This window comes from Hetaerina americana, unplaced genomic scaffold (genome assembly GCF_022747635.1).
Source record: "Hetaerina americana unplaced genomic scaffold, ioHetAmer1.1.p SCAF_6, whole genome shotgun sequence".
Taxonomy (NCBI): domain Eukaryota; kingdom Metazoa; phylum Arthropoda; class Insecta; order Odonata; family Calopterygidae; genus Hetaerina; species Hetaerina americana.
In genome coordinates, this window is record NW_027287205.1 from 22,416,723 (window position 1) to 22,560,901 (window position 144,179).

At 38.0% G+C, this 144,179-nt stretch overlaps 1 protein-coding gene across 1 annotated transcript; it reads left to right on the forward strand.

Annotated features, from left to right (window-relative positions):
* Positions 1-17,529: 17,529 nt before the first annotated feature.
* On the forward strand, positions 17,530-67,834 carry Elp1 (elongator complex protein 1). Its single transcript, XM_071593847.1, has 25 exons — positions 17,530-17,815; positions 18,127-18,276; positions 18,347-18,509; positions 20,442-20,627; positions 23,808-24,022; positions 26,225-26,421; positions 28,242-28,357; positions 28,466-28,675; positions 31,963-32,269; positions 34,310-34,532; positions 34,898-35,081; positions 36,642-36,828; positions 40,790-40,948; positions 42,635-42,746; positions 46,821-46,935; positions 48,584-48,732; positions 48,842-49,063; positions 49,802-49,965; positions 50,289-50,482; positions 53,630-53,773; positions 56,480-56,585; positions 58,255-58,397; positions 60,817-60,965; positions 61,919-61,997; positions 65,698-67,834. The coding sequence occupies exons 1-25, from the start codon at positions 17,669-17,671 to the stop codon at positions 65,763-65,765; spliced, it is 4,089 nt and encodes a 1,362-aa protein (XP_071449948.1). The 5' UTR covers positions 17,530-17,668; the 3' UTR covers positions 65,766-67,834.
* The last annotated feature ends 76,345 nt before the right edge of the window (positions 67,835-144,179 follow it).

Sequence of the window (144,179 nt, forward strand, 5' to 3'; positions counted from 1 at the left end):
GAAAGCGCTTTGATCATCTGTACAGGGCTCTAGATATCATAAGGGAATTAAGAATGGATAAAAACTTGTTAGATCAATTAGAAAAAGAAATTCATCCAAATGCCATGTGGGGTTATTATATTTTGGAATATTGGGGAGATACTGTTTTCAAATGCTTGAAATACTTACAGTCTGTGGGCTTTCAAATAAAGAATACTAATTAATCCGGCCAATTTACATCAGCCCCTCACATTTATCTAAAGCCTTTCTGAAAAATAAACTCAATGGTGAAATGTTGTGTAGATGTAGTCTTCTTGCCTCATTGTTATATGAAACTAATGACAGATAAGGACATACTTATTATAAAGCATAGGATACATTACTATTGATATCTACACTAGCATGTGCTTAAGGTACTAATATGCATATACCCCAAATATATTATATACAAAGAAATTATGCAGGATTTGGCAAAATGAAACCTACTCATAAAAGTGGTACCTCTAGTTCAGTGAAAAATATACATGTGAATGCTAATAGATATCACTAAAGCAAAAGCTCATTCAGCAATTGCTTGTATTGCAATCAAATAGTGTAATTCAGAAATTACTGGCTTCAAGATTATTTAAGGTGATATTGATGCTTTTAATTAAGATAGTCTACTTCGGAATATTCTTGATGTGGGAAAGAACTGAATCAACATCATAGAGGCATACGAAAAGTACTATTGAACCAAATGAGCTCCTCTTTCATGAATCAACTATCTAGACACATTTAGATATTGCTTTGATAAATTAAAAATGCCATGAGGCATTAATTTCTTACCTATTCCAATAAAACTACTGTTGTGACAATTTTTTTACCAACAATTACAGAATGTATGCACAGCAAAAACTATTCACCAGCATAGAGAGATAATTTCTTCTTGGAATGTGGAAATTAAGGCTTTTTCCAGATAATGACTTTGAATTCTCTCTAAAGATTCCTAGTTCTAACTGAACACATTCTGTAATGAAACGGATGCTTTCTTCAGAGCATTATCACCGTAAACAGCTGTCAACATTCCAGTAATTTATTGATAACTTTTACCGCACTTCACCAACAAACTTGCTGTTGATTCTTTGCTCTGTGATTTTGTCAATTCCCATTTTTGGCCAACAGGAAAAACAAGGGCAACAGAAACTAACATAACTGGCTCCATATGCACAGCTTGATGATCCAACAACCACAGACAGCTCATTGGGTCTCAGGCAACTAGCGCCGCTAGTGGGCAGGGCTATAGTCTGCGTCATAGCCAGATTGCACCAGTTCGCATATTTATTGGACAGACCTCTTATGTCTACGTATGTATATTAAAAACGAGTAGGACACTGTGAGTGGGGACTCTACAGCACAATTTATGATCATTAAATTTTAGGGCAGATGAATTTTAATGTGGCCATACCACCCAGGCTGATGATGGGCATTCAGGGTATCCAAAAACTGCGACAAACACCGATAACATCATATTAAGATCTGGGAGATAGTAGAGGCTATGGGCACATCAATAGAATGCATTTGTCATTTTTGCCTGAAGAATTGGACATGCATTGCGTTTGCTCACCTTGGACCAAAGTCGCATTTGAAAAACATTTCCAAGGTTCTGTTGGAGTGGTTTAAGTGAAGCGAGTCAGCTTTTTTGGGCCAATCCATAGTTGTAGATGAAACTTGGATCCACCACTACCTAAGATAAAAGAGCTGTCAAAACAGTGGACTGTAATGGGTGAACCTGCTTCAAAAAGGCAAAGATGGTTCTGTTGGCCAGGAAGCTGACTGTATTTTGGGATAGTCACGGAAATGTGTTCATCAGTTATCTTCAAAAATGTAAAACAATAATGGAAGAGTATTAGGCATCAGTACATCACAAGTTGAAAGCAAAAATTGTATAGAAAGAACGACCAAATTTGAAGAAAAAGAAAGTGTTTTTCCATTTGGACAATAGACCTGCTCACACTTTGGTGATCACCATAACTAAAATTCACAGAATGCATTTTGAATTTGTTGATCACTCACTGTATTCACTAGATCTGGCTCTAAGTGACCTTTTTCTGTTTCCTCATCTTAAAGTTTTGCTTAGAGGACAGAGATTTATACTGGTTGTTCAATCCTAAGATTGGTTGACAGCAGCCCTCCATCCTCCCTATCTGATGCTCATTGGCTTACTTCCTGGTATATTTTTTTTCAATGTACCTTCTTCTTTATTTGTCCCATGTATTTATCCTTTGGCCTTCCTCTTGGGACTTTTCCCTCTATTTTTCCTTCGATTACATTCTTCACAAATCCATTGTGCCTCAGGGTGTGGCCAATCCATCTGGTTCTTCTTTTCTCTATGGTGTCCCATAAGATCCATTCTTTGTCTACTGTTCTGTATACTTTTTCATTCCTTATTTTATCTCTCCATTTGATTTTAACCATCCTCCTTCAGCACCAGGTTTTGAAGGCTTCTAGTCTTTTCTGGTCTACTTTTCCAATGGTCCATGCTTCTCATTTATAGAGTGCCATGCTCCATACAAATGTTTTCACCTATTGTTTCCTCGTCTGTAATTCTATCTTCTTTGAACACACAAGTTGTCTTTTCATTTTGAATGCTCTCTCAGCTTGAGCTATTCTTCGCTTGATGTCTGTAGTATTTCTTCCATCCCATGTGATGATACTTCTGAGATAGATGAAGGAATCCACTTGCTCTAATTTTTGTCCTTTCAGTGTGACTACTGTATTCCACTTCTCTTCTCCACATACAATGATTATAGTCTTCATCTTGTTTATGTTCATGTTGTATCTTTGTAGAACTTGTTCCAATATGTTTAGTGACCTTTGAAGGTCCTCCTGGTTTTCTGTTATTATTGCGATATTGTCAGCAAAGCATAACATGTTTATCTCTTCTCCATAAATCCTAATTTCGTTTAATCTGATGCCTTGCACTTCTTTTACTGTCTCCTCCAGGTACATGTTGAACAATGCAGGTGAGAGGTTGCATCCTTTTTAATTTCAGCCTCCATATGGCTTCCATCTCTCATTTGCATTGTGGCTGCTTACTTCTGTATATCTGATTGATTATTATAATCTATTCTGAGTTTTTCCAGCAGTCCTTTCAGCAGAGCTTTTTTTTTCTTAAGATCTTTTACATCTCTATCGAATTCGCTCCTCAGTATGCACGGGCCCTGGTTTTTGTCATCCGTTTCACTCTTGTCCTTCATCAGGTTTTCTTCCAGCTGCCTCCAACCTTGGTGGAGTTCTTCGATGTATTGCTTCCATCTATTTCCAATAACTTCACTTTCTATCAGTACCTGCCCATTCACATCCCTGATTTAGTTGCTTTTCATTTTCCTTTCTTTGAAATGCTTCCTCAACATTTATCGCATATGTAAGCACCTATTTTGCAGAGAAAGATGTCAACTATTACTTGGAAGGGTTAAAAAATTTAGGGCATCAGTGAAAAAAGTGTATTGACTTAAAAGGAGACCATGCTGAAAAATAAATTTGAAAAAAGAATGTCTTATTTGTAAGGTTGGAAACTTTTCCGTTTACCCTCATACCTAATAAACAATCATTCTTATTGACTGGTGAATTTTAAGCTCACTTCAGTAATGCCACTGGATTCAAGAGTTGCTAAGATTCATGCTTCTGATAAAACTTCTTTCACAAGAACATTTGACAAAATATGTGGCAGAGCATTATTACGAGCCATTGAAAGACTCATTGAAACCTAGTTTATTTGCACATTTTGAGAATTTCTTCTTGTATAATGTGTTAACTAAAACGATGATGCAGTCTGGCAGATAGTGCTTACTTAAAGGACAATTTTTTGTTATCTTTCATCCTGGGAATTGTAATGGAGCAGTGGCTAGCATACCGGCTTCCCACCCAGAAGGCCTGGATCTCCTTGGTGCCCTTTCAATAAGAGTGTGCTAATTCTTTTTCTCTCCACCCTTCCTCCTTTCCCATCCATCCCTAATGGCAGAAATGACCTCCATTGTTGGTTGCATCCCCTAAATCTGCTACTGCTCTAATCCTTTTCATCATGGGTGTAAATTTTTGCATTTTGAAATTTTTTCTATTCCAAAACACTGATCACATAAGCATAATTAATTACAAACCCTGAAACTTATGTTTCATGAACCCTCAACAAACAAAATCATAACTAAAAATCAGCAACCACAGCTGTGCTAAATACTTTGTAGGATTGTTAAAAAGTAATGCAATAGATTTTTTTGATTAAAGGAGTATGAACAGTGTGGCCCTTAAGGTCAATCAGACAATTTGTTTAATTGGAATTTCATTATATAAAAAAAATTCATAACACTTTTCTTTGTGGTCAACTGATACTAAGAATGTTAAAGCAACCACAGCAGTACCATCATTAGTAATTTGAAATGACAGCATGGCATTTGGACAAAATTTTAATGGGTGTACATGAATCAATCTTACCTCAAAAAACATTTTGGTTATTGTCCAAATAGAACCATTAATGCTGTTAGGGTGCAAAAAAATGCAGGGCTTGAAAGGACTTTAAGTCTACTGGCACAGTTCTCAAGATCGCTTATGAGAGCCGTAGGTAAAGGATCATCCAAGCATACAAAGTCACAACACCTTTTCCCAGTAAAACGAAAATTGCGGCAAAACTGTAAATAGAATTAGGATAATGGAGAATATTAAATTTTGCACTATAAAGGAGTGTCTAATTGATTTTTTCCAGTAACTCCTAAAAGGAAGCCTCTCTTGATGAATAGTTTATTTAGGATATTAAGCCTAAGTAGACATAATAAAATACAAATAAGTCTATAGTTAACTTCCACATAAAATAACATACAAAAAATTACAGGAGAGTTAATGACTTCATTATTGATATTAATCAGTGCATGCAGGAAACTTTTGAGTTTTTTAAACAGTCCAGACCCAAGCAGAAGTAAGTTTATGCAGGCAATGACTATGATTATGACCTTAAAAGATTTAGCTATGATATTTACAGTATAAGCTAATTGCCACATTAAAAATATTTACATGTGCTCATAGAAATTGTGAATAGTTTATCACTTCTACTTTTACTACTATTCTAACATATACTGAGGATTGATCAATAATCTGGATTAATATGTAAATAGGAAATTGGAATTTTGTGTAGACAATTAACTTAACATGGCTGATTAAATATTGACATTGTTTTGATGCAATTAGATACTTCTGCTTCTATATTTTTCTTCGTAACAAGGTGTAGGACTCTAAGTAGAAGTTCAAAGTTTATTTCTTACATGACTGATGGTATTTATAAGCTTTCATCTTACTTTTATCATAGCAAGAGGTGGTATTATGATATATAACATCAAATTATTAAAAAATTAATTTTGTTAGTTGTCACATTTTTTAAAAAGAAAAACATCTTTTCCTGAAGCCTATAAATTCCCACAACTTGCACCTTTGCAAAGGTGGTCTCCCAAACAATTAATTTGGCTTTATGCGCCAGGGTGGGCATGTTTGCCTTTTTATCGAAACATTACGTGACATTGAGGCTTGGCTCTGTATGCCTTCAATACTATGAAAAAACTAAAATACTATGAAAAGGAACATTCTCAGAATTAGTAGATTAAATATTATTCATCAAGTAAAGTAACATGTTGACCTTGGCAGAACTCAATGAAAAACCTTTGTACCAAGTGGTGCAATGCAATGTTCAGTCATGGAGTCATTACAATCTCTTTTTATGGTCAATTTCCTACCATATGATATTCCCCGTAAATCTATGTTATTTGCTAATGGTAATTCTCTTATTTATAGGTACAAAAGAGGAACTTGACTAACCATTAGCCATGACATATCACAAATCACATATGGTTCTCTGCCAATGCTCTCTGCCTAAACAAGGACAAAATGCAGCATCCAATGTGCAGATGGTCTAAAAAAATTGATATCTACATTTTACACTATAAACTAAGTTCGGATTATATTATTCCCCATGTAAGTATTAGAATCATATATTTATTAAGGAAATAATACCATAAAGTGAAAGAAGGAAATCAAAGCAAATATTACCATTGAGTGCATACCTATCATGCGTGTCTTCATTGCAATTTGTTATATGGATAAAAACTTTGAGTTCACATCACTGGTGTCAAAGCACCAAATATGTAGCCTTTGTGGTGAGGATAATCAAAAATGCAGCTTCAAGATATCACTGCAAACCAATCTGCATAGCTAATTGTATTTAGACAGAGAATATTGACTAGACTTCGAGATCCAAGACTTTGTGAAATGCATGAGCATCAAATTATTTATTGCTGGTCTTTTTGAAGACCATTTCACATAATATACCAAATAGCTCACCTGGCATTATCTTCACTATCAGAAAAAATGATATACGTGACTTGGTTTTCCAAATGTCAAGTAAATATACATACATATGTATTTAGTTGATATTTGTAACTATAGAAATTGCGAGATGTAATCATGCAATGATTATGCAATAAATTATCTGTGAATCAAGCTCTTAGATTGAGAATTAATTATTCTGTCCTTACACAGCCAGTAGCTTCCTTTGTGATGAATTTTTGTCTTGAATAAAATCTACTTTACCTTCACCATTCTATTATTAAAAAGACTCAATGTTCACAGGCTTAACTTTATCTAATCACATCTTAGAGACTGAAAAAAATGTTGTGGATTTCACAAAAATAATTTATGATAAAAATGGTTTGATTAAATATGTTCAGGAACAAAGTTTTACAGGACTTGATATGTGTGTGGGAAACCATAGGCGGCACATGGAAAGAAACTGGGCCCCTACCTTTGTGTGAATTTCACACGACAAAGGTGAATATTAAATTTTGAATATTTCAACTGAATTTAACATAAGGAACCATTCATGAGCTTACAGTAACTGCTTCATCAGTGGAAACCCTATTTTTTAAATCATTTACATGAAAATTTACATATATTTTTGAATCATGCTATATGATAGTATTATTACTGATGTGCAATGTTAAGCATATTGGTGTTACACTGACTTAATGACTAGATTTCAGAACTTCACTCAACACAACTTCATAGAATAAATGGTGATCTACTGTGAAAATTGGTACAGTAAAAAATTGTTTAATTGTTAACTCTAGGGTAATGTGCTTTTAGTTCCTATTTTTATAGGGGATATATATTTTAGCATTGGGTGCCTAAAGCTTAATATCATTAATGACACCAAGTCAAAAAACATCCAGCTTAATTTGTGTGAACCCATATATATGATAAAAATTTTAAAAATGTATAAATGATTAACCAATGTCCATTCATCATTTTGGTGCAAAAACCTACAAGTTGGGTTCATGTTTTACAGTTATTATAAGAGAACATTGCTTTATTCCAGAATCCTCCTATTGGTTAAGCATATGGAATTATCTTTCATTGCCTTGGAATTTCATTATTTTACAAGGAGATTAAGAACCATTCTATTATACAACAAAAGGAATTGCAAGAATATGTGCCGGGCAAAAATGTTTATTTTTGATTAATCTCCTTACTGAAGGCTGCTTTAATTGATGAAAGGAGTGTCATGAAGCTTTGACTATAAAATTCTACTAGAATTTCTTAAAACAAACAAATGAAACACAGGCAGAGGGATGGAAGAAGGTTTTATTATCAAGACACCTAAATAATGAGCAGTGCAACATGCAACAAAACAGGTGCACACATGCAATACATTTAATGCAAATAATTTGGAAAATTTTGTATAATCTACTGTCAGTTAGAATGTACATCAAGAGGAAACACCAGGCTCACTACTCTACAAGGAATTGATATAAAAAAAATAATATATCACTATTTCTGCCCTGTTTAGTCTATCCCATTCTGTGTTTGTATTACATACTCTCGTATCACTAAAGGGACAACTAAATGCTAAAAAGCAATACTGATTCATTCTGAATATGCACCTTTATGTGTGTCCTTTACATGAGTCATCACTTGAAGTTGATTCTGTTTAAGATGGCACATTCTGCTTGAAGAATAGCAGCCAATTTTCACTCCACAGAGTACCCATAGGGGAACTATATTCTGGGCAGCAAAATGAGTCACTTGGTAACAACATTGGTATCACAGACCACCTTAAGTCTGATTTTAAGCTCGAAAAGATCTCCTAGAAAATGGTATAATCTTCATACCTCAAGAAATGGAACCAAGAAACTCAACATGTTGTTATAAAAATATGAATGATGTGAGATATTGCATCTTCTTCCAGTTGATATTGATGATTAAGAGTTCAGGTGATGCCAGAGAAAGAGGAGAAACTGAAAAATTGAGGCATCCACTTTGTAAAAATTCTACCCCTTAAAGGCAATACGAGCAATACACATGCATCATCCTTACATAGTCAGAACCCTTTTACAGTTGTAATTAAAATCCATATAGGTACCCTCGGTATAATGTGGTCAAAACTGGTCCCTTTAAATGTGCTTAAATTGAGGGTTTGCTACATCAAGAACTTTGAGTTTATCAAAAAGAAAATCAATGCCTTTAATTGTATGGCAGATTTACCTTAGATTTTACAGCAATGACTAACATTGTTTGCAAAGAGATGCCACTAAGAGGACAGCTATGCGCTACCTATTTCGATTATACATGAATGATGACATATTAAGTAATTAGTCTAATCACTAAAAATGTCAGGAGGTAGACTTTGGACACATTTTCAGACTCATTAATCACACTATAACTGAATGAAATGCATACGTGATCAAGTGGCTGTCATGCAAAATTGTTACATCTTGTTTTTTTTTAATTTTTGTCTACCTATTCATGATCCCTTAATAGCTATTACATAATATAGTCGTAAACTGAGGCATATGCAGATTTGTTTGAAATAAATTGACGAAAAAGTGATTAAAAAATTAATTAAATATTTTTAAATTAGTAATGTCTTTAGGAGACAAATAAAAAATAGAAAAAGGGCTATTCTAGTTTACTTTTTTGTAAATTATATATGGTCTGGAAATGGCCTAGTGCAACTTAAGATTTATGTGCATGATGCATGCCCTGGGTACCAAGATTCATATATCATGTGTGCTAATATGATGCACTTCTTCTAAAAATTATCTACCAGGTATTTTAATACAGATAGAGATTTTTAACTCTTGATCAATGCTACATTCATGCGTTTCCAAATGTGGATTTTTTCTCCAAATTGGTGCTATGGTGAAATATTGGCAATATTAGTTTCATTAAATATGCAGGATATTCTTTATTTGTGGGTCGCTGTAGTCCAGGGGTTAGAGCGTTAGACTGCAGACCGGAGGGGCCTGGGTTCGATTCCCAGGCAAGGCACTCTGGGCACCTACAGCTCCACCCAAGCTATGTGATTTTTCAGGGACCAGATCTTCCTGGGAAACCATAACTGGCACTGGGAAAGGAACTGGCCCCCTTATCCTGATGTGTGAATTTCACACGCTGTCGGGCTTAGTACTGGGTGAACCCTACCAACCAACCTTCGCGCTGATTACTGTGTTTATGGTTTTTTATTCTTTATTTGCCCAAAAACTCTGTTTGTGGTAACAATAAAATATTACTCATTGAATTTTGAGTATTCACTCAGCCATTATTGGGACAGACAGAGTCTCACAAAATTCACACCATGGTTGCGAATGGATGGGGGGGATTAGTATACTTTTTGCTATTTGATACATGTGTGTCACATTGGGCATAAATATTGTGCCAATGACCGACCCAAATTAGTGGGCCAACTGACAAAAAGGTCGAAATTTGCACAGCCCTGATGGCACTCACCTATCTACATTACAGGAGACACCTGCCACAGGAAACAGGTATTAACTGAGATCTCCAGATCTAAAAAACTAAACTATTTTGTTTTCCAGGTCATAAAGGTATTCCTGGAGATGAACTGGTAAAAGTAGGGACCATTTATGACTTCAGTTGTACCCATTACCTCTGCAACAGGAATACTACAGATGGAAGCATGGATTTCCAGCACATCATAATCAGGAACACTTGGCTTGATGTGAGCAGTTTAAACTTCATATTGAAAGACAAAGGCCTTGTGCAGCAAGTAAGCCCATAGTTCTTTAACAGAAGTCAGGTAAGAATGATTTTGGGACAAGAGATTAGTCACTGTTGATTAAATGGGAACCTTAATATAAGACATTAGCCTCAGGCGTTATTTGGTGGAATTCTTTCATACTAGGCAAATCAGGAATGTACCATCCATATACTAGGCATATTAGACACAATCACCTGATGATGCTACCTTTCGACAAAATCATTATCATAAAAAATTAGATTTCTAGTGGAATTAGCAAAGTTCCTTCCTTCAAATATGGGAACAGTAATATCCTGGGGGTTCTGGATGCACCCAAATGCCTTGCATCCATAATTAATGTCCTGCTATAGACAACACTGATGATAAGAATAAACTATAAAACCTAATAGCTTCTCGTATGATTCTTGCTTTCATGAATGAGACCTACCCTTAAGTTTTTAATTTTCACTAATAGCTATGACTGAGGATAAAAGTTAAAAACGAAATATAAAACTAGAGGAATTGCTTTATTATCTTTTCATCAAATTTTATATAACACCATGAACCCTCTTCTACATATAGAGAGGATGCCTGCGCCCAAATCTCCTTTTAATTATCAAATTTACATTCATGATAAAATTGGTCTCTTTTTTTCCTTGTAAAATTCTAAATAAAGCAAAAACAAAGGATGGATGGTTCAAATTAAAAACCATTAAAAATATACATTAAGAACTTCATGCCAGGCCCCAAACAACATCTTTCATTTAAATATATTGATGACTTAATAATCTCAAAAATGATTGCGAAAGTAATGGGAATCCCATAATGATGGAAGAAGAACATGAAAGCCCTATTTGGTTATACATACTATACAGTCAGAAAAATAAATGAAATATGAAAAGAAAAGAATATGAAAGATTTAGAAGAGAACATGAAAGATCAAGATTGGGAAGAAGAAACTTGGGCAATTAGTTCATGAAAAAAAAATACACATCAGCTCAGTGTGTGATATAAATTTTAAAAGACGATGATATGCACATAAGAAAAATGACAACTTTAAAAAAAAAATTGAACAAATATTTTCTGGTGATAACAATGGTCAGCTCTACTAACTCTATAAGTATAAAACTTTTTTTCTCATACCCAGTCACCTAATATATGTCACAACACAAATGAGGTACTCCAATAAAATAGTTGCATACAATTTTTGAATGCCTAGAATGAAAAGATACAAAGTCATAACAAAGAATTCAGCAGGATATAGCCACTTAAATACAAAGCTTCTATATCTATTAAGTGCCCTCTCCGGTAAATTCATTTGATCAACTTATGTGATTTATATTTCTAATGCTATTATTAACTGTGGCCTACAGGTCTGCATAGGTTAATGAAGGTCACAGAGACTAACTACTGTTAAACTCCTATCAACACACCAGTGCCATAACACCCTTCATCACACAAAACCATTCCGTAACTCCATACATGTACTTTTTGTTTGCTTTCATTCCATCCAACATACCTAATTATTTCCTTACTTATCTTATATTCATCCCTCTGTAATAGTCTTCCACTGCCACTTAATATGCCTTGCATTCACTTTTCTGTAATTTTCAAACTTTCCCAAAAAGTCTATTGCCTTACCTTTTTATTTTCAATAATTTTATTTTTCCATTCTTTGCCAACATTGCATCTCAAAACTTTTCAATATATGCTTATCATCTTGCCACAAGGCAAAGTTTGAGGGGTATAAAAAACTAGATCATCATATCAAAGTGTTCATACTTTTCTTTTTCAGTTTTCTTATCTTTATTAGAAGTCCTAGTCAACAGCTCCTTCCCTTAGTATAAGCTCCATTTACTAACATTGTATCCATATTAATTTGCCCATTTTTATCTTAAACAACTATTGGGAAGGTTAACCATTCCACCCAACCTTCGACATTCATACTTAACTGAGCCATCCATTTTCATGATAACCTCATTTCCTTTACTTTTTTATAATTGATTCTCATCGTACGTACATCAACGGGTTCTGTAATGATTGCAATCCCTTGGTTTACTGACCAACTAAAGCTGGATCATATGTAAATTTAATTATTTTGAGAAGTTCCCTGCCTACTTTAATTCTTACTTACAGTCTTCCCTGAATCCTTGGACCAATTCCTCCAAATATATGTACATTGAAACACACAGGTGATGATGTACAAACAACCCTGTCTTATCCTCCTTCCTATAACTGCACATAAAGCTTCCATATTTCACTTATTTGTATTCTTTTGAATTAGGCATTATAATTCACGTAAATTATGATGCAAATCAGCATCAACTCCCAAGAAAAGTGTTCCTAAAATGGTACCAAAACATAATACAGTCTAATATCTCCCTGTCTATTTTAATGTTTTTCATGAAAAGTAGCTGTCTAATTCTAAGAAACTGTGAGAGATGCTGTGACAGTAACTTTTAACAGAGTCATCTGCTAAATGTCACATTCCGGTCAAGGGAAATGATTTTTACACTCTGATATTGTTGCATTGTAGCTCTGTTTACTTTGGAATTTGAACAAAATTAGAATTCTTATTTAGAATCTTTTTTTCCAGAAACTCATTTCTGATTTCTATATTGAGCTCCCCTACCTCACTCCCTTCAACAACTTCCAAAATTTTTTTTTGCAATCCAATAATACGAGTTTCAGTTATGATAATGTGAACCAGTGCAAGGAGATAAAAGTTTCAAATTTTCTCATGGAATTCTTGCTTTCAATGCATTAGAATACAAAAATAAGAATGAAAAATGTGCTGTCAGCATACTATATTTTAATTATTAATTAATGGCAAGGTTTATATTGCATTCTCTATTTATAATTACAAATTTTTTATGAAACCTATCTTGAATTTCAATTCAACAGTATGCACTGGGTGCTGTGATCCATCAAAAAATAGTAATATTTAAAATACTGTGAAAGTGGAGCCTGTATCACTAAAGAGCTTACTTTTACAGAAAAATAAAGCGTGTTCAATTACAAAATAGTATTGAGTGTAGTGAAAAGACGACCAAAAAGAAAGTCTTTTAACAAACTTTTATATTTCCTAGCAGATGGCACTTTGATCCAGTTGCTGACCTTTATCCAGGATGACTTTTCTATTCATATGTACTTGATGAGAAGTGGTAGCTAAGTAGGTGTTCCACTGCTGACTGCATATTCAAATACTAGGTCATACCATGGCAATAAACCATCTAAAAATCCAAGCAGTGTGATTTATTTACTCATCATTAGAGCTCTGCAGGAAACAAAATGATGGCACACTAAAAGGAACTGGCTCACCTATGCTAAAAATTTGAAACCCACATTCCTTAAGGCTCAATTTTAGGTGAGACCTCTATCAAACCCAGTCTTCTAAAATCTCCAACTAGAGGCACTAAATGCTTGATGAAAAAGTTCTTCCAAGCAGTAATTCCAATTTTTTTGAATCTCTAAAGAATAACTTTCCTGACCTATTATTCATCAACACCATCATTTATTTTTATACCTAACAATTATTTCACCTCTTATAATGTGCCTACTTTCTTCTTCCCAAATATTTCTTCATGCCATATCACTGCTTTCTGTACCATATTTCCTTCTCTGCATTGCCTAATTAACAAATTTAATTAGGTAAAATTATTTTTTATTCTATTTCAGAATTATGAGTTAATTTTCATTGTTTTCATAACCATTTATTTTATGATCTAAATAATTTATATAATTTAATATAAGTTTTAATCAATGTGGGTTATAGTAGGTATAATTTAGCCTCAAAATTTCACTCCGTTGACAATGAAACCTGACATTGCAGTTCAGTTTTTGGGGGACCTGGTATAATAGACTTCACGTGACCAAATCAGATGGAAAGTGGTTTGCCATGTCCGTAGTTACCAACCTTCGAATCACAATTCTAAAACAAAGGATGGAATTTCAAGAGGGGAAATGCCAGCAAAGTTTTGCCTTTGGTTTATGAACCCCTATCCTCAAACTGGTTTCATCCTTGCGTATTACGGCTTGCATTCCACCATCATGAGATATGACCACTCCTTCCATTTGCCAATTTCTGCAATCACCCATTGATTGAAATTAATTGCTCTCACTGATGATATAAACTGAATGGAATTTGAGAAAATAGGATATCCTTCAGCCTGAAAAAAATATAAATCGCTACTTGCCTTGAAGAAAAAGTCCATTATTCTACTGAAGAGGAAGAAAAGAATACATATTTCTTCATACTGGACATTCATCTTAAAGCTGTCATAAATACCGATTATTTTCTCCCTATTCCATGTCACTCTCTTCTCCATCCTAACTTTTCTTCAGCACATGAATAACTATATGAACTTAGTCAGTAAGTATTTCAAGCAAAAAAATTATGAGGAAGGGCAACACAAGTGGGGGTTAGAGCATTTTCCGTAGAGTAGGAAATATACCACTTCCTGTCTTCAGATACTCTACCATTCACTTTTTCTGCTTTCAACAGTTCTTCCTTATCGTCATCAAACCTTTTATTTATTTCCTTCTCTACATTTTTTTCTTGTTTTCACATCGGAAGACTCCAATCTACAGTGATACACATTCCTCAATGCTACATTTCATTGCCAACACTAACTTAATTTATTAAATATTATGCTTTCCTTCACATCTTAAAGTTCTTCCTGTCTTTCATTGAGCTTCTTTTAACAAAACGATTCTTCTTTTAAAGCCCTTTAGTTAACCCCATCCTTATCCAAAATGCTTGATCTTGGTGCATAGTTTACAACAAATGCTCTGGAATAATGGTGTAAAAAAGAAATCTATTTGCAAAATGAGAAATCATATGATGAAATCGCACAAAATATTAGTGCTTTCAATACTGGGCAAGTGAAACTAAAATTAATTTCAAACCAAGATGTTTCCTCAAACTTTGGTTGATGAAAGCTCTACTGATGTTTTAATGACGGCATTGGAATACACATTTGATGAGAAATCAATTTAGATATATGGTTATGGCAAAATGCAATTTCCTGCTACATGAGGCCGTCAAGTTTCTGCCTCAACTCAAATCCATGTCAAGGACAGGATTAACAGAAGATGCAGGTTAGACTACATTTATAATAACAGTTAAATTTCTTGTCTTAAACCCTAATTTTTGAAATTGAGATCAAAGCTGCTTACTCAGTAATCAAAAAATGATAACCGCAACAGAGTACATCAATTGATTTTGTAAATGAAAGCACCTGGTAAGGGTTACATTTTCACATACTTTATCACAATGATTTCAGTAGATGAGAGAGAAGATTGGAATCCTCTTTGGTATATTGTGAAGTTATAATTAAAATTACCATTAATATAATTCTGGCTGCATCCTAGGTTGATTTCTCGTTTATGGGTGGCGCAGAATGGCAAAATTAAAAACTTTCTCATCACCAACAGGGAAGTTGTGCCAATTGAGACTGACTGCATCTGAGTGCCAAAATGACCAGTACCCACTCACATGCATATCCATACCTACCTTGACAACACACCACGAATCTATAACTGAGTTGAAGTTGTTATAGTAGGTGAATTAACTTATTATGTTGTACTAATTTCTTTAACACTTTATTACGAAATGCATATGAATTTAAAAAATTAAGCCTCATGAAAATGAATCAATCTAAAAGCATTAATGACTAAAATGCTCATTTTATTAAGGACTGCCCAAGAAAATAGCCAGTTGAATTGGAGATTGAACTGTAAATTTTATGCAAATCCTTAGAACCACTACCCACCAAGGCTCCTCAATTCAGTGGCAATTAAACAAGAATGTTGGCATGAGCGTTTTCTGGTCCCTTTCATATATCCCATTAAAAATTGTATTTTAGCCGATGTATTTCCCTGAGCTCCTCATATGTTACCCACATGTAGTTGGGTCCCTATTTTTCCTATTCAATAAAAAGATTTTGGGCAGTCAATGAAATAGTTCTGACCCTTTCAAACAAGTCAATACGCTAATTTTCCATAGATAAAAAATAAATTTATATTCGTTGGTCACTGTTCACATCTTTGGAAAACAAATGATCAGTGTAGCATTACAAAGAATGGATGTACTTCGTTCAATTTCTTTTCTAACAACTCAAGGCCTCAGGCGAAATGAAAAAATGAAATCAACTGTATTAATAAAGGGTCGGCACTTAATCATAACAATTCCCAAGTTCTTACAAAGGGGAATGCATCTGACTAAATGTAACAGCATATTGATTAAAAAACAGCTGTGAACACACCCTGGGTGCCCTATCTCCAACCCACATTTTCTGAAGTAAAGTCCACTCGGAGAGCTATTCCTGTGTACCACAGAATGGCCAAACAATTTTGAAAATAAGTCATAGGTGAATGCATGATAAAAACTCACCAAATTATAATAAAATTCCATATGAACGCATCAAAGTAAGTGTTGACTAGCTACATATCTCGCCCAGGTATTTCAACAAATCCGACGTTTCAAAATAAACTTACGACAATGAATGAACAAGCTACCAATTGGTCGTTCGTAATTTCATTACGGAATTAATTCCAGTAAGAACAAAAAGTATGGACATGAAGTTTTCTGATATCCCATGCTCAAGTAAATATAAGCAAGATAAATGGGTGAATTTTGTGGAATGAAAAATATAATTAAAAATTATGTCGCCTGAAGATGATCTTTTAAATAATAGCGGGATCACATGCAAGCAAAAAAATCGCGGGATAATGAACGTAACACATGCAGTGCTGTGAACAGAGGCGTCAGAAGTAATGTCTATGGAAGTAATTACGTGGTGTCACGATTATTTCCTTCCAAATTAGGCGTCTGTATTAATCTCGGTTTATGACGGTGTTGTATATAAGGAAGTGCTTTTCCCAACTTACACTATTGGAACTGTAAACTATTATCACATATTATTACTTAAGACGCCGCTGCTTGTGAAGAAAAGAACTGCTGCTGATTTGAAAATAGCTTGCTGTAATATTATTACGGTTATTATTATTGGGAACCTTGGTGCCCGTGTGGATAAATAAAATCAAATCTCACGTATGGAGGGTCACAGTAGATGGTGATGCACCACAAAGATTCACTATGGTAACATATACACTTATCACAAACGCTGGGACCTGGTATATAAGGAAGACCATGTGGTATTGTATTCCCTTGGAAGTCTATACAATCTTCTTCGATGGCACCTAAAACGTAATTTTAATCCATGTAACAACGATGGGTGTGGTTGACAAATATGTATGAAGTTTAGAGACCACGGTCTATAAACAATAACCTGTGAAAACAATTCCGACAAAGAAAGTTATAATGATGTGTCGAAGGTGATGCATTGTTCACGTCTGTTATGCATAAATCGAATTCAATACAAGTCTATCAAAATAATCCCGCCCACTTCGGACAAGCCACGGAGAATGCAACCAAACAAAACAAGACGACGTGCGTCGCATGACGAATTGCGCAAGTTCCGGTCCGATAGGCTGAAGTTCCCATGTGCGTTCTGTTGACCAGCGCTGACAGCCGCTGGTGTTAGTTAAATTTTTCGAAAATCATTGTTTCAGGTGTCCCTATTTATTGTTATTTATGGGTTCATATTTTCATGAGTTACATTCAGCGTCATCACCATGAAAAATTTACTCCTGGCTAATGTCAACGACTACCAAATCGGCTCGGATAGGAAAGTTGATAAGTTTACTGTTGATACTAAGAATGGCATACTATATTTCTATGCCGATGGTCTGCTCACCCAGCTCGTTCTGCAATCTAGAAAGGTGAAAATCTTTTGATTTAGAACATTTTACTATAGCAGAAAGTTGACAGGATATACAACAAAGTTCGAATGTATTTACAATTTGAGTTGTACTTCAGAGACTACATTTCTCTGTGAATGATGACGATAGTAACAGATTGGAATTACCCATGAACAAAATGACAGTAAACCATCCGAGGTGGCGGAATGTGGGATGCCAGGAAAATATTTTCAAATGGAATATTGCGCGTGATTGTGGATGTTCTATTTTGCGGGGCACAAAGACGTTATGCACCCCATGAAATAAAGCACGTAATGATATTTTTATTGCAGGAAACAATTACAGTGAACCTTGTGGAGTACTATGAGAGTCAAGAAAAAATTCCTAAATTAACTTCAATGGATTATTTAGAGTCCTCGATGGCAGTATGCTTCATATTTATCAATGGCGACATTCTGTTTTACTCAACTGTTGACAATGATGTAAGGATGTTGATTCCTTTTATTGCATTATTAACTTTAACCTGTCATTCATACGAAACAATCTTTACAGTTACAATGCACGGGCATTGTTTCTACCGGCGTAAGAGCGGCAGCGTGGAGTCCTGATGAGGAAGTCATTGCAATTGTAACCGGGGAGGATAATTTGATCATAATGACATGCGCATTTGATCCCATCACTGAAGTTCCACTTCATCAGCAAATCAAAGGAGAGAGTGAGTTAAAAATTAATTTATCATTTTATCTCACGAGAGACTTGACACCAGAGCTAATGGTTATATTTATTTTGAGTCGAGGAGCAAATTGTCCGGCAAAATTCGTCGATGGGTGTGGATTGATGAATTTAATACTTCTTAATGTGAGCTATTAAAATGAGTGAATTTAGTGTCATTTTTATAACACCTCGCCATTTGTCAATGTGTTGCTCAAGGGGCACAGTGTACTTATAGTGTTTAGAATGCATGAACGTTGTATAGGACACGTCAGTTGGAAAACAGTTTGCTAATAGAAATACGTTACAGTTGTTAGAGTTAGGACTCTCCATCCCCCACTTCCACCTGAGCAGTCTTGAGACATGGATGCGGACAAATCTCCTATTCCTCCATTCTACTCCTCTATTTTCCGAAAAACATTAATTAATGTTGCCAATTCACGATATAAAATGTCTTTTTGAAATCTAAGGAAAAGGCAAGTACATCCTAATTTGTATCGTATGTTCCTCTCTATTACGAGAAAAACAAATTTGCATTTTTCCACAGATTTATTTGTAGCGTACAATGCTCGCTCATTTATCGAACCATCTTCAGGAGCAAGATAAGATTCAAATTGTGATACATCATACTTCTACCTGTTTGAGGAAGGGGGGAAGAAAGAGTGAGGAGTAAGGTAAGAGGGAGAATATGGAAAACCCAAAGAAATAGAGGAACTAAAGAAATGGAGAGTTGGGGAAGATAAGCACTTGTGGTCATTATTTGTGAGGATGGTGGCAGGTAGCTGGTGGTAGGCAGGAGGGAAGGATAAAGAAGGGATAAGCAGGAAGAGGACATGGAAGTGATAGAGGCAGGTTGAGTGATGAGGTATAAGTGATTTTAAGGAGGAAATTATGAGGGAAGGGTTGTTCGACAGTTACTGAGAGTAGAGGGTTGAGGTTGGTTAAAGGGAAAATATGCAAATGGTGGAGTCAGTTGGAGAGAGGGAGTTTCACTGTTTGCTCTGGAAATGGGATTCTGGGGAGAGAAGGGTGGTTTATAAAAATATTGTCATTTAAAAGAATATTCAAATTTAATTATATAATTTCAAGTTGCTCTAAAATATCATCTTTTGCCCTTATTTTGTGTAGAATCTCAGGATTAAATTTACATGAGTGAGACGATTGTAGTAGATGCTTAGCTAGGAGTGATGTTTCATCTAAAGTCCTCCAGCCTCTTTCATGTTCTCTTATTCTAGTCTTGAAACTTCTTCCAGTCTGGCCTATGTAGCACTTATCACAGGAATCACACTTCACCTTGTAAATGCCGGATTGTAAGAGGGTTTCCAGTTTGCCTTTGTTGCGGCGAAGTATTTTTCCCGGAGTATGCGGATTATGAAATGATGTATTAAACTTTCTTTTATTACATTTTTGGGCAATCTTGTTGGAAAGATCACCTACAAACAATAGACGACACCACGGAAATGCGGACCCCTTGGTGCCTTTTGGCAAGAGTAGGCTAATGCCGTCGCCAGATTTCTCTCCACCCTTCCTTTCCCATCCATCCCAAATGGTGCAAAATGACCTTAGCTGTCAGTTGCCTCCCCTAAAACTACTGCTAATAATTAAATTGAGAAAGCAAATATGTGCCTAACTTAAGATTTATAAAATGAAGAAAAGAGCAATGTGTTAATGACTAAAATCACCCTCTTCATCACTTGTCACTATGGTCCAGTGGTAGAGCTATTGAATTGTTTTTATGCGCTGTTTTGGTGTTTAATGGCTTGCTCTTAAATTTAATTGGTGGCTCAGTTGAAAGGTCACTTTTATCATTTTTGATTTGTAGACCCTTAATGAAAAACAAGATTCATATTTGGCTGATATGTGTTAATTTGCTGGGTATTTTAATTGCGCAAGACTGTTTTGCTATATAGAATGGCTAAATTTATTGTCATTTCAGTTCAGTTCATCAATGTTGGCTGGGGGAAAAAAGAAACTCAATTCCATGGCTCTGAGGGAAAGGCTGCTGCAAAAATTGAGCACAAGACCTCTCAGCCAGTGTTTGATTGGGATGACTGTAGTCCCAGAATTTCCTGGAGAGGTGATGGTGAGCTTCTGGTCATCTCTATGGTGAACTCGCACTCAAGTAAGTCAACTTAAATATTGCTTAGGAATGTTTATTATCTGAACTGGGTTGTACGTAATTTTGTTATGACTGACATTTTTTACAGCCTAATTGAAGGTATTTATTTTACCCTTGCCTTCCCATTATTTTTATTTAAAATTCTTTTGGTTTCTGTTATGGCAGATAATCTTATTGGAAGTGAACAATTCTTACTACTTCTTGTTTTGTCCTCAAATTCAAATTTGTAGAAATAAGAGGCTTGACATTTGCTTGATGTTGTGATGCTGATGTATGTGAGAGCATTTCTCTGTCGAGAATCATTTGTTTTTGCCGATGCTTCACATTTTTATAAAAATGCAACTCAGAAGCATCATTAAATTAATTTCTGGCATGCATCGCCACTTCCTTAGTTGTGCGATGCCTCGTATTCATGGTATGACACAACAGTTCCCCATGATCTCCACTGAGCCTGCTATTTTGGACTTAACACTTCTTGAAGACTGGTTGACTTTCTGAATTATAAACAAGCAAGGGTTTAATTTTCAATTCATTGCTTGAATATGCACAGCGTAAGATGGCCTTTCATTGGGTTGTACGAGGGTCATCCGGAAAGTAGTACCCGTTCGTGCCGCATGAAGTGCTGACGACGCGAGTAGCCGCTGGACGAGGTCAGATAGCTTCAGTGGCTTGTCTGCCTTCTCTGAGCCAAGTTGCGTGACGCTAGCATTGCCTGTGTTGTTTCTGTGATTGTTTACAATGTTTAAAAAAATTGAGAACGCCGCCAGTTGTGAAGTGAGGGCAGTGATTAAATTCCTCAATGCAAGAAACGTTCGCCCATGTGATATTCATCGCCAATTAAAGGAGGTGTATGGAGACAATGTAATGGACGAGTCGTCTGTTCGGCGGTGGTGTCGCAACTTCAACATGGGGAGGGGGAACACACACGACGATGAGCGTTCGGGGAGACCGTCTGTCATTACAGACCAACTGGTGAGCTCAGTTGACGAATTCGTGAGGAACGATCGGCGCGTCACAATTGATGACATCTGTGAGCATTTTCCCAATGTTTCTCGAACAATTGTTCATGAAATTGTTAAACACCATCTGCATTATGCAAAAATTTGTGCAAGATGGGTCCCTCGCAAGCTTACAGATGAGCACAAAACCAAGCGTATGGCTGCAGCACTGACGTTTTTGGGACGTTATTCTGATGAAGGAGACTCTTTCTTGACTCGCATAATTACTGGTGACGAAACATGGGTTTGTTATGCATCACCTGAGAGTAAACGACAGTCAATGGAGTGGCATCATGCTCATTCACCAAACAAACCAAAAAAATTCAAGACAGTTCTGTCCACCAGGAAACTCATGGCAACCATTTTCTGGGATCGACGAGGTGTATTGCTTATTGATTTTATGGCCCGTGGAGACACTATTAATGCCAATGCGTATTGTGAAACATTAAAGAAATTACGGCGGGCAATACAAAATCGGCGGCGAGGTCTATTGTCTACTGGTGTCATTCTCGTTCATGACAATGCCAGGCCTCATGCAGCTGGGATAACACAAAAACTTTTGCAGCAATTCAAATGGGAAACTTTCGACCATCCACCGTATAGCCCGGACTTGGCCCCTTCAGATTTTCATCTTTTTACAAAGCTTAAAGACTTTTTGGCAGGAAAAAGATTTGACAGCGATGAAGAACTTAAAGAAGGAGTGACCCTGTATCTCAATGAGCTGGCGGCGAAGGACTATGCAGCAGGAATACAGAAACTTGTCACACGTTATGACAAATGCCTTAATTTGCTTGGAGATTATGTTGAGAAGTAGTTTAAAGTATCCTCTTTCAAATAAAATTTTTTATGTTTGTTAATATTTACTTTTGTGTCTTTATTTCACGAACGGGTACTACTTTCCGGATGACCCTCGTAGCTGGGCAATGCTTTCTCTTGTACTCATATGTGTACAAATATAGGTTTGTTTGGGAATATTCTACCAGAAGAGATCCATCTTGTCACAATTACAAACCATTACGGGCCGATTTAACTCAGAATCTACAAGCTTCTTTGAAGTCACTGATGAAGTTCTCAGCTGCCTATGAGTCAGAGCTTGCTGCTTCACCATGCCTCACAATGCCGTGGATGATGGTTCTTCTTGTAAACTTCTTGAACCACGTATAGCTCCTCTTAAATTCTTCCTCAGCCATTGATGATCCTGACATCTTCTAACAAGATTGGCGAAAATCTTTTTCCCCTTCTTACAAATCATATTCTTGTTATTAGTGTTGCATTGCAATTGCTTTTACTGTATCCATATGAGAAGCAATCTTTCAACATAATATTTAAGTTAAGAATATGTGCCCGTGGAATAGATATTCTTGTCACTCTCTTTGGAGCATCTATCTCCTTAGCCTTGTCCGTGTTCTTGGAGGAAATGCAAATTGTTGATGTCGACTGATTGATGTGTGTACTAGATCAGCTACCATCATACCTTGTTCCTAATTTCCTAGCGACTTAACTTTTCATTTCTGCTGTTATTTGTATTATTTTGTGGTTTTCTCCTTATGGATGGTTCTTTGGGGTTTTTTTAAAACCTTGCACAAAATATTAAACTTCGCACAAAATATTGAGCTTTGCACCGAAGAATCACTAATAATTAGCCTGGGCACAAGTTTGGAAAAATGTGTTATTAAGGCCAGCAGAACGAACGCTAAACACAAACTTAAGTAGCAGGCAAGCAATCAATGTAGGAATTCTTCTCTCCTTATCACTCATTATGTGAAAAGTTGCTTGTTAAGTGAGTCATTTTCAGGACCCTACATTTTTGCTGGTAATGGGAAATACTTGGTATGCGAGGTGCTCGCTAAGCAAAGTTCCACTGTGTTAGGTCCTGAAAAGTGCCCTTTTGTTATTATATTCCATTTTAATTTTCATTTTGCATGTAATATATAACTCCAGTTGGAAACTTTGCTCGATTGTTGAATTAATTATTGTTTAGAATATAGCCATTCTTTTAGGTTATTTAGTGTGATGCAGGCTTGTTTTGGCTTGTTTCAACTTAGCAGTTGTTCTCTTCTTTGTGAATAGGGAAATGGCTTGAGATGTACATACACTCTGTAATTAATGTGTGCCAACATTAAATTATTTGAAGCTATCTGCTCTATCTTGCAAACCTATTTATCTGCCTATTTTTCTTTTATAGGATGTCGTCAGCTACGGATATTTAATCGCGAGGGTAGCCTGCAGTGCACTAGTGAAGATGTTGATGGCTTGGAACCTCCAGTTAGCTGGAAGCCATCTGGAGCATTAATTGCATCTGTCCAGAGACTTCCAAATAAGTATATGGTTGTTTTTTTTGAGAAGAATGGCTTACGTCATGGTGAATTCAATCTTCCTTTTGGACCAAATGAAGTTCTGGTGAGAAGCATTGTTTTCTGTGTACATTCTTCCAGTTTAATGTAGTGCTAAGTCTCTTCCCAATGACTGAAGGTTTGCCTTTTAGAATAATATGTTAATTTTATAATTATATAATTACCAATTAGGTAGTCTACCATTTTAGGTAGGCTAAGGATGGACACAGACTGAAAAAGGTACATATACTTGCCTCCCTTGCAAAACACTGCCTTAGACCCAACATTAAAATAAACCCTTCTTCAATTTTGTGTAAATTTATCCCTCCCTTAATTTTGTTGAACTTTCCATCCCTTTCCTATCCATTCCTCACATACCCAACATTGCCCCATCCATCACAGTTTTCAGAATCCTATGGCCAATCAAAATGTTCTGTTTCCATGTATTGCTTCTGCTTGGAATCTCTGGCAAAAATTCTCTCTTCTCCCTCAGGATGCCTAGCATCTCTTCATTTATTTCCCCCTCCATCCATTCCACCCCTTCTCTCCCTCTCAACATCTCCAAAGCCTTCAATCTATGCCTATCCTCTTGCTTTATTGACAATGTTTCAAAACTGACCAAAACCATGCTCCTCATAAAAGTTTTCTCTAAGAATTTATTGATGTACTAATATGCACATAATGTTTCCGTTAGAAATTTCCTTCTCCACAGGAAAGCATCTTTGTGAAATTCATCTTTTCTTCTTTTGTTCCTACTACTTTGACCATTTTCGTATTGAACACTTCCAAGATAGGTTAAATGTTCCACCTACTCTAGTTTATGACATCCTATTTTGTGTAAGTTAGCCTCCCACTTCTAAAAACATCATAACCTTATGTTTATGACCTCATCTTATACCTATCACACTGATTTTCTATTGCACTCAGCAATGATTGTAACCCCTTACTGACTGGGCAACCATAGCTTGACCAATTGAATTAAGGTTATCTCCTCTAAGAATTGGGATCAGTTTTCAACAATAATCATGGAGAACAGGCCCAATTTTAAAAAGTTACTTTTGGGCTTGTAAATTAGGAGTTAATTCTGAAACATTTAAATGTGAACAGGAAACCAAAATAACTGTTACAGTATCCTTTTGCAAGTTCATAATTAATGATTGACTACCATGTAAAGCTGTGTTTGTTTCTTGAGTATTTCTTTCTAGTTTTGGTTTTTGCAAATGACTGGTAATGTTAACTGCCCACAAAATCTCTGATTAGAGTGAATTAAATTTGTCTTTTCTGCTAAGTAAGAAACTTAGCTAACATAATTATCATATCAGGAAGAACCGCATAAAAGTTTCATCAAAACGTTGCACTTGGTGCCACCTAAGGTATGCAGTATTGGAATGACAAACATAATTCTGGTGATCACTAAATGCATCTTCCAGAGGTATTCGAGTGTCTATCAGTATTTGTTGGTATGCCTTTCCTTCAATAGCTTCACCTCCTGCCATTTATACTGGAAAATACTGAGCTATCCATACAGGTATATCTCTACATCATTGAGATGACTAATGATGTTGCCATCATTAATTTTTGTCTTCCTTGTCTCCTTTAAATCTTCCCCTTATCATGTGGATGGTTGGACAACTCTATCCCTACATCTTCACTGTATTTCTGTGCAGTGTTCAGTGCAATGGGGAGTTCTTTTGTCCTGTATGGATAGAGGTTAAGGGCATCCATTCTATAAGTGACCTCTACTTTTAGTTGGGTGCAGTGCTAAGAATGGGTCAACTTGGGCTATAGTGAGAGGAGGTTGTTACAGAAAGGGAGAGGAGGGGCTTCAGTTATTGTCTTGGTGGGCGTCATGGTGATGCATGACTAGCACTGATGTAACAGTCCACCGCTTAATTGAAAGACTAAGTTCATTCTTTGAGTTGGTAATAGGCATTTCATGTAGGATAGAACATCTCAGTGGGCTTTCATCATCTTCTACATAATAATTAGTTGTTCTTCTGAAGAAGTTTTGAGTGCCGTTGTGTAGTCCACTCACGATTGGTGGCATATAAATATTAATATTATTGTACAGTTGCACTTTCTTACTTTTAAGCAAAACTTGTCATGTCAAGCCAATGATTTTGTCGAAAAATGGAAAAATAAAGATGTTTTTAAATAGAAAATAAAGTGAGGCATATTCTTGTTCAACTGAAAATTTGTTAAACATTTCGTGCTGTGATTTGTTTTAGATTGAGATGCTATTTACTATACATGCTAAATTGCCTTTCAGGTGAAGGATTTGTCATGGAATGCGGATTCAACATTGCTGGCTGTCCATTGTGAGAGTATGAAGGGATCTGAAAACCTATCAGGATATATTCAGTTATGGAGTGTGAACAATTATCATTGGTATTTGAAGAAAGTTGTAAGATATGCTACTTATGGCCAGATCTCACTTTTCTCCTGGGATACACTCAGTAGTTACAGGTTTGTAAGAGTTGGCATTATCAGTCTTTCTAAAAGTTTCTGGCATAGTTTATAAAAGTTACCCAATACATATTTGAAATCTCCAAGTTCTGATTTTACAAATCTATACTGTTTTCAGTAATAATGTTTTTGAATTTGAAATTTCTACCATTCGGTGCTAATACTGAGTGCTTGAATTAATAAGATTTGCAAGTCATACTTAAATTGTGATAAAGCAATAAGCTACATATGTAGTTCTATAGTTGCAATGCCTATTAGAGAACATGTACATTGATTTGATAATGTGTTTAATGAGAAATGTAATCAGACGAAACCATTACTGCAATTATTGTAATCTTAATAATTTATTTATTTTGCTGAAAAACATTATTGAGGTGATTTTTTAATATATAGTCTTAGATTAAGGAATCACTCAACTCATGATTGACGATAATAAGCATTTTTAAAATGCTGGAACATATTCTCCAGTTATTTAGAAATAATGTAAAGTATTTCAAATTTTTAAATAAGATTGTTTTGTCTCACACATCAGCTATCTTCAGCAATAATTTTACATTTTAAAATCACTTCCAGATTTTTGGTTGTTTGAAGGATGAACATGTTAAGATAATTTCACTGCCACAAAAAAATATGAAACCATGCTTTAATGAAAGGTATGATGAACATTGTTGGTAGAGCCTTCTGCTGTCCTCTGTGACTGCCAGGTGTTATCATACTTCCTCCACTCTCTCTGTGTATTCCAGCTTATCAAATTTGTTTCATAAAGTTTGTACTGGTAATGTCGCATAGGGTTATAAGCTATTGCAATAAATTAAGTCAGGCCTATAAATGCCTCTTCAATTTTACTTCTGTAATTAAAAGTACTGCAAGCCACCACTGGGGTGTGTGGCAGGGGGTGAATACATATCAGGATAATTTTACCTGAACAAGACCCTACCATGGTCGAACAATGTTATTATGATCCCCTGTTGTTCATGGAAAAAATGACGTCTTGAATCTATCTATTCTACACTTATTCTCTCTAATGTTACTAACATGATCTCTCCTACCGTAGTACAATGGGGGTAATATTGCATTTTCAACATCATTGCTGAAGAGACCTTCTAATTTATGTAAGAGCTTCAAGTGATTCTCTGTCTAGCTGCTCTAATATTTTGGATACACTGCTAAGTTTATCATAACAACGTTTTACAAATCTGGCTCTATGCTTCATGCGATCCAACTCTGCAATTAATCCAACTTCGTGAGGATCCAATATAGTTGCAGCATATTCTAAATGAGGCGTAACCAATGACGGATAACATTTCTCTTTGACTGTTTCATCACATTTACCTAGTACTCTTCTTATAAATCCTAATTTTTTGTTAGTTTGTCCAAATATTCCCTGTGTGTTTCACCCAGGAGAGATTGTGAGTTAAGGTAATGCCTAGGTATTTAATTGAGTCTTCACATTCCATTTCGGTGTTCACGATGCAGTCGGTGTTTGGGAGGAAAATGCTCTTTTCACTAAAATTCATCTGTTTGTGCTTTTGCTTTTTCAAGTTTAATTCTTAATGCTAGGCTTCTCACCCATGTTGTATAGCATTAAGGTCATCCGACAAGGCTGCTGTGTCCTCAGGATCACGGATATCACAGTAAACCACTGCATCATTGGCAAATAAATGTATCTCACTAGTGACCACTGAGCCATTGTTGTTGTGACAGGCACAAAGTGTGTGCCTGAGAATATCCTGGAATCTTTAATGAGGTCTTCTCTACAGCCTCGTAAAGGATTCCGTCTCCACCTGAAATTCTTTGACGGGGTCTTGCATATGTTTCAGGTTACATTTTGTCTGTGGAGGATCCATTTATGCCAATCATGATTATTGCTGGACTGTAAACCACAGCAAGGGGAAGACTGCATATGACTCCTCATGTGTTGCTGTCATTGATGGAGGTTGCATTAGTTCCTAGTGACTGTAGTTCTCAATGTTAAATCACATTATTTACATTTAATTAAATGTTTAATAGTAATTAATTACAATATCTTCCTTTAAATTTACAGATAAACTGTTGATAACTCCATTCCAGAAAGTTATAGTTCCACCACCAATGAGTTCATACACAATCAGCATGCCTCTGCCCATTAATGAGGTGGTATTTCCATCTTTTGCCAGCAATAGGAATTATGATCCATCTCATGAAGGGTTGAAGTTGCAAACAAATGACTTCCTGCTCATACTTGCTGATAACTCCATTGTCCTTTTTTGTGAGGGTGAGTGAATAAATGAATATGTACACGAGTGTCTTAAATTTGAATTTTTATTAAAAAATGTTGATTTTAAAAATTTACAAAAATTAGTTCAGGATAATAGAATGTTTTCTCTCATGATGCCACTTGGCTTTTAGCTTAATGATAAGTTCATGATACATTATAGTTGTCTTGCATTGTATAATAATAATAATATTAATAATGTTTGAAGAAGTGAATGGGTTGCATTACGATTGAAAACTCCCTTCACAATTGGGCCAGTTGTCATTTTTCTACTTTCAATGCTGTTAAATAATTGTGTTTTGCATTGATTGCTGTATTTTTTATCACTGGTAATTTATGAATTCCATTGGTATATTATTAAATAATCTACCAGTTGAGGTAGGTTTTGGATGGACACTAACAATTACATGTCTTCTTTCTCCTAACAAAATAACTCAACATCCTACTCTACAACCCGCCTCTTTTCATATCCATTTACTTCCTTCCTCCCTTCATTCTGTCCAACATCCATATTCTATTCCTGCCCTTTTCTCATTTCCCTAACATTCTCCCCTCTATCACAGTTATCAAAATGCCACTGCCGATCAATATTCATTTTATTAATTTCTCCAGTCTCCTTATGATTCCTCCCAACAATCCCCTATCCTCCATCTCCATACCCAGCACTTCCTCATTTGCTTTCCTCTCTATTCACTCAACCTTCTCCATCCTTGATCCACTGGTGATTGACAGCACTGGTGATAATAGACAACCCTGCCTTACTCCTCTTCCTAACACTGTCCATCCGGGCTCTCCACCCCCACTCACACCTGAGCAGTCTGAGACATGTACAGGTTGCGGAGTAGCCTCCTGTCCCTCCAATCTATTCCTATTTTCTGCAATATACGAGGATAATCCCAGAAGTACCCGACTTAACAAAGAAAACACAAAAATTTTGGAAAAAAATGTATTTATTTTTCAACATAATCTCCTTTCAGCTCTATACACTTTTCCCAGCGATGATCAATAAGTTCAACACCCTTTTTATATTAAGAACTGTTTTGCTCCTCAAAATAGCAAGTAACTGCCGACATCACTTATTCACAGTTGGAAAATCTTTGACCACCCAGCCATTTTTTCAAGTGGTGCATTGTCTTGATGAAACAACACTTTGTTCTTAGCCAAATGCAGCTGCTTTAGCTTGATTTCTTCTCTCAGACGTTGCAATAAGTTTGCATAATACTTGCCGTTGATAGTTTTTCCTTTCTCAAGATAGTCAATGAAAATGGTCCCATGCACATTCCAAAGAATTGACGCCATGTCCTTGCCTGCAGATGAAACGGTCTTCGCCTTCTTTGGAGGCAGTTATCCCTTTTGAATCCATTGTTTTGATTGTTCTTTCATCTCGGATGTGAAGTAATGGATCAATGTTTCATCCATGGTTATGAAACAGCGTGAAAATTCTGCTTTGTTGCTGTGAAACTTTGCTAAACACTCAATGGAAACATCTTCACAACACTGGTTTTGCTTGTGTGTGAACAAACGTGGCACCCATCTTGCACACAGCTTTCTCATGCCCAAATTTTTTGGGTAATATGCGATGTACCGCACTTTTTGAAATGCCTACTGTCTGCTAGCTCTTGCACTTTCAGTTGATGATCATCCAGTATCTCTTCGTAGATTTTATTCACCATTTCTGGAGTCGTCATGCCTCATTTGGTCGACCAATGCAATGCTCGTCTTGACAGCTTGTACGGCTTAATTTAAACACTGCTACCCAATATTTTACTGTTGTAAACAAAGGAGCAGACTCACCCAGAGTAGAATCCAGATCAGCTTTTATTTTGGTTGGGCTGAGGCCTTTCAAATAAAAGTATTGTATCACATAATGATGACCAATTTTCTCCATTTTCACAAAAATTGAAACTGAAAAAGTTCTCTATTGATGGCTGCCAAACGAATACTAAACAACGTGGCATCTTCCAGCTTGAACCATATGCTTAATAGATTGCATAATTTCTAATACAGTGATATTTTTCAAACAACTACCACCATCTATAGGTCAGGCCGGGTATTTCTGGGCCTTCCCATGTACCCATTAGCTTTTCCCAATTCAATCCATCAAACGCCTTTTCGAAATATATGAAACAGGCAAATAAGTCCTGATTATATTCTATATTCCTCTTGATTAGTGATGCCAATGGTACCACGCATGCCTCCACCCTTTCTTAACCCAATTCTCTCTCTGCTCTTCATCCTTTTGTTGATGATTCTTTAAGTAGTTCCGTAGGAATTTGGCTAACCCTAAGGCCTTATTTGATTTCATATACCTTAATGCAGCCCTTAATTTCTAGCCCATTGTCGAGTATTATTACAAAAATTTAAAATTATTTGAAGTAGTCACCTTTGGCATCAACACATTTTTGCCAGCGGCTCAACTATGCACTGTATGCATCCTGGAAGGAGTTGATGGGAACCTCTTTTAGAGACTTTGTCACCCCAGTTTGGGTCACTTCAATGGTCACAAAAATAAATCCTTTCTTTCATACTGGTCCTCATTATCGGAAAGGGAGAGAGTCTGCCAGAGCCAGGTGAAAACTGTAGGGGTTGGATGGCATCGATAAGTTTTGCTTGGCCAGGAACTCCTGGAAGAGTGTAGGTGGTAGCTTAGCCATTGTGCAATTGCCAGGTATTAGCGATTGCCTTTCGTATTCAGGCAACCCTTTTCCTTAAACTCTCCAATCCTCATGTCTCGTTCTGGTAATGACTTTATCCAAAAAATGATGTCCAATTTGCATGCATTCCAAAAGTTCATTTGCAATCACCATTCAGTTGTTTTTGTGGCCATCACTCAGTTGTTTGGAAACCAGCTTGGTGCACACTTTCTGAATGATCACCTTGTTGCTAGCAATTTTGTTTTATGCAGAACTTGATCGTGTATTACTGTTTGAGTGTTGTCTCCATCATGCATTGTGATCCATGCTTTATTGAGAGGTACACAGAAACAGCAATCTGGATGCCCTCACAGCTTGGAGTGGACTTAGCTGGGCACTGCTGAAAGGCTAAGAGTCCTCCCACTTAATCCAACAGGTCGTAATGTACTGGAACCAATAGGAATACTGGAAAAAAATTGCATTACTTTTGGGATATCTTGTAATTTAATTAATGTTCTAACTAGTAATAGAGGGACAAATGAGCAGTAGTTTATCCACCAATGGTGGTGTTCTTTTTTAATTTTATATTTGTATTTAATCCTAAAAAAGACTTTTTCTTTCAAACTTTGAATGATGGCTTTATTTTTATTGCAGATGAAGAATTGGTCGGTGAGCAACAGTTGGATGATAATTTCATGGTGAAAGTGTCTGGAATGGGATCAGGTGATTTTAAAAGAACTACGAAGTCCCATAAACCTGTTTGCCGTTTTACCCTTGATTGGACAGAGATAACTAAAAACTTGACAATGGATGCCAAACGTCCGGAAATATACCGGCATTGGCAATGGGTTTCTGAAGAATTGCTTGTTTGTTATGTCTCGGATGGGTCTGAGACATGTATCTTGACGCTAAGTTTGCCTGCATTGTCAGTGGGTGTGAAGAATGATGGCTCCATTCTCAGGTATCTATACCTCAATATCATCCTAGTCAATGCAAAATTTAGTGGATAATGCATTAGTGGGAAGGATTAAGATTTTATGGGGAATTATTAAAATGAGAAAACACCCAACTTTGGTTTCAAAAGTTGAAATGGCTCTTTTCACTTTAAAGCTGGAAAAAAATACAGTAAGATTAATGAGTAAATAAAACCAAACTTCTATAAGACCTATCAAAAGTGGACCCAGGTCCTTTTGGAAATAGTGGATCTTTAGGATCTGTGCATTTCATAGTTATACTTCCAGGTGGTGAAAGTGGAAGTGGTGGACAGTGCCTTGGGCGGGTGAAGCTACCAACTTTCTGTTCCCAAGCCCCATAACTTTTTGATCTCTCCATTCTGGAATTTAGACCCTTAAACATCTGATAAGTCATTTAAGAAATTACTTGGAGCACTTGGGAATGACCAGTCACTGACCAGGGTTCATTGAGTGGACTTAGGTATTAAAAATATAAAATAGCAATGGGTTTCAAACAATTTCTTTACTAAGATATGTTTCTCCAAGAATTTAGAGTGCAGTTGAGACCAGATATAATTCAATGTTTATCGATTGATCCCGTGGTTGATGTGTTATCTAAATAGAAGCCTGTATAACTGCCTTTTTTAATTACCTAGTTACTTAAGTGACTTACCTAGGGTGCATTCTGATTCTCAATTTAACTCAGCTGGAAGATTTAAAAGAAAATTATTCTCTTATAATCTTCAAATTATCTGGGAAGAATTCTGAAAAGGCTCATTTTTTAAAGTTTGGAATATATTTTACAAATTAGGAAGTTTCAAAGGGAATTATTTTTTTAAGCTGTCAGACCATTTCTCGTTTGTTATAAGACATCATAGATGCAGACTCAGACAAAAAACTTAAGTATAGTAGAGCTATAAACCAAAAGGCTAAAATGATATTACTGGTATGCACAAAAATGAGGATGATTCTCTATGAATGTCTATTTAATCAGATTCCAAACATTTGGTGAAAAATAAGGAAAAGAAAGGCCTTTTTTAAGAAAATCCAAGGTAAAGTCAGGAAAAGTAGTCTAGGAATTAAGTGGCCATGATAAATTATTGCAGGGAGACATGAAGATTGCTTAGAAGTGTGCTGATAAGAGAATTGTAGCCTGCTTCAGCCTGCTTCAAACAGATTCTGGAAAATACATTTTCTTCTAGAGCTACAAGTACATTTACATTTTGCCAAAGAAGTTGGAATGTTCTAAAAAAAATTTGAGAATGTTGAATTTTTGAAAAATATATTTACAAAATTCAATTGTGCTTACAAGAAAATCTACTGATTTCTCAAACAACTAAGAAACTCTCATGGTCCTAGTGATAGGTTTATTTTTTTGCCAAATTAAGGGAAGTATAACTTTGAAAAGCATACTGCAATGAAAATATGAAAGTTTACTCTGCTATTTAAGGTGACTTTCATCTATGTATTATTATTTGTTATTACATTAGACTGAAACCTTCACTTTAACTTTTCTTGGTGACCAATGGTAAAATACTAAAAATTGAGGAATGGAGGAGGGGGTATTTTTTAATATCATAGCACACATTGCTGCTGTTTCAAGTAGGAGTATTCACTGTAAATGTGAAGTTTTTGATTTGGCATAGATTAAATTAATGTATTAATCTAATTTAAAGAAACTGCAGGAAATGCTGCTATTGTAAATAGAGGAGATCATTGGCATTTTACTAAATATCTAGCAGGTTCTCTGGGATGCCTTCGAATGAAGTACATAGATGAATTACTTTTACTCGCAGACAGTTGCGTTGATATTTCTACAATCAGTTTCATCTTGCATATTAGTATTTTTATTTGATTGAAATTTGTTGTCCTTTTAAAATGAGTTCCAGGTTTCAGCCTATTTCATTTGCCCAAATTAAATCCTGCTTCTGTTTATTTACTCATTTTTTTACCATTTTCAACTTTCGAAATCTGTACTTTTTATTGACCATAAATCTGTGACCATAGTAATTACTGTTCATATAGCTAAGGTTGTTACATTTTTCCAGGCTTGTTACTGCATCTCCCTTGCGTACCAAAGGATTGGTAGTCAGCACAGCAGTGAGCTTCAGAGAAGAAGTATGTAATGGAGATTCTTCAAAACAGATCCTTCCAGTTGCCGCTCTCCAGCTGGAAAATGGGCAGATTCTGAGATATGAAATCCCTAATGATATCAGTGCATTTAAGAATCTCAAAGGCGAGAAAGTGGAGTCACTTCCCATTATGATCAAGGTGGGTAGGATAATATAATTGTTTTTCAGCCTTACTTGGTGGTTATCTGCATTGGTGGAAAGAATCAAACTTGTAAAATTCTGCAAATATTTTAAAAATTGATTTCATGTGACTGATTTTAGCTGTTGTTCAGGCATCATCAGGCATAATACACAAATAAACCTCAAGGAATATTATATTAGGGGCCGTGTTGGTTCCAAACATCTAGATATAATTTCTTATGGGGATCAGATTGATGTACTAGCCTAATACTTAGTGCCATGAAATGCAGTATATTTTCCACTGTGGTGGTTAATTGATATTCCTTCAGGTTTGACCACTGCTGGTAATTCATCAGTTAATTTGCTAATTCTGTTGTTTCTCAGATGGAGGTATGCAGGATATCAGGGGTGGAGTTTATTTTTGGCTTAACGAGCAAACATCGATTTTACATAAATAATAATGAAGTTTTGAGTGATTGCAGTTCTTTCTTTGTTCATTCAGAGTATTTACTACTAACAACAAATCATCATACATTGATCAGTGTCTTATTGGAGAAATCAAGTATTGGTGAGTAAAATGTTTATTGTTTCAAATTATTGTTTCTTTAGCTCTTGGTTTACCAACTGTTAATAAATTTTTGTGTCCTTTCGAGCTGCAAATGCATGACCTGGTGGCTGTCCTAAGAATATTTTGCATTTAACGATCTCTTAACCCCTCTTTTGAGGCATAAAACCTCATTGCCTTTTTTCAGAGTGTCCAGTAATACCTTTGGTACCCCATTGGTCAAGACTTATCTATATATTTCCTGAAAAAATCATTTTTGTGTACATTTTACTCTCCATGTATCTCCGCTTCCCTCTATGCAGTACAACTCTATACAGTAAACTCTATACAATATTGCATCATTCCATTTGTGGTGTAGCTAAATTTAACCAACATTAGTTAAAGTTTATACCATCAGGTAATAAGTTACTGTTTCGACACTTAAATATTTCACTAGATAATCCCTTTACCTTTGCAGGTTTTCCTTTCTTCAAAGTTTGCCATGTTGTTGAAAACTAATTATCCCTTAATTAAATCCATTGCTAATCATGTTTTCCATCTAATGGGGTCAGTGTACCTTCATAATGAATACGACAGTCAACACTATCATTCATGCCTCCTATTACTTTTTATCATGGTTACACTCCTTTATAACTTCTTTAATTTTTTCCCATCAGAACCCATTCTTCACACTTTGTCCTGCTATCCACTGGTGGGTAATAATTTACTATTCTTCAAATACCAGGTTTTGTGCCAACCGAGAGAAATCAAATAAATAGCAATGTTTCCTCTCATTAATTTTGGCCCTCTAATTCAGAAATAAGCATGTACAATGTCTGCCATAGGCTCTAATGATAACTTCCGATTGTGTCATCAAATCATTTCCTTAAAGTTCAAGAAATTACTCCCTTTGCACTTAGTTTTATATCATACATTACATCCATTCATCTCAATCTTTTCATTCAATAATTGTTTTCTCTTTCCATGGATATATGTTGAATTCCAAGTGTCAAATTCCTAGGCAACAATAGCCTCTTGTCTGTTTTGTAATGGGCCATGCGATATGGCCATCATTGTATGGCTTTGGTCATTTGAGGCTGTAGTTTTAATGTTTGCTTAATATATGCTAGGGTACGCAACTCACTTTTCTTTGTGGAATCCATGCCATGCTGCCACTTTACTGCTTAGAGTAATGTCTCTCTACTTGTCCATATTGGCACATTTTTGCCAGCCTGTCAAAGGGAAATCAAAATCTACCAATTAACTTCACTCACTTTTACTTCTCTCAACAAGTTAATAATTCTCGTGAAGGGTCTCCCTTGATGGCTGACATAATTTGCCAACATCCTACCTATGCAGGGAACTTCCATGCCAGGATTCCACTTCAGATAATTATTTTTGCCTTTGATCACTGACCATAAGTTTTTGACCAAGGTGGACATTCTTCATTATTTAATTTACTCTTGTAAATAATTTAAAATATTTGTTTCCAGAAATGTTTATTGCAAGGAAACTAGAGGGTTGTGAAGCTGAAGATGTGAGAAGAGTGGACTCTTGTAAATAATTTAAAATATTTGTTTCCAGAAATGTTTATTGCAAGGAAACTAGAGGGTTGTGAAGCTGAAGATGTGAGAAGAGTGGAACGAGGTTCACGAATAGTAATAGCACGGCCCAAGCATTCTAAAGTTGTTCTACAAATGCCTAGAGGGAATCTTGAATGCATTGAACCTAGAGCATTGTCACTTCACATCATTGCCAACTTTGTTGAAAGGTAGTGAATTGCTTATGGTTTCTTCCTTATATGTATGTGTAATGTTGATGTTCTTACCCTGAGGACAAGTTGCCTGAGGACGTGTTTGGATGTGGGTGTAATTTGGTATAATGGTGTAATCAATGAATGCACTTTGATATGCAAGTAAATGTTGATATCCATTACTTGTGTTGCCACATGCATGGCTTATGTAAGTTATTGAAGGATACATTGCTCTGGAGGTTGTTACTCTGTGATATTTCCACTGTGATTCCTGTGCCAAAACTATGTAATCTTCCTATAAGCATTACATGAGGAAATAGGAATTTCTGTGGAATTTTCTTAATAAGACATGAAGAACTAGACACATAATTTGTTATTCAGTGTAGACATATGTATGCATGCTTAAGTGAAATGCTGCATAATAATTTTGTTATGTTGTACCAGGTGTTTCTCTGGTGTACGTATAACTTACATTGGAAGCCTGATATAATGGGTGCAGGGAATAACAAGATTATCAGTATTTTGAGTACTCTCCAAGGTAAAGCTTATTATTTTTTGATATAAACTCAAAATAAATTGGTAATAGTGGGGCCAATGCATGACGTCTACAGTCATTGTTTGATATCATTCAACATTTGCATAAGTAAAGGTGCATCTTGAGATTAAGGTGTACGAGGGTTGCTATTTATATTTTGGGCCTCGACAACACTAAGTGCTTCAGGCACCATCTGGCATTTCCATCTGAAAGTTTGACCCTTTTAAAGCTCTCTATTTTAGATCATTTTCTGGTTTGGTCATAACATGTGTTGTTTACAGTGACTCCAAAATTTTTTTTCAGCCAAAAAATGGAGTTAACTTGTGAACACTTTCATGCGATGATTTTTTATGACTTTCGATGTGGATTATCAAGACAGAAGTGTATCGATTACTTACTTCCACTTTTAGCGATGAAGCATCATTCTTTGCCACTGTGAAACACTGGTATAACAAATTCCATCATGGCTGCCATTCGCTCAGCGACGAAAGTCGTGAAGGTCGTCCAAAATCAGTTGTTCTGCCAGAAAACATTGATTCTGTGCAAGAACTAGTAAAGGAAGATCGTCAGGTGACTTATCGTAAATTGAGGCATCCTTGGGGATTAGTATGACAAGCATCAATAAGATATTGCATTAACATTGAGTTGTTAAAAAAATTTGTCCTCATTGAATCCCACATAATTTGACAAATGTTCCAAAAGAGGCTCGTGTCCATTGGTGCAAAGAAATGCTCAAGAAATACAATCGCGGTGCATCAAAAGCTGCGTATAAAATCTACACAGGTGACGAATCTTGGATCTATCTGCCCGAATAATGAGCCTGAAACAAAACAGCAATCCACTGTATGTGTCTTCCAAGACGAGCCAAATCCGACAAAAGTGATATGTGGACCAGGCGCATCAAAGCAAATGATCGCCTGTTTCTTCGTAATAACTGGACATGTGGGCATTTGTTTGCCAGAAGTGTCTGGTGAAATACGGAAAAAGAAGCGGCAATGAAGGATCATTCTTCATCATGACATTTCAAGCTCTCACAGATCGGCTGAAAAAACTACCTATTTGACTGGCCAAAATGTCGAATTGATGGGTCATCCACTGTACAGCCCTGATTCAGCTCGAAATGACTTATTTTTATTCCCGATTATCGAGAAAAAATTGTGTGGCCAATGTTTTTCGGAGCCAGAAGAAGCCGTTGATGCTTTCAAAAACTATGTTATGGAGGTACCTCAATAGGAGTGGAAAAAGTGTTACGAAAATTGGTTTGAGCACTTGCAAAAGTGTATTGATTGTCATGAAGAATACTTCAAAAAACAGTATAGCCATTTTCAACTATAAATTACTGACTTTTCATTATTAGGTTTAAAATATAAATAGCAACACTCGTACATATTTTCAACTGTCTCAGGCTGTCTGTTTGTAATTTTGGGGTAAATGTTCTTTTTTGGCTCATTTGTTTCTTGCATGTGATCATTAAAGTTGGTTCTCAGTACCATAATTGTTCTTAAATGGATTTGAATAAAAATCCTCTGCATCACAAAATATGCCCTCTTCCATTGATTTTGTTAGCAGAAATCAGTAGCTGCTAAGGGTGTTAATACCAACTATAACAGTCAAATAAGTGGGACTCTAATTAAGGCAGAAGACAGTTTATCAGTGATGAACTAAATGTTTTGATCTCCCTCACTGTCTCAGTGACTCCCATCAGAAGTGTGGTTTGATGCTTATGTTTTACCCAGATACAAAGAGGGAATTTAAAAAAGTAACGTAAATATTGTTAAAAAACAGAAATGAAACAATTTTTGTACCCTTCTACCTGTTGAAACTCGAACTGAATAATGTGGTACCAAAAGGTGGTGGCCATCAAGGATTATGGTGAGATTAAAAAAAATTAAATTCATCCATATTTGGATTTGTGTTTACATTTTTACTCAAAGGAAATTTACAGCAAGACGCAAAACAATTAATCTCCAAGTTTGCACTTGTAATCTTTGTTCAGCGCTGGTCAGCAGAAGACATTCAAGGGTGAAGGTAGAGAAAGAAACTTTGCACTTCTGCAAAAAGATTTATTATTTCACAAGACCGTGGTTTTGATGCTGTGCATCATCATCACATGAAAAATGTTATAAATACAACTAATAAAGCCTGGCTCCAAGAGGGTAGGAAGTTAGGGGGGATAAGGGAGAAGGGGTAAGTTGAGTACTGGTACAGCAACCTATTAGTGGGCTTGGGGAGGGAGGGGTGTTTGTCCACAGTGGTTTGACCCCCATTCAGGGACATTCGATGGTCATCACTGCCTTGGTGGGGAAAAATTTTGGAGTCTTTTATGAAATTTAAGAGAGGAACGGTAGAGATATATTGTTTTGTTGACCACTTTAAATCTGTCCAACCGAAGGGATTGCCAAATTTCCAACTCCTCCAAAGCTTTAAACTTGTATCATTTATTTTCTGTGTGAAGAATGTCCGGGTTGAAGTTACTGGTATGTCTTCTTTTGTAAAGCATGATCTATGTTCTTTAGTCTTAATATCAAATGTCCTCCCTGTCTGTCCAATGTAGATGGCATTTTAGTGTATGCCATTGAGTTTATAAACTCACATGCGTGGAGTGCCACCCAGGTTGCCACTAAATGGTAGTACTGGTGAAAATATCTGGCAAAGGCAGGAATATACGTGATTGAAATGCAAAAGGTGTTTTAATTTGCTTGTATGGGCTTGTTAGTTCTTTAATTTATTTGCTGAAAGTTTTCCACGTCACTTATTAACTCAAGTCATTTTGTTAAAGTTGCTGTAGCATATGTAGATAGTATATAATTTTGCAATAGAAATATTACTACAAATACGACATGACAACATCCTGGGCCACTTAAGAAACTTTGAAATGAGTATTAATGAGTTAAGAATGTAAGTCAAAAAAGAAAACAATTAAATTTTGGAAGCTTTTGAATTAATGGATAACATTATCAGCGCAGTAAAATATATAATGATTAACCCCTAGCCAATGACATACTGTGTTTATAATATCAAACTAGTGTAGTCACCAAAATTGACAGCCAAAAATTTGTATGCATATCAGGTATTACTATAGCATTGGCTATGAATATCATGTAGAGTCACAACAATATACAGTAAATTGTTATTATTAGGTTCTTGGTTGAAAGCTTAATACACAAGACAAATTACCCACACCGACAAATACAATATCCTGAATAGTAAAAGGAATTCGGCAATGTGTGATTATGAAATGACAATTGGTCACCATATATACATGCATAAGCACTCATAATAGTGAACAATTAATATACAGAGCGATTTTGTAGAAATGTGTGCTCTGGTTTTCTCAAGCTTCCATGTTATTATAAATTGTGAATTTGTTAAGTAAATTGTTATATTGATATAAACCATTGAAGTTATGAAATTTTAATAAGATTTTACTATTTTGTATTTCAGAAAAGAATATGGAAAAGCATTCGATTTGGCGCGCGTTCAGAGGATAAATCTCAATGTTTTATGTGACATATATCCTAATGAGTTTATCTTGGATTTGAAAGATTTTGTTTCCCAAGTGAAGAATCCAACTTGGCTTTCTCTCTTCTTATGTGAGCTCCAGTAAGTTATGGTAAAACATTGTGACTCATAGCATGTGATTACACTTCTATTTGAAGTTTAGTCATTAAATGTTAGCCAGGTAGTCTCTGAAATGTGATGACTTTACGGGAGTTGCCATATTTAGCTAACTATCTTTTTAGCTGTAAAACTATAAGGGGTTTGAAATAGCTGTATTGTATGGCTATTAAATAATGAACATTTTACAGCATCATTTAATAATTTTAATTCATTAGTTAACATCAAATGAGAGCAAACACAAACATTTTTAACTGTGGGGGCCAGGGCTTGAAGTCTATTGTAAGATAGGATGGTATGAAAAATTTATTGTGTGTATAGCTTTCTGATAATTTGAAACTTCTCATAAATAATGCAGAGAATTATAATAAGGTAATAAGTTTCTCTGGGGGTGATAAAGCTTTTGCTTACTACAATATTGCAATATTCGATAGCTTGGTACCTAACCTGTTCATACTTACATTTGCCAGAATCAAGAACTGAACTCAAGAGTCATAGGTAAGAAAGAAATGGGCTCTGAAACAAAAAAGAGAGGAACCAACTCATTACTATTATTAATGTAACAATTGTTTATATGTAAATATTTAATTTGTTGTACATGCATTTCCTGCTTGACGTTAGTGGTTAGTGTCAAATTTTCAATCATGTCATGTCAAAAAGAATTTTTATCAACTTTGCTTAGTGAAATTTTATGGTTTAAAACAGTTGAGGTTTGGCTTACATGCAAAGAATTTGCATACTAAAATTGGCATGAGGGCTTTTGCTATGGTGAAATTAGTGACAAATGATGAAAGGAGTAATCCAATATAGTTGTAAACGTGACTGATTTTTTCACATTGAATGAAGCAATGTTTAATGCTTAATTCATGATAGTTCAAATTCAAAATATTTAAGAATTTACTTGTGAAGATTTTTAAAAAATTTAATTTAATCAAAAAAGTCATTTCTTCGAAAGAGATCAACTAGGAAAATTTTTCTCTTTGCAACCATTGAGGAATGCGGAAGCAATCATTTGTGGAATGAAAACCTGATAGAAATATATATCTTGATATTTAGTAATTCACAAATTTCTGCTATATTAATTGCTAACAGTGGATAGAACTGTTAATTATACCAGTGGTATTATCAGGTAAAGACAAGTAGACATTTATAGTTTGGCTTTATACAGCATAAACTTCAATATGTGATACATTATTATTGTAAGTATGAGTATTATACCGGTTAAGGTAGGTTACGGATGAATACAGACTATACAATGGTGGAGTGATACATTTACCATCCTTTCCTAAAAGAAAACACAACCTGACATCCAACACTACAATAAGCCCCCTTTCAATTCTGCATACTTCCCTCCTCTATTCATTTCATTCAACATGCCTGTTCTATTCCTCCCCTTACTCACTTTCCTATCCTTCTCCTTTCTATTAGTCTTCAACATCACATTCCCAATAAAAATGCTCTACATCCATCTTTCCTGCTTTGCTTGAATGTCTTCTAACAGTCCCCTGACCTACCCAACCATGCCTAGCACTTCTTTGATTGTTTCCCTTTCTGTGCATTTCACCTTTTCCATCCTTCTCTGCACCCTCATTTCAATAGCCTCCAATGTGTGCTTATCATCCTGCTTCAATATAGGTGGTACATGTTTAATTAATTCTATTATATTTACAGGCCAGAAAATGTATGTGAGACAATGTATTCTAATTTCTACCATTTGAAAATGATAAGGAAGAAAGAAAAACTTGAGAGCAAGCTAGAAGTAATTTGTGATTCTCTAAGAAAGGTTAGTATTTTATTATAAGTTATTTCACATTACAGTAAAGCATTAATTTGATAGCTTGGTTTGGTTTGAAATTTGATTTGATAAATTTCTCTGAAGTATTCTGCTCCCCTCCCATGGACTGCAACCTTCACATGGTGGAAGGTCTTGTGCTTTCCAATGACCCCTAGAGCTGTGCTGGCAGGAGCAATGATAATTGCTCCTGGTAGGGTCACCCACGCCAGATAGGTCAATGGTTAAGAACCAGACGAAAGGTAGTCCACGCAGCGTCTGTTCCTTAGTGAGGTGGCTGCCAAGGTGTCTGACACCAATTGAGTGATGGTGTCACCTTAAAAACACTATTGAGGAAGGTGATGGGAAACCAACTTAATTCTCATTCCTAAGAATATAATGATGGATAGTATGGAGAATATGAATTCTGGCAACTACGGGACTCGGCCCTATCGGCCATTTGTCGTGCCTGGCAGCGGAAGAGGCAAGGCTTTCGCCATCTCACAAAACCCATGCAAAGGAAAACCAACTGCAGCTGGACAGAGGACACAGAAGAGGAAGACCAAATTAGTTAGAATAGGAACTTGGAATGTTAGAACAATGTTGAGGACAGGACGAGAAATGTAAAGAGGAAATGTTGATATTTTAGATTTATGTGAGGTGTGATGGAAGGATAGTGGGGATTACTGGAGTGATAGTTATAGAATAATATATAGTGGCAGGGACGAGTGCCAACGAGGGGTTGCCATAATATTGAATAAAGAGGTAGGAAGAAGCCTAGTAAACATAGAACAAGCAACGAATAGAATATTAATGGTAGAGATGAAAGCAGAACCGATGAACTTGGTCATTTTTCAGGTATACATGCCACTGAGCAATCATAAGGAAGAAGAGCTCGATAGGATATACGATCAGTTAAAGGACATAATCGCCTGTGTTCCCGCAGGGAAACATTTGATAGTGATGGGGGATTGGAATGTGACGGTAGGCAAAGGAAGAGATGGTGATGAGGTAGGGGACTATGGTTTAGGCACGAGGAATGACCGCGGTGAGAAAGCAATTGAGTTTGGGAGGAGACAGGGGTTAGTGATCCCCAACACTTGGTTTAGGTACCACAAAAGCCGCAGGTATACATGGAAAATGCTAGGTGACCCAGCAAGGTATCAGTTAGATTATATTCTAGTTAGCCCCAGGTTTAGGAACAGGGTAATTGATTCACACAGCTTGCCGGGAGCGGATGCGGACTCTGACCACAATTTGGTTGAAATGAAGTGTAACGTCGGATTCAATAAGATAAGGCAGGGGCAGCTGATTGGGAAATGGACTGTAGAAGTATTAACTGGAATGAAATGGAAGGAGTATCAGCAGGCCGTAGAGAAAATCATGAGTGAAGGAATGGTACTGAGTACTATTGAGGAAAAATTAAAAAAAAGAGATATCAAAAGCCAAAAAAGAAACAATAGGAATTATTAACAGGAAAAGGACAGAAAATCATGGATCACAGATGAGATGAATAGATAGATAGATGAGAGAAGCTAGTGGAAGTATGTAAATGCAGAGTTAGGTAGATGGAAGTACTTAGAGTTAAATTATAAATTTAGATGGGTAACAAATAGCGCAAAAGAAGCACGGTAGAAGATGCAGTGCAAGGATATGGAGAGCTTACAGAAGGTTGAAATGGGTGCGCTGTGCAAAAAGTTTAAAACACACTTGGGAAGTTAGAAGGGAAGATCTGTGTTAACAGTTAGAGATAAATTCCAAAGAAACTGCGGGAGATGCCGCAACAGTAACTTTTAACTGAGTCATCCGCTAATGTGCATTTCAATGCAACAATTGATTAAATTGTTGCATTAGTTAGAGATAAGTTAGATAAAATAATAGTTAACACAAAAAAGATCCAAGAGAGATAGAAGAAATATATGGAAGAACTGTATGGTAAAGAACTTAGGCCAGCAAGCTTAGACATAGAAAAGGGAATGTGACGTCAATGAAGATAGCTTAGGTCCAGGCATACTCTGCAATGAGATAGAAAGGCTATTAAGGGAGATAAAATCAAATAAGGCCGTGGGGATAGACAACATTCCTGTTGAACTACTAAAAGGTTTAGGAAAATGTAGGAGGAGTCTATATGTGCTTATTCATTATATCTATGAGGAAGGAATCTGGCCAAAAGATTTTGTGAGATCAGTGTTAGTTCCTATTCCGAAAAAGATAAAGGCCACATCATGTGAGGACTACAGAACAATAACTTTTATTTCCCATACAGCCAAAGTGGTCCTCAGGATCATCAACAAAAGGATGGAGAGCAAGGCAAATAATTACTTAGGGGATGATCAGTTTTGGTTTAGAAAGGGGAGAGGCATACATGATGCCATTGAAGTAATATGATTACTAATTGAGAGGAATATAGAATATAATCAGTCAGTCAGCGAAGAGGTTTCAAGCATTGCTGAGTGAATTAGATTCTGTGCGATAGATATGGGATGAAAACCAATATAAATAAAACAAAGGGTATGCAATTTTCCAGCAGCACAAACACAGCAAGGAGTCTTGTTTATGGCAAAAAACTCGCGAGTTCTGAGAGCTGAATGAGCCAGTGCATTGTTGTGGTGAAAAAAAACCACTTTCTGCTCCTCCTAAATTTGGGCTATTTTTGCCTCATTCTCTCTCTTTGGCATTTCATAACAGCCAGGTAGTAGTCTGTGTTGACCGTCTGGCCTATAGGTAGGTATTTGTAATATGCAACCCCCTTTGCATTGAAAAAACAGTTAACATCACCCATGACTCAACACCTGTTATGATCCTGGATGAGAAGGTTGCATCCTCTTTAGCTCGATCAAACAGTTGCTGAGAGACTTGAACTTGATGTTGTTTCTGCCCTGCTGTCATCAGGCGAGACATGAATTTGGTGGCGACTCGATGCATCCTTAATTTTTCAATCAGGATTTTATAGCACAAACCGATCGAGTTACTGCACTCTTCTGCAAGTTCTCTGACAGTCAAACGTCGATTTGCACAAACAAGATCGTTTACTTTCTCAATGTGGAATTGTCATCAGCCAATGGTGATTGTCTCCCAGAAGGCTCATTGTCTTCCACTCATTGCCACCCCTTTTTGAACTGGTTAAACCACTCATAACCTGTGGTACATTTCATAACATCCTTATCATAAGCCTTGGTAATCAACTCAAAACTTTCCATATTGGATTTGCTATTTCACGCTGAATATCATAGAACAACGCTGATCCTTCAAAGAGCTCATTTTCACAGATCCAAATTTTCACCACAATTTAAGAACACTCCTTCACCTAAACGGCCATATTTAATCAATGAAACAGTATATCAACAAAGTGGTTAGAGGCAGTAATTCAGGAAGTTTCTGCTGACACAATGACTCGAATCAGATTAAAAAATAATCAACTTGAGGTGTGCTATTCAAAAAGTTCGCGGACTCTTTGTGCTTGACCAGACATTGAGGGATCCCGGTTCGAATCCCGGAAAAGGCGAATGATTTTTACCCTCTGAAATTTTTGCATTGAAACCTTTTAGGGTTGACCCACCAATTGCTATGTTGTAGGAATAACAATGTGCAGTCCATAAAATGCTTGAATATGTAGGTATGTGGTCTTTTTTTGTTGCAGTCAAAGTATATAAAAATTGAGGCTTGATGGTTGTCCAAATAGTTTTATCCTTTCTCAAAAGTACCTTTCACCATACTATTATTTATTGAAACACTTATGCCATCTTTTGCATAAATTGCTAGTTGAATGGGCAAGTAATAGCAAGGAATATTCATTAAGTGAGTATTGATATAAGAGGGAAAAACCACTTTGCATGCTAATAATAATGCACTGTTGAGGTACAGAAAGCTCTTGCAGGTGTGGTAAGCAAACCATCAGCTTCTGTTACTTCGTCATTCTTGGTTACTGTTGGAAACCAAAAGAAATCATCAGTGATTTTGAGAAATTTCAGTTGCATATAGTCATTGTTAAATTTTGAATCTAAGTGAATATCAAAGTTATTTACTTATTAGTAAGAGGTTTTCCCTTTCTCTATTTACATAGACTTAATGCTTTCTTTTTGACAGGCGATGGAAGCTATCAATGAGAAGGAATATTTACTGCCAATTTTAACCAGTTATGTGATGAAGAAAACCAAGGAGGGTCTTGTCTCTGCCTTGAAAAGGGTCCAGTCAATAAAAGGTGATCATCCATTCCCATTACTTATTCCGGACTCTTCACAGTTTATGATGCATCTCATAGTAATCATAAATTCTGTAAATGGGATATACATGTACTTTCAATCATCATTTTTTATTCAAAGTGAATGGAAAACTGCAGATTTTTTCAATTTTGGTTTTGTTTTGGTTTTTCAACTTTGGTATGAATATGGCTCTGCTGTTAAGCTGTTGTGGTTTATGCTCATACAATGAGGTTTCACTGTATGTGCTTCTACATGGAGTCAGCGATGACCATTTGAAATAAGAAGGGTAGATGTGGGGTTGAAAGGCAGTAGGGAGAACAAAAGAGAATACCACTTATTGAGAGTAAAGTTGTTATTGTGAATGAATTTGTTTAAAGTAAACCTATGGACTGCAGATTCTGGATGAAATGGACTTTTTATGTGATGTTAGTGTAGCACCATAGCTTACGAATGGACAATGGTTAATGATATACTTGATGAAGGTTGCAATCCTGGGGAAAATGAAATGGCAGATTAATATTATTGCTTTGATCTTTTCTTTATTGAAACATTGATGCATTTGAAGGAGGGAAAATGAGAGGGAGTAGCAAGGAGGGAAAGAAAAGAGGTTCAGGAAGGGAGTAAGCTTAGGACTACAGTGTGAAACAGTATGCTTGATGTTAGGGTCATGTCCTTATGTAGGCACAAGGAGAGTAGGGGGGGGGGAACTTGTGGGAGTTAATTGCATTGGGAGTGGTGCCCAGGCTGGTACTTGTAGTAACTTTGGCACAAGGGGCCTCCTGTCATTTCAAATGGTCATCGCTGACTCAATGTAAAAGTCGCAATATACAGTGGAAACTTATTACTACAATCTTTCTCGAAAAGCAAAACACCTCCTGGAACAGAGGTAAAACAGTTGTATACCAAATGCTGATCAATGCAGTTGGAATTCCAGAGTTGGAAGCTGATATAGGACCCCAATGTTAGGCTGGGTCTCTGCTGCTGGTGCTTTTTTTACCCTCTGCTGATGTACAGGATAGGGCTGTGCCTGGAAACTCTTTGATCGGTGGGGTTTAGTTCCCTGGGAGGGGCCTTTTGGAATGACACTAACTCTGCCTAAACTTGTAGGCTGGGGTAGTGAACCCATGAATTTTTCATTCTAATTTTTGAGTTAAACTTATGGCTAAAGGAAGCAGTTTATCTATCTCGTAGGTGGAAACCAAATCATCTGTAATATGAGGTAAAAAGTTACCTTTCTCTTTCGTAGAACGATTGGTACAGTAGAGTGAGGTGATATTATATTTGGTCATAATGTTTGCTTGATAATTATTTTGTAATGTTTCTGTTTTTAATTTAAAAAAAATTGAAATGATGAGAAACATGTGCCCTCATTTTAGTTTTCATTTATTTTTAATGTGACTCCTTATTCAGATGTATAATTTCATTTAGGTTTTGAAACCACTGCAAAAACTATTGATAGTACATGGTTAACATTTCATTGTGAATATTTGCTTAAGTATTTTAATTAATCATTTCTCAGGTAATATGCAACAAAAGTTATTGAAGTTCCTACTTCTTAGTTCACAAATTTTTGCATCATAAATTTTGGTTTAATATATGTGTGTATATGCTCAAAACATTTACAAAAGTATAAATTCTTTCCTGTAGTTCCGTCCAATGAAAATAAGGGTGAAATGTCAAGAGATGAAGCTCTTAAGTACTTGATCTACTTGGTTGATGTGGATGCATTGTATGATGCTGCACTTGGTATTTATGACTTCGATTTAGTCTTAATGATAGCAGCCAAGTCCTCTAAGGTAAATATGTATCTTTCACTCACAAATTTATTTTCTGTGCCAAATGATCCTGCTACTATTTTATTAACTTTTATGTTTCATTGTAAGATGAATGTGTGCTTGGTTATAGGACCCCAAGGAGTATATTCCTTTCATTAATGGTTTAAGGAAACTTGAAATCAATTACCAGCACTATAAAATTGATATGCATCTAAAGTTATATTCATCGGCACTAAAAAGTATTGCCAAATGTGCTGATGAACATAGTGATGAGTTAATGAGTTTAATAAGCTCTCAAAATTTGTACACGGAAGCGCTAAAACTTTTTCCAAAGGATGGAAAACTACATCAGGTTAGTGTCATTGAAGAGTATAATGCTCCTTGTGCCATTTCTACGAATATATTTTTATTTTTAACATCTGCTGAACAAACTGCTATATTTGGCAGCATATAAGATGCACGTTTTTTTCCCCAAAATAAAAAAAATCACCATTGTTTTATTTGTGAAGGTGTATACTCTGTGGATTAACTTTTAATACTGAATGTTATTTTTACCCCCGTTGGTCAGTACCACCAGTTTTGACTTTATATTTACTTATATATTTTATGTATTATTCAATTGAAGAATATTGTTATTTGGATTGTTATTATAGTCCATAATTATTATGTTACATGAAAATCATGTTTCTTGCTTCTGCGATGCTGAAAGAGGTGGAGTGAGATATCAAACAAACTTAATCATATTTTATAACTATTGTTTGTGAGTGCTCTTCTGGTGTGTGGGTGCTCTTCTTACTGAAATTCTCCTGAAACTGTCCAGAGACATCTATTTGGCTTTTGTGAAGCATAAGTACTAATAGGAAGTCTAACTTAAAATGGTGGGGTGTCATGGATCTGGTAAAACTTTTTTTCATTTTTGTGCCATACTGAAATGAGCGTGCATCTTATTTACTGTCAAATGTGGTAGGTTTTTTCTTGATGGATGGTGGAAATGCTTTTAAATCTTTACCGGGAAAATATCTTTTTTTGTTGATGAATTCTTAATGTAATTTCATACATATATCATAAATAGTGCAAAATTATATTTCAGCAAATCTGTGATGCATATGCAGATCATTTACTAAGGAAGAAACTGTACGAGGAAGCAGGTATTATGCAGAAACTCAGCAAAAATTTTGAAAAAGCACTGCAGTCATTCAAAAGTGCTGCAAATTGGCGACAAACCCTCATATTAGCACATGAATTGAATTACAGGTAACGTGATGCACTTGGCTGTATCATATTAATCAGTTATTATTTTTTGTTACTTTATTGCATAATTTTAGAACCTTTGGTTGATTATTCCTATTCAATACCTGGTATTGAAAGTATTATAGCCAGAAATCTTATTATTAAACTTTATTATTATAAGGGGTAATAAAATAAGATTTGATGCAAATTAATCCTTTTGCTAACTTGAAAGTTCCTGTGTACTTCCCTTTTATGACTGCCGTTGATTTATTCTTAAAAATATTGTAGTAGCTCTGAACTATTATTCAGAATATGTAATTTATGTGCGACCATTGTGTTTTTTTAAGCCAATCACAGATGTCCCAGTTGTGTTGTGAGTTGGCAGCTGATTTGAAGGATAGAAGAAAATTTTCGGATGCAGCCTTTATTCTGAATGAATATCTTAAGGATCATGAGGAATGTGTTGAGGCGCTAACTTGTGGTTGTCTGTGGGAGGAGGCTATCAGAGTTTCCCTCCATTGTAACCGCTTGGATTTGATTGGTAATTTAAAAAAAATGTATTATTAATTTTTTCTGAATTCTTTTGGAAATATGGTGAAAAATTCTCACTCTTGAATGCAGATGCATTTTGTATTGTACTGTGTAGCCTGCGTACTTTTAAACTGTGGAACCAGGTTAAATAAGGAAGTGTCGATGATTGCAGGTTTGTTGTTTATGATTTAGTCTATGTGTGTGTGTCAGCTCTCAATGGCGTAGAGTTTAAAATTTTGAGAGTGTCTAATTAGCGATATATCTTGAAGAGTACAGTGGAACCTCATAATACGAACATAATTTGTTCTGCAATATTAAAATTCTTCTCCCTTAAATACTTCTTCAGTTATTAATCATCCTGACATTATCTAACAAGGTCGGCAAAAATCACCACTTCTCACAAATTATATTCTTGTTAATGGTGTTGCATTGCAATAGCTTTTATTTTATCCAAATGGGAAGTAACCTTTCAACATCATTAAGAATAAGTGTCCGTTGCTTAGATATTCTTATTACTCTCTTTGAAACATCTATCTTCTTGTGCTTGAAGAAAGCGCGATTTTTTGATGTTGACCAATACCTGATTTGACAGCTAGACCTGCCACGCTCACACCTTTTTCCTATTTTTAATGACTTGACTATTCATTTCTACTGTTATTTTTATTCTTTTGTGGCTTTCCTCTGATGGATTTTTCTTCCTAGTCATTTTTAATAGTATGTACAAAATATTGTTAAACTTTACACCAAAGAATCACTTATAAATTAGTTTGAACACAAGTTTGGAAAAATGTTTGATCACTAATTATACTAAGATGCTAGTTAGGGTGCTAAACACAAACTGAAGTATCAGGCACATAATCATTTTTGGATTCACCTCTTCTTACCACTCTTAATGCGCAAAGTCACTTGTTAAGCGAGTCATTTCTGGGACCAACACTTTTGCTCATTATCTAATTTTGCTCTGTGAGGTGCTCATTAAGCAAGTTTCCTCTGCAACTGAACCGGAAATTTCAAAAATGTGTTAAGCAATGGTCAATTTTTCAAAACAAATGTTTTATGGTATGTGGATGACATATTTGCTATTTGCGACCCAAGTAAGTGCAACATCCATAAGTTCATCGAGAAAGTGAATAACAAGCACAAATTAATTAAATTCACCCATGAAGTTGAACACGATCAGGCACTTGCAAATCTAGACATACTTGTCATAAGAAATGGCAAGAGAGTCAAATATGCCATTTTTAGGAAACAAACGCACATAAAAAACCACATACAGGCTGACTCACGACACCCTTATCAACAAAAGATAGCTGCCTTCAATTGTTGAATAAACCACATGCTCACTGTCCTTCCAACAAAACCATGATTCAAAAAAGAATTAAAACACAAAACACCCATCCGTAGTAAATGGATGCAATCCTAATGTGATAGATAAACTGATCACCAACCATAAGAAAAAACTCACAAATAAATACACCACACTCACACCATTGAACACCTCCTTCAAGAAAAAATTCTTTTCCATTCATTTTGAACCCAAACTTACTTAAGGTCTCCAAAACATCTTCAAATAAGTAGACACTAATATCAGTTTCAGAAACTAAAACACCCTATGAAACTTACTAGGTAATCCCAAAGACAAAATGCCCTCGTTACAGAAATCTATGGGGTGAAGTGCAGCACACATTACACGTCATACATTGGACAGACAACACCAATGCTAATTTGGTCAAGGAGCATTTGGCTCACTAAAAAAATAGTCGCTACTCATTTTCAAAATGCTAAAGACATTTTTGAAACTTTCCATCCTATTAATCTTAATGAATTATCGCAAATTAGATACTTAAAATTTTAAACCCTATGCCATTGAGAGCTAGCTCATACTCTTACAGGGAGACGAAATCATGAACAATGAACCAGGAACACTCATCAACACTCCCTTAAATAATATGGTTCCCGAGTATACTGAGGCTACTCAGTACAATAGAAAACACATCTCCCCCACCTCCTCTCCCCTACCCACTCCCAGTCTTGCCTCCCCCACCCCAAGAAACCAGTCCCCTGTTACCTCCCTGACCTCCTCCCACTTGAACATATTCACTCGACCACGGGCAGTACTTTGTTACTGGTGTCTTCCCTGCTGTCAAATCTTCCTCTCTAGTTGATGGTCACGTAGCTGACCGAAATATCGGTGTAGATTTTTTCTCAAATATTCATTATTGGCTATTGGATTTACACCTTACATATTCACTGCCAATAGTTCACACCTCTTTGTTTCACGATTTTAACTGAATAGTTAAATAAAAATAATTAATTGTGCTAATGACCTGTGGTGTAATGAATCAGTAAAATATACTGATGCCCTTCTGATGTAATTGTCAAGGATTCAGTTGCTTTATGGAGAATAATTAGCACAGTGGAATGACAAAAATCTCCTTTAAAGAGATTTTATCCATTGTTAATTTGGCTTCATCAAATGAAATGAAACAAAAAATCTTGATTTCTTAGTTTCATCTATGGATATTGGGCCCGTATTTTGAAGATGTGTACCTATTTGTCATTGAAAATCCCCTTACTTCCGAAGAACACATGACAGTAATGGAGTCACTGGTGTTAGAATTAAAATTCTCTCTAAAGCATTATTTCACCCAGATCTGATTGTAGCCGAATAATACATCGTCAAGCTCAGATTTGGACACCAATTCAAATAACCTACAAGTACTTTCTGTTTGTGATGCATTTTTAATAACTTTTTTGTTTTCTGCTTTCGTTTTATTTTTAAAAATTTTTTTATTTACATTAATTTTTTGATCAAACTAAATGTCAAATTTGAGGCAAAAGCTTTGCAACTGCATGATAGGAATGGCTTTTCCCATCTGCTTGCATATGCAGAACAAAGAATGGCTACAAAATATCAACCCAAACTGACAAAAACAAAATACAGACGAATAAAAAATATTCACAAAAGCAAGTGACTTTCAGGGTAATTCTGTAATTGTCATTGGAGTACCCATTTTTTCTGGTGGGACCTGCATCCATTTTCATTCTTAAGTGTTTACATTAAAATAGGACTTACATACTTTTTATGAAGCTGTTGAAACAAATGATGTTCATTTCTGGTAAGTCTTTGTACATAATGTTTTTTTATCTTTCTCAGAAACTCATGTTGTTCCTGGTATTAAGGAGCATTGTGAGACATTAGTTAGCCGACTTAACACAAATAATGAGCTTTTTGTGAAGTATAAAAATCGTCTAGCCATTGTTCAAGAAGAGAAAGTGAAGAAGCAGCTAGAGGTTGAAAGTAAGTTGTTAAATTGCTTCATCTTAAGCTAGTTTTTATTTGTTCCTTCATTCCTGCCTAATTACAAGTTTTTTGAAGGAGAGAGATGTAATAATTTATTTATTTATTTCACATAACCCAAAAACGGCACTTTGGCCTTTATATTGGACTTTTAACAATCATATAACGAAGAATTACAAATACCCAAGCACTAGGTGGAGAAAAACCCACCTAGGTGGGAATCGAATCTGCAACCTCTGGGTTGGCAGGTGATGATGTTACGCCACCGGGGCTGGTAAATAATTATGGAAGGGTCCGGGGTTAATATTAATATAACATGATTTTTTGAGCCTTATGAAAGATGAGTCCTTAAACTTGGGGTGTCACTTGCTCCCAAATGTATGTGCTGGTTTGCAGTTTTATATACATATTTATTCAATGTTAATTAGAATTAATATTTAAACTTTTAATGTTATTTGAATTAGAAAAGGGGAATTTTTGAATTAATGATTAAAAACTCAGCATGAATGTTTTCCAGCAGTTTTAGAATTTCTGACTTGTTGGAATTCCTTGATAAATTTGAGGATAAAGACCTGTCCTGAAAACAGGTTGTAAGGATAATGGAATTATTTACCTTTCACCAACTTCAGACTAGAAATACGTTGCATAGCACTAGGGCAAGACTGCTCTGGGCTGAAAGGGGGTCAACTCTACAAGAAGTTGGCATGTGGTTGCTCTATTTATAGGAATATGCAAGGTCTAATTAATATTGCAGTCATTTACATTCAGTTTTTTTGACATTTCATGGGAGGATATTGTGGAATAGTGTTGCAATTTTTGCATTCGGTGGAGTTACATGTAATTTGTTCGGGGATTGGGATGGGGCCTTGGCTATCGTACTAGCTTCTCCCCAGAGGGCCCGGGTTCAAATCCCTGCAGCATCCAATATTTTTCAGTGGTAACTCGTTCCCTACTTGAGGTGCTTTGCGGTGGGCACTTTGAGTGAGTACATCATCCATTGGATGGGACGTTGAGCTGCAGACCCCCTTGGTGCCTTTTGTTAAGAGTAGGCTAATGCCAAGGCTGGGTCTCTCTCCACCTTTCATCCTTTCCTGTCCATCCCTAATGGCGCAAATGACCTAAGCTGTTGTTCGCCTCCCCTAAATACTACTTCTATAAATAAGTCAAACTCACAAAATCGGATAAATAGCTATGAGGAAGTGACAAGAATGTTCAACCTTTTTAATGATAATCATGGACTTCGATAAATCCTCAGTATTTGCCTGTTTCATTATACAGAAGTACTAAATAATAATTGATAACTTATGGATTCAGTACTTTAAATCCCAAGTGCTGTTAAAAGCTAAGCATAGGTAATACTTGACCTCATCATTTAAAAGAGCACTGATGAGATAAAAAATAAGGAAGCCTTTAAAATGAGTTCAATATCAATGAAAGCAGTAAAAATTCTGAAGCCTTGTTTACGAAGTGGTATAAGTTTCTGCTAACTTAAATTCAGCATACCTCCTGGTTTTCTCTTAGCTGAAACCTTACTCAGAGCTTACCCTAAACTTACTCAGAACTCCAGCGAAATATTTGAAAGGTGTACAAATTTCCCACAGTTAGTCTGTGTGGTAATTTATCCACTGTGCAAGAATTTTTCTGTGAAATTATGAAATATTTTTTAAATCTTACCTCTTCTTTTTTTACCACCTGGAAAATGATTAAAATGTATCTGGGAAGTTAAGGGAAAATAAAAAGATTTCATGTTCTCTTAATGTATTACTAATGTTAAATGGTCTACTGTGAATTCAGTTTTCTGATGTGTGTCACTATAATGGGTCCTCTTTCTGGAATGAAGACCCAACACAGCAGAATATCCTGGGAAACCCTGAAGTTTGAGAACAACTGTATAAAAGCTTCTAACAGAGATTTATTATAATTTTTTCTCATGATTGTTAGGGTAATGAGGGTTGATGGCTTGCAATATCGGAACTGAAATGGTGGAACATCTGAGAAGACTATTGGCAATGAGACATTTGAATGTTAGTTTATTGGGAAAACTGTTGAGTTTTATGGCTAGAGGTTGTGATTTGAGCCGGTATAAAAGATCTCTCACTCATGGTGCAGAGTTGGAATAATAATTCAGTGACAAATCCTGACAGTCCTGATGTCAAATGCAGGTAATGCCTCTAGACATACACGGTAAAACTAATGCTGTGTGATTTGTACATGTTCATTCTTGAAATCCATTGGTGTCACAGGAAAAGTGTTATTTTGCCTGCAATTTGGTGTATACTTACATACTATGGGACTCAAAATGGGAAGTGGTTTACCCCTGCTTGTAATTAGTCTCCTGTTTAAAGTTAACAGTCTCCAGTTTTACTTAATGGATTCTATGAATTGTACTTAAGAAAATGCACTGTATCAACTCAACAGTACTCATACTTAAGTTATTTGGGCAACTGGTTTTGCCCTTTGCGGTATCATTGGGTACATTGCTTTAATTTCATAAAAGCAATGTGTCTGACAATGATATGTTGGGAAAAACTGGTTGTGCAAGTAAAAGTATTGCGGAATTTACAAAGGGTGTTTCTTTGTTAGAATTTCTTGTTTGATTGCCAAGTTTTTATTCATGTGACTTTTGGCTTTAAAGATATGATCCTGATTTTTGTAAATATATTTTGTCTATGAAATCTTGTTTTTCATATGATATTTGTTTTGCAGGTAAAGGAGAGGAGAACTTTACCGAGGATGATTTGGCATCAGAAGCCAGTAGTGTGATTGGCTCAGCAGTTGGTAGCAGCTTTCATAGTTCTTCTAAAAGTTCAAGGTAGCCAAAGAAAATATATATGATTATCTGTCTGTCTATTTAACCTTTCCATGATCTTAAACAATCCTGCCATCTTTCATTTATGCTGGAGATGCATTTTTGCAGAGTAAAAATATGAATTGAGATGTGTTGGTGTTCTAATTAGGTCAATCCAGAATCTTTCATAAGATGGAGAGAGTTGATGACAGTGATGTTAAGAAAGAATAGGTCAAGGACAGGGAAAATTTTGAAATGGAGTGTTGTTTTGTGCAACATAAAATATTGGTAGTTGGTGTATTACAGGCATAGTTCGGAGAGTTTTGGATTATACTTTTGAATTTGCATACATTTGTTGTTCCCCTATATTATTTCTTTCTTCAGTTAATACATTTATGTTTATCTACATGGAACTATAGTTGTCTTAGTCAGAACATTTGGCTTACACACTTAAAATTTGCTGTATGAGAAATATCTAAAATATTATTGATAAAAATGAAACTTGAACAATGCACCTTCTAGTTATTGTCCGATTGCTTCTCCCATTGAGGAACCATACCTCTTTGATTTTAATTTTTGGTGGAGATTTAAGGTTGACTTTTAATTCAATCAAGGAATCAACATTAATGAGCAAATGTAAATTTTAAGGGCTCTGTTTATGAGGTCCAAAGGTAGTATTCCATTTGGTTATAATTGTTGCTGCCTTATGTTCCATTTAATGGCCCCCATTTTCAGTTCCACTTTATGGAAAAAAATAATTTCTGTTGTTAGTATATTTTTTCCCATAAAACAAAGTTTTAGATTAAAATTTCTTGCTGTATTCTGCTATTTTTACCGCACTAAAATTCTGGGCCAAACGTCAGAACTAGCTGAAACAATTCTGAGCGAATGTCTCGCCCAGTATTCATGAACTAAGGTTGGATGATACTCATTAAAGCTAACTGTAAAGCTTTAAGACCGGTTGCCAAAAACAATGACATTGAATGATCGAAATTTATCAAAATATTTTGGCTGGGTCAGGACTTGAACTCAAATTTCTTGATTTCTGGCTGAGGGCTTTAGCCAGTTAATCTACCAATGTGGATTAATAAGGTGTATCTCAAGGAAAAGATTATGAAAAATGTACTGGTTTTGTAATGACTTTTCCAAAATATCAGTGCTTGAATTATGCCAAAGAAAGAAAAATTGTGCATGATGCAACATATGCTCATGATGATGGAGTGCAGATTCAATTATGGTGATATTTTGCAAATATTGAATAGCTGAGTCTGAAGTATGCTGTCACGTGTGTCCATATTTTGGTCTGAGGATAGCCAGGAAATCTGTTTGGCTTTGGTGGTCCAGTAGATGATTTGTTTAAAAATGCCAACCATTTAGCTCACTCAGTTAATGACAATAGAATCAGATAAAACATGTATATGCATGGAATGGGTGAGTTAATATTAGTAAGTCTCTTTGTTTATTTCTGCAAATTCTTTGATGGTACATCTATATTGTTGGTATGTTTGGCATTGCCAAGTGACAATAAAATCAAGAGAATTTATGTTCAATCCTTTCTTTAAGTCAGTGTTAGTATTTTCTCACATCAGGAATTTCTTTTCACTTATTCATTATTCAACTCATTATGTAGCCATATTTATTATGCAAAAAAGTTGTATTATTTTTTACTCAATAATATTTTGACCTATTTCAGTCACAGTAGGAGTTCAGCCAAGAATCGCCGGAAGCATGAGCGAAAATTACTGAGCTTGAAAGAGGGCAATCCTAATGAACAGTCAGCACTGATAAATGCCCTCAATAATCTGTATGTTACAACCTTCTCTCAAGAAACCAAAGGTGAGGTTATAAAATAGATGGATCCCGCACTTACCGTATGCAAGTGTAAATATTGAAATTTTGGACCTTGCTATTCAATAAATCACTAATATCTTTAATTTTCCATGATGAACTTGGCAAACCATCAGCGTGGTTGACAAAAATAGTTCCCTCTTTCTGTACCTAATTCATTGCTGCTTGTTTTAGTGATTTTTTTTCTGAGAGAAATAAAGAAAACAGTTTTGTTCATTTTTGTGTTTTGAATCAATTGTAATAGTTGCTTTTTCATTTTATGGCACTAATTGCACAGTTATTGAATTATATATGAATAGATTCAAAACTAAATAATCCATATACTTAAATAAATAATAATACATTTCTTTGCCTCCTCTAAAAGAAAACACAACCTGACATTCTGTTACTAGGATAAACCCTTCTTAAATTCTACATAATTCCTTCCTACCTTCATTCCATCCAACATGCCTGTATTACTACTACCCCTTCCTTGCTTGCCCAATGTACTCCCTTCTGTCAGTCTTCAACATCCCTTTACCGATCAAAATGCTCTTTGTCCATTTTTCATGCCTTCTCTTAATTTTACCCAACAATTTCCTTTTCTTTCTTTCCGGCTGTGACCAACATTTCCTTGTTTGTTTTCTCCTCTGTCTATTTCACCTTCTCCATCCTTTTCCACGCCCATATTTGAAAAGCCTCCAATCCACACCTATTATCGTACTACAATGACCATGATTCTCGGCCCCTCATAACTGTGCTCCATGTGTAAGTTTTAGCAAGCCTTTTCTTAACATCCTTACTCTATGTTCTTGTCATTGATTCTTTTCTCCTTGTGGAAGCTTCATTACTGAATGCAGTTCTTTTTATGTTCCTACTTTGACAGTCGCTGTGGCAGTGGCAACATTCTTGTCTGCCAACCCAGAAGTCATGGGTTTGATTCCTGCAATGTGTTTCCCTCCACTTAGGGCATGAGTGTTTGTAATTAACATCAATATTATATATAGGGATTAGGTGGAAGAAGGGACTGTATAGTCTCAGTCTCAACCAAATTAGAGATGATGAATAATTATATAATATGACTATTTTGGTCTAAAACACTTCCAAGTTAAGGGAACTTCCTCCTGCTCTAGTTTCTGAAGTCTTATTTGAAGGTTTTGCAAAGCTTTCCTCTTTCTCGAAATCTCCCAAACTGTAGTTTTTTTTACATTGATTCTCATCTCTTACTAATCATTCTGAATTTCCAATACATCAATAATGCATGCAACCTGCTGGCTGACTGGAAAACTAAAGCTTGATCATCAACTTACCTGATTTCATGAATTCAACACCTACTTTCTTTCCTATTTCAAGTTTTTTCCATGCCTCTTTAACTGCATCCTATATGTATACATTGAAGGCATTATATGAGGGTACCTTGAAAGGTACTAGGAAACACCATCAAATGTCAGTTCAGGCACAAAGAGTTTCCTGCATAGAAACAATTAATCCTTTATGAATAAACGCGTAACGATTCAGTACTCTGGAGAAAGATCTGTGGTGCGGATACCTCTCCGTTAATCTTCCTGTGCAGTGATTCGTGAAAATGAAAAAATATTTGAGAAGTAAAAAAACATAAAGGCGTGATTAAATACTACGTAAAGAAAGGTATGAAAGTAAAAGATTGAGGTGGTTTTCTGTTGCCTTCCTTAGTAGTGTTTTCAATGTGACACTATCACTCAAGTGGCCACCATAGTTGTGTCAGATTCATTTGCAGCCACCTAACTGAAGAATAGACACTGCATGGATTATCTTTTGTTTGACTCCTAGCCTTCTACCTAACAGGCAAGAGTGACCTAACGAGAAGCAATTATAACTGGTCCTGCTAGCACAGATCTAGAGCTCATTAGAATGCACAAGCCCTTCTATGTCATGGTTGTGGTGCCCTGGGAGAGTGCTCCTTATATGACAAATAAAAATAAAATTGCTAAATCACACGGGGAGCTCAGGTAGCAGGAGCTAAGGTGTTTGGCTTTAATATTTTCTATGAACAAGTGGCATTTTGTTTTTCACTTCAGTTACATAACTATTATGTGGCTTGATAACATTCTTTTGGAAAAATTACAAGTTTACCTCAAAAAACTTGATTGAAATTGAAATACCGAGCAGCTGATGCTATAAGTTGCACTATTGATGCTGTGAAGACAACACCAGTACTGCCCTGGGTCTACCCTGCACTTTCTAGGTATTTGTCAAAAATGGTATCTAATTCAAAAAAGAAGGTAAGGGTTCTTGACCACTGCCATCTGGTGCATTTCATGGAACTAAATGTTGCGTGATACTCGCATTTATGGCCGAAAACAAGAAGTTCTGGGAGCTGTATAATTTTTCTGTTCGGTTTATTTACATTTCATATTTTATGATGCTTGATTTATTTAATTTATTTTAGATGAGGTGCGAGGACTTTGTCTTGTGTTGATCCAATATGGATATAATGAATCTGCGGGGCATTTGCAGAATTTGTTGCATAGTATGCAGAGTGAAATGCTAAAAGCAAGGGCGCATATATGGCCCAGTAGGAGTTCGGAGGAGAATCTGGTAAGTTCTAAAATTATTACAAATATATTGTGTTTGCTGGAAAACAGCCTCCATACGCATTTAGTATCACTACCTTCTTCTGAAGGTTGTTTTTTAATTTGTATTGTATCACTTAAGGTATGGTGTGAATGGGCACAGACTCTGCATCACCACTTTTTGTAACTTTCTTTAACAAGACACAAAATGGCTCCCAAACTGAATAAGTTTCTTTGGACTCTCCAAAATTAAATGTAAAAAAATATGATTGTTACCAGCAAACTTCCTGATACAGATGGAATTTCTCATTTTGAATACAAGCAAATCATTTAATCAAATATGCATCACAGGATGCAGGCAGAATTATCTTCAAATACATATGTGATTACAGATTGCTCTTGAGATGTTACAGATGATCTGTTGTTTACTGATAACATTGTATAAACTTCAGTATCAACTTGGGTATTAAGTATTGAAGCCCAGTGGGATATCATTTTGATGGGTACAGTCAGTGGGTGACTGAATTAAAATATTCCTGCCTAAAGCAATTATGCAAAATGTATTGCCAAGATGATGTGCTTGTGTATGGTTTTTTTTGGCTTGAATAATTTGTTAAGAAAGTTGCAGATACTGAAAGTTATGGAAATGGGAGGAACTTGACAGTTGTTTTAATGTGCACACTGAAAAAGTATGACTTTAATCTTCAGTAATAAGTAGCTATTGCCATTGTCAACAATCTGATGGGTTGTTATTTGGGTGTAATATAATTAACATGAGGAAATATTTGAAAATGATTAATTAGACCTTAATACAACTGCTGTTGTAAAATAATATTGACTTGAGTATTGAGCTAGCTTGATGAGAATGGTAAGTTATACCTAAATAATATGCATTCACACCAAAAACAAGATGTGTTGTCATGTTCCTAGCATTATTAATTATGGTAAATTAATCCACTCAACATTTTTATATTTCAGAAATATGGTCCTCAGGCAACATCCAATGTCATATCAGAGTTTGTTACAGGAGCTCATGCATTGAATATGCAGTCTCATGGTTAGTAAAAACCCCTGATCATTAATGTGCTTTTTGTGAATGGGTTAAATGCCATTCTAATGATTCAATATGGACTGTGTCATGGCTTTTTTGAGAGATGTAATATGCATGGTGTATCTATTTGTCTGCATGCCTTGCTCTGTGATTCCTTCCAGATCAGCCATCAGCTAACTTAATTGTGATTTTTACATTTCTAAAATCCTGAAGTAATTATTATTATTAGATATACTCTATATAGTACAACAGTTCAACCAGCCCTGTGGGAATACGAGGGTGGTTCCGTAAGTACCCGTGTTAGAAATGAAGAAACCATTTTTTCAAAAACATATTTTTATTTTTCAACATAGTCCCCTTTTAGAAATATACACTTCTCTCAACGTTCCGGCCATTTTTTTAACCCCTCCAATAAATAGGATTTGTCAAACTCTCCAAAATACACCTCTGTCTCGGCGATAACTTCCTCGTTTGAGCTAAATTTTTTTTCCTGCGAGACATTTCTTCATGTTAGGGAATAAGAAAAAGTCACAGGGAGCATGATCGGGTGAATACGGGGGGTGTGGCAGCAATTCATAATGTAGTTCATGCAGTTTGGCGGCGACAAGACAGTTGGCAGCCAGATCAGCTTCTTGTCCACCGTGAGCAATCGGGGCACCCATCGGGCCGACAATTTTTTCATCCCCAACTTATCATGTAAAATATTAATTGCCGTTCCAGTCGACACACCCACGGCCTCTGCTACTTCGCGCACTTTTGTTCGTCGATCAGCGAGAATCATGGCGTGGACTTTTTGAATGATTTCCTCAGTAACCACGTCTGCCGGGCGTCCTGGTCACTCTTCATCAAAAACAGATGTTCGCCCACGTTTAAATTTGTTGAACCAATATCTAACTGTGGTCATAGATGGCGAAGTGTCCCCATAAACAGCATCCAACTTTGCTTTTATCTCCTGGCATTTCTTCTCATCCAAAAACAAGAAGCGAATTACTGAACGATACTGCTCTTTTTCAATCTTAGTGAAAATCACGAAACACGTCTTACTCGAATGGCTACCAAATCCAAACTAACCTTTAAATCAGTCTGAAATTTGTTTCATCGTCTTTTGATAGATGGCAGCACATGATGATAACATAAAATTCCCTCAGGAGCACCCTTTGTCTTCAAACACGGGTACTTATTGAACCGCCCTCATATTCAGGCGGAAGTATCTTGAAATAGGAATAAATAGATAGATAGTGATAGAAAAAAATAGAAATAGTCCCACATAAGCTTTTAAATAAGGATTTGAGTCAAAGCTGCCATGGTAATTAACAGAATTTAAATAAAGTTATTGTTTTTGGTGTATTAATTCCATGTTGTTGATATTTTTTAGTTTCATTTTTTCAGTCTTGCAACATTGTTTATTTGGACAAATGGGTTGTTATTTCTCTCTGTCCTTCTTTAGACCTAATAAACCTATATTCATACTTAAGGCCCATAAATGTGTAATTCTTAGGCCATATATTAAATTAAAATTGCAGAAAAGGCTAGATTTCATAAGGAATACCAATGTCATATGTTCATAGTAACACCTAAAGAGCATCTTAGGGTATTGCTTAGTCCTAATAGTATTTATTTTGATTAATTACTGGCCAGGGTAGGTTTTTAAATGGATCATGTAATGCAATACTGCTGAATTTCTAATTCTTATCTAACAAAATAGGAAATAAATATGCTTAAGTCTGAAGTAAAATAAGCTATTCTTTAAATGCAGGTGCTCCCTTGCCTCCTTCATTCTGTTTTGAATGCCACGGGCATGCATACTCTTTTCTTGCTTCGAATTCACTTGTCTAAGATTCTACAATCTACCAACAGTCTCTTGCCACTCAAAAGGCTCTGTTTGCATCTTTATTTCTTGCATTCCTTGAATTTCTCCCTCTCTTCCTCCAGCATGCCTTGAACATCTTCGTTTTTCTTTCCATTCATTTCACTTTTTCTGTTCTCTTATACACTCTCAAGCCTCTAATCTATATTAATCCTTATGGCTCAATGGTCAAGTTTCCACATTTTAGAATACTGCACACAAGATTGAAGTTTTCACTGTTCTCTTTTTTGTATCTTTATTTAAGGTAATAAAGAAAAGATAGTAACAATTTTCCACTGGACAATTTTAATAGTATGACCGGGTTTCAATGTATTACATCATCTTCAGGTCAGAACTGAAGATGATGTTATGTATTAAAACCCAGTTGTACTATTAAACTTATCGAGTGGAAAATTGTTACTATCTTTTCTTTATTATATTCGAATTCTACCTCATCACGCCTGAAACTACTCAATTATTTATTTAAGGGGCCTATCATCAGTTCCCATTTTGTCGCAAAAGCTTTTTTTCCTAAAAAAGTTCCTTTAATGCTTTTACTGCTTTACTCACTTTATTCTAAAACAATTTCTAAATTGGTGTACTGTTCTAGTTATGTTTTACTTACACTTCTTCTAGTTAGTTCTAGTTACACTGTAATGTTTATCTTAGCCTTTTCATTTCTTGAGAATCTCATTACCTTCATTTTCTAATGATTTATTCTTAGCCCTTATTAATAACACTGATTCTGCAATGTGCTAAGTAATGATTGGCATCCTTTGTCCTGTGTACTCTTTTCTGTTGCCATCTGCTCTGCTTCGCTAGAATTTCATGTGATGACAACTGCCAGACATGAGACTTGGCCCCAAGTGCCAAGTTGCCTGTACTCATTTGCCTATTTGATTCCTTAATATTTTCTTAAGATAAATAATTGAGGTGGTTTCCTATCATTTTCCTTAATAGTGTTTTTAACATGACACCATCACTAAATTGGGTGCCCCACTATGTTCAGACTCCTATGCAGCCACCTCAGTGTGGAACAAATGCGCTGCGAACTACTTTTATCTGGCTCCTACCCTTCAACCTATCTGTCATGAGTGACCATACTAAGAGCTGTTATTTCCCCAACCATAACAGAAGATTGGGTTATATTATCACACAAGGAATTAATGCATGTACATCGTTAATAAGGTCACTCAGCCATTTGAAAACTACTTAATAAAAATAGTGAAAACTTTTTCTTGATTGCATTGGTAATAATTGTATGTGTCATGAATTATCTCATCCATTTTGTCTCCCCCTGCCTAAAATTCTTAAATGCACATACTTAAGTCACATTTTACTGGCATCCATAGCATTAGGTAAGGACAACATTATGGCACCACATGAGTACTACTTTTATCCCCATAACTTACACGTTATGTGCAATATCAAGTTCAGTGTATATTATAATTGTTTTAGTGTCAATGTCATAATCTACTTCAAAGCATTGTGTGATTTTCGTTGTCAATTTTATACAAGTAGATATAAAGGTGCATACATTGCACAGATCTAGTTCAGTTGATCAAATTTCAGGAGCTCAATGGTCTCCATTTTAATTGTCCAATACTAACTGTGGTTAAAAAAGAAGAAAACTCACCATGGTGAAAAAAATTTATGATTTTATCCATGTTTACAGATGCTGTGGCATTCTTACATTTAAAAAAAATCACTAAGATTGACTAGAGATGCACTTCTAACTTGGAATTATTATTGTAGTATTAGTACCACCAATGCTGTGATACACAATAGACAACCCATATGTTAGTAATTATTCAAATACAGTTGAACTGTGGCATTAAAATAATGTTATTTCTATTACAGATTTGACACCAACTCCCCCAGATATAAAGACAGACTCATCATGGAGACTAAATATTTTGCTTTCTTAGAGTTGATCTTTCACTATTTGTTGTTTTTCTCTTAATTTGTGATGATCATAAATACAATTAGCACTAATACCATGGTGCTGGATGTGCATTGTGGTAACAGTGGCCTATGCAACTCTCATGATTTTGGTTTGAAACAATGGGAATTGTGGAATTGCAGTTTTGCAGTTTTGTCTCACATTAAGTAGTCACTATTACCAGCCTTGGTGAACAGTGAGACTTGAGTTTTATGTCTTATACATTAAAGCATTATAAATAATTATTGCTAGCATCATGTAGAGAGACGTCCTTGAAAACTGTGCTTCAGCCAAGTGTACAGTGAACATTTTCCCTTGTATGCCATTAATAAGTGCACAATTAACATATTTCAGTCCAACCTAAGTTTTTTTATTGCAAAAACAATGAATTGAAAGGAAAAATTCATGAAGTTCAAATTCAGCATCATACAATATAATCATTTACTATATCTTGAGATTGATTTAAAATGTCGTGTTTATTATTTTTCTAATGCGCAGCATTACTTGGTGACAACCTCCCAGGAAACAAAAAAATTGTCAGTGTGATAGAAAGAATTTTTGATTTAAGGTTTTTGTCTGAAGAAAGTGCCTTTGGATGTCTTCACTGTTCTAAGTATTTTAAGAAGAAGAAATGTATAAGGTGTGATCCAAAAAAGACAGGATTGATTTTATAACTTCTTTATTTCGACTGATACAGCTTAATCGAACTTGTCGCCCTCAAAGTACATACCTTGGCTGATGATGCAACTTTGCCAAAGTTTCTTCCAGCTATCGAACCCTGCCTGGTAAGCTGCCGTAGGGATCCTCTTCAGGTGCGCCATACAATTAGTTTTTAATGGCCGCAATAGTCGAATCTGCACCCTTTCAAGGTTGAGTTCAACTTTAGAAACAAAAAAAAGTCTGATGGAGCCATGTCTGAAGAGTAGGGTGGCTGTGGAATGACGGAAGTTCTGGTTCTGGCAAAAAACTCTTGTCACAATAAGCACTGTGTGAGCCGGCGCACTATCTTGATGGAACCGCCATGCAATGGTTCTCTGCATGTCCAGCCTCTTTCGGCTCACTGTGACCCTCAGCCTCTTCATAACCTTTAAGTAGAAATCTTTGTTGATGGTTTGACCTTGAGGGACGTATTCATAATGAATCAGCCCTTGCCAATAGAAGAAACACACCTGCATGACATTCACATTGGACCGGGACTTGCGAGCCTTCTTTGGTCGTGGAGAATGAGGACCTTTCCACTGAGAAGACTGGGCCTTTGTCTCAACATCATAACTGTAAACCCAGGTTTCGTCACCATTTACGATGGTTTTATGAAACTCTGGGTTGGAATTGGCTCGATCCAGGAGTTCCTGGCAAATGCCCACATGATTTTGTCTCTGTTCATCAGTCAGCACCCGCGGGACAAATTTGATGCAATGCACATCATGCCTAACAAATGTCTGTCAAAATTGTCGGATAGGATCCAAAACTAATGTTCACTTCCTTGGCTATCTGTTAGCAGGCCGCCCCGTTTGCAAATCTTTATGTGTCGAGGTTCTGCCCGATTTAAAGCGACTGTACCACTCAAAACACTGGCATCAACTCTTAGCTTAATTAACAAAGGCTTGCTGAAACATTCCAAATGTCTCTGTAGCACTTTTGCCAAGTTTGAAACAAAATTTCACGCGCACACGCTGTTCCTCTAGCCCCTTCGTTGCTGCCGTTGCACGAGGCGACGGACAGGTAAAGACACGTACCGCTGCTGCTGTGTAACGATTCGACGTATAAATATGCAACACCTCTCGTTTTAGTTATCAGATGTGTCGCTAGATGGCATAAGGGGCCTCGTTTCAATCCATTGAACAGTTTGCGTAGAATAAATTCAGTCCGGTCTTATTTTGATCACAACTTGTATCTTGATTTAGTTAAGAAAAATGTGTAAATATGAAACTTAAAAATTTGTAAATACGTCTGTTTTTGTGAAGGCAGGTAAGCCAATGTCTTGGATTTTATTTTGTTTGGCAAGAGAATACAAACATGTGGGTCTTATAACAGCTCCTTACAAAATCCAAAAGATGGCAGTGGTAATGTTAAAAAAGTTTGGCTTGTAATAAACCTAATCTTTCACTCTGTAACTGTTAAGTTTCAGCTATATCAATCAAATGCGTTGATTTTCAAAGTCTGTTGAAGCAACTAACTTTTGTTTGTTTTGAAAAATGGAAAAAAATGAGTTAATATGCTGACTAAATACTTCTATTTAAAAAGCATTGCCCCGAAAGAGTTAGCCAAGTTAGATGAAGTTCATGGCACATCTGCTCTGTCTATGCGACTGTTTACAATTGGGAAATGAGTTTAAACATGGCCACTCATCCAATGACGAACATAGTTCTGGATGTCTAGTGGAAATGGCTAACTTGGAAATGATTCACTAACTGCAGGATATGGTTTTGAGTGATCAACAAATCCATGTTCGTTTAATAGTTAAGGCCACAGGCATATCACAAGGTACAGTTTTCAATTTCGCAAGTAAAATTGGGTTTGAAAAAAAATTTGTTGAGATACGTGCTGAGTTAGCTCTTAGTTGAGAATCAACTCTGCGGCATGCTTGATTCGGAGATGTGGTGGGATTGTGTAGAGCACTGTTGAGCATATGATTTTGCCAAGGAAATGGTTATTTCCTTTCAGTCACTGTGATGAAGATTTGGGTGTTGACCCAATTTTCCGAAGGTGGCCCTGGTTTTCATTTAAACTGCTAGTTTGGGGATTATATTTGATGAATCCGTGTTCATGGAATTCACTAGATCTGTTTTAAACACTATTCAGTGTTTCTTCTAAGGAGGATAATCAATATTCTCGATAGAAATTTTGTTGTTTATTATATAGGTTTATTCAAACACTTCTATTGTGTTGTTTGTCATCTAAAATTTTCCTCATTAAGAAAAGATAGTAACAATTGGTTACTAATTATAAAATTTTTGCTATCTTTTCTTTATTATGTACAAATTCCACCACATCATGCCTGAAACTACTTAATTTGTTTAGAATTTTCCTTTCGAAGTTTATGATGTTATTTGTTTAACCTGATATTTTTAAGTATTATCTCCTTGTGGTAATTACTGACTGGATTTTTGTATTCACTTCCCTCTTTTTGTGCTTATGTATTGCTATTGGTAGATTTCGATAGGTTAAATAGCAGAAAAGGTAAATTCTTCCAACTTAGACCACTTTTTGCCTAATTTGCTTCCTTGTACCAGTAAAGATAAGGTTGTACCCGAGCCTTTTATTTTCTTGTTTGTGCTTTGCTGTATTAGTTTTCATTGTTGGTGTTCTTACAGCCCCTGACTAATGTCCTTGTAAGGTAGCTTGTGCCATCATTCCTATGATTACTATTTGGTCTCTGTTAAATTCAGCATGCTTAAGTTCTGAAACCAGCTACTCAGCTCCTCTCTGGGATTTTCTGTGAGCTATTAAGTTACCTGCATAACATTTTGGAATATAGATTGTCTTTCATGCTTCCAAGTCTTTTTAAAATAATCATTATGGGTTATATAAGATGAATAGTGAAACCAAACCATTTTTTTCTGTCAACTTTGCGACACTTTTAATTCTTTATCAGCCTCCCATAACATCCTTGCTTGTGATAGAAAATTTTAAATATTCTCACAGCTTTTAAATTGTCTCACATGAGTAGTTCATCAGCTCTCTTAGGTCTTCAAATTCTGACCCCTGCTTATTACTCCTTGTAAACATGTTTCAAATATTTTTGTATTTTGGCCTTTAGGAAAGAGCTTCCCAATGCTTGCATTTCTCTGGAGCTTTTACCATTTTCATAAGTGTAGGGCAGACATGGATCTTCTTTCATTCTCCACAGGTAATATCAGAATGACCAATTCATCAAGGTATAAGATTGTAGCAATAATTTGAATTTCGTCAACTTCCGTAGTTCAAAGTTATAGAGGTATCTGTTGGAGCTATGAAGTTCTGTCACATTTTGGTTATCCATTAAGATATTTGAGAGTGAGTTCACATCATGGTGGATTTTTTCATTCCATTATCATTGCTTTGGGTATGATCCTTCCATGTTGCAGTTTAGTTGTTCTGAAGTCTTCCCACCCACCTCCATTATGTGTAGCTGTTATCTTTCATATTTCATTTCTTGCATTTCATAAATTGGCATGAATCAAATTGTTTTTAGTGAAAATATTTCATTGCTATTATTTCAACCTTTAAAAGCATTCTTTGTAAAAGATATTCTTAAATTTCATAATGTTGGTTTCCTGTAGTCCATATGATCCTTTTGTGGTATTCCTGGTTTTTCTTAATGGGGATATAGGTTCAGCATTTTAAGTGATTATTAGATCATTCAGCAGAGATGATTGGCTCGCCTTTCTCATCGTGTCCTTCCAATTTGGGTAAATAATGGTGTACATATTCCTGGAAATGTGCATTACTGGTTAGGACCAAACAATTTTAAGTGTGCTGAATGCTTTGTTATTGAAATGTCTTATTAATTGGAAATAAGTGGTCAGGGTATCCCTATGGGTAGGGGAAAGAAGAATAATCCTGCAGTATCCCTGCTTGTCATTAGAGGTGACTAAAAGGGTAGTGAAAAAACATTAAAAACGTGTACAAAATAGTTAAGAATATAATCAGAAGTCTGGCTGGTGAATGGAGTGTGTATGTCCAACTAGCCTACGATCCTAACCAAGAGTCCTACTCGGAGAATTGTGGGAGGGAAGGGATTCTGGAGGTCAGTTATATGAGTGGGTAAAAGCTATATATTGTTGCAAGGATAGAAATTGGAGCCCCCGGTTATGCCTGCTTAATGATGTGTGATAACCACTACTTCTTGATAAAGTCACCATTTTATTTGTGATTGAATTCTAAACTACTTATGGATTATTTTGTTGATATAAAGCATCGAACAAAATACATTTTGATGCAATTAAAAGACACTAAAAAATGAAATAATCAGGGCAGATATTTACAGCTTTTTTGTTTTATTGAGTGATATTAAGTAGTCTAGTTGCTAATAATTAGCTAGCATTATGAATAATTGTATGAAATGAATGTGAAAAAATAAGGTAATAAGGTCAATGGGGGAAGCAACTGCCTTCTTTAGTTTTGAGAGATGATAATAAGTTGCAACATGTCATGGTTCGCTGAATGGACCAAACCCAAAACAGCTCCTTCAATCTTTTGGCTATGGTTAGTATCAAAAATGTTTCACTCGTGAGCTGTCCTTAAATTGATGTTACAGACAGCATCTAATAAGATATTCATTGGTTTTGAATGTTTCAGGTGGTTCTTAATTCCATGCTCCACTGCATTTTCATAGCCTGCATTTCAGCCACATCGTAACTAATGTGAATTTAGGGCCTTGGTACCTCCCAAGCGGTTGAAAGGACAAGCATTAGAATTTAAAGTGCGTGACCTAATCTTTCGTTGATTGTGGGGGACACCGTGTGTATTCCCGCTATTGCCCAAGGTGAAGCCAAAACATAATTATGGTGATGAAGATCCCAAAATGATTCTTCACCTCAAAACAAGGAAGAATTACCGGGAACTAGTAACCCCTAAAGTCCTTAGGTAATGGCTTCAGCTGCCTCTTCTCCCATTCAGTGTACTATGTAATCGCTGATAGAATTTAAGTAACTCAATGCATGCAGAAATGGTAAGAAAACAAATACTGAAGCAGACACAACGGCTATCTTTAATAAAACGAAGAACCAGCATTCAACCAAGAACCACTAAAAATCTCCACGATGTGTTGTAGGCAACAAGCCTGAAAAGTCTCAATCCCATGGTCTCTCCAGTCAGGGAAAATCGAAGATATGGCGGGTGAATTTTAGAAAACACAATCAAGATAATTATGGAAGGTTTTTATTTCTGAAGACTACATTTAATGCCATTGTATTTTCTTTAGGTTTTAAAAATTATTTCATCCAGGTGACGAGCTTGGTGAGCGATGCACATGTTGCGTCGTTCAAAAAAGTTTTCGCAAACTCTTCTCAGCGTCTCTTGCGTAATTCCAGCGACGACATCTGTAATTGCCTCCGTAGGAGCTTCCAAGGCCCTTGGTCGTACTTAGTAAACCTCAGCTTTGAGATGTCACAAAGGAAAAAATCAGGTGGGCTCAAATCCAGGGAGCGAGGGAGCCATGGAACATCCACTCGTAAGGAGATCAGGTGGCCGAGAAATTGTTCTCGCAGGATTTGGCGTGAACGACGGGCGGTATGACCATCGTGTTGAAACCACAAGGCTACTGTGTCATATTCCTCACTCTCCTCTTCCATTTTGGGGAATAAAGTTCTCCAGCATCTTACAATAGCTAACAGAGTTCACAGTAACAGTTGAGCGTCAAGAATCAAAAACGTGAGGCCCATTAATGCATATGGAGATGACAGCACTCCAAACTGTTACTTTGGGGCTATGAAGAGGTCTTGGGTGAAGCTCGCGAGGGTTGTCAGTCGCCCAGTGACGAAAAGTTCGCCTATTTACTGAGCCGGAGAGGTGAAAATGCGCTTCATCGCTAGATCACAGAGCCCTCTGCGTCGCCATACACTATCATTGTTCTTAAAGAACGTTTCTGTGGCAAAGCCTCGATGCTCACCAGACTCCTGCATGGAAACTACTAAAGGTGGCGTTGTTTCCCCGGCTAACGGCTTTAATCCGACTGCGCTAATTTACCTGCGCGCTCTTCAGTGATTTTTTAAAACTTGTGTCCATTCTGCCCCCCCCCCCCGGTGCATAGAGGAATTTAAAATGAAAACAAGACTTTAAGGCATGATGGCTCTAGTGGACAGCGAGCCCAGAATGAGTTGCTGGAATCTATTGGTGCGGTGGCTATCGTACTGGCTTCCCGTATGGACCCGGGTTCGAATACCGGTGGCGTCGAATACTACCTTGATCAAAAAGTTCCCGGAATAACCACCGTGTGGCGCTCCCATCGTTCCGATTTGAGTTCTGTTTTTTTTGTTAAATTGGTACATCTGTTGTTGATATTCCCTTTAAATCTTAGTGTCATAACTTGACATTTGCAAAAGTTACGTAGCCAAGAGTACATCTATCTCTGTGTGTGTTGGCGATTTTTTACAATTTCAGAAATGGATTTAAATTTGCAACAACGAACTTGTATTAAATTTTGCGTAAAAAACGGATTTAGTGGCGCACGGACGTTGGAAATGTTGGAAAAGTGTTTCGGCAACGATTCTCTAAAAAAAACGGTCGTTTACCAGTGGCACGAGCGGTTCAGAAGTGGTCGTGAGTCAATCGAAGATGATGAACGCAGTGGCAGACCATCGACATCGAAAGTCGGTGAAAAAATTGATAAAGTAAAAGAAATGTTGGTCAATAACCGCAAATTAACCATCAGAGAAATAGCGGAGGACTTGAACATTGCCTATGGATCCGCCCAAGACATTGTGGTTAATGATTTGGGTTTCCGTCGAGAAGCAGCAAAGTTGGTGCCAAAAGACCTCAATTTCATGCAAAAAAGAGACCGTGTTGACGTCGCAAAAGACATGATTTGCGAGGCTGAATCCGATCCCACATTCATCAAAAGGATCATTACTGGAGACGAGACGTGGGTTTATGAGTACGACACGCAATCCAGACATCAGGCAAGTGAATGGCGTTCACCAAATGAGCCGAGACCAAAAAAACCACGTCGTTTTCAGTCAAAAAAGGAGGCAATGCTGACGGTTTTCATGGATTACAACGGTGTAGTGCATCATGAATTTTTGCCAGAAGGCCAGACAGTAAACAAAGAGTATTATTTGGGCGTTATGAGACGTTTGCGTGAAGCAATTCGCCGAAAGAGACCAGAAATGTGGGCAGAAAACTCGTGGATTTTGCACCATGATAACGCACCGTCGCACAGTGCTATCATTATTCGTAATTTTTTGACGAAAAATGCAACAAATACCATCCAACAGCCACCGAATTCACCTGATTTGGCTCCCTGTGACTTCTTTCTGTTCAATCGAGTTAAAAAACCATTACGGGGAACGCGTTTTAGCAGCCGAGAGGAAGTAATGGAAAAATCGCAGGAAGCACTGATGGACATACCGAAAACCGAATATAAAAAATGTTTCGAGGATTGGATCAAGCGCTGGCATAAGTGTGTTGCAGTCGATGGGGATTACTTTGAAGGGGACAATATAGATTTAGATGAATAAACTTGTATTTTTAATTTTCTGAATAAATTCCGGGAAATTTTTGATCAAGGTAGTATTTTTCAGTGGCATCTCGATCCTTAATTGAGGTGATTTGTGGAGGGCACAATGAATGAGTACGCTGTCCGTCGGATGGGACGTTAAACGGTGAACCCTTTGGCGCCTTTTGTTAAGAGTAGGCTAATGCCGACGCCGGGTTTCTCTCCACCCTTCATCCTTTCCAGAGAACATTTACAGCACCAAGTGCTCTTCAACAGCCAATTTAAATGGGGATCCATCATTTCCTGAGAGGATTAAGCTAACCTACTTGTAGGAAATTGCCAATACTCCCCCCCGTATCCCTGTTTGTCTTAAGAGGCAACTAAAAGGGAGGGGAGAAGAAAAGGAATCCCTCCGTAAGTTAGGGATGCGTCCAGACAGTCCGGTAGATCTGCTGTCTGTGTGCGGCCATACTTGTATCATCTGGCCTCCCATCCAACCGGGCGTTTGCCGTGCCTGGAGACCCGTAACTCAGATAAGGCGGGAGGGGGAGCTCCCTGGTTCACAGCCGGCTATCGGATGCCCGGTATGTACCAGGGAGTAAGACCCCTATTAGGCCCTGGATTTGGTATAAACGGGCGGGGCAGGGAGCTAGCCACTCCCGGCCAGTTGGCTTAAGTCACGCTCTCGTTGCGATGGCGTGTGTCTGGGCAGTGGGGGTCTGTGTAGGGTGGTCGGAAGTGCAAGGGTTTTTGGTGGGCGCTTGCATTGAAGATTCTATACCGAAACAGGCAACCACTCAAGTGGTGCTACATCCTATCCACTCCAATTCTACGGCGTGGCGTCCCGAGTGTATGGCTCTGTGGTGGGTGGGGAGACGAAATGTAATATTGGTATGGAGGAAAATACAGTTCTGCAACCCAAAAGATCTTATCCGGACGTGGGTGGGGGAGTAAATGTTAAATAAGGGGAAACATTCACTTAAGTTTCCTGTCCTAATATACTCGTATCAAGTTATATTTACTTCTACACCTAGAGAACTAAAACCTATTAAGAAGCGAAGCCACACGTTTAATAGACCCGGCAAACCAGAGGAGAGTAAACATCGAATTTCGATTGAAATCTCATAGAATATTCCTGTCCGCGCGAAGCTCGGAACTCTCGAAACGATTCGGGGCGTAATACCACATTTTGGCCTATTATTATTCGTCGGCATCGAGGAGGTGAAGTAAAGATGTGTGTGGGCTCACAAGAAGTCCTCGACACGCCGATTGACAACAAAGAAAAACGGCGAGTCAAAAAATACAACATCCGTTTTCCTCACATTCTACTTGGACTAATTCCCTAAATCGTTTTTATTGGGTGCAAACCTGTCCCAGTACGACCGTCCATCCTGAGCACAATGCGGTGTTTCACCTGTCAACGATTCAACCACGTATCTCTTCGATGTAAGGGCAAGCCATCCTGTCCACTGGTGATGGGCTTGCGCCCTGCCCGGTGTCAGCCTGTTTTGTGACTGCCCACACTCCACTAGACTATACCGGTCCGTTATGATACCGCTGTCAATCGCCTTACCAGCCGCTAAGACTACTAAGACGAAGAGAATTCTTTCGCGGTGTTACGGCGATCCAATTTTTCCCCGCGTAGGGCAGCCTTGGCCTCTTAACGTGCTGGAAGCGAGCTCGCAGTGTCCAAGCTGGCTATGGAGCGCTTGTGGCGGTCCCACGGACAGATTTGAATGTCGGCGATCCTCCGGATGAGGGGCTCCGAATCCGCCGCTCTCTTGTAGAAGGTACCCAAGACTCTAGGCAGAAGGATTTCCAGAAACTCCAACTTCCCGTCTTCGTGCATTTCGGAGTCGTGGGCATAACGACCGTGCCCCAAGATGCAGCGAAGAGCAGAATTCTGCTCCAATTAAATTCGAGCAAGACTCCTGACCATACCGGCGCTGCGTACGTGATGACAGGCAAAAAGCACACGCGGCACAGTCGACGCTTCGCATCCATGATCAGGACAGGCGGACAAATAATCGACCTGAGCCGACTGAGGGCCGCGAAAGCCTTAGCATGAACACGAAGCAATTAGAAATTTCAAAGGAGTTTCCGGACCATCAGCACTACGAGGTAGAGAACCTCGAATTCCCTCGGTAGAACAACCCCATTCATTGACAGGTCCATTTCTGACGGCCCTCGTCCCGTGGGGATGACTATCGCCTTCGTCTTCTGTACGTTAACTGTAAAGCGCCATCGATGATACTGCAGCAGCAGTTTGTTGACAGCGCCCCGTAATCTCCGCCCCGCGGTCTCCTTCCAGGATATGCACAGGAGCGCCGCGACATTTGTGTACGAGATCTGGATTTTATGATTCCCACGCCGTGTAGGAACCTCGTAGGAATGCATATTAAAAAGCAAAGGCCCCAATACGGACCCTTGAGGCACCCCAGTGGATATCCGTAACACCCCAGAGCCCGCCTCAAGCCATCGTACCGTGAAGGTCCTGTCCCGAAAATAGGGGTGGACTAACTTGGTTACCCTAGTCGGGAAATGGAGTCGTCTCATTTTCAATAGGAGAGCCGGCTGCCAGATGTGATCAAACGCCTTGCTGACGTCGAAGAACTCTCCGGCAACCGCCATCTTCCTGTTGATGTCGTGCGTAACGAAACCAGCTCATGAAACGTTGCCCATGCGATGCTGCTCACGGAAGTCACACTGTCCCTTCGGGAGGATGTCATCTTCCCGGACGAAATCAGCCAGAGGCCGCTGCAGTAGTCACTCGAATACCTTGCCGAAGCCGCCGAGAAGGAAAATGGCCGGAATTCTCCGGGAATCACCTCCGATCTCTGCGTCTTTAACGGATACACGATTCTCCCTCTCTCCCAAGTTACCGGGATGTGGGATATCCTGTCGCAGTCTTTTATGATGCTGCTCAGGCATGCCACCGCATTTTAGTACCGATTATTGGGGACCTCTCGAAACACAGCATTGGGAATGTTATAAGAGACGGGGGTGTTTCCTCGGGCGAAGGCATTGAATTGTTCCAATGATATCCTTCTCCAGTCCTAGTTCTCAGGGTTGTACGAGAAACTACTCGCGAGGTAGTTCGCAAGCATTTCTGCCGTCTCTCTGGGTGATCGTGCAACCGTATCCCTGTCAGTGATTATGGAGTCTAGCCGTACCGGGTTCGGAAACCTCCTACAGACCTTCTACACTGGTCCAATGACCTCCCTGCCATCCACTGAAAGGAAATTTTCTCGCAGGTGCGCCTCCCATTTGTCCGAGCGGACTTCTTCGGAGGGCATGCTGCAGCGCAAATTCAATTCATAGAACTGTTGCCGGCCTTCATCAGTCCGGTATATCTGCTACGACCTCCGAACGCTGTTACGATGAGTGAAGAGTCTGCTGGCCGCTGAAAGAAATGGAATTCGAAGGTTCAATTCCGCGTCTCCTTCAGCGGAATCTGATACCACGAGCGATCGTGGTATCGAGAATTCCCTCTCGCACATGCGTGAGTGTCGCCGGGCCCAAAATCGTCAGCCCCTCTTCATCTGTATCCGGATCCCGTGGCTTCCCCAGCGGAAAGTGCAGAGATGATACCCTCCACGTTCGGGCTTCCACTGAAACAGCCTCTGGGAATGGGTGTTGAATCCCTTGACACGCTCGATATTCGATTGACCTGTGGACGAGGATGGCCGTAGCTCAAGATAGTCTCCCTCGCTGACACTGGAGATCTCCGTTTTAACCGAAAGATTGTCCAACCCGGCATTCGCAAGTCATCAGATGGGTGGAGACACGTCTCGTAGACGGCACCGACGACAGTTTTCTCCTGAAGAAACGCCCGAAGCTCTTCATGCCGGCGAAGAACTCCGTTAGCTTTCTACTGGGCGAGTAGGAGGGTCCGTTCGGCCGTGAGACTTTGAACCGCGTTAATGCCCTCAAGTTCCTCCAGGAGCGAGAGGAGTAGCTGGCCTTCTGTTGATGTGATGTATCGTCGAAGGGCCCTGGCGATAGACCTGATAATCTCCCAGAGCTCGTAGTCTCTTGTTCGTTGCGGAGAGGAATTCGCGCACTCCAGAGACGCCCCAGTCCCAGCTGGTAGTGCCTTGGATCCAGCGGGTTTGCATTCTGCAACGGCGGCGAGCAGTTCAGTGGCTGTGAAGTAGTTGGCCTTGTTGAGGTCCCTCGCGGTATCCCCTTGTACCTCCTTCAAAATCGCGTCGGGGTGGCTTCTGGGCCACCTTTCTGGGATGAGACTTATTTTTCTGCCCTTCTTGTTTTTCATGGATGGCGCAAGAAAGGCTTCAACTGGGGGTAATTAGTCCGCATGGAATCTCTCGGCGTGACGGGCGGTTGCTGGACGGCCGCCACGTGGGCAGACGGGGTGACTGCAGGGGGATGTAAGGGTGTCTCCGACACTTCCATAGCGACTATGGAGGAGTCCGTCAGTCGATCGAACTGCTGCCCCTTGTTGCCCTGTGAATGTCCCTGCAGTACTTAGGAGGTAGCCTTCTCCAAAGGACGCGAGGGAGCCCGTACAGGAGCCGGATCTCTGGGCGCTTTCTTTGCCTGCATCTCTGAGGCAGGTTTGGACGGTGTAGATGGTGGCTGTGGTCGCGATCTGCGTTCTGCCTCCCGGTAGGCGGGATACTTCCTTCCATCACTCGGGAGACTGAGGCGTGTGAGCCGCCATAGCGGTAACTGGTTCGTCGCCGATTCCTTGGGAGCACTCATCTACCGCATGTGACCCAGTGCAAATTATGCAGCCCTTAAAACCTCAGCAGGTGATGCCGATATGGCCAAAGCGATTGAAATTGTTACCCTGCAGCGGACCCGGGTCTCCGCGGAAACGTTCCACCGCCACTTATCACCGGCAAATCTGTGTAATGTCCCCCTGAGAGGCGGTGGAAGGGGTCTTGAAAACATTCGCCATGTGGCGGCCAATGGGGACTGGTTTCCCAGTCTCCATGACCGACAGCCGACCAATGAGGCGCACCATGTATCCGGGGGATTTTAGTCCCTTGGATACCTTCTCCACCGCGAAACACCGTTGATGAAGAGTTTCATCCCGGGAAATTGCTCGGTGGACTGCGTGTGGTACTGCTGCGTAGAAAAGGTGTCAGCCTGCTATTCCACTAAATTTAACTGAATTGCGACCGGTTTCGATAGCGCGCATCATCATTTGACAGTTTTACAAAGATTCCACATGGTTATATGGCACTTGATGCGGAGGGGTGGGGATAATAAACGAGAATAGGGGAGAGGGAGGTGAGAGTAGACAATGGGCTGTCACTGTAAGGAGTATTGTGGGATTTTGCGCCATTCTTTCAGCTTTCTCGCTGGAACTTGGCCTAATGCAGCAGAAGAAGACACATTTCTTCTCGTTTTTTGTGGAATTGAAACTTATTTTAGTGAAAAATCCAGAAAAAACTCGGTTCAGCGCTATTAATCGATATCGCTATTAATCGACCTCGCAATTTTTGCGATTAGTCTGGCTACGGAAGGTAGCCTTTCATTGCAGAATGATCTATGTGGGAGCGGTCACTTTACCATTTACCTTTGACAAGGAAGAAGGTTCAAAAGCATACTTTATCTGCAGATCATTGAATTGTCCCAATTGATATACATTAAAAATAATTAAAATTTCAACTAAATGAGAGCTTCGGCTCAATGCGAAATATGGAGGTATTACCTTAAATTAATAGCGTATAATGGACGTCCGGTATCTCCACTGACCACCAGTTTCATTTTTGAATCACTAGTGGTGAAAGGAATTCTGCTTTGCAAGCGAAGCCTGGCGGATTTTCAACAACTTCACGAACTTCCCCCTTCTGTCAATTGAGAGCGCAAGTTCAAACAATTGTCAAGAAGGCGAGGAAATTGTGGTAAGATTTAAACTGGAATAACACAGGTTCCCACTCTCACGGATGTGAAACGTGTTGAAGGGATTCTCGGGTTTCCATTAGGAGGAAGGCGTGTCATGTTCAAAGGCCTTTGGGACGGTTGTGACGTCCCCCAGGAAATCAGCGAGCTCTTCGGCCAGTTCCACGCGGAGATCTGGAGCAATACAGACTAAGCCATTTCCCTCTTGGGCGTAAACAGCTACCTCAGCGTATTCATTTGACTTTTATGTAATATTCACGAAGGTCGACTACAACTAGCCATTTTTATTGTGTGAGTTGTAGTTCGCCATTGCTGATTCCCGGAACATCGCCCTCATATTAATTCATCCAAGAAGTATTCATCCTTCGCCAACACGTCTAACATCTTCTCTGACCCGGAGTTGGGTGGCACAGATGTTGAATGTAACTGTTCTACTGGGTTTGTAGAGATAAATTACGTGATTATATAACGAACATTTAAACGGTCCGTATGTTAAAAGTTATAAGAATAAGTAACTTAAGTACGGGTGGGCAATCTCCTGCTCTAATATACTCACAGGGCAATGGTGTTCCGCAGGCGAATTACCATTCAGTCATAACTGACATGAGGGTATATGTAAAGTCACCCCATCAAACTACTGATGGATCGAAGTCGAATTCAGCCTGCGCGTGCAGCGTTGAATAAGGAGTTTTTTTTACAGTTATAAGTTTCGAGGAATGAAGACCGTGACATCGGCGTAGCCCATTTGTATCAATTTTCGTAAGATAGTCCCGTTGCTACGACTGCAGCTCTATTGAGTGTGAGGCATCTTCCGACGGAATGTGAAAGGTCCTGGGATGTGGGAGAAATGCTGAATGCTGGACGGCCTATTCCATAGTCTTGGAGAGCAACCGGGAAAATCAGCAATGTGTTGGCATTTAACAAAAAACTGGCATATTAATACAATTTTTGATATTATCAATGCTATATTTTATGTTTTGATGAATACTTCCAGCTAATCTGCAAGTACCGCGCATGTACTGAATTTTGTAACAGGCATGATGCGAAATGGTGATCACTGTTGAGAAGCCTACTAAAAAAATATATACAAACCTACTTGCCTCTTTTTAGGAGGTGAGTAGATGATTTGTAGTTATGTTTATCCTATTTTGCGACAGTGATGACAATTTTATTCACTCGTCACTGTGTCTAAATGCTTTGAGATGGCACACTTCTGAATGGAAGAGTTCGCGATGAAAGCGAAACGCCTGTTGAAAATTGGGGTTGTCATCGATATTCCTTACTTGTCTCGAAATGAGGAATCTTATTCATAGATCGTCTTTTTGTTCATGACTCAATATTCCTCCTTTATCTTTGGGCAATTGCGAGAGTATACAGTGTGTGATACCTCGCAGTTTACATAAGACATTACGGAAGCCAATTGACAGTAAGTAACTAGGTTTCGGACGCTCGTTTGCGCAGAATCTAGAGCCAAATAGAGATATTGTTCGTTGGTCCATACTGGGCATCCGAAACCCAGCTGGCTGTTCGATAGCTATCACACCAGGGTATCCTTCTCCCTCTTACAGGACGCGGAGAAAGTAAAACACCAGTGTGCATCGTGAGTCTGCCGGTAGGATAGAGAAAAATAGACTTACACATTTTTCGCCTGCTAACGTTGCTCAATAGGTTAGTTTTTGGGGTTGTACCCCCGCCCTTCTAGTCGTATCTAGCACACACAGGGATTCTGCGGGAGTGTTCTCTATCCTTAGCTGGTATTCTCAGTCTACTGTAGGAAAATGCAAGCTAAGTTTCCACGAGTTAAGTTGGCACCCAAAGCTGACTGCAATAACTACCGATGGCTCTAAACCAGCATGCGGAACTACTTTAACTTTGACCTCTCCTCACCATATTATTATATTGAAGCTGCTTCCACTTATGGATGTACTATTCACCATTTGCCGAATTCATTGTAATAACAAATGCTCCATCATCTGCATCGATTCTATCAGTTCACTGCGATTTGTTTCCCAGTCAGCGCTTAAGCCCAGAAGGTTGTCAAGCCTCTTAGACCTAGAAGGTCAAAGTCTTCAAATATCATTCCTGTGGGTTCCAGGGCACGTTGGAGTAACAGGAAACGAGAGGAATGTGTCACGGAAAAAGGACTGGGTAGTTGCATTTACCATACAGGTTTACCAGATTCACAATTTACCTGTGCATCTATCAATCCAGCCCCAGTATCTAAAACATTAACTTTAGTTAAGTGAAGTTGAATATGGCTTGCATTGGGCAGCAATAAACTTCGAGCTCTGAAATCTGACGTCTCTCTTTGGTCGTTTTCCGTTTGAAGATCTCGGCATGAGTACGAGTAGCTCATCATCACGCTCCCGGGGACAAGGCACTGTGCCCTGCCTCAGAAGATTTTCCTCATGGAAGAGAAAGCTCAGCCTTGGTGTGTGGACTTCGTTTCCATTTCGACCGTTCGCAACTTTCTGAAGATGTGTCTATATCAAAAGGTAGTTCGTGTCTCTCTAAATATTAAGGGAAACCTTAGCATTTTCCTAAATGATGACTTTGAGGCGGTATTCAGAGAAATTTTGTTTTTAAAGGAAGCCAACTTCTGTCGGCTGACAGATAACCTATCACCATCGACTTAGCGTCAGAATATTAGTGTACGTGAGATAGAATATAAGGAATTGGCTCATTTAAATATGTTGCAAATTACCTCAGTCGTCAGGGCACTTATTTATTGACACCACCGATGCTTAACCTTATTTGATTTGTATAATGTGAGAATTAATTTATCGTTTTTTTGTGGATACTCCCGATTTTTCCTTAGCTAATAAGGATATACCAAGGCATAAAAACTGCTGGGAGCATTTCGGAATGGCCATCACCATCGAGACACCCACCAAACAAAATGCGTACCTATGAAAAAGATTTGAAACTATTAGAGTGATTTTTAGGTTAGCTATGCTTGATGAATTACCTTTGCCTTCTCGCATACTAATATAATTACCTCCAAAGCTTAATGAATGAATTTATGGAAATAAGTGTAAAAGTAGCCCTCGTTGGATTTTAGCTATATCTCTGGTACTCTCATGGGCTGTGAGATGTGCGTTGGGGAACATCCCTCCAGCAGTGTGGGGAAAATCTGGCCCTCCCAAATCGATAATTAATTTCTGGATATGAAGCCCAAATTATACTTGGGTGGTCACCTTCTATCACACGTAGCTGTAGAGAAGTCGCCGTCACCCGTCGAAGGATAAAGCAGTGTAACGTGCCGTGAACACTGTGGCAGAGGAAAAGATATGCACTCGGTGAGATGTCTGGGGATCCTGGCAGCAGGCGAAATGTACGGGGTGAAAGGCTAAACATCGCTGGTGACCATGGGTGTACCCCGGGCAATAATTTGAGGTTCTCATCTAGGCGAGTAGATTTTTTAAATTATTCCTTTTTAATGATGTGTTATGGTTTTTTAGAATTCATTCTACATTTTGATTCATAAACCATGTCTTCAAATATTAAATGTACCATCCTTAATACTAAATAATATGATCTTTTAGCTCGTTTACGTCATTACTACCTTTTGAATAATTTTGCTTTAAATAGTTTGAGAGTTACCCTAAGGCATGCAATTGTTTAAGTAAGTGCGGATGTCCACAATTCATTTGGAAGCTTATTAAAATGGGTAATTTCAGACTTGAATCTGTGCAATATGCCATTATAGAAAGAAAAATTGCCACTTTGTTAGTTCCGCAATTGGTCAATGGAATTAAAAAAATACCATTTTTTTCTTTTCGTAATCGAGAATTATTACCAAATTTTATAGCCTGAGTGGGAAAACTGCAAACATACGTGTGTACAGCTAAATAATTTTTTACCTTTAGAATTTTGCATATTGAAAGACTGTTACCATATTGGAACGTTTTTTTAATTTTTTAGATTTCTGAGGTTCATCACGAACTACAATGTGATAGTTTTAGCAAATGCATCAAAATTTGTCTCCTATGGAATCAAGAAATTGTGAGATAGCGAAGTTTTGCGAAGCCAAGTACCAGAAATAAAATCATGTCTATACTTAAACATCATTCAAATGTAATATCATAAGCCATAATTAGTGCTGATAAGCCTATTCTACATTCCTTGCAATTTCAACGAATCACTCCTTTCTCTTCTGAATTTTGCAGTTTAATTTTTTCTGATCTATGGTAACCGTAAGGATTTCACTTGATTTTATTGTCATTTGCCGATAAAATCAAGTTTATCATTGGCATTGGTCACTTTTGGGCTACTAGGGATCCGTGGTGGAGGTGACTCCTGTTGTTGAGCTGTTGGCGCTTTGACCCTTCTTATCGAATGACAGCTTCGTTGGAACTGCATTCAGTGTCTCTCCATCCCAAGTAACTGAAAGATGCCGACTGAATATCAATCGTGACGGCGAAGTCCTTTAGAACGCCTCAACGTCCGAGGAACCGATAAACATAGCAGTCAACCACATTTGAACATCTAAACTGGTCTGGGAGCCATTGCTGCTATTAAAAGACGAATCTTCAACAACATCACATTATGAGTGTATTCATTGGGTAGTATAAATATATATTAGGTACACGAATTTTTTCTCCTATTAGTATTCTCTCTATCGCTATCACGATTACCGTTTTGTGTATGGGATGTCGTACTTATGCGTGAAGAAACAGTTAATATTCAAGTTGATGGTGAGCGATTTATTTTTTATAGAACGCACTCATATGTTATTTGAGGAATTTATATTCTTGGATGCTCATTTTACTTCTTTTTTCTATATTTTCATTTGTTGTCATACCATAGAATGGGGATTTTTCATCTAATGAATCAAGTTCTCAAAACATTATTATTATTATTATTAGGTAATCCACCGGTTAAGGTAGGTTTTTGGATGGAAAAAATTACTAATTCAACAATTTGTGACCCCATCAAAACACAGCATCCCACTCTATATCAGGTCCCTCTTCATCTCTGAGTATTTTCTTCCTCCCTTCATCCCGTCCAACATCCCTATCCTGTTCCTTCCCTTTCCTCTTTTGCTCAACATTCTCCCCTCTCTCTATCACAGTCTTCAACATCCCTTTGCCGGTCAATACACCCTTAATCCACTTTTCCTGCCTCTATAGGATTTCTCCTAACAAACCCCTCTCTTCGCCCACAATACCAAGTACTTCCTCGTTTGTTTTCTTCTCTGTCCATTTCACCTTCTCCATTCTTCTCCACACTCACATTTCAAAAGCCTCCAGTCTACGTCTATCCTCCTGCTTCAATGACCACGTTTCCGCGCCGTACATAGCTATGCTCCATATCAGAGTTTTTACGAGTCTTTTCTTAACATCCTTACTCATCGTCCCTGTCATCAACTCCCTCCTCTTGTGATAGCCTCTTTGCCTAGCGCAATTCATCTCCTCACGTCCCTACTACTTCGACCGTGTTGGTCCAAAACACTGCCGAGATACGTAAACTGTTCTACCGGCTCTAGTTTTTCCCCTCCTATTTTAATGTTTAGCTTAGTCTTTTTCTTTCTAGAAAATCGCATAACCTTTGTTTTATTAATATTGATTCTCATCCCATACCTGTCGCACTGAATTTCCAATTCACTCAGCAATGCTTGCAACCCCTTGGCTGACTGACAAACTAAAGCTTGGTCATCAGCAAACCTAACTGATTTTACAAATTCCCCACCCACTTTCATTCCTACCTCCAGTTCTTCCCATACCTCTTTGATCATTGCCTCTGCATACAGGTTTAACAGCAACGGTGATAATGGGCAACCCTGCCTTACACCTCTTCCTAACACTGCCCATCCGGACTCCCACGTGAGCAGTCTGAGACATGTACAGGTTGCGGATTAGCCTCCTTTCCCTCCAATCTATTCCTATTTTCTGTAATATACTCATTAGTTTTTCCCAGTTCACTCTATCAAAAGCTTTTTCGAAATCTACGAAACAGGCAAATACCTCCTGGTTGTATTCTATATTCCTCTCGATTAATAATCTCATTACTGCAATGGCATCACGCGTACCTTTCCCCTTCTTAAACCAACACTGATTATCCCCTAAGTAATCATTTGCCCTAGTCTCTATTCTTTTGTTTATGATCCTGAAAACAACTTTAGCTGCGTGGGATATCAAACTTCTTGTTCTGTAGTCTTCGCATGATGTAGCCTTTACCTTTTTCGGAATAGGAACTAAAACTGATCTCACACTCAAAACATTAATAGCACGATAAAACGCGAAGTACTAGATAGTTATTCCATAGAAAATGTGCAATATATGGAGAAGATATCGTGTTCCTTGCATGAGTGTACACAATTTTAATATAAAATATATCAATACGACATATCTCGCATAACCCTAAATAGGCAAAACATCGTCTTTTCAGTTACTGTTTATGAAGTGCGTGATATTAATTCAAGGCTACATTTTCTTACTTATAATATTTCGCTTTTAATTCGCGTATTATTTCAAACTACTACCATCAACACGCAAAATTTTACTGAAAGTTGCAATAGTGCTAAAATAAGAGAAAAATTGTGAAAAACAAAAGATCTAGGGTATCGAAAAATGATTACTATCGTAGACGTTTTTATTTACTCCATGTATAACACCCCATTGATACATGTATTTGGATATGCCATAGCTATATTTTTTACGCTGACTTTTATGTTTAAACAGTTTATAATAATAATAATATACGAATTTATCATCACAATTTTGAACATCTCAATAGATGGCGTAAAAAATACGCACTTTATGTAATTATTCATATTGAGAAGCCATTCGTCGGTGAGGTCACTTAAAGTTCTTTCAATACATTCTTGAGTTGAATAAAATGCCATTGTTGACAGTCGGTAATGGAGTTTAGTTTAAATATATCACTCATTGCTGAATTTGGTTATCTCTTTGATAATTTGGTACCATTTGTTCAAATGGTACTCGTATATTTTAAATTATTCTTATATTATTATCGTACGTAAATTACATTTCGTACCCATGAAATATAGGATGCATCTAATAAAAATTTTGTTTGAGGCTTCTGATGAAGAGGCTTCAAGGAAATGATGATATAGAAGGAGTATGCTTCACACATCGTACGAGTAGGGGAAATAATTTTCAGCCCGTTGCGAAACTTAGGCGTTAGGAAGTGGAGGGAAGCTAGGCGGACGTTAAATAGTGATGAACCGCGCGATGTGAAACCGGTAGTACTTACCTGTGTGACCTTCATCCATCAGGTGTAGTCGGAGGAAAGCCGCCGTTGCACGCTTTTCGCCTAGTGCGCTGCGCCCTAAACCACTCATACCTCTTCACGGAAGGGAAGATTCAAACTCGCTGGGGCGATTACGACTCTCTCCTGAGATGACGTGTATCAGAGGGCGCCTAGAATGTTCTAGCCGTCGCGTTGTGGGAAACTGAGTTCCCCACATAAGAGTTTTAAATTAGACGAAAATTAAATTTCCAAATGATATATGATGTTCGCATAACAACGTAATACAACAAAATGAAGGCTGCTATAAACGAAAACGCTACTTTCTTCTCATTTTTTAAAATATTAATTATGGTGGTCATTCAAATAATTCTTAGTAATATCATGTATAGGTGCCTCGATGACTGAGTTCACTTGCAACAAATAGTTATTAGAAAGTATTAAGTATATCACAATTTAGAGTATATCTTTTGGTAGATAATAAATTTAATCGGAATCTGGATTCAAAATTTTTCCACATTGAAGATGAAATTTACCCGATAGGAGCAACTCATGGAAAATTAAATTTTGCATAATTTTTCTATCAGTATTGTTTCTTGGCAAATACCTTTTCCTTGATGGGATGCATCCGATTTTTGCTGATGGTTACCCAGACAGGGTTATTTTCTCTCTCAATTTTTCCTTTAGTGCTTCAAAAAGACTTTCCATCTACATTGGATGCATATATTGGTTTTCTGGTGGTCGTTTTGTCATATTTCAGGGGGGGGGGTACCTTTTTCCTTGGGACCTCTTTAGAGCTCAATTTTCATTCGATGGCTTTCCAGATGCTGTAATATACTTCTCCTGAAACAATGCCAGAAAATAAATAACTTGCCACCCTATTCCACTCAAACTCATCTACTTTTGAAACAAGAAAATCAGCAGCTGACTCGTTGAAAAATTCTTGCTAAATCAAGTCATCTTTTCCCTCAATGAAAACGTATTTTGGCTATTAGTCTCTATGAAATACTAATTGTAGCATGGAAGCAAAATAATACGCTATGCAAAGCACGAGTAGAAGGGAATTTTACCTGCTGTGCGATGAGAGAATAAATATATTCACTCTCAAATGAGACTATTTATTGAAAAAAGTTACCTGGGTAATGGCCTGCCCCAACGATGTTCATTCTGTTCAAGACTGAACGGACTGAAGCTAAAAGACTGCACTGAGTCTCAACTTGTAAATGGCGTGTGAAAGCTAAAATTCATATAGCTATATTACAGTTCTATTAATTCCAATAACATCATAGAATGCATTTTTTACTGGGGAGAAGAGTGCCCCACGTAACATTTCCAGGGTTAAAAGGAAACTTTTAATCATTATGACTTTTATTTTATATGCAATTAATTATTACCCTTTAAAAAAGCAAAAATGTTGCGTTGTATGATTTCGAGCGGTACAAAACAGCCTTATGCATCGAAAAACCATTAATTAATTTTCAAAATTCCGACTGTAAACTATGATCATAATAATAATAATACATTTATTTCACCAGATTTATTTCACTGGTATAGGACCAATTTCAGACACGTATTTGAAAAAAGAATAGATTATTAATTGTTCAAGAATGATTATCAATGGTTGGTTAAGTGCCAACAAAGGGAAACAAAAATTTCAAATTCCCATTAAAGAGGTTCATGTTAAATAATGAATAGGCCCGGGCTCGATTCCTGTTGGTGGTGGCTCTGGACACACTCAGCTTCACCCAAGAGGTGTGATTTTTCGGATACCAGATATTCCTGGAAAATTGCAGACGACACGAGGAAAGGAACTGGCTCCTCTACCTTGATATGTGAATTTCACGTGCCGTTCGGTTTCGTACTATTTAAAGTTCTACCATCACTTAACCAACCAACCTTCGCAATACTATGGTAATAATACATATTTAACTACCTGAGATAAAATATGCCAAATTGTTATGTCGTGTCAATGCCAGGGTTATCATACTATTTCATCATGAAGGCGCACTTAAACACTATTATTTTGTCTATCTAAGATGTTTTCCTCTGATGTCGCACTTCGCCGATTCCTTACCTCCCTTCAACGTTTTTCGATTCCTTACTTTCCTTCCGCACAGTATTATTTCTAGTGGTTTAAACAAAATGTTTGCGGCTATTGTTCTAATGTGTTCAATGTGAGGATTTAACAGGGTCCTAGTTTAATAATTTTTATTTATATTCAATCAATATCTGAATGAATTATTTGAAATAATACGATGACATATGAATTCGGAGGCTTGTAAGTAATGTTGCAGATAAGATTTTTCTCCAATTTAAAAATTTGATAACTATTTGGAAAACATGCCAAATACGGAACTTTCATAACGATCTCCACCAAACTCCAGAAAGAGGAAAAAAAAGATGTTTGTCCTCAACACTTCTCTTCCATTGACGAGATAGCGCACAAGGAACGGCAAATGTTACGATGTAGTTGAAATGGCATCCCCTCTAAGAATAGCGAGGAGATTCTTGCCGAAAGTTACATTAAGTAACTAAAGTAGACGCATTCGCGGTGATGCTTCACCGAAAACGGATACCCAAGTATTACAGTTCCTGAGTTTCAGAAGGTGATGTGTCGGTCGTAAAATATTCATTTGCTTCTAGGAAAAAGTCTTGCGTCAAGATTTTTTTCGTTTTCCTCTCGAATTCGGTCGTTTTTTTCCCGGAGGGTCAGACTGTGTTTGGAAGGGCGTGGTGGTCCAGAGAGCAGATGCCACATTTCTGCGTCGGACTCTGCAGGAAAAAAAATACAAACATATATAAATGTATAGGAAAAGACGTAGCGAAATATAAGATTCGGTCCCACCCCTGAGTCGGCGATTTGTTTTTGGCGCTGGGAGGGTCGTGCTAGACGGACAAAGGTGCTGGTGGTTGGGGGGAGGTGGTCGATGTGAGGAGGGATTTTTCATTCTGCCTATGAGATTCCTCCTCCTCCACTTATTGGATTTTGCGCATCACCCGGGACTTTCAGGAGCGTTATATCGCCTGGCTGCTTTCTTAGTGACGCATGTGGTGTCCCCGGGCAAACTTTAGTACTTTCATGTTATCTCCCGGACCTTAAATTAAAAATGTATTGCTGGATTGAAGAAACTTTCTTTTTAGCTAAAAAGTCAATAAAACTTTTCTGGCGATTTAGTATGCCACGGATGTGTTATATATGTATTATTTAATTAAACATATTATTGTAATGTGTAGTAAATTCATGTTCAAATAAAAAAAATCTTGTTTGATAATCTTGGATTTCTAAATATGAATTTTTTTTGTTAGTCGCATAGTTTTTTGGAGGCATGTTAAACCTTGGGTTTTTAGCGTCTTCACATATGGTTGAAGATGTAGAGTATGAGTTGATATTTTCTGAACCGACGCCATCGTAATTAATTAATAAAAGGTTTTTAAAACCGAAGTACATACGTGTGCACCACGACGACGAATCGATTCTAAGGTTCGCCTTTTAAAGTAAAGCATTCTCGACGCACCCACTACTACTTACCTAAAACACCCACATAACTACTACTTGCTACTACTACTGCTACCAACATAGCTTAACTACTACTAATCAACATAACTACTACTAATACTAAATAATATGGAAAATAATTTAAAAAATTCAATTAATTATGCTCTTTCATAAGAGATTTAGAGACACAATTAATCTGTAATTATTTTGGTGAGTGGAAGAATATGCAGTTTTCGATTTTAGAATTCAACACTTTCTGCAAGAGAGAATGCGCGTTACTAGTTGTGTTCACCTTTTGCCTCCTACTGAACTCCGCCCTGTATACTTAATTTCAGGATCTTGTCCTGTCTTATAATATAAATATGATATGCTCTGTGGTCACTATTGTAAAACCGCCCGTTTATGTATGGTGGTTATATAATGCTGTTGTAATGCTCGAGACAGCTATGAATATATTTACCTTTTTTTGGGTTTAATTCATGACTAGGACCAAATTCTTTCGTATCCCAGGAATAAAATACGTTGAAGCTATCTTAAACGGTGGTCCTTCCTTACGCGGTATTCAGTATTCTGTTTTGGGATGCATTAGAATGTAATTATGGAGAAACATTGTGTGTAAATGAAAGCTCAACCTGCCATAAAAATATATTTGCTGCCTGTACATATATTATCAAAAGTATCCATTTAACTTAGTTCGCTTCCTTGTTAACTTCGAAATTTTAATTTTAAGGACACAGTGATTAAGGACAGAAAAGAAATTAAGCTACACTAGGGCTGGAGGTTGGTTAGAAAGTATCGGGATAGTTAAGAGGCTGGCGATAGCCATGGTGATTAATGTGGCGATCCGTTCAAAGAATCGGAGGCGTCGGCTCCTGATCGATGGACCATTGAGGCGAGGGCTGAGGGATGTGGATCCAATCCCTTCGACACTTTGTGGTTTTAAATAAAAGTCCCAAGTATTGAAAAAGAGGTGGCATCATTAATTACGGTGATACAATACAGTCACTCCGTGGAAACTGATAACTCATTTCCGGGAGTATTGCGCGCTCGTGTGGGCCACTTTTTTTTAAGCTTCCCTTCTCTCTTTCACTGTTGCGGTCGTAATTTATGCCCGTTTTTTGATAATTTAACGACGAAAGAGATGATTCATTTTCGGGCCGTGATTCGGTTTACGATCGTTGACACCTCTGCGTCACGTATCAAAACTGTGACGATTAATTTAGTGTCTCAGCGGAAAAAGTGAATGGAAGAGTGACATATATTCGGTGCTGCCCGATTTCTGTTGAGCAATGTTGGTTTTCAAAATAGACGTTAATTGCTTAACACAGTCGGGAAGATGATGAAAATGAACGCATCCACGTGACATTGCGCGTATATATTGTAATGAAAAATAAGTAACCATCGATGTGCTCGACTGCAAACGATAGACGTCTTAGTCAGGTGTTTTTATGAGCGATTTCGGGGTTTTAATATCCTATTTGAAAAATATTTCATTTTTAACCCATTTAATATGCCTTAGTTAAGTATTTTTATTAGGTGCTCTACTGTTTACGGTCGGTTTTGGATGGACACCGAGTGAGCGATGATACAATAAATTTCTTGGCCACTCCTAACAAAACACAGCCTGTGACAACGAACACAATAATAAGCCTTTCTTTAAGTTCAACGCCTTTATCCTTTTCCTCCCCTACCTTGCTGCCTACGCGCGTCTTCACCTTCCCAACGCCAGTCAGTTTTTCTGCATCCATCTTTTGTGTGCCCTTTAGGTATCTGCTGACAATGCTCCAAGTCCACCAAACCCAGTGCTTCATAGTTTGTCTTCTTTCTCTCCACTTCACCTATTTCATCCTTCTTCACACTCTTATTTCAAAAGCCTCCAACCTACGACGACTATCCTCTTGTTTCAAGGACAATGTATCCGCACCTTACAAAAGTACATCTACATCTACTTAATACCCCGCAAGCCGCCGCAAGGGCGTGTGGCGGGGGGTGTTAGGACACCACCCGTGATTTAGAAAAGAAAAAAAAACCGCATGCAATGACCACAAAATCATACAACCACAAAAAAAAACATGGCATGCATTCATGCATGAACACTTACAGCCCACACATGCAAACACTCAAACTATATCTTATATACACATGCACCTGAAAGTATACCTAACAGCTTTGCAGTGTTTCACTTTGCTTCGACTTGTAAATTCAATGTTTTCAATATTTCTAAAGTGACTTCGGTTTCTTACTATTATGATTTCTGATTGTTCGGGAAAGAATGAGTATTTGTGTCTTACTGTACTGGAATCTATCTCCCTTATCGAAGCACTTCAAAAATCATTTTTTGCACATCCAAGATTGTCCAGCTCCTCCTTCGATGCTGTCTTTCTTTTGTCAATCGTACCGTAGCGCCGTCCTTTCATGGGCCTCTTCAGTTTCGGGAATAAGAAAAAGTCAGTGGGGGCTAGATCTGGGGAATACGGTGGCTGTGGCATCATTAGTGTGTTGTTTTTGGTGCGCACAAGTAACGATGTGTGAACAGGGGCGTTGTCATGGTGCAAAAGCCAATTTTTGTCCTTCCACAAATCCGGGCGTTTGCGGCGGATTGCTTCGAGAAAATTGTGCATAACTTGCAGGTAATATTCCTTATTTACCTTTCTACGCTGTGGTAAGAACTCGTGATGCACCACGGCCCTACAATCGAAGAAAACTGTAAGCAAAATTTTCACATTGGACCGAACTCCGCACGCTTTTTTCGGTCATGGCTCATGCTGCAGCTTCCATTGGGATGATTGAGCTTTAGTTTCCACGTCATAACTATAAACCCATGATTCGTCACCAGGTATGACCCTCTGGAGCAAATTTGGGTCGTCGCGGAGAGAGTCATTAGCAATGTTAATGTTTGCTGTATTTGGTCAAAATTGAGCAATTTTGGTACGAATTTCGCGCCGACCCGTGTCATACCCAAATCATTGGTAAAAATCGAATCGCACGAGCCAATCGATATGTTTAGGTCCTCAGAAACGTCTCTAACGGTGATTCGACGATTGGCAAATACTATTTTCTTCACTTCATTAATGTTTTCGTCTGTTGTGCTCGGGCGTCCGGCACGCTCTTCGTCGTTCACATCTTCTCGGATCTCTGAGAACATTTTGTACCACCGATAACGTTGCTTCGGTCCAAGGTAGCTTCTCCATTTTCTAAAGTCAACATTCGGAATGCGTCCGCGCGCTTAATTTCGTTTTTTGATACAGATTCTTTGACACATTTTTTGGAACAGGCAAAAATCGAAGACAAGCCAAAACGCGTCCAAGCTAAACAGCTGTCAACAATTAACTGAACATTCCAAATGTCCGAGCTTTTCGGCATAAGTGAGAAACATAAGTACCGACATAACGCCACAAAATAAATTGAAAATCAATTATACGCAACCCGCGGAAATTCAAAATTCATGATACTTTTTGAACAGACCTCGTTTATACACACGCACGTACGCGCGCGCCCATATATTTATTTATTTATATATATATATATATATATATATATATATATATATATATATATATATATATATATATATATATATATATATATATATATAAAACAAAGATGTGAACACGGCGATCATAAAAAAACTTGGTGAAATTCTCGTAATGAATGACGTATCTCCGATGGCTTACTTTCACAAAATAAAGCTTTAAACAGTTTCCCCCGTTTTAATGTGTAGCCTGCCTTTGTAATTTCTCATGATATAAAGTGAGATTTTCGAAGCTTCAGAAGTCGAGTCTTTCAGGAAGTTCAGTTCGTTAATGCTGAAGTCTCTTGAATGCATTTGAACTTGCGTGATGGCCGGAGTTCTCTTCTTTGCCTGCGAGTTTCTCAACCTGCTCTGTTTCCAATAACCCAATTAACTGAAATTTTTTGTCCTAAAATAATTTTACGATTTAGGGAGTAAGTTTTACGTACATTCTTCGGTTTTTATTCTTAATGAATAAATGCCATTTCTTTGAATATTGTATTTAATTTCTCCTCGCGCAAGTGTTCAACATGATCAGAAGTCGTCGCAAAAGTATTTTATGGTTGGTTACCCACAACGTTAATGAACGTGATTTTAAATCAAAGTATGGGGTAACCCATTATTTGCCGACCTCTCTGAGCTACTGCCTGGGCAGAGTTTGCCCTGATTTTTTTATCGGAGGCCATCTTGAGCCTTCTAGTTATCTCAATAGTATCTTCCTGTGGCATAAATCGCCCCCAACATTTTCATGTTAGTAGTATAAGCGTTATGGGTACTCGTACGTGTAAGTTAAACGAGGCTTTTACTTAACTTTGTCTGTAGGTAATATAATGGTCATCTGCAGTCTAATTTGAAATTGCCTAAAAGGAGAATGGGAAATCATTTAAGTCATTACGCTATCTATAATGACTAGAAAGTGTTATAATCCGGGCATTGCTGAATTTTAGGTATATATCTACATGAACCTGGAACCCATCTCACTTTTGAGCACATAACCCATTTGAGTAATTTCGCCAATGCCGAACCAGCTCTCTGTTGTGAATTCCCACTGGTAAGTGGGAAAGACTGCATCATACCAGCATGCTATTGGTTAGCGTGCAATCCGTGGTTCATGCACCCGCATCATTCATACTTACAACTCTACGGCTTACGACTCTAGTTTCTACCGTTTTTAATACAGGATTTACGTGGCAGGCACGAAAGAAGGCACTCCAATTATCATTGTAATCGAAAACTCATTCGAATTATCATTGTATCCTAAGTAATATCAGGAATACGTAAATTTATATTATCCCGGAGGATTGTCAAAAACATTTTGAGATTTTTCCCCGTTTTCTATTAATGTTCTTGATATACATGTGAACCTCATGTGACAGCTCACATAATTGACACACTTTTTTGTATGGGTATGGCTAACAGGGAGAATTTCTTTACAACGGTGTTTAGTGAATATTTGCCTTATTGCCGCTGAAACAAAGCTACTTTTGTCACTATAAAATATAAAATTGTGCATATTTTCCACATAAACTCGGCCTTTGAATAAACTCAAAATTGACTCCAGGCTTTGTTTTAGAGAAAAAAAACAGATACCGCACTCAGTATTTTAGACATTTATTTTACGAGTTCGTTAAAAATGGGAGAGTTTTGAATCACCTAACCGGAGGGTGGTACGCAGGTTGTAAAAATGTACACTAAATAAAATTACCTATGGGATTTCCGCGAATGAAGTTCCAAGCGCTGCAGGATACCTGGAATAATTTACCCATTTCCATTCAGTTTCCATAACTCCGTCCTTACTATTTCTTTCTCTCTCCCTCTCTCTCTAGAGTATTATTTGACGCTTTTCATATCCTTTCTCCGAATGCCCTTATCCATTTCGTCCTCAACATTGGACATGTAGTTGATGGTCCTCCCGAGACCACTATGCTCAAGACGATGAGCGGGCGTAGAGAATACTGTGCATGTCTCTTTGCCATCATTGTCTTTTGTCATGCATTCTTTGTCCTTTTTCATATATCTAAGATTCTCCACGCTAAAGCCATCTAGGACTCGCGGGAAGTTATTTTTCTTACACCATTGCTCATCAACCTTTACTGTTAAAATTTTTCCTGATCCGTTTTAATTATTGGCTGTACGGAATGCAGATAACAATGGAATGTGTTTTATTTTCCATTGAGAATATTGATAAAAAAATTTAATATAGTATTAATATAAACAGCAGTTTTGGGATAAATATCTGCGTTAAAGTTGCTATGAATGAATATGGTAATGGAGATAATTTCAAAGTAACGAAATCCCTTTTTTCAATTTATTCCTTTCAGAAAATTTGAAACGAAAAAAATCGCATATGCACATTATTTATGTCTAAAATTTAACCTTGTAACATCACAAATTTTCATAAAAGCTTGTTACATCATATTCTGATAGAAATACTATAATTTTTCCTAATATGGAATTATTAAATTGAAACATAAGTAGTCTGTAGGATTATAATTTCTCTCGCTTGCTCACTATTTTAAGAAAGAAGATATTATATGTTTTATTCACTTTTTACCACCTGAAACCTAGGATCTCTAACCGAATTAGAGAAAATATAATTTTGTCTGAATGGGTAGTGCGCAAAATGTTTTACCTTGTTTCTTAATCCGTTAAAGCATGCCTGAACATGTCTCCCACTTTTTATTAAAGTGGGATGATAACGCATTGGATTTATTCGTCCTTAATGTGAGTCAATCCGTTCCAAACGCAATTTGGTCTTTTGTCTTAAGAATTAGTATGTATACTATATCTACTGTTGTCGGGTCAGTATAATGCTGCACGCTCTTTTTTTGCCAGATCCTGTTCATTGTAATTCATCTTTTATTTTAAGCATCCACAATTTCAGACGTTATTAAGGCATAAAAAATTATTATGCTTTTGCATTCAATTGATCAGATTTTTCTAATCGCGAGAAATGCTAACTTTGCAATTGAGCACCTTAAAACTGTACTTGTCTCGCAATTTATGCATAAGAGATTGTTTTATCAAATTGGTGAATTCAATGCTTCTCCCATATTTTGTCCTATTCGATTAGGTTTTGACTCTGAGGCAATTTATTATCTGACCTTTTCCTTATTGACTCGTCACATTGGGCTAGACATTTGAATTCATCGTTTGTTCAAGAAATTGGACATTTAAAAAAAAATGATCTTGGCAACATTTCCACGAATAGTAATACCGATTAATATTTGCATTTTATTCAGTGCATTGTTTGAAACTGTATTTTTCCCAAGCGTATAGACAAAAGGAAAGGTCATTTCAATTCCACGAAACGTCGCAACCGATCATTTATTTGCATTTAATTTGAATAGTACGATGACATTTTTGCTCGGGCGTGGTGGCTATTGATCGAGTCCTATGCGCTGCCCCGGGCCCGTTGGATAAGGGCTCTTAAAAGAACGTTTTAAATTTCCACGTAGATCGCAGAAAAAAGTAAAAAAGTAATCGAATTCGCGGTTAGGGTTACGGGAGAAGCGGAAGGTGATGATTACAGAGACCATTAAAAGCGCGCGAAGCTATCGACCCTCATGCAAATTTTGGGCAAACGCTCCGTAGTGATCTTTGAAAATTTGCCCACGTCCCGCACATCCCATCGGCGACATTTGTCCTCCCCATGCATATCCATTCCTCTCTCTCGACCACTCTTCGGCTTTAATGAAAATCATAGCGATTCCCACCATTGCGGAGAGTTTAAAAAATGCATTTTGGAACTCAATAAGAAACGCCAACCGGTTTTGAGATCTTTGTCTGTTTGTGATCGGCATTTCTCAGAAACTGGAAAAAATGATAATAGCAATATTTAAAAAATGCATTTAAAGAATTGTTTTAAGGGTTTTGAACAAGTTACGCACTGTTACTCGTAAAAAAATTCCTGCATTTTAATACCTTGGTTACAGCATTACATGGACACGTGGCAGAGATTTTCTACAAATATAGATACCAAGCCGTGTACGGACTTTAGGAGAAAGTCTCGAAATACAGCCAGAACAAGGACACGAATACCTGCGTTTATACGATACATAAACTCTCCCAATAGTCAGCTGAGGTGGATGGGAGTGAAATATAATCATCAGCGCAGACAAAAGAGTAAAAATTCGGAACAGGAGTAATGAAACTTCTCAGAAGTACGACTCGTATTTTTGGGTACACAAGATCAGGTAAGACATGAAGTCATGTACTCCAATTTAATGTGAAGCCGTTAGAAAGAATAGTATGAAACATTAGACTAACTGGGAAGAACACCTTAACAAGATGGAAGCCACACGAATACCAGAAATGTTATATGATATCTTACGACATACAATAAGGACGCAGGAGCATGGGACGGATAACGTAACAGTGAAACCGAGCCTATCTAAGTACCTACGTACCACCCCTGCGGGTAGGGGTGGTACGTAGGTACTTAGATAGGGGTGGTACGTAGGGGATAGAGGCTACTCCCGCAGTATCGCTGCTTGTCGTGAGAGGCGACTAAAAGGGTGGGGAGAAACCTCGAAAACCAGCCCCCAGCCAGCATAACTAACTTAATAGGAATAGCTTATACATCTAATTAGGATGCAGTCGGTGACTTTCAGAAGATTTTTCAGCTAGTAATTTGGAAAAGGGTAGAGTTTTCTGCAATTACGCAGTGATAATAGGTTCCAGCTCTTACCCTTTTGGTTTAATTACTTCATTGCCTAACAAAGGATGCCACTAGTTGTCTACGATGATTATTGGGACGAAGTTCACGGCAATGGAGAAAAAATGTCGATAATAGTACCTAATATCGACTTTAAGCCCCAAAAACCTTCACTAGTCGTTGGACCACGATCATTTAAGATAATTTAGGTGTGAAACGAACGTTGAATAGTGTTATCAATGCCTATCTTTAAAATTGAAGTTCCAAATATGCGTCAATTGCTGAACAAATAAATCATGAACACCGTATTGTCTGTGTAAAAATGAATATCTGAAGGTTATATTGGAAGAGGGGTATATCAGTTATGACTTATCCTTAATTATTTGAAATAACTTTTCATTAGAGGAAATAGAAGCCCCTACACCAGAAAAGTGGAATATAGAACGAAACTATTTTCTGAGTTATCAGATGTTCCAACAGTAAAATGCCTTCTTAATGGACCACTCTTACATTTTTTCTTCCCTCCGTAGTACCACGTGCTTTAATCTTTGTCCTACCTTAAGATTGAAACAATCATTCCGAGCTTAATTTCTGTAAAACAACAAGAGGTAAAGAAATCAGGTTAATAGATGAATTTTTTGCTCCTATGACTCGCCACGCTCCTTGAAGCGTGGCGATGGTACACTTTCGCAATGTGATAGACGCAATGGAGGCAAAGGATCGGGAGGGAGTTGGGGCAATCAGCTCCCTTTATTTTTTCCTCGCTTCCATGCATGGGAGTTTTTCCAGCGTCTTCATGTCCATGACCTTTCTTCCCTTTTTCATCTTTGGACAATCACGGGAGTACACTGCGTGTGCACCCTCGCAATTGACGCAAAGACGTTGCGAGTTTACTCTTTACCCTCGTGCGCGTCCTTGCCACAGCGCTTGTAGGTGACCTTGCCCTCACATCGCGACGCGACGTGGCCGGTGTTGGCACTGAAAACAACGCACTAGGTTTGGTGTGAACGGGCGAACTGGATCAGATTCATGCCTGAGGAATACTTTGTCGGGGAGCGTGTCTCGCACAAACGTCAATGTCACGGAAGTTCTGTTTATACTTTCTTCGTTTCGCCTCGTGATTAGTCGACGACAATCGATCTCTCGCTGAGAAAATGGTTCTCTCTTGATCTCGTCGACTTCCACGTAGAGGTGGTCATAATGACTAATGACTCCCCGACAATTGTTTAGAGTGCGGTGAACCTCCACCTTCATCGGAATGTCATGGCGCATTCCCATCGCAAATAGTTTATCGCTCTGACTATCGTTCAGGGTCTCAATGAGCAGTGTACCATGCCTCAGTCTTTTCACGCTCTTATGGTCACCAGGTACTATCTGCGAAAGCACTCATTGTATAAAGGAAGGTGACATCTTTTTCAAGGTCTCACCTTCGTTGGCACACGACATGTATCGCGATGATGGAAAAGTGATGGAAAGAATGGTCAACCGACGTCTCGTTTGGTACTCGGAGATGAGACATCTTTCCAGCGCTCAGTGTGGTTTTTGACGGGAGAGATCCACGACGGACCATTTGGTGCGCACTGGCAATTTCATCCAGGAAGCCTTTCTGCTACACCAACACGTAGCTGTTTCCTTCAACCTTGAGAAGGCTTACAATAATAGTGTGTGACGATAAAAAATTGTAAACTCGTTGCATAAGTGGGGATTTAGGGGCAATATGGCCCTATTTATTCCTTTTTACAAACCGTGTTTTTAATGTAAGGATTGGCAAGTATCTATCACAACCCTTCATACAGGAGAACGGGGTACCTCAGGGATCAGTGATTAAGCGTGACGTTTTTTTCTATCGCAATCAACGACGTGACGGATTGAATCAATGCACCGGTGATGGCATCGCTCTTTGTTGGCGACTTCGCCATATTTTGCCGGTCGACACGACCGATAAACGTCTCAAGTAAGTCCAGCTGACCCTAAATGCATTGGGAGACTGGTCGCAAAGGAACGGCTTTCTCCACTGAGAAAATGAAATGTGCTCATATCCACCGTCTTCGCGGAAACCACGTTCCACCGACTTAAATCCTCCACGGCACGAATCTCCCATTTGTTGAGTCTGTCCGTTTTCGGGGAATGGTTCTTGACCAAAAACCAAACTGGCGGGTGCATAACCGCGTGTAACGGAAGATGTGTCGTCAAACTCTAAGTGTTTTTAAGTCACTGTATATGGGGATCAGGGAGATAGTTCGTTCAAAGTTGGGCTAAGATAATATAGTATACCCGTCAGGAAGAGAGCCTTATTTGAGACCCCTTACAGGTGTTCACAACGCCAGGATTCGATTGGCCACTGGGGCTTTTGAACCAGCCCAGGCCCAAGTCTACTTGCTGACGCAAGGGAGCCTCCGTTGGCAACCCGCAGGAATTTCTAATGGGCACTTACGCCTTTAATGTTTTATCCGTGATGAACAATCCATGTTTTAACATCCTTTTTAATCGTATGGTTTTTAGACTCATTTTACAGGCGGAGAAGGCCCGCTTGGCCCTTGGCTTTCGTTTCAATGATTTTATCCATTAATTTAATTTAACTTTCCTAGAAGTATACCCAGGTTTTTACGCTAAATCTCCGACTTGGTGAACACCAAAGGTTGATATTATGACCATGCTGCACACGCACCCTAAAGCGTTCGCGACCGAGTTGGAATCCCGGGGACTCGCGTAGGTTCGCCCTCTGACTTCGTCTCTGCCAATACCCATGGGTCGAAGTCGGAATCTGCATTTGCCTTTGCAGTGGCCTCGCGCTACCATGGATTATTGTAGGAAAAACTGAAACTTTACCTTTGGCAGTATTTTCACAGCGGAACTGTCAGCAATCAAGATAGTTCTAAATGAAATAAAAGGAAATAACTGCTCTTTCCTCGTCTGCTCGGACTCGTTAAGCGTGTTGAAATCCATATCTAACTTCTCATCAATGCACCCGATAGTTCGGGTGAGTCATTCCACCCTTTTATCTCTTCAGAGAAAGTGGAACAGGGTATCCTTCATATAGTTCCTGACTATGCAGGGATACTGGCAATGAGAAAGTCGACAAAACAGCCAACGAAGTCCTGGATTAGCTCGAGACCGATTCCACGGTGGTACCTGTGGATAACCTTAAGGCCGCCTTTCGGAACCTAGTTTAAATCAGTGGAAGGAAGCTTGGTAGCCCGTGGATAATATAAAATGAAGAGCAATTAAGTCCGTTGTCTTGGCGTGGCCCTCTTCCATCCGAAAAAATCGGAGGGAAGAGGTCGCCATCACGCGGTTGAGGATAGGGCTCTGTGCCCTCACGCATTCGTACCTCTTCACGGTGGAAAAAGCGCAACTTCGCTGCGAAGAGTGACCTGTCCCTGACGGTGGACCATATTTTGACACAGTGCAAAGAATATTAGAGGGGTCGGGAAACTTTTAAAATAAGGGGTGATTTAAATAAAATTTTCGGGGATGACCCTAACTCTTTAAATGGGGTTTTAACATTTTTAAGGGAAACTGTTCTAATAAGAAAACTATAGATGTGTTATCCAATTTTTTAATGTTTATTGTTTTAAATATTTATGTATTTATTTAAAGGATATTGAAAGTAGAAAACTTTTGGCAGTGGTGCAAAATGACCATAGCTGTCTACGCACCCTTAAAACAAAAACTTCTACATAGTACTTGCACCGAGAAAGGATTCGACGTCGGTATTTGTATGGGATCTGTAACACCCATAAGCTCATATGACAATGCATGTATGTGAACAATTTTACTTATCTTTTGCTATAAGTTAGTTTGCATATCACCAAGTATCATCTTCTAGTAAATTATTCTTCTTATTAATATTTAGTATTTTTAGTACCCCGTAAGCCACTGCAATGGTACGTGGCAAATAATGCATGCACAGGTAAAATTATGTGTTTAATCTCTTCATAAATGACCTCTTAAATTTGCAAATGCGCTCTTAATCTTAATTAACATGATTTTTAGAATAATATGTGTAGAAATGGTCTGAAATGCTAATGTTATGAGAATTCTCCGGTACAGTTTTCTTCTAATGCGAGAGTACCGGGAGAAATGTTTATAAAGGTAATAGAGTTGGATCGATTTGAGATTGGCAGAAAGTCCGCTAATATTTAGCATAAAAATTAGGATGTGAACGCGAATAATAATTTAAGGAATGTGACTGGTTTCTGCCATAGTACCTAATACCAGAATATACTTTGGCTTCTTAGACGTTGAACGTGATTACCCGTAAATGGCTTTTATTTCATTTATATTAAAATATATGTCTTAACTAGGGGTGGTATTCTCTTAATGAAAGCCTTTTATAGATGTGTGTCTTTACATATGTGTAGTAAAGGTACTCATTGCTCATATAAGCAGTTTCAGAACTCGAAAATGAGACTTGAAAATTATATATTACTAGGCGGAGGCCTACTGGTATTGCTGCATTACTCAAATCCAGCCATTTTTATGCAAATTATGTAATAGAGAAAATATTTGAAAATAACATGATGCATTGAAACAATATTTACGCAATGAAATGGAAAAAGTATGTATTTTTTCGCGGAGTGAACTGAATGCACGCTCTGTGACGTGGGTGCTTACGTGACAGAATATGAAAAAATTGAAGACTATCGGTAAGGTGCTAAAATGTTTTGGTTTTAGTCTGACGACGAAGATATTCTCAATCAACTTCAATTCCCATTGTGGTTGAGTGAACTTGCGTGTATATTTACTTCACTATTGTGGCATAAACACAATTTTCTATGGTTTCAACTTTAAATTGCATGCAAATATCCTCCATCGATATGGTCACTCATTTTCATGCTGCTTCTCTTTTTACTTCCACGTGCCGGTCGGTGTTTACGCGGAGATTTGCCCCGGGCGAGCAATTTGATACCCTCCATGCCTCCCGTTCTCTCTCTCTCTTTTTAGTTCCCTTCCTCTCCGCACTTTCTCTTGGCCTTCTCTCTTCCCTAATGTCCAAGAGGGCAGTGAGCCGGGCATCATTTACATACGTATGCGACGACGAGGAATCTTTTACATTTTGGCTTGTTTCTCCATTTCCTTCCTTTCCCAATTTTCTCTCATTTTATTTACTACTGCGGTGTGGAGTGAGGGTTCGTGGTGGACACGCAAATTAACGAAGGGGAAGAGGGTGGAAAGTAGATGGAAATTCCTGTAGAACCGGAGAAGTTTCATATCTCTTTACAGAAGAGAAAATATCTCCCCTCCCCTTGTATGTGTCGAGTGCGACTTTCAGATGAGCGTGAGATATTCTGACCGAGTGTGGTAAATATAGAGTTTACCGTGAAAGACTGAATATCAGAGGAGGTTAAAGACAAGACCTAGGAGATACCCCAGGCATCGGTTGCATCATGAAATTTTTAACGAACCTTTGACCTTTTAAATTTGTATAATTTTTTTGATACGAATTATAGTAATGACTGCGGGAATATCATAATCACGGGTAATCAACCAGAGGATTGTTTTTTAGTAGTTTTCCTGACCGTTCCTTGCCAATCTCTTTATTCCCTCATAGCTCCTCGCACGGCAATTTTTCATTACCCGTTTCTAGTAGTTCATTTTAGGCCTTACACTGTAACTCTCTCATTTGATTATGACCTTTAATAGGTCATCTTGTACCAGGATACCATTACACACTTTTAGGGATGCTATTTCAATTTTTACCTAAACCATTTTTTTTACTATTTTTACATTGCATCACATTACCTTGGATTCAATCTTTTTATTTCTACTCCCCTTGTCGTCCACGTCTCATATTCGTAGAAAAAGGCTCCTTCAAAGATTTAAAATATTCCTGTCAAGAGTCGCCCGTATTTTATTTTATTCTACGTATGTTGATGCAGTAATTGTTGATTTTTCGGTATCTTTCGACCGATTGTCTCACGATAAAGTATTGTTATAGAGGCGAGCGTTTTAGCAGGAGTTCCACAAGGCAGTGCTCTAGGGCCATAACTCTTCCTAATTTACGTAAACGATCTACCAAGCAATATGCATTCCCAAATTAGACGTTGCTGATTATTGCATTATATACAGACGGGTAGAGCATATAAATGACTGTGTAATACTGCAAAATGACATCGATCGCCTTGGTGACTGGGTTAAAAATAATAATATGGGCATTAATGTTAGTAAGAGTAAGCAAATAGATTTTTCAAACAAAAAGAATGCAGAAAAGGACATTTACACACTCTTTGGAGAAAGAATCCCATGTAGCAGCCATTACAAATATTTAGGCATTTCCTTAACTAGGGATCTTGGGTGGGGAGTCTAAGTAGATAATGTGACACGGACTGCATTTAAAGTACTTCATTGGATAATGAGAAATTTAAAAGGAAGTAGTGTAGCCACAAAAGAAAAAGCATACAAGGTACTGGTTAGCCCTATCCTAGAATACTCGTCCATAGAATGGGATCCATATGAGGTGGGACATATTAAAAAGATATAAAAAGTTCAAAGAAAAGCAGCAAGGTATGTACTCGGAAGATACAAAAGAACGGAGAGTCACGGAAATGATGGATAGACTGAAATGGGAGAGTTTGGAAAATAGAAGAAAAAGGAGTATGTTAAACGCGATGTGCGATATAGAATTGTTAAAAATGACGAAACGTGGGAAGATTTATGGAATGAGATAGAAAAACCAAACTTTAAGGGAAAAAAACGACCATAGTTTTAAAATAAAAATGAGAACGCAAAAAATAAATAAGAAAATACTATTTTTTTAAAAGAGATCTAGTGTTGAATGAAACCAGCTGCCTGGAGGTTTGTTTGGGCCCTTTCCATCTTATTTTAGGAGTTTTAAGAATAAGTGTAACGCAGCCACTGGGTGATAAACTTCATTGATCAGTGATTATTATACGAGGGTCATCCGGAAAGTAGTACCCGTTCGTGCCGCATGAAGTGCTGACGACGCGAGTAGCCGCTGGACGAGGTCAGATAGCTTCAGTGGCTTGTCTGCCTTCTCTGAGCCAAGTTGCGTGACGCTAGCATTGCCTGTGTTGTTTCTGTGATTGTTTACAATGTTTAAAAAAATTGAGAACGCCGCCAGTTGTGAAGTGAGGGCAGTGATTAAATTCCTCAATGCAAGAAACGTTCGCCCATGTGATATTCATCGCCAATTAAAGGAGGTGTATGGAGACAATGTAATGGACGAGTCGTCTGTTCGGCGGTGGTGTCGCAACTTCAACATGGGGAGGGGGAACACACACGACGATGAGCGTTCGGGGAGACCGTCTGTCATTACAGACCAACTGGTGAGCTCAGTTGACGAATTCGTGAGGAACGATCGGCGCGTCACAATTGATGACATCTGTGAGCATTTTCCCAATGTTTCTCGAACAATTGTTCATGAAATTGTTAAACACCATCTGCATTATGCAAAAATTTGTGCAAGATGGGTCCCTCGCGTATCTCAATGAGCTGGCGGCGAAGGACTATGCAGCAGGAATACAGAAACTTGTCACACGTTATGACAAATGCCTTAATTTGCTTGGAGATTATGTTGAGAAGTAGTTTAAAGTATCCTCTTTCAAATAAAATTTTTTATGTTTGTTAATATTTACTTTTGTGTCTTTATTTCACGAACGGGTACTACTTTCCGGATGACCCTCGTACTATTGTACTTATTAAAATATTGTTATGGACGGCGTTAGAAGTTGCATTGCAAAAGTGAATGATGTGTTAACTGTCCGCGATTTTGAAAGGGACATGGAATTGAAGAGTGCGTGATTATGGACGGAGTATGGCGATGGACGGTGCGTAGTATGTACTCGTATGGTGTGAACCTAGCCCATGGGTGATATTAAGGTGCGGTTGGTAATATTTAAGTGCCATTGTTTATAAGGGCACTTTGTCTCCTATCAGTTCTTCTTGTATACGTATGTGCATTGTAGGAGTGACCACTGACCAGACTTAACCGTTGCCACCAGAAAAATTGCCTAATCGCAACGATGAATTCTTAAATTTAAAAAAATAAATATTTTTATCAAAGATGTACTAATGATCATAGTATTTGAAGCACCTTTAGATATTTTTTCTACTCCTGGAAACATTTGAACCGGCTCGCTGATAATACATAAAGATTACACTACTTCAACTCAAAGTGACTAAAGGCCCCCCTAGTAGGCATTCCTTCGTATATTCGTATATGATTGTGTAGACGCAACCAAGCATGCCATTCCATCTTTGAGTCTTCGGAATAATTGTACTTTCCTTCGGATTTAATTGATCGCATTCGTGTAGTATGAGAAAATTAATAGCCTTAAACACTAGAGAATGCATCGGATATAACCGACCAAATGTTTACGCTATTTTTTATTCATTACTTTAACGCTTAATAATGTTACACTATGGTACTGTGTTACCAAATGAATATCATTAAGAGGATATTTCTGTTGAAAAAAATCGATTTGGAGATGTCAACGAAAATGCAAGTTTTAGGTTTCCGAATACATTTTGACCGTAATCCCGGTTATGCGAGGTAAGAGCAAATTCATGTATGGCAGTTTTTGTAGCGATTACTACATATACAGTTATTGTATTAATGCAGTTAACACGGGCTTCCGGTTTTTATTTCAGACGAAGGAATTATATTTTGACCAATCTCAAACCCTTCGGACGGAACACTCTTCCGACTCTCTTGTTTGAATTGTCAAAATATTTTTCACATTTTATTTCAAAATTGCTAAGTTTTTATGTTTTCTCTAGAAAATGAAACAGTTTCTGGCGTCACTTGGTGGAAATTCTTCACATTGAAATTAAATTTAAATTTAAAATACTTCGCCTTTCCACATAAACCACTTTTATTACTACCTAGGTTTCGTTATGGTATAACATCATCAGGTTTTAAAGGCGAAGTATTTTGAATTTAATTTCAGTTTTCTCTAGATTTTATGTTGATTATTTATCTCTTATACCATAACTCACAACATATTTTTAATGGTTCGCCTTTTTCTGATGTATCATTTTTAGAATAAAATTGAGTGATGCTCTTTTATCGTAGTTGCTGACGAAGATATAATTGTGTAGAATTTTGTTTAAGGCAAATGTTCCTTAGCTTTTTATTAACAAAAATATTTTTTTAAATTCCTAGCCGTGGCGAAGTTCGCGATCTAATGGCTAATTCTAAAAAGAACAATTGATGATGTTGGGCTTCATGAAGATTAACTATAAACTATGGCAAGCTCATTTAAGGCTTAGTGAAAGGAGGCATTACCAAATTATGAAAGATAATTCATTCTCAAATGTTTTTTTTCCGGAGAATTACCGTGTATCGTAAAACTATCTGTAAGGAATAATGATGGCAATCAGCCTGCCTCAGGAAATGATATTACTTCTTCTCAGTATTGAAACGATTTCTGCGTATTTGTAAAACAAATTTGTGTATTCACTGACTCTTCGTTTTTTGATTAAAAAAATTATCCATGTCAATTGGTACTTTATCCCTATTACTTAGCCTAGATTGCAAAAATCACCGATAAAAGTGATAGTTTAATTTCGCAAAAAGGAAAATGTCCTCCGGTTGGCTTTTCGGTAAGTATAGTCCAATGTTTAGGTTATTTTTATCGAAAAGCAAGGCATTGTGGATGCAGGGAATCAGGAAGGTGAAGCAAATTCTAAAATTATATAAATGCTGCATGTTCATCGAACATCGTTAATGTTCAGGTAACACGCCTATTTGAAGAGGTATAGGTGACTCAATGTATAATGAATCATTCACCAGAATATTATGCACTGAAGAACATGCGCAGTGCCTTGTTATTTACTAGCTAAATAACCTGAGAAATAAGAAGCCGAGTTACTTGAAGAGCCGCCATGAATAATACCAAATAAATTTACACCTTATTCAGTAGCATTCGGCTGTGGGCAAATGGGGTTTTCTCGAGATATCTCATTGTACTTTTTATCGTATTTAATGAAATATTGCAGTTTCAAGAAAGATTTGTTGCTACCAATCCTTCGCTTTTTCGTAGCTGCGTAAATTATTCTTAAAGGAGGCAGCAGGGTTTTAATTTAAAATTCCACTTAAAGCTGCGTTAATCCTGTAATGCCCTTTTAGTCTTTCTGGCGAGGACGTTCTTTATGAATTTAAGGGAGAGGTTTCTGAATTTTATGAAGTGTGGACGAGAGAGGTTTCATTTCTTGATGAGCGGGCGTAGATACAAGGGAAAAGGGGATAGTAGAAAATCTTTGGAATAGGTAGTGGGATGGCTTCCTTCCTTAGAGAGTACGTATGTATGTATTTGCCGGCCCCGGTGGCGGCGGGATACCGTATCCGCCTGCCAGCTGGGTGGTCGCAAGTTTTCTTCCACCTTCGGCTTAGTTGTTTTAGTTGCTATTTTCATGTTGCCTTTTTAGTTGTCCTTGTTGCTATTTTCATGTAGAGAAATCCGAAGTAAAGGACAAAAAGGCTGTTTTTGGTCCAATGCTACCTATTTCTCACTCACAATGCTACTCATTTCTTGAGAATGTCTTCTTGAATTGACTATAAGCTGTCAATGGGAATGTGTTCGAATGGAGAGATAATGATCAAGTGAATTATTGGTAATATTTTCCTAATTATTGGTAGGTGTTCTGTAAAGTTAAATGTACGCTGGTAACAGTCGAAATCGAAAAGGCGAGTTATCTGAAATGCCTTCGTGAAGGAATTTTGTGCTAGAGAGATGATTGTGTTATAATGCGACATCAATTATCACACATGATTGAGCCATGTAGTGGCATAGTCCAGGATTGGTCAGATCTTCCCTCTTGTACGCTAGGATGGCTGTTTTTAACCGTCGTTCATTGTGAACTGTGATGGATAGCTATGATAAATTACTTTGTCAGATGACTCTTGGGACTCAAATGGTTTTCAACATGCATTGAATGTAATGGAATTTTCCTGGCGAATCGTACACTTGAAATAAATTAGTTCTGGCACTCGTCTGTGAAGGATTGCTAGGCTAGCTGTGCCCCTGTAAGTATAGAGGGTCCACTGCCAACTGTAATCACGGATTCAACACATGCAGTTGCCAGAGCAGAACCCATCATTTCTTTAGTATCTCCAGTGCAATGTACAATTTCCCATGGCATGTTGGTTGCACAGATATTCATCGGTATGCAGATTAAGCACCAAGTAGCAAGCAAGCAAGTAATTTCTGCCATGAAGACCCTCAGAATTATTTTTATATTATAAACGTATTTGAAATTGAGATATGGTAAAGGTTTGCCTAAATTCCTTGAAGATTACGTGATTTTGTAGCTTGACGCTCCGCTGGGTGTACGGGTTGTGGGTAGTAGTCGCGTTCTTCAGATTACAGAAATCTGATTAGGAAATAAATTACTTAAGAATAAGGAGTATCAGGGGGAAGTCCTACTGGAGATAAACCCTTTTGGAAATTCCGAATAGAAACAGATATTTTGGAATTTTTTACTCCCCTTGGTGTATGGAATGAGACGTCGATTCACTCGACTGGTTTGGATCGAATAATCTATAGGCTGGCGTGAGGGGGATTATCTCCTGACAGGTGGAGTGAAAATCTTAAATTCGATTGCTAAATTATCGTTTTGGTGCAGTTAGGCTGAAATAATGTTAGGCTTACGGTGAATGGATAAAAATCTGTGATAAATCAAAGGCGCACGTTTGTTTATAAAAATAATTCCAGGGTTCAGCTTGGATTTCCAATATTATGTGTATTTAATAAGGAAGGATTGTTTAGCTAATGTTCCCGGTAAGATGTTTGTATTCTGATCAAATTATCTAAAATTTCTGTTATACAAGGCTGAACATCACTGAATTTAAATTTAGGTAAAATATTTTTTCAATGCATCGTTTAAGCACATTAAGTTCAGGATCTGGATGAACATTGCCATGAAGTTATCTTTTTCCTAATAAATAGGTGTTTTAAGGGTTGTGGGATCAATACGAAAACTTGCACTGAATATGTAATCCCAAGTAATTATTCATGGTTTTTCATTATGTTTAAGTTTGTTTCTCATAATATATTTTTTAATACTTTCATTGGGCTTTAAAAAAATCCGTATTTTGTTGAAGTTTAAACGCGAATTGCATGGTGACTGATAAGCAAAAGGGCTACTCGATTGCCTTGAAGGTATCAGAAAAATATTACGAATATACTCGAACTGAAACATATCGTTGGATTCCAATTAGCAGCTGTTAGCATTGGCTGAACTTTTGATCATCTTCGGGGTATCATTTTTAATACGAGGTGTGGCATTTTAACTCTCGGTATAGCCTTATAAAAGCGAAGTTGGCTTACCTGTGCAATAGGGGTTGCTGTTGACTTCAAAGGAATCTCTTTGTGAATTTTTGCACCTGATACGGTGACATTGTCATAAAAATTCTTGGAATTCTTTTTCGGGAATACCTCGCAGCAACGGTGTCATGTTGCGCTGAATATCAAGAACGTCACCGTACATTTTGTCCTTTGGTAGAATTTTTAGCGTGAAAAAATGACAAAAAAGTAGTTAGGGATTAATTTTGTAATAAATGGATTAGCCAAGAATTTATGACTCAATAAAGTATGACAAGCAAGGGGAATTATTTTGGCAGAGAATCGACCTCTCGTGCTAGTTTTGATCTTACAGATTTCCGGACAGATTCCTTTAATCTATGTGCTTTATAAAGAAACTTTTCCGTATCTCCTTATGGCCAATGAAACGCAAGGATCATTTTGAATTGCAGTCGAGGTAGGCGTGCTTTTTTCTGGCCGAGCTGAATTTTCGGTTTTTCTCTGCTTGGTCTAGATTTTTGTCCCCAGTTCTCATCGTAAATACCATATTAAAGTCATCAATTTACCGTCACCAATCAATATCTTGTCAAACATCTCGATATTTTTCAAATGATCTACTCAACGTGAAGTCCAAGTGGTTTGGGGCCATCCGTTAATATTCGACGAGGCAACTCCGCGGACATTCATCCGCGGATGCTCCTTGAGCATCACTTAAAATCGTGTCTTGTTTAAAAACGTTTCTTTGCCCAGTTTGCGGTTCAGTCTTTACTGAGCCGATTTCGTGATATTCATGTAAACGCACCAAAGTTCAAACTCAGTCTCCGGCACGGTTTTTTCACCACAAATCATTTTTACACATAATTGTTCAAAACCTGACGTTAATCTGCTGCTCTAAATTTATGGCCATCATTTTTCTCCCCCTAATAATCGGACGCGGATGATGTATGTCGCTCGGCAATGCCAAAATTCACTGTTCTGTGACTGATATCCATATATATATATATATATATATATATATATATATATATATATATATATATATATATATATATATATATACTTTTGAACATTTCAGCATATGATCGAGTAAACATATTTGCCCAAATCACTATTCCAGTCTCACGCGGAAACCATTCTGGAAATTAATTCATCACAACTCGTGTTCATAATAGGAATGCGGCATCTCCTTATTTTTCTGTATGTTGGAACTCAGTTACTTGATAAAAACTATATAAAAATAATATCCCTTATTTCGAAAGACATCTTCATTACACCAAAATTAAGGGCTCTGTGATGGAACGTGAGTCTTCACTGGTTACTGAATACCTACCACAAATTATACTAAATACCAAAATTTATCCAATAATTGTAATAAGTGGCATTGTTCACTCCCACACGAAAAATATGTTTAATTCACGTATTCCGAGGGTGGAAGTAATATATTTTTTAGGTTAGCGTATTCGAATTCTAAAATCTTTATTGTTAATATAGAAAGAAAAATACTTAAAATGCAGCGAAGCAAACACCCAATTAGTGTTTGCTTTGTATCAAAATATGAACTAGTGCCCATATTATGAGGAAGGGAATATTTTAAATTTAAGATTAGTTTTCAAATTTGGATTTTCCTAATTGAAATAATAAATATGCTCCCTAATAAACGTGAAGCAATCACAAATAATTTAGTTAAGAGAATTCTCCACGCAAGTATGGACTTTACTCTTCCACTCTATAAAATATGAACTATTACCCATATTAACAATTCAGCATATTCATAACTATTTCGTGCGTCAAGTTGTAAAACAGTCTAAAAAGCCCGCAAAATCGTATTTAATACATTCACATCTCGTTTTGTTCCGAACAAGCGCATCTTCGTCCTTTTAGTCTGAAATAGTAGCCACGAAATGATGAAAACCATATTTGCGGGTTCTTTCGCTGACGTTGATATTTACGTCAACTTACATTACCGGTGGCTTGCCCCTGAAGAGTGATCCATAACGGGTAAGATGGGTCACTGCGATCTTCCCCTCCATTCTGTATTTTATATGGTAGCCTCCTTTCTCATCAGAGTCCACGCATTATGGATTGCCATATCGATCATTCAGCTTAACAATGGCTAACGTCATGTCTTACAAAGGGAACAAATTTGGTGGCTTCCCAGGTTTTCATCCATACAATCAGTGGCTTCTGCCGTATACGTATTGCACTGATAAACCGCATGGGTTGGGGAGAAACACCCGCTCGCCTTTTTTTAATGGACACAACCGCCCGACGCGTGAGACTGGATTTACATCGTTAGTAGTCGATACGACTGTTAAACGGGATTATCAAACCATCAAATGAGGCTTATTTTATCAAGTGATAATTTAGAATCTATACGTTGATTATTTTTTCAAATAACGTGGAGGATGAACTATGTTTTAGAATCATATTTTCGTGTACTTTCCCGTCCCATCCATCCATCGCTTTTTATTTTAGATATTGAAGAAGAAGAAGGCGAATCCCTGTGACAAGGTTATCGCAATGTAATTGATCCTGCTAAGTTTTTCTTTGCTGATGGGAATTTGTTAAGCATGAAGATTATGGTAGTGGTCACTTTACCGGAACTTTCTTCGTATTCTGTTTGGCTGACTTGATTTTTTCTGATAAATATCTAAAGGAATCCGTTGTGTGTATTTAGGCACCATATTTTCAAACCAAAATGTATGCACATATTCTTGATGTAGGGGGACGTGTTAGTTCAGTGGGTAGAACGTTGCACTACTGGCAGGAGAGCCCGGGTTCGAACACCAGGGACGGCTTATTGAATCCTCAACTTCACCCGAGCTATGCGCGTTGTTGGGGCACAGAAGATCTCAATTTATACATTTTGTCATCGTTATCCATTCTCTTACACGTATAGTCTGTACGATAAACAAATCACAAATCGATAGCTATGAAGGCAACAATCAATTGAGATGATATTCACGACGATATCGTATTTAAGGTTTTCTTCCTTTTCCAAAGAACTTTACTTACTTGGCTAATTGCCAAAAACTTGACTTACTTGCTAGATAAAACGATAATAATAGCTAGAATAGTTTCATTTTATCGCGTGAAACAATATTCCCTGAGCATTTTTTATAATTTGCGTAACTATAAGTTTTCTTTTCAAAGTTTTAAATAAAGTTTAAATAATTGAATTTCTCTGTTCAGAGAAAGTCAATTATTTCAGTATCAAAAATACTTCTTTCATTTCGACCCATGGTATATCTCGATTTTGGGTGAAATTAGGCAAGGGAAACGCACCTAGTTCCAGAGTCTGGGTATTTCTATCTGCCCATTCTATTCGGGACTTCAAATGTTAGACCTTTGGGTGCATCGCATTATATCTTACTCAGAAACACACTGAGGAAGACATAGTGAAGTTGAAAGCTGGGAACAGCCTTCGTCGCAAACATCTGTGAGCGGAGCTCGCCGCGCACGATCTTCGGCTCGACTCCAAAAACTATCGGCTGGATAAATTTTCGATTAGTCCACGAGCATTTTGCCTGAAGAATCGTAGTCGGGGTTGATATTCTGCTCAGGTGGTTGATTGCATATCTCTTTCTCGCCTAATGGCTCTTCGTTGTCTAATATGAGAAGAATTTCAAGTGTAAGCCCCTTAAATCTATGGCAACATTACCAATTGGTAACAACAACGAGCCCTTGTTGTAGCCAAAATGAAGAAACACTTGACCAATGATCGGGATTATTAAAATATATAAGGCTGGTCTTTTACGCAGGAGATGCCTAAACACTAACGATTTCTTCAGTGTTGAAATCAGTCTTAGTATTGAAAATTCATTTTTGCTGGACGATTAATTGGGAGGCAATTTGAAGTTTAAATTTTGTATTACGCGATCTTAATATCCTAATTATGTGATTTGACATCCATCTCTGTCTTACTTTTCTTTTAGTATCCGCGAAAGGTTGAAGAATTATGAGCCTCAGAAACCACAGCAAGTGAGATTTGTCGTAAATAGTATAAACGGAAGAAATACAATAAAATCGCTCAAATGTGCCAAAAGATTGTATTGCTTGAAATAATATCTTGTAGCGATTGCACTATGGATACTGTTTCTGTGTTCGATTCTATTTAAAATTATTTTCGGTATGAGAAAATTTATTTTTCGGCAGATACGTGTGGTTTCCAGCTTTTTACATTTATTTTTAATTGACGTTCAGCATTGCCATGAGCAAACAGTAGCGTATGTAATGGGACGTCTGTAAGTGGTGAATGGTAACAAAATCCATTTCACGAATATGGGAGGAGAGTAAAGCGGGCTGGATGAATAAAGGTGCAAAGGAATGATGATGCATCGTAGATTAGGAAGAAAGTGAAAAACATCGGAGGGGCTGTTTTATTTCTCCCTATTTTTCCGTTTTTGCCTCTCGTAATTACCCCAGGGATTCTTTCCCTGACCGTCGCCTCTCCAAATACTGAAACAAAAGGAGCACCGCTTTTCATTTGCATGTTTAGAGCGAGGCGAACGCAGCCGTGGCAGAGGTGGTCTGAACTTTCAACTTTCACGTCTGGTCCCGCGTCATGGAATCAGTGGCCGCCGGGTGTAGTGGTCCTCCTCTCGTGCGTGAGGAACGGACGCAGATGGAATACGTGACGGACCCAATGGCGGCTCCTCGTGAGTCGGACGCCGGCGGTGGGTGTGTACGAGGATGCTACGTGGATGGGATGGTTGGACCGGGTGGCAGCAACCCGTCTGTTGCCTGAATTTCGAAACATTGACGGGATAGGAGAGCGGAGAAAATGCTCGGATTCGCAGTCGCGACGCTTTTTCCCCTTTGAAGCGCGGGCGGTTAGAAAAATATGACTTGCCACCGAATTCCGAGCTTCATTTGTGATGGAAATTCGGTGATTGAAATGCAAGGCAAATGATAGTGTGGATTTCCTAATTCGTGAGTTAGGGCGCACTGATCCCTTTGACAAATTTGTCTCCCTATATTGTTCGCATTTTGTATATTTTTATTTTGTGTGCCCGACACAGAGATTCAATATTCCTCATTTTTCGCCAAACTGAGCTGAAACTAAAAAAATAGTGGTTTTAAGAATGAAATACCGGTGCTCAGGTGTGTTTGTGCCAAATATCAAATGCGAAGTGCTTTGGCGTTAGCTTTGATTTTTCCATTTTTTCTCGATCGGTGTGCAGAAATTCTATTTCTGTAAGAGTGTTTCAAATTGAATTGAATGTCTCTGCCAATTGAAAATAAAATAATTTTTAATTCGTAGTGCGAGATCTACAAGGTTTGTATCAAAAGAATCGACAAAAGTTTCGGAAGAATATATCAATAGATTTCTATCAGGTATTCCTAAAATGTCTGAAAATTCTTCGAAGTACATCCCTTGAGCGTTGACATTATAAGCTTACTTAGATACCTTATTTACTTATAAACGTATTTACCTGTAATGATCATGTATTTTTTAAATTTAAATATGTATTTACAAGTAGTTACAAACCATCAAGAAAAACTTAATTTTTGAATTTTTGCTGTCGCATGACTGGTGCTGAATCACACCCAGCCGCACATCCTATCGGATGTTTGCAGGGTGCCACGTAGGTAGATAGAAAATATGTAAATCGAAGAGAAAGTAATAGAACAGTATAGGAAATATGTAATAGAATTAATTGAAATTAATTCAAATTTTATGCACAATGCAAATGGCAGAAATTAAAAATTTCATTTTATAGGGGATCGAGATGGTGCGGTGGCTACCCCACAGGCTTCCCACCCAGAGGGCCCGGGTTTAAATCCCGGCGGTGTTGAATATTTTTCAGAGGTATCTCGATCCCTACTTTAGGTGCTTTGTGGAGGGCACTTTAAGTGAGTACGCCGTCCGTCGGATGGGAAGTTAAACTACGGACCCCTTGGCGCCTTTCGTAAAAAGTAGGCTAATGCCGACGCCGGGTTTCTCTCCACCCTTCATCCTTTCCTATCGATCCCCTACGGCGTAAATCACCTCAGCGATCGGTCGCCTCCCTTAAACTACTACTACTTCATTTTATATCTTTAGGTAAAGAAAATTCTCTGTGGGATAACGCCCTTAACTATACGTAGGAACCAAAAATTCAAAAAACGTACTAATAGAGCATTTAGAGACTAACCAGTAGAACATAATCAGGGTCTCTCTGAATTTTATTCCTGGTTACGTTTATTGAGAGTGTAACAAAAAAACCGTTTCCACAATTGAGCTATCTTAACTGCCATTTAGACGGGAAAATCTTAATATGTACCTGCTCAGTATATTTTCATGAATGGTCCGGTCAAGTGCTGATCTTGTTGATATAACATATGTTGCGTACTTTCAATTTGTATTCATGGTGATGAATTGAGGAATAATGATTTTCCATATCAAATATTTCGGTACACACTCTTAATTAGATGAAACTTATTATTTATCGAATAGCTACAGATTTATGGAGAACATGTGGAATAGGCATTCATACTTGAAGGGTTCATTTGATTTCGTTTTTTAAATGGTATAAATGATCTTTATATACATTTTCGTATGCAATGATGAATGATGACATTAAGTTTACCTGTGATGTGAACCTGATATTCGATCAAGGGTATTGAAATATTTGACAAATACTGAGATGATTTGCTCATTAGTAAGAGATACGGATGGAAAGGAGTTTTAAGTAGCCTTTCTTGCAACAAGCTAGTAGAGTCTTAAACTACTATGTTTTGTGATTCGCACCTGCAGATTGAAACCTAATTGGATGACAATTAATATGGCGCAAGAGCAATATGCTGGCTTGAGTTAGGTTGACCACTACGGGGAAAGGTCTCAATACGCTAGACCACTTTAAAATTTTGACTATGAGAACATTTCATTCAGTGCCAAACTGAAAATTGCAAAGCGAGTGGAGTGGCGGATTGGTTAATGGTTGCGCAGTTTTAGTAAAGAAGCATTCATGAAAAATTCCCTTTCTTTCCACGACTTCATTTAAAAAAAAATGAATATTCCCTGAGACATAAATTGGGTAGCCTAGCCTCATTAAGAGATTCTAATGGCTTTAGATATCCGGTAATTCATCCTTATGTTATTTGTGTGAAGTTTTTATAAAGATTTTCTTTTGGGTTAACTGGCTCTTTATTAATGTCATACATTTTTAAAAACTTTAACCGACGGTGGAACTGATCCCGGATACATGAAGATCATCGGCATATTGTTGGTAATTTGGATATTGTAATAAGGAGGTGTATTATACGCTTACCAAGAATGGTAGGGTGTCAAGGTTGAAGCTCCGAAAAATTCCACTTGACGCATACAAAATGCCTGCATCACATGATATCACTGCTAGACTCGTGCTCGGAGGTATCAACGTGGTTGGAGCGTGAAATCAATTCGTGAGTTGATTCAAGTAAGTTTAGCCAACAGAATATCATTTCCTTTGAAGTTAAATGCTCTCCTAGAATATCTATCCTAGTACAGGTCCAACTCGTTCATCCGGCCTCAGTTAATTCGCATTTTTGTTTAAGCCGGATGAAAAAAACAATACAGACATCTTTAGCAAAGGGAGAACGAACACATAATTTATTATCAAAGAAAGGTCAAAGTTTGATATGCAACAGAATATTTCAAGTTCTTGGGGCACTTAAATAATACGCTGTGCTGCTCAGCAATCCAATTTAAATGAAGATGAAACGGTTATCTGTTAACTTGATTAGTCATAGAGATAAAATTCAGTAGAGTTTTGTGTCTCTGATTGTAAAAAATGTCTATAATGAATCGAGAAATCTGGTTTCAAAATGATAACAGGAGGGAGTTTAGAAGGTCGACAAACAATGAAAAAAGGAATAAATTAAACTGTATGGGTCATGGTAACGCAATTTTTTAAAATTTGCTTGCGGTTGATTCTAGTTTTCATCAATCTGGCCTCTTATGGTTTCATCCAGTCCATACTACCTTGATCAAAAAGTTCCCGGAATAACCACCGTGTTCCGATCGTTCCGATCCACCGTGTTCCGGGCGCTCCCATCGTTCCGATTTGAGTTCTGTTTTTTTTGTTAAATTGGTACATCTGTTGTTGATATTCCCTTTAAATCTTAGTGTCATAACTTGACATTTGCAAAAGTTACGGTCGGTTTTCGGTATGTCCATCAGTGCTTCCTGCGATTTTTCCATTACTTCCTCTCGGCTGCTAAAACGCGTTCCCCGTAATGGTTTTTTAACTCGATTGAACAGAAAGAAGTCACAGGGAGCCAAATCAGGTGAATTCGGTGGCTGTTGGATGGTATTTGTTGCATTTTTCGTCAAACAATTACGAATAATGATAGCACTGTGCGACGATGCGTTATCATGGTGCAAAATCCACGAGTTTTCTGCCCACATTTCTGGTCTCTTTCGGCGAATTGCTTCACGCAAACGTCTCATAACGCCCAAATAATACTCTTTGTTTACTGTCTGGCCTTCTGGCAAAAATTCATGATGCACTACACCGTTGTAATCCATGAAAACCGTCAGCATTGCCTTCTTTTTTGACTGAAAACGACGTGGTTTTTTTGGTCTCGGCTCATTTGGTGAACGCCATTCACTTGCCTGATGTCTGGATTGCGTGTCGTACTCATAAACCCACGTCTCGTCTCCAGTAATGATCCTTTTGATGAATGTGGGATCGGATTCAGCCTCGCAAATCATGTCTTTTGCGACGTCAACACGGTCTCTTTTTTGCATGAAATTGAGGTCTTTTGCTGCTACACGACGGAAACCCAAATCATTAACCACAATGTCTTGGGCGGATCCATAGGCAATGTTCAAGTCCTCCGCTATTTCTCTGATGGTTAATTTGCGGTTATTGACCAACATTTCTTTTACTTTATCAATTTTTTTCACCGACTTTCGATGTCGATGGTCTGCCACTGCGTTCATCATCTTCGATTGACTCACGACCACTTCTGAACCGCTCGTGCCACTGGTAAACGACCGTTTTTTTTAGAGAATCGTTGCCGAAACACTTTTCCAACATTTCCAACGTCCGTGCGCCACTAAATCCGTTTTTTACGCAAAATTTAATACAAGTTCGTTGTTGCAAATTTAAATCCATTTCTGCAATTGTAAAAAAATCGCCAACACACACAGAGATAGATGTACTCTTGGCTACGTAACTTTTGCAAATGTCAAGTTATGACACTAAGATTTAAAGGGAATATCAACAACAGATGTACCAATTTAACAAAAAAAAACAGAACTCAAATCGGAACGATGGGAGCGCCACACGGTGGTTATTCCGGGAACGTTTTGATCAAGGTAGTATGAACGAGGTCCTTGCTAGTGTTCTTCTTCTACCCCATTCTCTGTTTTCAGATCATCAGATATTCTCATTAACGCATTGGACGTAATGAGAGATCCACGGATTGTACCGTTTCTACAAGATTCGGCGTCAACCCTAATTACGATCTTTAACAACGAACCGAGTGTCTCAATGGCTTTACTGAGATTAATAGGAAAATATTTATCGAGAGTCTGCTGGAGAGAGTTATGAATTTATTCGGAAGAGATCAAACGAAGACACATCTAAGGAGGGAATATTTCTTGAATTTATGAGCAGTTAGCAATGTTTTTGATGGATGGGAGTACGAGTTGAATTATACATTGAATGATAAAATTTGTAATTCCGTTCGAATCTCGTGCTGTGGATTTATTTCCGCAAGGAGAAGCGAACTTTTTGATTAGATTAATAGTACGAATGGAAATGTGAAAAGTTGGCGAAGGATCCCTCTGTAATTTATTGCCGGATATTACGAGGCTTTGTTTTTTATTTCTTGGTTTATTATATTCATTCTTTTTCAATGCATCTAGTAACTGAGTGCTGTAAAAACCTTTCTTTGAACTTAGAGAATTTGCTTTTGCGTATCTCACTGGCTTCAGTCATTCAGAAGGTCAGAAGGTTGTTCTTAATTTTTATAAAGGAAATAAAAACATGATATTTTTGGACTCTCACGTCATGATTATGTCACATTCCAAAAGTGCTTTGTTATCTCCAATTAACATAATAATAGTGAGAAAAGTTTAACTGCGAAAATTCTCCTATGTTACTGACAACCGTCTTACTGCGAATGGCCTCCAATATTCGTAGAACTTCGTTTTTGAAGGCAGCTGATTAAAATAGGTGGAGAAGAAATAAATTCAAAACCTTTGCCTACTCTTAGATGTTAGACTACATTCTCTCATTGAGTGACACACCACTACGGATTAACTAAATGAATGATTAGATATACATTTTTACGTTTCGTATACTGAGTGCTTCTATTTTGGAGATTCTGAGTGAGCACTCTTGAAAATTTGTTTTGTTACAGAAAAACCGTGAATCGACAGACGCGATTTATTTGCCAGTATCAAAAAGAATGAGAAATATGTGCTTGTCAAAACGTTTAGCTTGTCCTGGATGGGCTAAGTGGTAGATTGGTTTGTTCTTTTACGATTTGTTAAGATATTATGAAGATACTTACCATTAATGTTGGATTTGAAATTTGACCTACGTGTTTTAATGAGACGAAAAAAATTTATGATCGTGAGAACTGGAATGCTGTGGAAACAGAAATCTCAAAGGAACTCATCACTATAGCTCGTGTATTTTCTTTCACCTTTAATTTTTAATGTTAAATTAGTTGTAATTTGTATTGAGCTTAAGTTACTTTGGACTGTAATTATAAATACACCTTGAGATAAATGTAATTTTTGCTTACCTTTATACATATTATGTTGTCACAAAATATTTTTCCCTTTGAAGTGAACCCTTTATTGTTGCCAATTCTGTGTATTAATGAAGCAATTTTTTAAATATTTCCACCCCTCCTTCACTTTGAAAAGTTGAACCGAGTTTATTTACTTGAGAGAGTTTCTCGACAACTGAATAAAATATTTGAAATAGGCATTCGGAAATGGCTCAGTTAGGCTTTCGTGGATAAAATCTTTTAATAGTTGTAAATTTTTGTTACCATCATGCCATGCATGTGCTCCATTCAAAAGCTAATGGTATTGCAGTGAGTTGGTGACTTCTCTGCGATAAAAAATGCTTTCAGAGAATATTCTGTGATGGTTCACATTTCGTGAGCAGGCAGTTTTATATTGTAAATGAAATGATCTCCTGCGCTACAGGTTAAGGCACGGTTCACCGGTAATATGCAAAGTGGAATTTGGGACTGGATTTGGAAATCGCTTTCAGATTACGGAGAAAACATTTACAGTGCAGTACACGGAATTCCATTCGTTCTTGTTCTACTCAGCATTGAGAATCGTTGCCAGGAAATGTATCCCACTTAGAATAAATAGGTTGGCCTCTCATTTAGCCGAAAACTTCCACTGATGCATATGTTGCTGATATATTCATTTGGTAATTATGAATTTTACTTCAGGAAATTCTCGTTATATGGTTCTGGAACTCCTGGGGTAGTGCATTATTCCTTGCGCATAGCTTTTAGATTTTTTTCCTTGCCGAATATCTCTGGTTATCCCTCCAAAGCGGATTGAGAGCTCAACATTAATGTGAAATTCTCGAGGAATAGTTTCAGTCTGGATATATGGTTATCACTTACGAGGTCTGTTCAAAAGGTTTCGTGCTCTTTGTCTTTTTTTTTAAATTATCTATTTATTCATGAGTATATATTTTGTCCCCTTCAAAGTAATCCCAATTAGATATTATACAACTGTGCCAACGTTTTTTCCAATCTTCGAAGCACTTCATAAAATAACTTTTAGTGAAATTGTTCAGGTCCGGCGTCGATGCAGTCTTTATCACGTCAATCGTAGTGTAGCGCCGTCCTTTCATGGGCCTCTTCAGTTTCGGGAACAAGAAATAGTCCCTGGGGATCAGAACTGGGGAATACGGTGGCTGCGGCATCATTAGTGTGATGTTTTTGGCCAAAAATTCGCGCACAAGTAACGATGTGTGAGCTGGGGCGTTGTCATGGTGCAAAAGCCAATTTTTAGTCTTCCACAAATCCAGACGTTTGCGGCGGATTGTTTCGCGCAAATCGCGCATAACTTGCAGATGATGCTCCTTATTTACCGTTCTACTCTGTGGCAAGAACTCGTGATTCACCACGCCCCTGCAATCGAAGAAAACTGTAAGCAAAACTTTCACATTCGACCGAACTAGGCGCGCTTTATTCGGTCTTGGCTCGTGCTGCAACTCCCATTGGGATGATTGAGCTTTAGTTTCCACATCATAACCATACACCACGATTCGTCACCAGTCATCACCCTCTGGAGCAAATTTGGGTCGTCGCGGGCCTCATTAGCAATGTTAATGCGTTGCTGTATTTGGTCGAAATTCAGCAATTTTGGTACGAATTTCGCGGGGACCCGTGTCATGCCCAAATCATTGGTAAAAATGGAATGGCACGAGCCAATCTATATGTTTAGGTCCTCAGAAACGTCTCTAACGGTGATTCCACGATTGGCAAATACTATTTTCTTCACTTCATTAATGTTTTCGTCTGTTGTGCTCGGGCGTCCGGCACGCTCTTCGTCGTTGACATCTTCTCGGCTCTCTGAGAACATTTTATACCACCGATAAACGTTGCTTCGGTCCAAGGTAGCTTCTCCGTATGCCACAGTCAACGTTCGGAATGCGTCCGCGCACTTAATTTCGTTTTTCACTCAAAATTTGATACCGATTCTTTGATCAATTTTTTGGAACAGGCAAAAATCGAAGACTAGCCAAAACACGTCCCAGGAAAACAGCTGTCAACAATTAACGAAACATTCAAAATTGCCGAACTTTTCGGCATGAGTGAGAGACATAAGTACCAACTAAACGCCACAAAAAATCGAAAATCAAATATACGTAACCCGCGAAAATTCGAAATTTGCGTTACTTTTTGAACATACCTAGTATAGTTCAGTGGAACTCATCAGCAGAAGATGCAGTGGAGCTATGAAGAGCTATTAAATACTTACCCGTTCCAAACAATCCCAGTTAAAAGTTCGAGATGGCTATTTCTGTGGAAAAATTCCGAGAGAGAACAAGAAATATTTTTGTTCGATTGAAGATTCCACTTTTAAAGACAAAAGTGTCGAAATTTTCCGGCATGAAACAGTTTCGTGGTGGTGAAGCTTTTCTTAGATGTCCACACCGCGGCCGCGAACTGCTTTCCTTCCTCTCCTTGCATCCGGTTTCCAGAGTTAATGTTGGAAAACGTGTGTCAAAAAATTGGGGTTACCGTCTCGCTTACTATTTGTTCTTCGAATATATTTGTTCAAACAAACATTTCATTAGAATTAAATTATAAGAAAACCTGTGCTAACATAGGTTGTGGCCTAGCACCCCATGCCACCCACCCTTGCGGGTATTATGTGGATGTATTTGTAGAAATAATGAAAATTATGCACTCGCAACTCCTGGTACGCGCATGTAGGGCGTATAATTGCTTCTATATCCGGGTGTTTTGTCGTTTAGTTAATTTTTGCTTTTACGGGCAGATGTTACTTTGAGGATATGGGCCTTAGTCTTAAAATGAAAATCAACTTTGTTAATACCAGAAACTAAAAGGACTAAAGTATGGCGGAAGACGCATTGTGAGAATATGAAAAGCTTACAAAGGAATGATGAAATAGGTGCTAAAAACATGAACGTGGAGGAATTTTCGGGAAGCTAGAAGGGAAAATACGGGCACACTATCAAAGACACATTAGGAAAATTCTTAACTGAACCAGGAAATATTCAAGAGCGATGGAAAAAGCATGTAGAGAATCTATATGGTAAAGGTATTAGGCTAGCAAGCTAGATACTAAAACGAGAATGTGACGTATAGTGGGATGGGTGAGGTCCAGGCATACTTGATGGGGAGATAGAAAGGGCATTATGGAAATTAAAATGAAATATGTCCGTGGGGATGGATAAAATTCTTTTAGGAAAACGTAGAAGGAATCATTGTCAAGGGTTAGCTCGTAGCAATTTTGAGGGAGGACTTGTGGCCGAAAGATTTCGTCATATTTTGTCGTTAGTTTCCATATCAACAAAGGGAAAAGCACCGATATAAGTGGACTATGGAACAATAGGCTTGATTTTACACGAAAAAAAGAGGGGTGCACGAAGTTCCTTAGCAGTACTGAGGTCACTAATAGAGGAACATAGACTACAACTAGGATGTATTTGTCTGTTCAGTGGACTTCGAGAAGATATACCCTAGAGTGAATTAGGTAGAATGAATAAATGCATTGCAGAAAATAGGAATAGATTGGAGGGATAGTTGATTTATTCTCAACCTTTGCATGTCTCAGAATGCTCTTGTTCGAGTGGCGAATGGAGAGATAGGCCGTGTTATGATGAAAGGAAAGACAAAGATGTCCTTTATCAATCGTTTTTTTTCTATTCCTCTGATGGAAATGGTTAAAAATTGGGTATAGGAGTAAAAGTGGGAAATTAATTCACAAAATTAATTAGGTTTGCCGATGATCAAGCTTTAGTTTACCAGTTAGCCAAGGGACAGCTAGCTGTTGCTTAGACGTTGCTGTGCGCATTGTTAAGTCTGTGTGATATGCATTTGATGAGAATCATTGTAAATAAAACAAAGTTTGTGTGGTTATTAAGAAAGAGAAAGGTGTAATTAACTTAAGTTGAAATCGGAAGGAAAAAATCTAGACAGCGTTCTGGACCGAGATGTTCACAGTATTAGGGAATAAGACGAATCACTGCGAAAGAGTTTAGTAATAAGTTACCAGACACTGTCAAAGAAACTAATTTTTCACCAAGGAAATTTCAATTTCGGGGTGGGTTTAGTCGTATAGATCAATCTATGACCATTTTTATACGTTTTTTCTAAATAGTTAAACGGAATAGTCAGGGCGTCTGTGCAGGCTTTTATGGAAGCGATGTCTTTGATGATATCATGTTCTTGACCAAAATTTGAATCAGATAATTGAAATAGGTAAAAGCCTCTTATTCATTGCGTGGAAAGCGGAAAACTTATCGGAGAAATGATGCGTGGAAGATATGAAATCACTCTAATCCGTGTAAGAGGTTTTCTTGCCAAAGGGAAATTGGAAACACGTATTGACGATGTAAATTGGAATAGTTTTACTTATGCTAAAATTTTATATCTCGCTTGGGAAATCGACCGTTCGCATCCTCATCCCTAATTACGACACCTTCTGATATGTTTTCCATCAGTCAAATTGTGAATGTTCTTCCGAAGTCAGAGTTTTAAGGTTTAGGCTTAGAAATCCTTCGAAAAATTCCAAATTTTCGCAAGTATTTCGCAAAGCAATATGATCGGTTATTTTATGACAAGAAACAGAACAGGATTTCATAAGAAGTGATCGTTTTCGATAGTGAATCGTTGGTTGGATGGCAGGCCTCGAGGAAGTATTGTTGAAAGGAGGAAATCTGGTGGAGACTTTAGCTTTAAAGGTGCAAGGAGGCCATAGGCACAGGAAGCAAAACGATACTCCCTTCTCTCTCGAACTGAGCTGCCTCCGCGGCCGTGTTGAGTTTGAAAAGATTGCGCCCTCTTTCATATTTTTTTATTTTCAGCCTCTTCTGATTGCGTGAGATTGAAGGCAGGAGGAAAATGATTAGGAACAGAAGCGTTGTGGACATCTGAGGGACTTGGAAGTATTGGAGAACATACCATGCAGGTAGAGAAGCTTTCCTTGTATGGCCCAAGCGGAAGGAGGAGGACTATCCGTGCTACTTCTCTCCGTAGGAGCCCTTTTGTATGCGTCGGTGGCTAAGGCTGCTCCAGATAATCCTTAGAATTTCAGCCATCTGCATATTACACGTGAAATCGGGATACACTAGTGTCAGACATATTAAGCTTCTCATTTTGAGCGCTCTGCAGGCCCGTATAAATGACCCAGCCGTAATGGGTTACTTCGCTAACTCCTCTTGCATTTTTATAAAAGTTAGCTTTCGTATCGAGATAACATTTTATCTTCAGTTAAAAGTTGAATGTCCAAAACTTCCTCATGGGTAGATTTGGATCTTAAGAGGCATTTAAATCCTAAATATTAGCAACCCAAGTAAGACTTACCGGATAACTTGAATCCAAGCCAACAATATCGAACCCATGAACTCGAATGTTGATATTTCGAAATCAAAGTTTATTGATTTGATCCAGCACCTCTTAATTCAATATAAAAAGGGATTTTTAGGAGAAAAAAGGCAATAATTTGTTTGGCGATAGGAGCCCTATATATTTCATATGAAAATATGCTTAAAAGCCATATTGTCTAAGCTATAGTATGGCAACGCAAGCATTTTATCGAGTCCATCTTGTGATATCCGTAAAGATGCTTAACTGTGTAAGAACATTCCTGAAGACAGACTGATTCCATTTTTAATTCCTTATATGAATTTTTACGATAGCGTGGATTAGTTTAGTCAACAATTCACGTTTTTTCCAGATGCTAGCCTAAATTTTAGGTTCTCTCTTTATAACCTAATTTTCAGCATAACTTCTACAATTCTACAGATTCGAACAATATGAACCAATAAATGCTAGTGTGTATTCAATTTATTTTCTAATGGTAGTTAAATAAATACTCTATCTCTATTTTTATCGAAAAAATGATTATTTTAAATTCATCACGCAAACAGAGTTCGGGATAACATGCAGATAGCCAAGGATATTTACATAATACCGCGCAAGCCGCTGCAAGGGCGAGGGGCGGGCAAAATTAGATTTTCTAAAGCATATGGCAATGGAGTTAAATCAATGAAACTTGTACCACGCATATATTACTCTTTAAGCTAACTAAAATAAATTAAATCAGAGGGTCATTGTAGCCTTATGATTAGAGCTAATGACCGGAGGGTTCGATTCCGGGTGACGCCTCTGAGCACCCTCATCTCCACCCGTGCTGTGTGATTTTTCGGGAAATAGATCTTCCTGGGAAACCGCAGGCGGCAGAGGGAAAGCAACCGTCCCCCCCCTACCCGGAGGTGTGAATTTCACACGCTGTTGGGCTTAGCAGTAGGTGAACTCTACCATCATAAACCAAGTTCAGGTTCATAACTGTGGTGCTTTTTCAAAAATAACATTAATTTTTGCAGAAAAAATTAGGCGACCAATAAAATTAATGATCTCACCTAATTAAATATCTCTCATTTTTTAGATCATATTGGTCTCTTTTTTGCCGAAATTAATCTTTCTGAGGCAGTACGCACGGCACTTATTCAGGGCAATTTCTTCATGAAGTGGTTTAATGGAATAATATTGAATAAAAGGAAACAATTAATTCTCCGATAATTCCGTTATGTAGTCCGTTAGTTTTAGTTTCTTCATGTCCACTTCTTATTATTTCCCCGTTGACGACTGACTTCGAGCCTTAATGACGTGTTTTCCTAGATGATTTGATTAGCTTGATTTCAAGCACACCATATTAATTTGTGTCGCAAGATTAAGTCATCATTTGTGGAGTCTCGTAATGAATGGATAATTGTCTAATTAATGATGTAAAACATTTACGATACTCTAATTCACGTAGTAATGCAATGTGTTGATATTACTACCGTTACTACAGATATCGAACAACTAGGAAATATGGTGCATGCAGGTTTTTGTTGGTTAGTATTTGCCACGGTCAATTTATGTAGCGAACAGGAAATAGCTAATATAGATAATTAACTGAGGTATATTATTTTAATTTATAGTTTATTTATATAGAAGTTTACATCAATTGAATTCATTCTAAAAGATCTGATTTAAATTTAATATTTTCCAATAAGTTATTTGTGGGTCGCGGTAGTCCAGGGGGTAGAGCGTTGGAATATTGACCGTAGGGCCCCGGGTTCGATTCCCAGGCTAGTCTCTGGGCACCTGCAGCTCCACCCAAGCTATGTGATTTTTCGGGTACCAGGTTTTCCTGGGAAACCATAACCGGCACAGGGAAAGGAACCGGACCCCCTACCCTGATGTGTGAATTACACACGCCGACGGGCTTAGTACTGGGTGATCTCAACCATCACCTAACATACCGACCTTCGGGTTGATTACTGTGTTTATGGTTTTATGGTTTAATAAGTTATTTGTGTTAAATATTAGGACCTTCCTAGCTAGTCCGTACGCATCCATAGGTATTGTACTTAGTTTTGGTGTATGGGAAATGATATGCTGCCTATCAATTATATTCCTTCAGGAAAGTTGAATAATGTGTTCAGAATTGTGAAAGCGGACCTCTAGTTTTACCAAGACTTATTTTCACCTATGATATGCCCTTGAAAATGTGCCAAAAACTTATCATAGCGAACCAAAATCGGAACCTGTTTGTGATAAGGATATTGCATGTTATGACACCAGAGTTTAACGTGACACTATTCACTTATGCATAAATAAATATTTTACACATGTTAGCACGTTCTAATGCACTCACAAATAGTAAAAAAAATAGTTTATTTTCATTTTCCCTCACAAGAGCAGAATCCAACTGGACCTTATTGATGAACAGATTTTGAAACTTGAACATATACCAGTATGCATGGGTTAAAGCGAATGATAATTCAAGTGTAGGTCTTGGAACCGACAAACCTCAACGACAAACAAATGGGACGGATAGCAAGTTGAGCGTAGAACATGGGCATATCACCCAGGTGGAGTGGCCACTATGGCAGCATCTAATGCGGCAAATTAAGCGTGTATTTTTGCAAGAATACACCGCTCCAATGCCGTGGCTGTTGTCAAAGCCGCTATTGTTGCGGAAGTCCAGATTTTGAAGGGACAGGGAAGATGGGGTGGGGGCGCGGCAAAGGAGAGGGCATAGGGTGCAGGAGTGTGCATATTGTGCTCAGATTAGTGGGATCACCGCAGTGGTGCGCAATGGTGAGCATGGCGTTAGCCCCCGACCCATTGCGCCCTTCGTCTGATGTACAAGTCTCGTATGTAGCGCTGGATGCATTTCAGAGACCGCCCCCGGGTTGGAAAACGAAGCTTTCACGCTACCCAGAGTCGCTTCAAAGGTGCGCCTCCAGTCAGTCAGCAGTTTTGACTGAGAGCGACCCGATTTGTTCAAAATTTTGGTGACAAAGTCAACATTGCCATATCCTCGCTCCTCTGACCCGGGATGGCGATAGAATTGTTACAAAGATAATTGTTGGAAGACTTAATGTTAAGGGTTGAAATCGTATAAAAAATCATTGTGTAAAATACATTCTGGAGTTTCATTCCTTCGGATCGAATCGTGATTGTAAAATTGAACGATTGATTGCAAGAGCAGATTTATTAAGGGAATCATATTTTCCGCGAACTACCTCGAAATTAAAACTAATATACTGTCGTTTTCATACTTTGGGACTGGCCCTGGCGTGTTCGGACCATTTCGGGCTGTTCATCTACATCTACATCTACTCAATACCCCGCAAGGGCGTGTAGCGGGAGGTGTTAGGACACCACCCGTAATTTAGAAAAGAAAAAAAAACCACATGCAAAAACCAAAAATTCATGCATCCACAAAAAAACATGGCATACATTCATGCAAGAACACTTACACCCCATACACATGCAAACACTCAAACTACCAACTGACATAAACCTGAAAGTATAACTAACATCACCTGAAAGTATACCCAACATCTTTGCAATGTTTAATTTCGTTCCGACATGTAAATTCAATGTTTTTAATATTTCTAAAGTGACTTCGGTTTCTTACTATTATGATTATTGATTGTTCGGGAAAAGAATGAGTATTTGTACCTATCGGTCCTGGAATCTATCTCCCTTATTTTATCTTTGTGGTCTGATCTACCTAAGTAGTGTGGGGCCATTATAATTCCTTCGGTATCCTAGTTAAACTCGATGGTTCTGAACCTTTCTAAAAGTCTAAGCCTCGCTTGTTCTCTCCGCACTTCAAGTGGTTCCCAGCCTTAATCCCCTAAGGAGACGGGAGAGCGCGGCTATGAGTATGATTGACGGATCAAACTGAACGTTGCCGTGATGCTGTGTAATAATAAAATTTAAAGACAGTTTAGGGATAAAAATGATGGATATCGAGTCTTAAGCCCATTCATTTGCATCAAACGAAGCCTGTTGATAAATTTTGTTTTCACTAATACTTAATTTGCTTTAAATATCTTGGAAAATCATATTATGAGAACGTCAGTTGTTTGATTCGTTCGTTCGGCAAACGTTTAACTTAATACAGGGTTCGTCCGGAAAATAAGTGTACTGAGCTCAGGGAAAAAAAATTTATTACACTTTTACATATCTTAAGCTAATATTCCTCAAAATAGGACCCTTGTGAGTCGATTTACTTGTTCCAGCGGCGTTCCCATTCCTGGAACGCTCCCGCGAAGGCATCATCGGGAACCTCTCGAAGACACGTCGTCACGGCCTCTTTGACGGCGTCCAAAGTCCCGTATCGCGTTCCTTTCAAACTCCTCTTTATCTTCGGGAACAGAACAGTTCTCTAAAAAATGTGGATCATTTTTGCAGTAATCCGCATGTTGTGTCGCGATTTCCAAACGATTGAGTCTTTCATCATCACTGAGCACTTTCGGCACCAACTTTGCGCAAATTTTTCGCATCTGTAATTGCTCCCTAATAATCTCGTGCACTATTGTTTTTGGCACATTACACTGCTCTGCTATCATCCGAACACTAAGACGACGATCAGAGTTCAGTACATCGCGAACTTTTCGCACATTTTCGTCGGTGAGTGTCGTTGATGGGCGTCCAGGCCGTGGTTCGTCGTCGACCTCTTCTCTGCCCTCCACGAACATCTTGTGCCACCGAAAGATCATGTTTCTGGGCATGGCTGACTCCCCGTAAGCCTGGTTAATCATACCGACAGTTTCGGTAGACGATTTACCAAGCTTTACCCCAAAGTTGATGGAATAACGCTGCTCCAAAAACTTCGGCATCGCGTTCCGTGACGTGGGTCGAGCGTGGAGGTTCGCGTTAACAGAGCTCCTCACTACACCACAGCTCAGAGCCGACTGCCTTTTTCAGCGTCGTTTGCCAACATACCCCCCTCCAATCGCAGCCCGTCAGAGCGGTGCTGGGCGCGCCTGGAGCGGCGGGAAAAAATCAGTACACTTATTTTCCGGACGAACCCTGTAGTCACTCTTTATTGAGCAACCCTCGTTCACACAAACCGCTTACCTTTGCCCTTCTAAGCCTCACCTAGCACGGCATAACGCAAAAACCTACACCCCAATAAACCCATCTTAAATTACTTTTAATTTATTCATCTCTTCATTCCGGCCAATTTGTCTTCTCTTTACTTCATACCTCGCTCGATTGCCTTACATTTTATCCTCTCTTCTGCGGAATCTTAGAACATTGTCATCGTTAGCAAAATAAGTTTCCTTCTCGACACAAGGAGCGCACTCCCCAGTAGTCAACAGTGGTTCAGGTAAAGCAAAGTTTGCAAAATACTATTGGGTCTTTATATTCATCTTGCTCTTAAGTCGGGGAAGTAAATAGAAAAGTGGATACTTTAGTTTTAGATACCAAGAAAACCTTCGACAAGGTTCCTCACGAAAAATTGATACAAAAACTAAGATATAATGGTGTGAATGAGAAAAACCAAATGGATTAGGGAATTCTTATTTAACTTACTATTTTCGATATAAAATAAGGTCCTAAGTTCCCAGCTAGCAGTAACCTTAGCAGCACTAACTCTTATTAACTGAGAAAAAAGGACCCCGATGAATTTCGGCCTGTCCAATGGCGATTTAAACAAGATATCAGAGTGGTGTAGGAAAGGGAAATTATAATTAAATATCACAAACTTTACAGAACTGAAGTTTTGAAATAAAATGAAACAGGAGCAAGAGGTAGATTATAAAATATATGGCATTGAATCAAGAAACTTAGAATATGCCAAATACTTGTGTGTAAGACTTAAGGCTTGGGTGTCAAACCTTACATGAGGTACCCACATCAGAAGAATATGCGGACGGGTTGATGGGCTGTCGGAAAATAAAATGAAAAGAAGAGGCTACTGCTATTCAATTTTGATTAGGCCACGTTTGGAATGTGTGGCAAATATTTGGAATCCATGGGTGGAAACGTTTATTTAGGAATTTGTAAAGGTTCATAGAAAAACTTCCAGATTTGTTAAACATTGCTTCAAGAAGAGAGTAAACGTGACGGGAGTGTTGGAGGGATCCAATTAGGGTATTGTTGTGACTATATCTTTAGTGCACGAATTTTATCAGTTTAGTGATTTGACTATTATAAAATTTTCATTCCTCCTGAATTGATTTATTCAGTATCTGATTCTAGGTTAATGGAAATTTCATTGTGATATTCGCTTAATAAAAGTTACTGGTAGACATGATAATAGTCAATGGTGCCACATGAACGATTCTTCTGTGAAATTATTATTTGATTAATACGAGTAATGAATCAGTCATTCAAGTTCTTATACTTAATTTAAAGGGGTCTATACGGACCATAATGACTATTAATTTCTAAATATTGCGAGAACTCCATGTTTCTTTGCCCTATATTTCTCACTTAATTTCTTCGTAACTTATGCCTGCCTTAATTTGTCTACAAAGCCTATTCTCTCCCTTCCTCCACCCCGCTCGCCCGACGGTCTCTTATCTATCATGACTTTCGACATTCAACTGCCGTTCAACATTCCTTCCATCCACTATCTCTGCTTTTTTCATATTTCCTTTGCAACTTCCCCTCTTCATCCACCCTATTTAAAACAGCATTTGTTTTTCTCTTTTTCCAACTTACTTCCTCCGTTCTCCGCCTCCCCCCATTTCAAAAGCGTCCAATTTACGCTCATCTTCTTGCCTCAAAGATCTGGTCTCACATCCATAAAGCACTACGCTCCATATTAAAGTCAATTATGTATCAGAAGCTTTTTGTGCTGTGAGTTGCATTATTATTTTGAAAGCCTTCGTCGACTATTTAATCGGCTTCATCTGGCAAGAATGGGAGATTTAATTTGGTCATCTCCACTTTATGGCATGGCAACTTCGAACAAAGGGGTGCATCGAGGATTACTTTTTGAAATGTCCTTCCTCCATTTTTCATATTCAAATGGAATCTTGTTCCTATTGAGATAATTTGTTCCTTTGTAAATCTCTATGCATTCCCTTATTATTAAGGGGAAGTAAAAGTCATTCATTCGATAAAAGCTTTGTCTCATTAATTTGAACAGCACGGTCCTGTTCAAGACAGACACACTCCGCTACGGAAGGATGATACGAATCCTTTTTCCTTACTGTCCTTTCGTGCAAGTTCAATACGACACTCACTGAGCTCCCAGATTCACCTACTTTAGATCTACTGGAGTCACAAGATGTTAAATTTACTTCTTCAAATACGCCTTGATAGCCTGTCTTTGTTTCTTGTCAAAACAGAGCAACAAACTGAATTACTGAAAGATATTATTAATTCCAAAATGGAACACTGTTTAAGAATTAATATAAAAATGAATGGATCTTTAATTTAAAAACCTACTGACTAGCAGCACTAAATATCAACACTCAGATGTATTGATGTTTTAGTAGTGATAAGGTCGCGAGGAAGGGTTTTGGAGGGGGGATTGGCACATTTTTTATTTCAAGGAAGGACGACGAAGAAGTGGCCTAAAACGTCTAATGCAATGCATAAATGCCCCTTAAACTTTTATTGGTAAACGAAAAAAATTATTGGCTACCGAAGTAAGATGTTTGGGAATTTTTTGACAAAAAGGTGCTATACTCATTAATAATGAACGATAGTAAGAGTTAGAAGGGAATCAAGTTGTTCAGGAAGCGGACACTTTTAAGCTATCAAAATCATTGATTTTTGGGAGGACTTATGAAGATTTATGTTTCATAAATTCACTACTATGCTGTTACGTATTTCAAGGCATCATAAAAGTAAGCTTTTCGACGAATTTCTCTATGGGTCGATATTTTTCATCAGATCACAATATTGGAGTGAACTCTTTTTGGTAATTTCATTGCGCCCTTGCCTTACGCGCGAGGAATACTATATTTTAGCGCGCCAGCGAAAATTCATGACTCTCGGAGGAAAGATGATCCGCCGCGTATTCCGATCGCCCAGGTATTCCGTTGTTCCCTCCCCCCCCCCCAACACCAACCCGACCCGCCAAATGTAAGCAAGACTTTATTTTTTTTTACTCTTCCTCCTCCGTGTAATTTTACTCTTTCTTCTCGCGGAAGAGAAGCGGGCGAATATTCTCTGTAGGAAAAATCCAATCCCTCCGGTGCGGTCGTATCACCAGGCGGTGGGTGGATTCCCTCCCCGACCCCGGAAGGCGGGCCCCGCGCTCCCAAAACCCGTGGACGAATCCTCTCTCCCCGAAGGCGAAAAAAGGAAGACGCGGGTGAAGAAAACGGGGTAGTCATTGAGACGGGATGGCGGGGATTGAGAACCACCCAAGTGTAAAACCCTTGCCCTTGACCCCAAAACGGGAGCTCCATCTCTTTTTTTTTGGCGGGTTTCGGCTCCACTTGTTTTCATAGGGTTTCCCCCAGGCATCAAGGAACTCGGGTGCTCGCTTGAGGGTGAGAGGACCCCCTGAGTCATATCATGGGTGTGCCGAAAGACGCGACAGCCTGGTTCAGCGCGGGGGGGGGTGGATAAGGCTTTGTGACCGTGAGGAAGGTCGAGGGGAGTCTGGAAAGCTTCGTCCTGCAGTGAGTGAGGTAGGGAAGAATTTTGAAGGTAGTCGAAAGGGCGAAGGGTTAAAAGGGGTTTCGTCAAGCGGAGAGTTAATGTCGGGGAAGCGCCTTCGGTTCGGAAGTGAGGAGACCCTGCTGTAGGGAAGAGAGGTGGTTCGACTGAGAGCCGAGCGGAGTGTGGGGTTCACGACAAAGGCCCGGAGCGGTTGTGTTAACAATGGGGGCTTTTTAAACGGGAGCGAATGCGGGGGGAAAGTAGCTGGGGATGATGGGGGATCCTAAGAATGCGGTTTTCATCGCTTGAAAGGGGTTCTGAAGGGAGTTCATAAGGGGTGCGGGGGTTGAAGGGAGGATGCAGGTTTTGGGTTTGAGAGAGAGTGGGCAGGAGGGAGAGAGGGACCTCGGGAGTGGAGGCGTGGGTGTGTCTGTCGTTAATGGCGCAGCTGGAATACGACCAAAAGCGGCGTTGAATACCAGGTAGTAAAAAGGGGTAGGGGTGTAAAGAAGCAATTGGGAAAATGGATAGAAAGAAGGACCTCTTTATTGTCGTGTAGAGTGCGCAATGTGCCAATCAATAATTTGAGGTTCGCTCGGGAAAAAGGCATGATAAATACCAGAGAATATCATATTTTACATTAATTATGCGCAAAGAGAGCGAAACCATACATTTGTATTTACACAATACCCCGCAAGAGACCGTAAGGGCGTGTAACGGGGGGGTGTTAGGTCACTACCAGTAAAAGGGAACTTAACCACAAGCGAAATCAACGCATGCATGCAAACCCACAAAGGCGTATACATTCATGCTGAAATTTCATTCATTTTACACGCATGCAAAAAAAAAAAAATATATATATATATATATATATATATATATATATATATATATATATGCTTTCGTAGACGTAACACGGAAGTGCCGAATAGTACAATACACAGTAACACACAATATAGAAACACAAAAAAAGAAGAACACTCACACGTTATTTCTTGATATTTCGACGGAAACATATCTTCAGATCTATCTATATCTATCTATCTATATCTTCAGATGAAGACGGATTGTTTCCGTCGAAATATCAAGAAATAACGTGTGAGTGTTCTTCTTTTTTTGTGTTTCTATATTGTGTGTTACTGTGTATTGTACTTTATATATATATATATATATATATATATATATATATATATATATATATATATATATATATATATATATATATATATATATAAACACAGATGTAGATTTTTAGAATATAGAGACACAAAGAAAGGACACTCACAATTTGTTATTTTACGTTTCGACAGCACGGCTGTCGTCTTCCAAAGGATATTTGGAAGGAGTTTTTATATATTTGTGTGTCGCCGAAGAGCGTTCCATTTCGAAGATATTTTATATATATATATATATATATATATATATATATATATATATATATATATGTCATCTACATATGCATAACTAACACCACGCCTTTCATGGGGAGCACATATCAGGACAATATACGGATCAGCTTTGAAGAAACTTGGCTTCATAAAACGGGTGGTGGGCAAATGTAATGAAAAAGTTAAAGATAGGTGTTATTTTGTTCTACTTCGACCTCATTTGGAATATGCCGCAAGTATTGGGATCCTTGGGAGAAAATTTGGCAAAAAGAATTAGATAAAGTCCAGAGAAAATCCGCTAGATTCGTTAAAAATTGTTATGATAAGAACACAAGTGTGACAGGTCTCTTAGGGGATTTAGGCTGGGAACCACTTGAAGTGCGGAGAGAACAAGCGAGGCTTAGACTTTTAGAAAGGTTCAGAACAAACGAGTTTAACTATGACACTGAAGGAATTATAATGGCCCCACACTACTTAGGTAGATCAGACCACAAAGATAAACTAAGGGAGGTAGATTCCAGGGCAGATAGGTACAAATACTCATTCTTTCCCCGAACAATCAGAAATCATAATAGTAAGAAACCGAAGTCACTTTAGAAATATTGAAAACATTGAATTTACAAGTCGGAGCAAAGTTAAACACTGCAAAGCTGTCAGGTATACTTTCAGGTGCATGTGTTTGTTAGTTGGTAGTTTGAGTGTTTGCATGTGTGTGGGGTGTAAGTGTTCTAGCGTGAATGTATGCCATGTTTTTTTGTGGATGTATGATTTTGTGGTTATTGCATGCGGTTTACTTTCTTTTCTAAATTACGGGTGGTGTCCTAACACCCCCCGCCACACGCCCTTGCGGCGGCTTGCGGGGTAATAAGTAGATGTAGATGTAGATATAACAAACAATTGCTCCTTAGGATGCAGCATAGTGCATTATCATAGTGCATAACTACCCTTCATAACTCTTTTTTCGTATTTACTCCATGAGTATTGCATCGTCAGCCTTCGCATAAGCAATCCCTTTGCAGCTGCTTGCAGACAAAGTAATTAAAAAAACCCAATTCTTTCTTATACGGGTACGATTCAACATCTAGTTTCTAGTAATCTAATTTCATTCAAATTTTCATCACAGGTTTGTACTGTCGCCCAGACGTTCAGGACACTACTACGACTGCGTCAAGGAAGAGGTGGTGTTAAAAGGAGGGGGGAAAAAGGAAATGTTGCGTATATGAAATATATGAGGCTCACCTGGGCATCTAACGAAAATGACCATCAATCAAACCCCAGGGGGTTGATAGTGAAAGTAGAAAGACCTCTTTACGACCGACCATGATATTGCTCATAAAATTCAACATTTTTGTGGGCACAACTGTTATTTTGCGTCATCGACCGATGTTTAGCACTTTATGTCTTTACATAGACGTGTTCAGAATATTGTGGATGATGAAACAACTTTTAAAATCCAAAGACGGCCACTTATTTACGAGAACGTCAAAATTACTTTCGTATCAATACTTTTTTTAAAGGAAATTGGTTATTTTAAAAAATCAGGTTTCTGTGTTCGACCGCTTGTGAAAGTCATGTGCAATTATTCACTGACACTCCGCGTCAGGACGGTGCATCCTAAGGAATGATAGACCGAACTGTTTTGTTCGACCACATACGTTAATGTTCCGAATTTGTACCTTGGCTCTTTTACACTTCATAAACCACCACTTATCGTCACTCTCCCTACTCTTTCCCTTTAAAATTGATTATTGGTGTTTTCTGCCTTTTTCCACCAAATGAACGAGATTATTTCTGAAATGATTTTCTCAGTTTATATTGCTTGACTATTTTTCAATTTGAATTGTCCCTCTAACAATTCCTAGGAAGTGATTCGTTTTTTTACAAGGAGAATGGTTCCTTCAAATGAGAAATAATGGCCGCAACAGAAGATTTTGCGGTCTGTGATGGCTGTCTTTTTGCCTCCCTTTAGTGCTATTTTAATCGGCAGTTGATATAGTGTTTCGTCAGCTGAATTTACTTTCCCATGGCTATGGGAGCTCATACACAATAAAAGATATATGCACGATAAGACACCCTTTCGCTTATCATATGTTTCCTTAGGTATATTTACTGAGGGAAAGAACAACTTACTTTTCCTTGTAGTAGTTGAGCATAATTTTAATTAAAATTTTATTTCTCATCATTAATTTTTCCTCTGTTGTGACAAAAGTAATTATCTCATATCCCACTGGCTACGGATGTATACACTGACAGAAAAGCAAAACTCAATGCTTTATTGTGTCAAACAATCTGATGAAATTCAATAACATGAATACAATCCAAACAGGAAACGATTTAGATCAAATGTTTCCAACGGCAACTGGTTATGAAAAAATATGGCCTTTGTTTAGTTCAAAGCGAACTCGAGTCTTCAAATTTTTGGAATGCCAAGTAAAACTTGTTGTTATTTTGACAGTCCACTGAGTCAATCAAAGCAGGGATACGATTCGAAGACATGAAGTTCGATTCATATGCCTCTGATATTCTGCATAAAAGTATTGGACTAATGCAAAAATGAAATTAGTCAATCCCTAGGTAAAATTTTATATCATTTAAGTTTGTAGTTATACAAGTTCTACCCCCAAAGTAGTAGGACTGAGTCGATTAAAACAAATTTATTGCTAGAATTGATACATTAATTCAAAATTCTTCGAAGCACTGCTCTTGCGCGTCCACATACTGCTGCCAGCGGGTTTTTCACTCCTCGGATGCCCTCTCGAAGCCGGTGCCTGCCAAAAATGCTGCCAAGCTACCTGGTCACGGCCTGTTGTAACGATCCCACCGAGCCAAGGTGACGTCCTTTCAGCATGGATTTGAGGCGGGGGAAAAGGAAGAAGTGTGGTGTGCATTGTCTAAAATATTTGGATCCTGAGTCATACAGTCGAGAACCTCTACGCAGATCCTCGTCCGCGTTTTCTTTTGCTCATCTGAGAGTACTCGCGGCACCAACTTCGCACACTTTTTTCTCATTTTCATTTTTTTCGATTACAAGTCGATGCACATCACTTTTAGGGATGCCAAGTTCATCGGAAACCATGCGAACACTTAATTTGCGATCTCTTTCAAACATAACCTTCACTCTTGCAAGATTTTCGCCGTTTTTTGAGGTCGAAGGGTGTCCTGAACGTTCGGCGTCTTCAAAATATTCTCTACCTTCCCGAAACAACTCATGCCATCGAAAACACCCGATCTCAAAAATTCTCATGACGTTATCACCATAAACTGCCTTGAGCATGTCATGAGTCTCTTTTCCTGTTTTGCCCAGTTTTACGTAAAATTGATGGCGTAGCACTGTTCTGAGAACCGGTTTATGACGGAGCGTGACTAGATCACTTTATAGAGGTTTTGCAAACGAACTATCCGCAGTCCGCAAAGACTGGGAGTCAATTACCACCGGCTTACAGCCTTTCCTTTGACTCCCCTCCCTCGAACAGAGCCAGAAAAACTGTCGCCTCGTTCATCTATCAAGAAAAAAATAAGTCGTGCTACTTTTGGGACGGTCCCTGTGGTTTGTATATTCGTTGTGAAATATATAAAATGTCCCATTCTTGCGACCTGGGTTTCCGGGATTTAACAATATCAGTTTATTTTCATCGCCTCTCGTAGGGCTTGTATTTTTAAGCAGTGTCCACTAATACCTCAAAAACATTTGTGGAATTCCTTGAAATTATTAGCATGAGAAAAATTCGCCTTTATTGCTTATTTTATTACAGATATCTCCTCTTTTCCAGCTCAAACAATTTGATGCTCGCATAGAGATATAAGGACAGCCACTATCAGGTCCAAAGAATTAGGGATTCTTAATCAACTGTTATCATGCCCCAGGGAGATGACCAGTTGGTTAAACTTAGACTTTTGTTTGGAGTTGAAATGGTCATAATTTTTTGTGAAATTGTCACGGTCAACTCTGAGTAAAAGTCTTAAACGAGTAAAACTTTTGGCAAGGTCTTAATTACGCAGCGGAACGAATTGCTAATTTTAGTAAATATCTGTAGAAGTGTTTTTTTTTAACCGAGCAAAATTTGTGTTTGCAGTCGACAGAATGCAGTCCATAGCATGTTTGATTCATTCGGGTCTTCGACATCGACATGAATACCCCGCGTTCCACAAAAAAGGTGTGTGGCAGGGGGTGCAAGCAAAAGATGGGAAGTGTAAGTGATAAGGGAGGGTATGGAAGAGGAAGGGAAAATGGAAAAATATTCTGCACAAAATTTTTTTGTGCAGAATATTTTTTATTAACGTGCAAATTGGTATAAATGCCGAAGGAAGACTTAATTCAAAACAGGGGTCAATTCCCTTAATAAATTAGTGATATGTTATGAGAAAAAAGGGAATGAAAATGAAGAAAACCCATTTGTACGACAGACCTCCACCCTAAAATGACAGATCATGCAGAATTGAAAAGTAAGGAAGGGAAATCCTACTATTGTATGAACATGAAACTCATGGTCTCCACCCCTAAAGTCAGAGGTAAGGAATATAACACGGTGAGAGGTGTCCCCTTCCCCACAGTGAGAAAAGGAATGGAAGAAGCGTGAAAACAACAAAGCAGTTTTCAAGCATATGACTCCATCCATCATGGGAATATTATATTTACTATGACACTTTTACTCTATCGTTGATTTATTCAAGTACTCTTACTTAAAATTATACGATCAATTTAACTTTAAAATGACCTATTTAGTAAAGGTGACCTTACACCCCCCGTCACTCAACCTTACGGCGGCTTGTGGGGTAATATATAGATGTAGAAGAATATATTTTGATCTTAGATAGGGTACTTTGATACATGTATATCATGTGATTGCAACATATTTTAGGTTATTCAATTACATATCGTGTATGCTAGTTTCACTGTGACTGTAAACTCACTAGATAAACCCGCGAAAAATCGGGGGAAATCAGTTTGAAATTTTTCTAAAAATTAAAATTTCCACGTTTCTCCGAATGTTTCATGTATTTGCCACCAACTACGAAGCTGATATTCACGTTATGGCACCGATTAAAGTAAATAAAAAGTATCGCTGTAAAATGACGAGCTAAATTTGCAAAGACGTAAACATTTAAATCAATTCCATCTGTTTAACCCTCGAAATTTTGCGAAAAAATTCAAATTTTTTGGTGTTATATCGGGATTTTTTGGCATTTACGGACCCTTTTTCATGTTGTATACATTTCATCATTATTTTTATAAATGTGTAGTAATACTGCTGAGGATTCGTCCGTCCCTTAGGGATACGGATGAGTAACCCTGAGGTGAGGTACAGAATGTGTTGGCTTTTGGGAGGGGAGGAGTAATGGCGTATGTTCTGGATTCGGCAGCACAATCGAGATATTACTGTCGAGGACGTGGAGGGGTTCCCAGTGTGGGTGGTATTTGGATGTTTCGTCGGTCTCGTGGGCAACCTGGACTGGGGAAGGTAATGGGAAGAGAGGGGGAAGTGGAAAGGGACAGAAGTTCTCAGGGAGCAACTTGGCAAAGCGAGGAATTAACTTCCTCTAGCGGGACATCACCTCCTCTCTCGCTCTCGAGGAACACCTGCACCTGCGTGTTCTCTTGGGGTGGGGCGGGGTGGGGGAGGGTGACGAGAGGGGAGCTTGAGAAAGCGCTAGGAGTGGAGGGAGAAAGGGGGAAGTGAGAGTTCTGACTTTTCGGAGTAGCTGATCCTTAAAGAGCCATCCTCCCTCCACACACACAAAAGAGTACTTGAGGTCTCCTCAGAAGAGGGGAGAAGAGCATAGTACGCATCTCCACTTCTGTGGTTCCCCAAAGACGTCTCCAGGATTCTTGGAATTCAGTGTCACTTAACACTCGGTAGCATGGGGCAAGCAATAGTTTGTAGAAGTGCTTCACCTTGGAAATTATTTTTCTTTCACGCTTCCTTAAATTTTACATGTCCTCTCATTGCGCGCAGTCAAATCTGTGTGAAACTCGCCGTGAGAGCGTCACTTAAAAATGAATGTCCGATTTCATTGAGGAATTAATGGAGGGCGTTCCGTAAGTTATTGAGATATTTCATTGATTAAAAATCAATATAAAGTTATATTAATTGAGTTCACGTTAATTTAGCTTATAAAAATCAAAGCACATAATTCTTTTAATTATGAAGCTCACTATATCGCCTCTAGTGTATTGGAATGGGATTCTATATGCTAGTTTTTATATTTAATCTTGAATACATACGATGAGGCGAGGACGTTGCCCTCGGTGGCGGCGGGGTAACGTCCTCGCCTACCAACCCAGAGGTCGTGGGTTCGATTTCCACCTAGGTGGATTTCCCTCCATCTAGGGTTTGGTTGTATGTGATTGTCGTCAAATATCTGTAATGTAGGGTTAGGTGGAAGAAGGGACTATCAGTCCCAACCTCGCCCAATTAAGTCGATAAATAAAATAAATAAAAAGTTTATTTATAATTTATCTCGATGCATTTCTGGAAATGTTTTAATCTTGGAACAACTATAATTTGAACCGTCATAAAAAAAGCATTATTAAAAAGATTTGCGCGCTTGATCAGACTTGGAAATGTCTTGCATAATTTTGGAAGCATATCATTTAAGTTTGTACTTAAATTCATGTGATATTGAGGAGGAATATCGTACTGAGACCACATCGCAAGGGGCGGTAGATACGCCGGAGTTAATCGAAGGACATTTTGATTAAATGAAAAACTCCAATAGCCTTGAACAATTAAGGACACTTTATTTTGACAAATGAAGGAGCTTTAAAAGATTTACTCACTCAATGGAATTTTACATTTGTTTTCGAAAGAAACAATAAATAAATAACCAATGTAACAATAATAAATAACAAATGAGAAGTACTGACTCATATACCAGAGAATGCAAATTAAAGACGTTCCATGTAGGTAAGGAAGCTCTTTAAGGAGCTTAAATTGCCTGAATGGTGCTTAAGAGCCTAAAAGAGCTTAATTGCCAAAATGACGCTGAAAACAGTCGGTGAAGAAATTATGTACAGAGAAGGCATATCTGTGGCCAGGAGGTTGAATATGATGGATGTATAGTAGAATAGGGTACCCTGGGAAATGGAATGACGGCTTTTTTCATTCATAAAGGACATTTATGTAGTGTAGGGCGAGGAAGGCCGCGGATTGAAAAGAGTCGGAAGGCCGCTGGGGGAGAGAGATCAGTTTATGATGAAGCATGAGAGCTTGATATCAGATAATACACGGTGTTGGTAGGGATTAGAAATTCAAAGGGGCGATAAAATTAATCCACATGTTGAATTTCTG

What these genes read in the sequence shown, in the direction of transcription:
- Elp1 (XM_071593847.1), top strand. Translation starts at nt 17,669, where the DNA reads ATGAAAAATTTACTCCTGGCTAATGTCAACGACTACCAAATCGGCTCG. An exon ending in ACTCAACTGTTGACAATGAT is followed by an intron (nt 18,277 to 18,346) that starts GTAAGGATGTTG and finishes CAATCTTTACAG; the next exon opens with TTACAATGCACGGGCATTGT. An exon ending in TTGGACCAAATGAAGTTCTG is followed by an intron (nt 24,023 to 26,224) that starts GTGAGAAGCATT and finishes ATTGCCTTTCAG; the next exon opens with GTGAAGGATTTGTCATGGAA.